Raw genomic sequence first — 122,765 nt, 5'->3', positions numbered from 1 at the left:
CCTGGAAAATATCACTGAGGATATTGCTCATGTCAGAAAATGAAAGGAAGTGAGTTTACAAAAGTTGAACATTACATATGCCCTTTTCTTTCCTTCAATTTGCTAGGTCCTTATGAATGTGTTTTCTTTTTGTTTGAAAAGTCATCCATTTGACTAATAGACATACAGTTGTATATTTATTTATATATATGTTTGCTTGACTAATAATGACTTATACGATGATAGAGAATCTCTAGATTTTTAAAATATATACAGTATTAGGATTGGACTTCAAATATCAGACTGAAAGTCATCAACTAAGTAACCAATGATAGGCACTAAATTTGGTAGTTATCTTTTTTTTCTTAATATTTTTCTTCTTCTATTCCTTCTCCTTTTCTTCGTCCTCTCCTTCCTTTTTCTTCATTTTCCATTTCCTTCTCTCTCTCTCTTTTAATCTCTATCTCTTTCTCCATTTTCTTCTTCTTCATCTTTGTGTAATGTTTTTCTTCCTTTTTCCTTCTTAATTTTCATTTTACATTCTAATATTTATTATTACCTTCTACTTTTCTCCAACTTAAACAAGTTGAATCGCAGCAAATAAATGTTATTGTTTGCATAATCTACTTCACTTGTGTTGTTGATATCTGACTGATTCAGTAACGCAAGATTAAAAAAAATCTTCTTTAATTTCTTCATTGTCAAAAATACTAATTTAATTGTATTATGCTTTATGTATTATGTATTACGTAATATATGTGCACTTATGAATGTTATTTTGGGCCATCCAAACAAGCCTGATGAGCTTTCATTTGGTCCACCACTATTTTAAAATGTATTTGTATATTGCTTTGTACATATTTTAATTTTGTGGAAAATAAATGAAATGAAATGAAAATTGCGCCGACTATATTATTTTTCCTTCTTGTTCAAAAAGAATTTCTCTCCCTTTTTGCGCTTTGTTTACCTATATAATAATTCTTATTAAACGTTTGTTATGCCATGTGCTGCAAGCTTGACAACTAGACGGAAATCCTTAATATGGTTCCCTATTAACGGTTTAAAGTCACGGAAATAACTAGAGAATGATAATAAAGTAACTGTCGTTTACTTGGAATATTACGCTGCGAGTACTTCCAATTGAAAATAAATTCAATACCATATTGTTTAATCTGATGTGAAAGTTTAAAGTCGAAGTTCTACGACAATGTCGCAATAAAAGAGATGTTAAAGGGGAATGAAACCTTTGGAACAAATAGGCTTGTGTAGAAACAGAAAAATCAAAGAATAAGAATAAAGAAAGTTTGAGAAAAATAGGACAAATAATAATGAGAAAGTTATGAGCATTCGAATATTGCAATCACTAATGCTATGGAGATCCTCCTATTGGCAATGCGACAAGGATGTGTGATGTCACTGATGAACAACTTTCACTTTGGTGGACTATAAAATACCCTCAAAATGTCTCTTTTTGCTTTTTCTTATGATGATACAAACTCTTTATCCATGATGTATTCTTAAAAAATCTGTATTACATGCCCTCATGTAGAAAGAACACATGATCTATGGATAGATGTGATAAAAGAGGCAATTCAAGTGAAATATATACTAAAATGGGGAGTGACATCACACATCTTTGTCGCATTGCCAATTTGCTATCTCCATAGTATTAGTGATTGCAATATTCAGATGCTCATAACTTTCTCATTATTTGTCCGATTTTTCTCTTACTTTCGTTGATCTGTTTCTTTGATTTTTATGTTTTCACACAAGCTATCTTGTTCCAAAGGTTTCATTCTCCTTTAAATGCTATACCAACAGGAACATAGTTTTGAAGCAGTGTATATCGATGACATACAGGGAAAAGGAGGGAAAATTGTGTACTAATACTGATTACAGACACTTAATTACATATAAACTAACATTACTCTGAAGTGGCCTTTTTTAAATCTAATTCATAAATATGAATTGCTTTGAAGGAAAATTTAGATTATTTTACACGAGAAAGATTCTCATAAACTAACAATGCCTTCCCAAAGGCTAAACCAGGAATGTACATACTTCATCGTATATCAGATCGTCATACCAATAGTCCCGGCCGATGTAATACATGAACCATGCTTATTCTGATTTATTCACTTAATCAAAAATTAATTACGATAATTGGCCATGATATCTATGAAATTTGACCAATTCGGGACCCGAAATCTGATCAGGGGCCCGTTGCAGAAAAAGTTGCAATCAATTGCAACTCTAAAAATCATCCGTAACTTGATTTTCAACCAGTCAACAGCGCATATTTTGGACTTGCGATTGATTTTTTGTCTTGCGTTTAAAGGCAACTATTTCTGCAACGGACCCCTGGGGAGCGTTTCATCAATATTTTCATCCGACAAGTTGTCGGATCTGACATCTTTCCATGATTTTGATTGGCTGAGAGGCACTGTTCCTATGATAACTGTCGGATAAAATGGGACTTGTCAGATAAAACGTCTGACAAGTCCTTTCATGAAGCGTCCCCCTAGTCATCAAAATTCCATATCCAAACACATCCAGCAAAGTTATAGCATGGCTCACTTATCCTTCATTGACGCAAGAATAAGATATTTTGAGAATAAAGACCTCTTGACTCTGTACTCTGTCAGTGTCCCGTTTTATAAAGACTTGTTATAACAAAAATTAATTCACAATAACCAATTTACTTTCGGCCAGTCAGATCGGTGGATTTCAGTAGCTTTATTGCAAATTTGTTAATGTAACAAGTTTTATGAAACGGGGCCCAGATCATCATCACCTCAATCTCGTAGGGTTCTACATGGATCAAGTTTGAAGGTGATCTCTCAAAAGCTCTTTACTAATCAGAACAAGATATTTTCATGAATATATTGACCTTTGACTTGTGACATAGTAGCCCCCAAATCGAATCAGAATATCAGTCGCCTATACGCAAATATGACCCAAGTTTGAAGCAGATCTATCACTCGGTTCTTTATAGTTATCACGAGAAAAAAATTCACTAGGTCTTCACTCTTCAAATGACTTCTGTGACATTCATCAACCTTTGACCTTTTATACCCAAAGCTACTAAGTCGTCCCTACTTTGAGAATGATTTTTTTTACATTGCCAGGGTGAATGAAATAAGAATGGAAGACCCATAACCATTGGCTCAAATTCGTCAAGGTGGTTTTGAAAACCATCGTTGAACCATTATCAGTGTGCGTATGTAAAAAGATGTCAGTGTGCCAAATTGATGCCTGTTGCTATGATGGTTAAGCATGCAATTTTGTTTATGAGTCCACTGTTTTGAATTAATGACCCTTAATGAGTCCACTCTTAAAAACAGTAGACTCATGAAATAAATAGAGAACTCAACCATAGCAACAGGCACCAATTAGTGCAATTTGACATAAAGCATGCATCACCATTTGAATTTTTTAAATTATAAATTATGCCTAATTTATACAGAAAATCTGCATCAAGCATGCGTTCAACCAATGGTTTTCAAAACCATCTTTGTGAATTAGGACCAATGTTGAAGCATCAAACTGCCGATGGTGCGGTAATTATTAGAAAATATCCCAATACATGAAATGCCAGCATTTTAAGTTTGAATTTCCTTGATAATGCAAAATAAAATGAGTGATGATAATACATGTACATTGTAAGCTATCATTTTCATGGATAAGAGTTACAGAAAAGAAATGTACAAGCAAGGCATGTTTTTTATTTTACTTAATTATTAATTTTGAACCTTGATATTACAAAAATTATATACATGTACATACATACATCAAAAATAACATAATCTCAAACAGATATATTGCAAATTGCTTTCTACTCTTTTCTATATATTATCATGGAGAGATACAAGCTTTAACAATAGAGGTCACATATTTAAAATCATATTATTGGAGGGATTAGCCACAATATAAAATCAGTTTGTGGTGGTGGGGTTCGGAGGGACAATAGGCACACCTGATTGGCTGATAAACAAAAGTGCCTGTTACTATGGTAACTTTTCAAAAACAATAAGTTGTCAATGCTGACAACTTTCATGACATTGTCTCGGGTTATCAACGAGTAGTGTTGACAAAATCGTTAACTGACACCTTTAAAGCAATGGCTCCTCCCCCAGTTTTAGACCAAAGTTAATAAAAACAGATCTTTACAATGTAAATTACATTAAATGATACCATTTGTTCTACAGTTTCTTTCTTTTCTGTGCTCAAACAAGTGTTATTCCCAAGGTCATCCTTAAGCATTCTTATATGTATATTTGATCAACAAGTTCACTCTGTTCATAATGGATACAGAATACAACTCTAAATGAAAAAAATGCTCAATCAATTCATATATCTGCATTAAAATGTCTCTCTGTTCCTATCCAGTAACAGCCATTGAGCATTTCCTTCGACACAATTCCAAACTATCAAAATGACTGGAGTTGAAAATCCGAAAGTAAACTCCACTATGATTCTTGAGCCTTTCTTACGTGGCTTGGTGCGGTTCCTATAGCACAAAATGAAATATCTAGAAATCCTTCAGAAAACATCATCAAAACCTTCCCTTAAGACATACCCTTTTCCTCAATAAGTCATTTCCCTTTTTATCTCTGACTGTATGTTAAATTATTATTAAAACATTGCATGCACTATGGTACTTTTTGTTTTTAGCTCCTCTATATATCCATAGTTATTATTATTAATGAATCATTAGAACAGCTGCAGTGATATAAATGACATCAAATGACTGGTTTTTTTTCACTACAGAAACACATTAAAGTTTCTCTTTTGTTATCTGGCACAAGTAGCCACTATTAAAATACAAACCCACTACACTAAAATAACCATCATAGCTTTTGATGTTTGATTATCAAGTATTGAAAGATCCAATGATTACACACCAGACTTCAAGGGGAAGTTCACCCTGACAAAAACTTTGTTATAAAAATAGCAGTAAAAATGATAAAAAATATTGTTTTAGGTTTGAGGAAAATCCATTGAAGATTAAAAAAGTTATTAGAATTTCAAGTTTTTGATTTGTGACATCATAAATGAGCAGCTGCTCCATTGATATGTTGATTATGTAACATAAAATGCATAAATTTCATTTTGTAATGGTTAGTGATTACTAAATTTGAATTTTCTTTTTAAAAGCAGGTGTGAAATCATCTGTGTATTGATATACTGAAGGTACAATAAAAATCACTTCCAAATTTCTGAGAAAATGTAATTTCATTGATTTTTTTACCATACACGATGTAGGAAAGCTGCTCGCATGTGATGTCATAAATCAATGATAAGCTATAATGATAAGCAGTTCTTAGAGACGCATAATTCGATATATATAATCTCTATGCGTATAAATAGTATAGTCTCTATGCATCAAATAAATAAAATTCTTATTTCTAATAAGTTTATTATTCTTTGATGGACTCTCCTCAAATCTTCGCCAATATTTTTCATTATTTTTGTTGGCTATTTTTACAATAAAATTTTTGTCAGGGTGTTATTCATTTAGCAAAATTAATCTCTCTCTCTCTCCTGCTTTCTTTTGAATCCCTTATATTATTCCTCATTGATTTAAGCCGATATACACGATTCCTTCACTAGAGAACATGCAAAACTTTACACGTCATTGTTTCAATGATCAAATTCTGGCGGAAATCCAATCAGGAAACCTATTGCTCAAGGGGGTGTGAACTCTTGTTTCATCCCCCCTCTTAAATTGTATGTCGTCACAGATTTACGTTCGTGCTACTCTCTAAAAACCTTATTTTCCTCCCCTTCTCTCTTTCTCTTTTGTTTTGTCTCCTCATTTTTTTCCTCTCTCTCTCCCTCTCTCTCTGGAGATAAGAACATTCGAGTTTCATGGCCTACACATGTAGAACTGAATACATTTTTTTCACAAATCTCTTCAGTTTCTGAAGTGCACTGTGGTTTCTGAGCTAACTTATTCAGTCTCAATAACTTGGCTGAATGAGTCATGTTATACGTCTTTCGTATTTTGACCTGAACATCATTTTAGGAGATCTTCACTGAGGTCGTTCGTCCATGCTACCAGGTCATCGACCTCCTTCTCCCAGGCATCCTCCGCTTCGCTGGGGGCAGTTGATGGAGGGGGAACTGTTGATGTCAAATAAAACAAAACCAAATAAAAAATTCTAATTGTAATGATATTATCATCATTATAAATGTTTTTTGTATTATAGGCACAACAAAATATGCTTTTAATTCTTATCATTACTTAGTTTATAGTTTTTCATTTTAATAGTATATATGGTACACTTTGTAGTATATTTTCACAGTAAATATACCCCTCAGTAATTTATGGCAAGCCTCTGGCTTTTTCAAGTGTTCATTTCTCACTTTTCTGATGTATTAAGTCAAATGATTTTCCTGAAACAAATGAATGAAAGATGATTCCTGAAAGAAAATTGGTAACAATACTCAAAGGTCAAGTCTACTGCAAGAAAATTGTTGATTTGTAACAATATAGAAAAATCAAAAGTGCACAATGCTGAAAATCTCATCAAAATCAGATGTAAAATAAGAATTTATTTAAAGCTTTGTTATTTTAACAAAATAGTTAAATTATTACAAAACCTCAATGATTTGCAAATGAGAGTTGATAATGTCACTCACTATTTCCTGTTTCATATCATACACAAACATGTACAGTGTAGTAAAATAACACAAAATCGTCATTACGGTGTAGCGTTAATTTCGGTGAAAGTTACGTAATCTTCGCACACCGAGTTCTCATTGCGGCAGCATGGTCGAGTGATTTTTGTAGCCTGTTATTAGTCGTTTCGCGCGTATTTGACACATAAGCTTGCACCGTGCGATGATTCACACAACACCGGCACTCTTGACCGAAGAGCCGACCCAGCATGCCAAATGAACTTACACACAAACTGAGGCCTATACCTCGGCTATCTTTCCTTGTATGCACACACTATCTCCCTGGTATACACATATACATGTAATGATAAGCATGATAAGAGAGAATTGAGATGAATGAGGGAAATTGGTCTCTGACCATCGTGATCATTGTGAATGTGGGGCTACAAAACATGCATGCTAACTGACTGCGGGACCATACAGCCAGCCAACGTTTCCCCCTTTTCTGCACTAAACAGTCACTATATAGCCAAAGGAAAAATAAGGGATATTACGATTAATGTGATATTGGACAAGTCATGTAAGTTTTATAATTTCATCATGTTCATCTTTTTTGTAATTGATGATCCTGATAATTCCTTCACTGTGTCGGTTGTGTAAGTGAACTATATCAAGGACTCATCATTTTCTATATGGTTTTTACTGTTTTTATTGTATATGCCAATCTTATGCTCCCGTTGCTATCACCTCTGAATATTTTATCGCTGTACGACGTTGTGTGCATACCAGTACACCCCAGTAGGCCTACACTTCGTGTAGAATGAAAGTTCACATATCGGATACAAAAGTTTACGTGAATGACGGCTGTCTCAAACGCCTACAGGTCGTTTTCGTCAGCTTGGCAAAAGTGATGTACATGTTATTTTGCTAATTTATAACAAAATGCCACGGTAAAAATCTAATCGGCGCGGATAGAACGGATGCTAATAATGTTAAAAAACAAAGTATCGTAGTTTGCAGAAATCCTTTTGTTTTGGGACAAATCGCCGGGAAGGGAAAGAAGAGGGAAGAGCTCGTGGAATCGTTCGCTCTCGCTTGTTTCTCGTAGGGTTTGCGTGCAAATCTCTGTCAACCGTGGACAGTGTGCAGCGGTCTCGCTGTAATCGATTCACTGTGGTGACCTCATTTTATTACTTGTTTGCGTAATGACGATTTCGCGTGATTTTACTACACTGATGTAATTTGAAAGACATATGGAACCCAACAGCTTTTTCAAAATATAAAATTCAAATTCCTATGAATTGCATCATAGATTAAAGCAATCCTGACCTGTTCGTTTTGGGAGATATATCTTCCTCATTTTATTAATATGATCCAGTCTCTTTTCCTTCCCGTCTGGCTCTTTGTTGGGTTGCTTAGGGCCAAACTTGCCATACATCAGAGAATTGTGCCTGAAAACAGAAAGCTGAAGACTGTCATAGACTGTTTGTAATGATTAATTTTCATTCTCATTATCATTATTATAATCATTATTATTACTATTACAATAATAATTATTATCATTATCAGTATTATTTATTACTATTATCATTATCATTATTATGAATATCATTATCTTCATTATTATAATGGAATTATTACTATTATTTTTTATTATCATAAATTATTATCATTGTTCATCATCAGAATTACATGTACGATCATTAATATTATCATCACTATCGTTCAATTTCAGCTTTCAGCCTTTCATCGTTACAAAATACCCAAGAAAACAGTAAGAGAAGAAGTGGCTCAATTATTCCCGAAGTTTTTAACATTGATGATGTTTTCTGACTTACGTTTCTAACTGATGTTTCATATGATTCTGTAGTTCCTCCATATCCAGGCCAAAGTGAGCTGTTTGAAGCTTGGGATCATTACTAATGGCTTCCAGCACTGAGGAAAAATACAACAAACAGCAAAAATATTAAAATTTGATTGTACTCACAATAGAGCGAACTTATAGATTTTTCACAACATGGTTTGTTAACCCCCACACTATCTTCATCCCTATACTATCCCTGAACCCATTTTATAATTTTTCCTGTTTGCACTGGCCGAACTTTCTGCTTTATTTTTCAGTACCAATCATACTCGTAGACAACATATCTATGAAATTGAAGGGGGGGTGATACAATAAGACTTAAAGCAAGTTCAAACCAGCAGATAGAGAGGAAAGTACTTGTTTTGCTACTTGGTAACATAATTATTGTGGTATGAATGTACTATCGAGTGGTGAATCATTATGTTGTTATTCAAATGGGCCTATATGACAAGTCTACCCAGCTCTGAATGTTGCATTATGTTGGCCAGATATGAGTAGTTTAGGACTTCAGGTGGCGCCATTAAGGCTGCTGGTTCGTTGCTACTTTAAAGGGGAAGTTGCTGCACATCGGTTAAAAGCATCACTATCAAAACACTTACAAGGATTCTTCATTTCAGCCCGAGCTTTCGACGTTGCTATTCCAGTCCACGTTGTAAGGTATTCATCAAACGATATCCTTGCCATCTTCAGGATGCTCAGACCAGAGTTAGCCCCGCTCTCAGGGTCTTCCTTCTCTCCGGTTCCGCTCTCAAAGTGAACCCTCGATCCTTCTGTTGCAATCGCTTCACCAGCTACATCATTAATTACCAAATGATAATAACAATAATGATGACAATGATGATAATGATCATGATCATGGTGTAATGATGATACTAATAAAAATATGCAACATTTATACAGCGCTTGACCCTAAAAGAGCTGGGTAAGTTGGACCCATCTCACAGCGGAGGGGGGGATGGATTCCGCCCCCCTTGAGATCTTGGCCATCGAAGGCCACAAAAATTTGCACAGTAGTAGTGTGCAATAAAATTTACAAGGATGTATGATCAATTTTCTGAAAAAATATGATTTTTTTAATGAATTAATTATGCTAATTTATGCATGAAATAAAACATTTGCTCTAATTAACTTATTATGGCCCCCACAATGCTAATTTTTTATTCACAGACTCTTTGTAGGATTGCCATCAAATGTACATAAAAAAAATTGGTATTGCAAATCTTTATTATGTATTTTATTGTATTTTTAATTTCTTACGTATTTCTTTGTTTTTTACTTTTTGTATTTTATTGGGTTTTTTTATGAAACTTGTTGCAGACTTAATTCTAATAACATACTAGACAAAATTAATCAATTTTAATCAGTAAAATTAGAAATAATGATACATTTATGAATTTTGGCTAAATACACAATTTGCATTGGATTTGTACATGAATTCACGTTTTTGAGCAATTTTGGGTCTGACATGCACTTACATAATGTTGCGTAATTTTGTAACCGTGAACCCGGGCATCGCATATTTGGTCTCAGAAGTTGCGCAATACTTGAAAGTGAGCGGCGCGGTCAAAACATTTCGCGCAATGGATTAATTGCGAAAAATGTTGAGGGGGCGGAATCTGCCCCCCAGGCCTTTTAGGGTTAATATGTTTTTAAGTGCTGCTTACTATTGCCCCTGCTTTACAATGGCTACTCTTATTGAGTGCTCAAGCATTCAAAGAATTTCTTCCCAAGTACCCATTTACTACACCTGGGTGGAGGGTGGCAAATGCAGATAGACACCTTTCCAAAGGATGCGAGTGCTGCAGAGGGATTCGAACGCTGGACCTCATGGTTTAAAGCCCAGAGACTTACCCACTAAGCCACAATATCTCTACACCTCTACAAAAAATTTGAAAATCCCTGATGTTAGTGTGCAGGCACAAACCTTTTTCTTTTTTTTTTATTTGTACAGTTCTATAATGCAGGGTCTGAAGCAGTGAGACTAGATGCACTATGTACTGTGGCTGCCTCTGTTTGACACAGACAGAGAATTGGAGTCTAGTCTTCACTCTAGACATGGTATAATTGGTTTTAAAGTGTCAAATTTGAGTCTGTGCTTACAGACTAGGGTGGAGTGAAATAATTTTTTAAAGGGATTTACAGGAAGAAATCAATGATATGCTAAATTACATATATTTATTCTAAACAGAATTAGCAAGGAATGCTAAGATACATGTGAACACCATCCCCCCCAAAAAAAAAATGTCTTAATATATTCAACATCATGCTGAAACAAATTTGAGTTTAATTACAATGTAATGCTTGTTTTGGTGAAGAAGAGAGAGGTAATCTAATTTTATTCGATCTTTTCATGAAATTAGGTAAAAATATGCATTTTCTTTTTTTTTTTAATTGATAGAAATCAATTTGATTTTGTTTCATTTTATTCACTTTCAGCATCATCACTTATATAGTTGAGATATCAAACATAAGTAACAATAAGGCAAGCAAGTAAAGAATCAGAAAATAAATTTTATGACATGATGCATAGAATAATCATAATAACAAATTGCTTTATCATAACTGTAAACACTGCTTTTTCACATTTGAATAAGCAGGATATGATAAAGTCGAAAGAGATATGTGAGAGACTATACACTAGTCTGATGTCATACAACTCCTTGCTTTGTCCAATGAGCGTTTTCATGCAAGATCATCAATGAGTAATAATAACAAATGTATTATATAATGAATTATTAGTTTATTCTTTCATAATTTTGCTTATACGAGCAACTTTTACTTGATATTTACAATATGATTACTGTCAATTCAAGTAGTGATTTTAATGGTCAATCTTGACTTAATATTAATGAATACCTCAATGGCAACTCTTCTTTAGTATTCCTTGAATCTTCAGCACAGAGGAACAGTGCAACAATAGAAAAGCCTGAATTTTCATTTCATTTGCCCAAATTTGACAAATAAAATTTCCTTCTTCACTTCATGATTATGTTCTGCACAATGATCTTAACAAATTATCATTTCTTCTAATTCTTTTGAAAAGAATGCATTGTTCGAATGGATTTCTTATCTTTTGTCTACCTGCTAATGAAAATACAACAACTTCTATTGCAATGTACATAATACTCACCAAATACTCCGTTGAACACTTCATTTGTATCAAAACGCACAAATCTGGGGTCCATTGCAGAAAGAGTTGCGTAAAAAAAAAATCAATCAGAAGTCCCAAATGCGCACTGTTGATTGCTTGAAAATAAAGTTGTGCATGATTTTTAGAGTTGCGATTGATTGCAACTCTTTCTGCAATGGACCCCTGTTAGCAGATGGAAGAAAATATTCTGCTGCAAATTATTTTTAAATTACTATGATCTAATCATAACAAACTATACTTTTTTCCCATATTACTGTTTATGATACATATATAAATACAGTATATAGTATTTTATATGTTATATCTTGTTATTGTCTAAAGATATCATCAAAGTAAAGCTGATTTGATAATGAAAAAAATACTCACCAAAGACCTTCTGGCTGGCATTGACACAATCTATGACCATCTGCTTGTAAAGACTGGGTGAATTCTGAAATATACTAACTGCTTCTTCATTCACTGCTCTGGCTACTACTGGATTTGACAACATACACTGAATGGATTGAGAAAGATAAACAAATGCAAACTCTTTGATATTTCGAATGATTAATTTTTGGACAGAAATAAACATTTTCAAGTTCAATAGTCCATCAGTATTCCCTAAAGGCCACCGCACAGCTTATGACTGTTCCACTATCCGATTTCGGAAGAAATCACATTTTGCTCATTTTCTGAATATATGAATGAAAAGTGTGTTATTATTTGCGGTTCAAATTAACTGAAAGAAGAATAGTAATATATAGAATAAGATATTCCATGTCTCAATTTTAGTATCAAGTTCTACTAGTTTTGATAAAAAAAATTGGGTAGCAGACCACTTGCAAGGTGTACGGTGGCCTTAATCTATATTTCTGAATTTCAACATGATTCTGTTTGTCTTCATTTTTATTGCAACATGTTTTATTTAATTTTGCAAACTATTGTTTTTTGTTTTGAAAGTTGACAAATAATGCACATTTTCCTTTCCATCCTCAATAACTCTTCTTCAACGTCTCCTCAACCATTTCCACTTCCTTATTCTCTCATCCTTTCTCTTTCTCCTTCCTCCTCTCCTCCTCATTTTTTCTTCTCTGTCTTCTCCTTCCTCCTCTTCTGCTTTTTCTCCTTCTTCATCTCCTTTTTATTTTCCTTTTCTTGTATTCATGTTTTTATTGTGATTTCATATTAAAAAGAACCTACCTGAATAGCTAACAAAATGCTTTGTAAACTGTACGTCTCTTTCCAATAATTTACATTATCAAGAAATTCCACACATGGACGGCCTGTCTGCATGTCAACTATTGAATTCAGAAAAGGAACAAATGTACATGTTAACAAAGATTTATAAAACTATTACCCATAACTAAAAATATTTGAAATATATCATATCAATAGAAAGTATCTTATTACCATAGGAATGTTTATATTTATATATAGGCCTAAACACTATTGACAAATTCTTTAATGATCTAATAAAGCTTTGGATTAAATGATGTGAAGGTAATTATAAACATACAATGAGATTGAACTGAAATATGATTTTAGTGGCAAAATTTCTTCATATTGTTTCTCATTCAAATAATTGCATAAAGTTTATTCCTTATAACACAAGCAAATTAAATATATATATCAATAATTACATTTGTAGGGTGCTTAATACAGGTGTTTCTAAGTGCTCAGTCTTCTGCCTATCAATTGTACCGGGGAAAATAAAAATGTAGTTTTCATAAATTATATTGTTTCATAAATCTCATCACTTAATGCGAGGATGATGGATTCCAAGTTACATGTACATCAGCTCTATTGTTTTTCTCTTGGGAGAACTAGACATTACCAATGAGAGAGATTACAGATTCAGGAATACACAAATCACTTACTATTCGGATGAAATGGGATTGTATGAAAACGGATATCAGGCGGCCTGTAGTTGAAATTTTCATCAAATTTCAGACTGAGAACAAAAATTCCACCTAATAAGAGAGAGAGAGAATGAGAGAGCAGGTGTTAGAGTATGTTACTAGTGAAAAGGAATATTCCTTTTCTAATTTATTTAAAATCAAATTGCTTATTCTTAGTCATAACTTAGAAGGTATAATGGTATAATGGTGATATGTTCAGTAAGTGTATTTACATTTTCATGTAAGCAGTACATAAATATATTTTTTAAAATATGTGATTTTGGATATTATTTGCAAACTAATAGAGTAATCATTTTAGTTTTCATTATTTGACAAAAATGAAATGAAAAATATTGGAAAACATTTATTCTTGGCATACTTTTTTTTTATATACATCTACACAATATTCAGGATATATTGACTTGTTTCTACAATCAGGAAATGATATCTACCTTCCCATATTGTGCCCTTCAATCCTCGTATTGTTGCTGTCCATTCCATCATATTGTCCTGTGAAAGTGGGTGGGCATTTATTCCCTGTGAGATGAAAAATGACTTATTCATGTAAGCTAGAAATACATTTGAACATTCCTTCTTCTTTGTTTTCCATTTTGGTCAATCAGAATTATCAAATTTTAATTTGATATTATTAAACCGATTTTGGGGAAAATCATTTTGCTAATAACACCAACCTCTTTATTTCAATTTCAAATATTTCTTTGGGCCATATTCAGAAGGTGACTATTGTGATTCTTTGCGAGTGGTATTTACTTAAACTTACTTATACTTTAATAACCACACCAATTCCAATCTTTCTAAAAAGTCATTTCCATGTGTATTCATCACATTAATTTCCTCTGAAGATTCTTACGATTTTGTGAACTTCTTGACTCTCATCAACATATTGGTGAAAGGTTTGTTTCATTTTTCTCCCACTGAATTTTTTCTCTCAGTTATCAAACTTAATAGACACTAGCAACATGTACGGTAGATATTATCAACTACCAGTTATTTTTGTTGATGCATCACCATCATCATATCATCAATATTATTATTTGTATGTTATTACTTTATTGATACCATTTATATTACCAACACCATAGGTAGAATTGTTTTTTGTTTGTTCATTGATGAAAAAAAATGCACTCACCCATACAGGATCTCTTTGCAGCATGAAATATTCTCTGTCCAATAGTAAATATGCCCTAGAATGCATATTGTATTGCCCAATTTTTCCTAAATCTTTTGTCAATCTAGAGTAGAGCCAGAACAAATACACAAAAAATAAAACTTATTACACAGAATTCAATTCAAGACAAGAATGGTAACCAAATATTTATTTACAGACACTCTTAGCCAAGACAGAATATAATAATAAATAGACACGACAAAAAAATAAATGAATTATATCTAGTGCAGTATTTTCTTCAATAATGTGGACGTCTTTAAATATATTAACTTAAGGCTACGGGCTGAATTCTACATGTAACTTTATCATAACCTTGTTTATTGAATGTGTGAATCCTTTTAGAAGAAAAATATACACGACTGTTAATTCAAGCTCCAGAATAAATTCCAGACCATAGGCTATAAAGATAGTATAATCATCAGATTACCAGTCACCACTACAGACACAACATAGTCAGTTTTCAAGCCAAGGGCCAGGCTCAGCATCTGTCTCAAAACAGATTTGTCATTCTCTACAACATCAACAACAAAGCTAAATTAAGCAAGGCTAAGTAAAAAATTAACACACCAGTATTTTTTAAAAAACTTAACTTTCTACTGCATATTTACGGTGGATGTTCCATCATACTTGTAGTAAGCCAAGGAAGACAAAAAGGTAATTTAGATCATACGATCATCTAACCCAGGTGGGCTCGGCGTTGAGCAACTGCCCATCGCCACCTGCTTGTTTGGGTTGACGGACGACGATTGTCATGGCTTGCTATTCAAAACACTTTTTTAACCACACATATATTGCAACGTGTGGGGCTGAAGGTAAACACAGTCTCTAGAGTCTAGACGAGAAATCGGATTGTGCACGTCAAATCTTACCCGTAATATTCAGGGTATCGTTGTGACTCCTTAAAATTGTCTACATTTTCAACTCAGCTCACTGGGAATGTATCAAATGTCCTATTTTTGCCAAGCTATTCCATTTTTTCAGACAAACTTTCGGAAAAATTACAGGTTGTTTACACTCGTAACCATATAGTCTCGTTCATCAAAGGATCTGATTGAACTATTAAATTAATTAAAATTTCAATAAAAAATAGGTATTTTATCGTAAATTAAATTCATTTAATCTTTTTAATTATTTTTTTAATATTATAATAAAATTTTGATAAATTTAAAATATATTTGCATCTTTTCTTTTTTGGCAATGTCAAAACGTCGTCTGCTAGGTACTTTTGAACCATTGGATTTGATGCATAGATGGCAATTAAGCCGTGCGACATTTCCCTTTATAAATTGCTTAGTAATATATAATAGTGAACAAAACACAAGTAGAAGAAAGTGTAACAATGAAAGCCATGATAGCCCATGTCTCATGCTAGAATTGAACGGGGGCAGCGATTATGCTGTTTCCAAAAATATTCCGCCACAATTGACACACCGACGCACCATGACACACAATTGCTCAGTGGTCAGTGGTCAGTACACACATTTTTAAAATGACATGAAATCGAAATGGAAGGAAACCAACTAGGGTGAAGCTCCGGGCCCTTTTATAAGTAAATTTTAAGAATCAGCGGTGATATCAGATTAATAATGTTCTTTTAACTAGGAAATATCTGAGTCCCCTGTCATTGATCCATCACCTTCATTTTCTGATAAGTGGTCCATCTTATTTGGAATCATTTAACAATAAAAATCACAGTGCATGCTTGTTGCGAGAAAGTAAAAATGATCTTAAAAGCATACATGTATTTTCAATACATTACTAATATATGGTATACCACATTATATATCTTTCCATCCTCGTACCAGTGGTTTATGTATAACGTTTTATAAAATATAAATAATGTAACACGGATAATTAGGTCTAGATAATTGAGATATATAGCCTAATTAGAATTATTTCCACTCTGGCCTAATGTTATAAATAGGCCTACTTGCAGAAATTAAAAAGTGAAATTTCTCATTCGAGAAGCTTACCAACAATAGAGGGAGACATCACATTTGTAAAATTGCACGTACACATTTAGCAGAACGAGAAACTTCTGCACTCGATTTGTTTTTCACGAAAACATTACTTTTAAAGAGAAAATCTTTGTAAAATGGCTCTTCAATCAGAAGTTGTGTCTACTTCACCGTTTCCAGGGCAGAAGCCTGGTACTAGTGGTCTCCGCAAGCCAACAAACACTTTTTTAACGCCGAAGTATACAGAGAATTTCGTCCAGAGCACACTCGCTGCGATCGGCGACAAGTTAGCCGGTGCTGACCTGGTAGTGGGCGGTGACGGTCGGTATTTCATGCGACAAGCAGTCAACATAATTATTCAAGTTGCAGCAGCCAATGGGGTAAGAATTCCTGCAATGCTTTCAACCCAGACATCTTCAACTCTTCCCAAACTCTTTCATGATTTTTTATTGTTTGTTTATCTGCATATCTGGTAATATCACAAACTGTGATACATGTATAAAAAAATAATTAAAATTACCACCAGAAAGATGCAGATCAGCATCACTCACACATTTATTATACATAAAAAATTGTATTTCAATTCAATTCAATTTTATTTGGCAAATTAAAACAATCAAGTAGTTATAAAGTAAATAAATACATAAAAATGAGCCAGGAACTCTGAAAAAGCATCCTGTGCTTATATTTGAGGCCCTAAATGACAATTGAGAAACAATAAAATAGATCTAGGCCTACAAAAAATAACATAAAAATAACTTTGTGTAAAAACATTGTATTAGCTAAAGGCCTGCACACCATTCCTATGAAAAAGCACATACACCTGCAATCACACATTGCAACAAAAGAATAAGGAAAGTGAGAAAGAAAAATTAGATAAGAGAGGAATAATAGAATCATAGAGTATGAGCGAGAAAAGAGGATAAAATGAAGAAGAAAAAAGGAGTCTACTCATTCAAGGAAAATTGATCGTTTCAGTAATAGACTGAAATGAGAGTGTTGAACATGACTTCAGATTGTTGCACAGTGAATTCCATTCATGAACACCTGTGTACCGAATAGAATGAGCTTGCATAGTTAACTTAAATGAGTAAAAGGAACACAAAGATTATTTCACAAACTATTACTTCCAAATAGAGATCAACAAAAGAAACAAAAAAAATACATGCAATGTTCAGTACATGTTAAAACAAATTTAAAGAATAGAACATAACATTTTAATAAACGGAACATGTTTCGAGGTGTCGCACCTCATCCTCAGCCTGAAAATTATTAACAGAGTCATTGTTATTTATACAGTTGGGATGTCAAGTAAAAATTTCAAGAATGTTTATTAAAATGTTATGTTCTATTCTTTATTTTTGTCTTCAATTTAGTATCGTGTCGTTCTTTTGGAAGTATCATATTTGATTTGACACGAAAATATAGCAGTCAAATTAAAACAAATTATTTTACATCATAGTACATTCTGTTCAGTCTTTCGTTACTTTGTTCATAGTAAATTCTTCATTTCATTATTTTAGTTTCTTGAGATCTTCTTCATTTGTGATTATTTTTGTAACAGATTTTCCTCCAGATGCAGGCAATAGAACAAAGATGTGGCCATCAGAAGACAATGCTGACTGTACAACTTCACAATTTAGTGCTTGAGCAAGGAGAATCTGATTCCTGACAGCAAGATCTTCTGTTATGGAGATCCCAGATCCTTCAACTTTCTCCTGTTCTGAAGAATTTCTTTCTTTTTCTTGTAGGAAGAAAGTTTCATAATAATTGAACAAGGTCTCAGTTTCCTTGTCGACAAAGCTCCTTCAAACTCTTTCTGATGTTTCCCTGTGCGGTGTGATCTGTCGATGTCCTTCGCTGGGTCCAATGAAACACCAGGTTCCTTTGTGATGATATCTGTAACAATGTCATCTGGGCTTTCTCCTTTCTTTTCTTCCTTGCCAAAGATCCTGATGCATGATCTTCGGGAGTACTGTTCCATGCTATTTGCTGCATTCTCCAGAGAAGATATTTCTCACTACATGTCGAAATCTTTGTTTGCAGCTTGCTGATTTCCTCATCCTTCTTTGTTAGAAGGATGAACATGAGAATCTATTTTTAAAAAAAGAAAAAGAAAGTTTGCAAACAGTAACTGCTGTACGTACTGAATTATTTTCTAAGTTATGGTACTAACATTAATCCTATATACTATAGTTTACTATTTAACTAAGTTAGACATCTACTAATACATCAAGTAAGATCCATAAACAGAGAAGAAGAGAGAGGTTGATTGGAAATGATGTAATTGATTCATTATGTCAAACTTGCTTTAGTGTAACTAAGCAGGTCACTAACTTATTATTTTTTTTAAAAAACAAGTTCACACCTAGTTACCATTAATGCATATAGCATTTCCATTTATTTGAAAGCAGGATAAAAGAGCATTGTAGATTAAATGCCTTGCTCACGGGCATAGCTGCCGCGGCTGGGGATAGAACCCCAGACTTTTTCATGTATAGCCAGGCGCCTTAGACCACCCGGCCACGGCACCTCCCTAACTTATTGCCAAATACTTTCACAGCTAAGTTTATCTGTGATGAAACTTAGTGAGTAGTTTGTTTTGTTTTTCTTATTAACATGAAAGAAAAAGACAAGTTATTTAATCAGTCACCAGTCCTTGTCCTTGAGAAGTTGAGGTACGGTACTCTGTTCTAGTTTTACTACAATTTACCATTTTAAGTCTTTGCTCTTGATTGGTTTCCACTCTCTTCTGCACAGTACAAGAAGAGTACAAAAAGAGATGATTGGTCCCATGTCTATGTTTTGAGTTTGTGCTTTAAAATCCAAATTGAGGATCAACTACACTCAGGAAGGTCACAGCCTTACAGTTTAGTGAATGATTGTATTACTGAACAACCGTCCTTCACGCACATCATTCATATGCATCTGAAAATAATCAAAATTTTGCAACCTTCTCCTAAAGGAAACTTGAAAGAAAAAGATGATGAATAATGGTCAAAAACATTTTCAAAATCCTTATTATTCTTAAAATGATAAAATATGAAAATAGCTCATCTGTAATTTTGTTGTTTTCTCACAGAAAACACACGTTTGGTAATACAATAATAATAATAATAATGTACATTTATAAAGCGCTAATTACAATAGTTTCTAAGCGCTTAACATATCTTAATGTAATACATGTATAAGGATTATAAAGAGCATAATAAATTATATTGCATTACGTTGCATGATATTACATTAAATTACATTATGTTAAATTACGTTGAAAGAAATTATAATAAACAAAGAAAACAGATGGGGTGACATGAAATTAGTGAATCGAACTACAGTCCATTGAATAGATATGTTTTGAGTCTGACCTTGAAGGTGTCTACAGAAGGAGAATCACAGATTATCACTGGGAGATCGTTCCAAAGCTTGGGGGCACACACACAGAAAGCACGGTCACCGTAGCGTGTCTTAGTAAGTGGACCTGGTGCTAGCTGTAGGTGAATTGATGATGATGAACGGAGCCGGATGGAAGTGGTCTTTGTCTTGGGCTGGATGCCATTTTCAAGTGACCAAAATATTCACACCCGAAGAGGGGTGCGATTGGAAGCTGATATTGAAAAAAAGAAAAACGATTTTTGCCAATTTTTTTCTATTTATATTGTAGGTATTTGTGTATTAATGGTTAAAGGTTGATGAACTTTATGAAAATAATGTGTTTGATATGATTGAACTCATGAAAAGTGTTCAATGATATGATTCACTACCATATTTTATTGTTCTTGTTTTTTACTTTAGGTAAGGAAGCTAATCATTGGTCAGAATGGTATTCTTTCGACTCCTGCTGTGTCTTGTCTTATTCGTAAACGACAAGCCTGCGGTGGAATCATTTTGACAGCCAGCCACAACCCTGGTGGACCCAATGGTGATTTTGGCATCAAATATAATACAAGTAATGGAGGTATGAAAAAGACCTAGCATTATCTTCCCCCCTCTCACTGTCTATATATGTATCTCCATATAATTATAAATGACTGGAACAACCTCCCCTTCTCAATTGTATATAGCCCATCCCTTGAGACCTTTAAATCAAAACTAAAACAGCTTCAATACAAATTCCATGTACCATTTATCTTTATTTTTTCATTTTCTGTCTACAGGCTTCTGATTTATTAAAAAAATGTTTTTCACTCATACTAGGTCCTGCTCCAGAAAACATCACCAATAAAATCTATGAGATCAGTGAGAAGATCACTGAATATAAAATATGTCGAGGTATAGAAGTTGATCTCAGCCAGATCAAGATATCAGAGTTTCAAGTAGATGGAAAGCCTTTCACTGTTGAGGTAAGTGATTTCAATAATTTTTAGGAAAAGGACATGATATAGGCACATTACTTTATACCAGTGCAAATGGGAGTTGGGGATCAAGGAGGATCAGTCAATAAAATGATGCCTCTCTATCACAAATATTACAAAAAGGCCCAATGCTGATGTGCGCTTTTGTCACAGTGGGTCCACTCTTCAAACAGTGAACTCATGAATAAAATAGCATAATTAACCATGGCAACAGGCGTCAATTTGGCGCATTGTGACAGATGCGCTCATCAATCAGCATTGCACATTTTTTAATTTATGTGGTAAAGAGGCTTAATTTATGTACAGGAAATCTGCATAAACCATGGGTTCAACCGATGGTTTTCAAAAGCACCTTGTGAATTTTGGCCATTGTGTTGCACTCGAGCCAAGAGAGGCGATTGAGTACCTGATAGGAAGAAATTCCTTGGATGCTTTACATGTATATGGGCAGCACAGCTAAGACCAAGGTAATAATAGCAGGCCTTTGTATCAGAGTCGGGCAAAAAGTGCTTTATAAATGCAGTTATTATTATTTATCATTTAACAAACATAAAATGAACTCCGATCCTTGATCCTTGATAATCCAGCATCTTGGCAAATGTTGCTTCTCAATAACAGTTGAACCTGTGACCATACTGTAATTTTACCCTTGATACAGGTCATAGATTCTGTAGAAGATTATCTAGCATTGATGAAGGAGATCTTTGATTTTGGAGCCATCAAGAAGTTATTGGATAGTGGCCTGAAAGTTGTCATCAATGCAATGCACGGAGGTAAGCTTCCAATAATATATTTAGCACCCACTGACATCTGCTTTTATCTCCAACATCTACACGAAAATCGATCAGACGCTAGGTCTTGACCAAGTACATCACAGAGCCTTCTCATTTATAGCTATCAAAACCATCCTGGGCCCTTTACATAAAGACAGAAAAAGACCCCATAAAGGTTATCATGTAATGAAATAAATGATATTTATGTCAGAGAATTTTGGCTTGTGCTGCTCACTGGGTGAAAATTCCTACAAAATATATGGGGCCTGCAAAGTCTTTTAGTAAGTAGATTATTTGTTAAAGGTCTGCGGACTATTTTTACAAAGAGACAATTGTAACTTTTTGTGGGGGTAAAACTCTCTAGTGATAGAGTGAATGGTCTGTATGGATGAGAGTTTTACCTTGTTCCACACTTTAATACTATAAACATTCTTTACAACAATATTATACATGTAATCATGTATGAGGATGGATTAATTCTAAAGGTCTGTGAATTGTTTGCTTCTTAGAGAAATAGTGACATAAGCTTTTTGGTTTATTTTCAATTGGTCTACTTCCAATTCGTCCGATTGCCAGCTTCTCTATTATCATTTTGTCACCATAAGTTTGTCCACTATCCACATGGTCTCTTTGCCATTTAGTCCATATACCACTTGGTCTAATTGAACTTAGTGTTAATTGGGTGAAATGAATGAAAATGAAATGGATATTAGACCAACTGGTTATGAGACAAAATGGTCATTGAAGAACTGGTGATTTGACAAATTGATTATTGGACTAAATGGTTGTTAGATGAAGTGTTGATGAACGGAATGGCATTAGACTAACCTTTGACTATAAAAATATGTAATTCCCATTGGATTTTCACAGGGGTGACATTGTTCCAGTAGACAATAGGTTAAAGTCTCTTTTGAATTCCCAGCTGAAATTCTTGTGGTGTATATTCTGAAAAGGAAAATATTGAATCCTGTGTGTTCATCAATGATATTTAATAGCGGTATATTTACCCAGGGTAACCACTTCAGTTCCGAAAACTGTTCTCCCAGCAGGCCCTGCTATTATTACCCCGGCTTTAGCTGGGCTACCTAGGCGCTCAAGCACTCAAGGAATTAATCCTGCTGGGTACACATTTACCTCACCTGGGTCGAGTGCAGCACAATGTGGATAAATTTCTTGCCGAAGGAAATTACGCCATGGCTTTGATGTATGAAGCCTATGATGTTTTTATTTTGTTGAACTCTATTACAGTCATGGGGCCTTACGTGAAGCGTACATTTCACCAGGAGTTACAGGTCCCACTGGACTGCTGCCTGAACTGCAACCCTAGTGAGGACTTTGGAGGTCATCATCCTGACCCCAACTTGACCTACGCAGCTGACCTCGTAGAGCTCATGAAGAAAGGGACTTATGGCTTTGGGGCTGCTTTTGATGGCGATGGGGTAAGAATGTAAACATACATCTACAGGTGTGCTCAAAAGTTAGTGAACCCAACCACAAAATGCACTTTTTCGTCCTGAGTGTTGAATGTAGACACTACGATGTCTGGTAAGCCCAGAGAAATGAACTTGATCGGTAATATCTTATCCCATGACTTCACAATTAAATATCTAAAACATGGCAGAACTTGAACACTTTAATAAATATGTTCACTTTTTTGGTGGTGTTCACTAACTTTTGAGCACCACTGCATATAGCAGAGTGTTAAAGCAAAATACACATCAGAAAATGTACCTTTTTTATTTCAATCTCCATATTTTCCTAGAACTTCTTGATAATTAAGCCCCCACTTTAGTCCACCCGATTTCTGTCTTGATCTGTTATGAAGGAAATGAATTATCATTATTAATAATTGACAATTAATTCCATTTATTTGGTAATTATATAGATTTGTGACACTAATTGTGTATCAATTCTTCACCTCACTATTGAACTCATGTGGCGTGTGACATTATCATGAACACTCATTAAAAAGATGATACGTAAGCTAAATTGTTAACCTGAATAACCTATATTTAATGCCAGGTAAATGTGTGTAACAATAATCTTTGTGAATAAATTTTGGTTGACTTTATGTGCATTTTCTTTTTTTTCCCTCCTTTGTTTGTTCAGGATCGTAACATGTTGCTTGGTGAGAATGCGTTCTTTGTCAATCCCAGTGACTCAGTAGCAGTGATTGCAGCCAATGCTAGCTGTATACCTTACTTTAAGAAGAACCCTGTTCAAGGATTGGCTAGGAGTATGCCAACAAGTGGTGCTATGGATAGGTAAGGGCTTTGGTCCTTTCAGTTCTATCAACTGACTTTCTAGGGTCTGTATAATTATATAGGCCGTAATATATGACTTTTTTAATTTACTCAACCCCAAGGAAAATAAAAGAACATAAAAATGAAAATAAAGTAAAATAGAAAATAAAGTAACGACCGTTACAAGCATCAACGTTTTCCTATTTTGACAACTGTTGACATATGGGGGTGGGGGGAATTCACATATTTACATCCATGAAATGCCCATCTATATTGCATATTTCCTTGATATTGTTCTTATTTACTTGGAAACTATCAATAAAATGAAGAATATTTCCCTCTTTCTTTACTGTGAATGATTATTTTCAGTTGATGTCACACTCTGCCTACCTACATGTAAGTTTACTTATGGGACTACAACCTCCAAAATCAGACAAAAGAGCCCTGCTATACTTTCTCAAAGCCTGGTATATTTTCAGTACTACATCATCATAGATCTTGATCTTGTACAGTTACATAAACTGAATTCTGTAAAATCATGAAATCTAAGCTGAAAAACAATCCCACTGAAGATTGCCAACTTACATAAGCACATGTGGGACAGTGTAGACCTAACATCTAGCAAAAATGCCATGATTTACTTCCAAATTTCTCAGTAATTGCACAGTTTCTTCTGGAATCTTTTGACACATGATATTTATTATTATTATTATTATTTATGCAAATAGACTCTTGTGTGGTCTAATTCATTCCTGGGTGTTCATTTTATTGCATTCTGTACAAGCTTATTTTGAAATTGTTACCACAACAGGGAGGTGTTTCACAGAGATTTAATTATAACTTAAAGAGTTGCACTTAAATGCCTAGTTGCTGCATACGGTATAAAGACTTTACCGCATTGGTCAGATCTTGCTATGAGGAGGCGCACTACTTTGTATTAATAAGATTGCGCATTGCATGTCATGTACGCGTGTGCATTTAAGTGCGACTGTAAGTCATACTTCAATCTTTATGAAACACCCCCTGGTATTTATCTTTCAGATTTTCTTGATATAAGGTAGCATTTGACTTCACTTATCTATTTATTGAGGTTCCTTCTCGGCTGGAAGTTCGTTGGTAAATTCATGGATGCTGGCCGTCTCCCTATCTGTGGCAAAAGAATCTTTGGGACAGGGTCTATTAAACTATTCACTTCCATTTTGTTTTTACACTGAAAACTTATCATGTGACTGTCTCTTGATCCAGGGTAGCCTCTATAGACAGTATGACCCTCTTCGAGGTTCCTACTGGCTGGAAGTTCTTTGGTAACCTCATGGATGCAGGACGACTTTCCATCTGTGGCGAAGAGAGCTTTGGGACGGGGTCCAATCACATCAGGGAGAAGGATGGTCTATGGGCGGTCCTAGCCTGGCTCTCAATCCTGGCCTCCAGGGGACAGACTATGGAGCAGGTCCTGCAGGAACACTGGAAGAAATACGGACGCAACTTCTTCACAAGGTGAGTGTCCTTCGAGATGATGTACAGGCATCTTGATAGCAAGATTTCAATCATATACAGTGCATCTCATTAAAAAAATACATTTTTTTAATAGCAGCTGAATAATGAATATATTACTATTGGAAGAAAGGCTAATAATCTGTATATATACATGTGTATACATATATATATGAAAAGCCAAAAATCCCAGCTTTCAAATGACAAAAAAAAATTGGAAAAATCGTTCATGCTTGAATGAGCACTACCCATCTTCAAGTTTCAAAGGACTTGCCTGTCAAAAATCTTCCAAATTACACATTTTCTCTTTTAGTCATTATGGCACATAGCCATTTGGCACATATTCTTTTATTTTTCTCATAAATCCTTTGGTGGCTCTTTAATTGAATTCAGTTTAAACCATTTTGAGATCATTACCACAACTGGCAATTATCTTTAATCAACAAGATGAGAGAGAATACTCAATGTCCCTTCTTCTTCAGATGGGACTTTGAAGGTGTACCTGACAAACCAGGGACTAAGTGGATGGACAACCTAAGGGACATGGTATCCAAGGACAAGGTCAAGGAATTAATAGGAAGGTCATTCACCAAAGGATCTAAGACCTTCAGGATAGCCCAGGCAGATGACTTCAGATACACCGACCCTATTGAAAACAGGCTTACTCTCAAACAGGTACAAATACTAAATCTTTTCTATTTGAGATCCAGTTCCATAAAACTTGTTGAATCGGAGACAAGTACTAGAATTCTATGACAGTTAGCTAATCAGGGGCCCATTTCATAAAGGACTTGCAACTGTTGTAACTTTGTCATTATGGCAACTACCATGGAAACCTTGATTATGATTGGCTGCTGAGCCCTGTTTCCACTGTAGTTGCAATTATGGCAAAGTTACAACAGTTGCAAGTCCTTTATGAAACAGGCCCCAGATGTTGCTGTTCAGTAGCTTGTCACATGCTGTTCATGACAAGTTATATCACAAAGGCCCAAATATGCTCAAATAGTGCTATTCTATAGCTTTTTAATAAAGAGTACCTTCACCTTGTCACCTGATAACAAGGTTTAGGACAAAGGCCCACATTGGTTAAATGCCAATCAAATAGTGATATTCAGTAGCTTTTAACAGTAGCTTATCACTTGATCTTTATAAAAAAAACTTCAAAATTTGCTCAAAGCCATTCAAATGGTGCTGTTTAGTAGCTTTTAACAGTAGCTTATCACATGCTATTGATAACAAGTTTTAGGACAATGGCTCAAAATTGTTGAAAGCCAATTGAATGGCATAATTCAGTAGCTTTTAACAGTAGCATAATTAGACAAAGGCCATGATATATTGAAATCAAACCTCTCTTCAAAAGTCATCTAATAATTACCATAAATTACTTCTCCTCGGAAAGGAAGTGTTGTAGAACACATCAAAAAATGCAATTATTCTTTTTCTGTGTATTGTGGGGAAGGATAGACCAACATGCAATATGACACACACACACTACTTACTCAAAGCAACTTTTCTTCTGATTCTCTGTTTTAATTAGAATAGAATGGGAATAGACATTTGACACCATTCCCATCAAAAGTTGTTGCAAAATATGGCTTATACTTTGACAATTTACTTTACCCTTGTTTTTTAATTTGCTTTTTTTGTTATCCACAATAGGGCATTCGAGTAATCTTTGACGACGGCTCCCGTGCAATATTCAGGCTGAGTGGGACGAGTAGCTCGGGCAAGACCATTCGTATGTACATCGATAGCTTTGAGTCTGACCAGTCCAAGTATGGCATGGATTCACAGGATGCATTGCGCCCTCTTGTGGAGATTGCATTAGAGGTCTCACAATTCAAAGAGTTTATTGGCATTGACAAGCCCACTGTCATCACATAAATTTATATAGATATATAATTATATAGATATTTTTTAGGTTACTGTACTAGTCTTTGTTTTCCAGCTCAAAATGAAATCTTGTTTGAAAATTTTGTTAGTGCATGGCACCACCGAGGTTGTTTCTGTTTTGTATTTTCATTATATTTGCCCTTTGCTTAGCAAAATCATTTCATTTTATTATGTTTGTGAAAGTGAACTAAAGTTAAATCATACAACAATTAGGAATATCCTATCACCTCTCTGGTATAGTGGATTCAACTTTGCAGTGTTCCCTTGGTAGGGATAAAAGAGGTTTCATATTTCAAAATTATTTCAGTATATTTTTATTTCATAACTGTAATTACTGGTAATTAAATTCTTCCAAATTTATAGCATTTTGTTATCTTTTAATATACCTCACAAATTCATATGTTTCAATTATTATCAAAATTCAGTTATTGGAGCATTTTCATCATTATAGACCAGTGTCCTATAAGCACAAAAAAAAGAAAGAAAAAAAAAACTGAAACATTGTACTGCCATTCCCTATTGCATATGTCTGATATTAAGTGATATCAACCTTCGATACTGATATCTGATTGATTGCATTTTGGGTTTACCCTTCAGTCTGAATGGCGTGACACAATATCACTAATTCTCTATTATTTTTTAGATTTTAACAATAAGAAAGTGATTACTTTGGCGTAAACGCAAAAAAGCGCACCTGCAGAACCGGAAGTTTACTTCCCAAGAGTTAAAGGTACGCCACAGGTGGCCAGATTCCAACAGCTCTATGCAAGAGGGAGAATTGACATCGGTTTCAATTATGCAGCAAACCATTTACTAAAGAGTTGAAATTAATTGTAGGTTTGATATTTATTGTAGAGTATACAATATCTTGCGTTACAGAGCACATGTGGTTTAAAACTTTTAATTTCTTTGAACAGTACTGATTTTCTGAAAGTCATTAGTTCTTCCCTAGTGCTGCTTCTATGAAGTATTCTTGATATTTGTCCAAGGACAATATCACTTTTTTCCAAATCATTGATTTTCCACCAGGAATATGATTGTGGCACTCTGTAATTTGTAGATTTTCAATACCTACCATCCATGCCCATGTCTATTGTCATGTAATATTGTAACATACCTCGATCATGTACCCTTCAATATTCCTTTTCAACTTTTTAAAAATGAAAATACACATTTTTTAATGTTTTATCAAGAATTAAGATAAAAAACTATTTCACGTTTCAATCTGAAGACATGAGAATATATTCAAACCTGTATAGAGGCTGGGTGATTATCCTATTAAACCAGTGTTCTAGCTCGAGACTTATTAGTGGTGCTAGCTATTTCACAACAAAACAAAGTTTTTTTTTTCGACTGAGTTGGTGTTTATTATGATGAATGGTGGTCAGAAATCTTATTTGCCAGTTGGGTCAAACCACTGTTGACCATCATAGGTATAAAACTGGCTATGACATGCATTTCTATAGTCCCCAGCCATATATTGGAATATAGTATACTCTTTGGTCTAGTTAATCTCGGGTTGCCCAAATAGTAAACAATCTATTCGGGTTTGAGACATCAGCATACTCATCATTATTCACATAAAGCAGTATTATTAAATGGATGCATGCTGATTACAAGATAAAATATACAATGGTCACTGTCCCATTGGATTTCAGTATTACGGATAAAGATATTCCATATGACATGTAATGAGGTAATATGCAGGGATGTGTGCCCAGGGTCCCGTAACACAAAGTTTAGTGATTAATCATACACTTGATTATCACGATTGATTGTACATTGTAGTCAATGCAATCAATCGTAGAAAAATTATCATTGCTAAGCTTTGTGTTATGGGGCCTCAGCACTGGTACATGTATTCATTTAATTGGGTTTATTTTTCAAACCCTGACAAAATATTCCTGCTGCCAGTTCATGACCCAAAGAAAATAAATCCTGGGCCCTGTCTTGCAAAGAGTTGCGATCGATCCAATCAACCATAACTATGGACAGCCAGCCACATCAACATCTAAAAAATGTTTGTTTGAAATATTTCTAGATATGAATGTATATCGATTAATTCATTGATTTCTTGAAAATTTGGTGTGTTCTCCTTTGTTTACATAGGAATTGTGCAAATTTCCTGTAGAAAAAAATTATGACCCTGATGGCTTTCCATAGTTACGATTTAATGGATCAATCGTAACTCTTTGTAAGACGGGGCCCTGGTATGAAATAAATACTTTACACTGTGCAATATAAGTTACTGAATGGAAATGTGTATGAGTATATGAAGTAGCATGGCTAGTACGAATTAAGGCATCCCTCTCTCTATATATCATGAAAAAGAATGTTTGGCCAATCTCAGTCAGTATATGCAAGTATTCTAAGTAATTTTCAACCCTTAGGGTGGTATTTTGATAATTGAACATAGGTTTATCCCTAGACTAAAATAACATTTTAGTCCCCACATCTTCAGAGTTTCATCTTGTTCTTCATATTCATGGCGAAGATATTGTGCCAAATGAATTTGTATACTCATATCATTAATGTGTATTCTTCTCAATTTAAAACACAATTCATTTTTTAACAACTATGTGCCACAGAATTAGAGATTTTACTCAAATGAGTTGATAAATTGCACTTTATAAAATTGTGGTCAATAGTAAGTTAACCTGGGATTAGCTTAATTATGGATATGAGAATACCACCCTTATACTATTAGACTTTACTCACCACAGCAGAGAAAGAAGTTCATCACCATAATTCTTAATTGTTACACAATAGCGTAATTCATAATTAGTACATTGTACTACCCTTCTCTTCTGTTATCATTTGTCATAATAAATTATGGTCATCAAACACTTTTTTGAAATAATTTGTGCTATATAATGATTTCTCTTGAAATAGAAAACAATGATAATCATTGAAGATAAATAGCAATTAGAGTTCTGTTTCATTTTTGTTTTGAGTGAATGTTATCATGCATGAACGACTTCTGAATTTTTCACTAGGTATTGAAAATATGTATGGAGATTTCTTTTTTTTTGGGGGGAAGGGGGATATTTGGTTTTGATTCACTGGTATGAATAATGTAAGAAATAATTATCTGAATATGAAATATTTTATTTATTTTTATCCTGTACAATCTTACATTAAGTTATCAACAATTAAACCAACTTTTTGTGTTTTGTTTCTCCAAAATGGGTATTTCTTTCCTGTAGACAGAGACACAGGATACGGTGTTCTATGAACCTGTTAATGACTTGATTCATAATTCTCACTAGAAACCTTGTGATCATTTTTCCTGTTAGTCTATTAAGTCAATTAGACTATTGGTCTGTTCGAAAGTTTTTGTTCAACTTGCTGTCATTTCTTTATTTTTGCATCAATTATGTTCATACTTGGTACATACCATCCTTGGGTAATACCACATGTAGCCATATGATAATAAATGGGGTCAAAATGTCAAATGATATGAGGTCATATTCATCCTCTGTTAAGTTTTTTGGTCAGCTTGCTCTCATTTCCTTATTTTTGCATCTGTTTTTATCACATGGGATTAAAATTATCTTTGGGTATGTGTGTTAACGAGGATGATTGGGTCAAAGGTCATCTAGGGATTAGAAGGTCAAATGATATGAGGTCATGCCCTTCCTTTTTTCAAGTTTTTGTTAAAATTCCTCCCATATCTTTAGATCTGCATCAATTGGTTCTTAATTCATACTCTGTACAAATGATCTCTGTACAAATGATCTCTGTACAAAGAACATGTGTGTTCTTTAGGATGCTAAAGCCAGAGGTCATCTAGGGGTCAAAAGATCATATTGCATCTTTTATTGATTTTGAAATCAGGCGAGACTCGTTCTTGAACCATCTTGTTAATAGTAAACAGATTTACTGGTAAGATGGTTGGTTTCTGAAATTTTTCATACTTATTTCATGTATGCGTATAAAACATACTGTAGGCATTTCAGTGCTGATGCTTAACCATGTCATAACAAATGGAACGCCATCTCCTCTCCTTTGACAGTCTCGCCTGCATTTCATGATTCAATAGAGCAGCAGTGTGCTGACTGCATGTATGTGACATAAAAACTTCTGTCTAAATTCTAATTGTAATTTCTAATATCTGTAGAAATTCCTTGTAGGTTCAGTTAAGAGGTTAACTTTGTTCAGTGCGTATCATTCATAATAAAGGTAATCCAAAATTAGAAAACAAATATGAAATACCGGTATACATTATATATTCCCAAATTACGATTTCCGAGATTTGAAAGAGCAACTCTTCATCTTTTTCATTGATACCATTCTTGTACCACTGACTGACACTATGCGTTACTAAATAAATCAATTTGGAAGACCAGAGGTCAATTTTTCCAAATATTGGTAAATGGGTAAGGTAAATGAAAAATGATACGTCATTGAGGAATTGAAGCCTTTCAAACTGGCATTCAACCACATCGCCTACAAAAGGGCTATTGGGGGTATCATGCCCATCGACAATGAAGTCACTCTGTGGATGCATCAGTGAAAATTTCATTTCAGTGTTACTAACCAAAACTTGAAAAAAATGGCATTGGTATTTGGTACCCGATGTCTTGAACATCAATTAGTGGAGTCATGATTGGTGTAAGAGCTACAAGAAATAAATAATAATCGGCTTTTATATAGCACTTAATACATCGGAACGACATGTCTAAGCGCTTTACAGACATATTATTACAGCTAAAGTACATGTAACAATAATAGCTAAAGAGTTGCTCTTTTGTATTTTGGTAAGCTTAGAATATTTTATTCAATAATACCTGAACATTAGGCCTCGAAAATTGGATTACCTTTTTTTTATGTGCAATGTATATCATGTCTCTTTCCATCAATAATTCCCGTCACTCATATGATACTTGTAAAATAAAACATAAGCAATAAGGCACTTGTTACATCATGAATACATTTTATTGCACATGATATTTCATGACATAATATTCAAGTGAATGACTATACCCATAATGAAAATGCATCCATAAAAAAAGTACACAAAATCACAGGTTCAAAAGATATTTTCATGAGGGTCCTGGAAGCTGGACATGGATTTCAACTTATCCTCGATCCCGAGCAAGGTGAAACGTTTTGACGGCGCCGTGTTCCAGTAGCATATCTGCTCTGCCGAATACTTCTCCTGAACGGGCACCACATCCCTGAATGTATTGTCTTTCCAATTAAAGTTGAATTTCTCTAAAAGGTCAATGATTTCTTGATCTGTTGAGAGTGTTTTTGGAGGTGCGGTTTGTTGAAGGTCACTGCAGAAGGTGTCCTTTATGATGATGGCACCTCGGAAGGCAAACCATCCGCCGTACTTGGGGTGAATACTGACTCCATAGATTTTCTGTCAAGAAAATGATTGTTTTATGATGAACATACAGTCTAATCTACAAAAATCAACTTCTATTGGTTCATGGTATTAAAAGAATCAATGCAGTGTACTTCCTTTAAGTTACAGCCTCAGAATATGAGGAAGCAATTCTATTTGAGATGGTGTGGAGCAAATACTTATAAAAAAAATTATTATGTCGCTAGACAGGTCTTTTTGCATGGAATGATCAGATATCATTCATGTAATTCCAAGTAAAAATAGCTGAATAGTATTATAAAGCTAAAACCTAAAATTAAAAGAGCTCCCATACTTTTGTAAAGAAAATAATTAAGAGAAGCTGAAAATCAAAAGCTCATCCCCTCCCCCCCTAAAAGTGTTGACAATCTTAACTGTACTCAAATTATATCAATACTGACTGACATTCCATAATTGGAAATGACTCTTTCTTAGAAACAAAGTTAGAATTGGACAAACAGACCTTCTTTTCATCCCAAGGGTCCATGGAGATGCTATCTCTCTTGTAGTAGAATGCAGCTCCTGACACATGGCCCACGGTCTGGACTAAGAGCTTGGGCCTCCTAGTCACCGGATGCACCTCAAAGTCTTGGATTATGTTAACTTCATGGTCTGGTTGTAAAGCCTATGTACAAGAAATATGAATATATAAGTGGAATTAGTCTCCACACACATACCCTTGGTTTTTGCAATTTGCATACCAGTAGTGCATTATGAAGAGTCTGAAGTAGTGAGACTATGATTTATTACATGTATGTGGCTGGCTCTTTGAATGAGTATGGAGTCTAGTCTTCACTCTAGATGTAGACATGGTTTGGTTGAAGTGTAAATTGGAGTCTGTGCTTTGAGACTAGGGTGGATTGAAAAAAAAATTAAAGGGATTTACAGGAAGAAATCAATGATATATGCTAAATTACATATATTTACTCTCAACAGAATTAGCAAGGAGTGCTAAGATACATGTGAACACCACCCCACCAAAAAAAAAAAAAATTGTCTTAACACATTCAACATCATGCTGAAACAAATTTGAGTTTAATTACAACGTAATGCTTGTTCTTGTGAAGCAAGAGGGAGGTAATCTAATTTTCTTCAATCTTTTCATGAAATTAGGCCAAAAATATGCACTTCTTTTTTTTTAATTAATATAAATCAATTTAATTTTGTTTCATTTTATTCACTTTCGGCATCATCACTTATAGTTCTGATGTATCAAACATAAGTAACAATAAGGTAAAGAATCAGAATTTTTTTTTATGACATTATTATTGCATGGAATAATCATAATTACAAATTGCTTTATCATAACTGTAGACACTGCTTTTTCACATTTGAATAAGATTTTTCTCATTTGAATAAGCAGGATAATCATGAAGTCGAAACATATATGTTAGAGATTATAATTTTACATAGCAAAAATAGGCTTTTTTAATACACTAAATATTCTTAAAACCAAACTTTTGTTTGTACCTCTTTTGCTTTTTTGAGTTGCTCTGCTACACATGAGTCTATCGGGTCTCTGTTTTCAATTTCACTTTCACTCTTTAGTCTTTCAACAAACGGTAAAAAGGCCTTGTCGAACATTGAGGGCGTGCTAAGGACGCAGAAGGCTAAAGTGTCCTGTGGATAGGACAGATGGAAGACAGGTTTTACCTTCTCATTGTACCATCCGATCTGTATAGAAAATAAACAAAAGAGTGTCCAGTCTATATCCATTCCTGACATGACAAAAGATGGATACTCCAACAAAGTTATTTTTTTCATGGAAAAAAAGATGAAGAATCAGCATCCAGCCCATCTACATTATAAGGGTAACTTATTAGCTGATTGTCCATTTTCTTATTTTGTATAAAAAAAGTAAAAATATATACCCAGTTGTTGGGTGTCCGGACAGTCGATATCAAACAGCCAATTGGAAAAGTTCACAATTCAAATCTCTTAAATGTTTTAGCACAAAATGTTAGACAATATTGTAGAGAACAAATATTGATGATGATTAGCACTAATCAATGCACAGTTTTTGTTTAATCCAAAGACAAAAATGAAGGCTTCATTTTGTTACGTGTCCGGACACCCCACCCCCCATCCTACATCTACGTGTAGGCCTACACATAACATAACATAGATCTCAGTCACAATTGTTTGATTTTCACTATACATCTAAAAAAAATTGATTAAAAATGTTTCTCCTAATTTCTTTTAATGCGCATGCAAGAATTAAAATACTTTAGTCTTTAAGTTTAGGGCAGGCTTTAATAGTCAAGCCCACACAAAGTCAAAAGGTTTTTTTTCCAAACAAAATCATCAAGTAGTGGTCTTGCATTTTGCAATGTATTTGTAAAGTTTGGAGTTTTGGTTTATCACCGATCGTTCCCAAAACCCTAATATTTTACAATGGGGTGTACAAGGAGAGAACTACACAACAGTATATACACGAATCAATTTGAGCAGCAGAGTGAATTTCCAAATTCCAAAGTCAAACTTTCACAGACCAAACACCAACTGCGGGCACCAACCGATATGAAATGTATGGTCGGGGGTCCTTAAGCTACGTGGGTCCTAAAGCTACGCACCACTCATCGCGCATGCAGTTTTTAATGGGAAATGCGCACTCTGTGTGTGGAACTGTGACTGCAGTGTGACGAACGATTCCTTTTCAATTTTTCTACATGGGCTGCAGTAAATCTCTAAATGCAGAGAAAACCCACAATTGTTTGGAATTTTGGAGTTACATTCGATTTAATTTCATATTATCCTATCATAATTTGAGCAAATTTTAAAAATTGAGGCACAGGAAATACTATTTTTTGCATGATAAATCAAGTGCGTAGCTTTAGGACCCCTTCTACATCGGGCGGCGAGTTCAAGAGGTGTTCGGAAAACACGACAGGATTTTCGTATTAGTGAGTTTTGTGATATTTTCTTTTTGGTTAAGGATCTTTAGAATATTTGCCACAAATTAGTAAAAGATGATTTGTTCAAATATAAAAATTGGCATATTTTACATCGCTTGAAAGTTGTAAACAAAGTGCGTAGTATGTCATCATACATGTCATCGACAATAGCTCATCATGAACATCCTATACCATACAATTAGTCGATACTTTTGTGTCGAATTCCGAAAAATAACTAAGCCTAAGACAGTGGCCAAATCGTGGTTTTGGGAACCACTCGTAGATTTGTGTACGCGCACTTGTGTACAAAGTGAATGGAGGTGGAAATGGGGAACCGTGCGTGTGACTGAATAAAGCGCTGCTGTATGAAGTGAACGGTGGTTCCCAACATCACGATAGTGCCGCGTAAGTTATGCTAGGTTCCCACTGCCGATCAAACCAACCCAACCAAGCCCGATCACCCATTTTTCCCCGACCAATCCCGACCACATGCCTAAACACGAGCTCTTCCCGACCGCTATTTGACCATTCACGACCCATATTCGACCATTCACGACTCCTTCACGACGTACAGTCGACCACTACTTAGATCTCTTCTCGATCATTCCGATCTACATACGATCCCAACGCGATCCCTACTCGACTAGCTGGACGTCCATCCGATCTCTACACAATCTAGACCCAAGCAGATCAACTTGTTCGAAAAGAGATCCAAGATCAGTGGTGAATTGACTGTGGTTGCACAAACATTATCGTCAGCTGATGGTACAGTACTAATTTTTTTTTACCAGGGTTCAGTTCATCTCAAACTTGAAAGAGATGGAAATCGAACAGTTACAGTTGTGGGCTAGGTGGTTAGAGCTCCAGAGAAACAGGGTAATGGCTGTGGTTCAGCTCGAAAAAGAAGAAGTTGATGAACGTAGATGCAGGAGGACGCGTAGGCAGCAATTTCTCCCCTCGGCTCTCATCCACAAGGTCGAGAGCCTGCCTAGTGACTCGGGTGATGAACGAATTCATCCTTTGCTGATCCACTTGGCGCATCAAGATACACCAAAAACTGGCCACTCTGAGAAGCTGCATCCCGTGCACCTGTAATGGCACCACGCACGGACTCCAACTCAGATGTCAGCGAGGAGATTGCACTAGCTGCTTTTTGACCGCCTCCAGATGAAGTTGATGGTGCTGACAAATCAGAAGCGGCATCACCATCATCATCTGTTTCCTCTGGGGCAAGCTCCTTCCTCTTTTTAGCAAACTACAAATATATTGGACATAAAGTAAATGGAAATATCTGTATATCCATCCATATTATGCACAATGTGAACATTCATTAGAGTTGGACTACAATATCAACATTTTTATAATTGAAAAGCACACTGTAATTAGCACTAAATCTCATTGTCCCATGGTCTTTTGGCATTTTGTTTTTATCTTATAGAGTATGTTTTCAGGTTATCTGGAGTACTTATTTGATAAAAGGGTTTACTGGGTGATATTCCAAAAGCCTCTTGCCGAAAAATTGAAAAAGGAAAAAAGAAAGGAAAAAGAAAGAGAGAGAGAGAAAAATCTTACATTGGATCCTCTCTGATGACGCAACTGAACCAGGTATGGCCGGATGAATTCAAATTTGTTCAGAATCCATTCCTGTCTTGCTGTTCGCTCTGCAGCACCAGATCCTGACTTGCGAGATGTCTTGATGAGTCTGGAAAACAGGGTTCTCATGTTGAGATACCAAATCGATGACAGATCTCCGGGATTCAAGTCCAATTCGTCCTTCTTTTCCCGCCATGTCCTGCTCTTTTTTTCTCTCATTTTGAACTGGGCAGATGACTTATCGTACAGAAAGGTGTGCTCCCTCAGACACGTCACGAGATCGTCCTCTTCATCCTGAGTGAGCATTCGACGCATGGACTTCCGGGTTTTGAATTCAGTCTGAATAAAATCAATGTTCATAAATTATAGGCCTACCACTGTAAATGATCATTCATTCTCTCTCTCTCTCTCTTGGGGGCGGGTACTACAAGGAAATTATACATTTATTTATTTGCCACTTGTGGGACGGAAGCACCCTCATCAGCAAAAGATGCTGTTTTTCATAGGGGTCCACGTTTAATGTATAAGGAATTTATAGAATTGCTCTTACTGATATTTTTTATATACAAAAGTAAAAAGAAAAAAAATGCATCAATACAAGTATTTAGGCCTACCTCTTTCTGCGGGAAGCGAGGATGTTCCTGCTCTTGACTTTCTGTGCTATTGCTTGGGGATTGGTTCCGAGGTGGAGGAGCTGCCGATTGCTGCACGTTCGTTTTTTGCTTGGTCAACCGAGGGATTTCTACAGGAGGTGAGATGGCCGAGGTTGTAGCTACATTATCAATTTCAGTCACATCAGATGACGCAGCAGTAGCACTGACACTTCTTTTCATGTGCTCTTGTCTTCGGGTGTGTTTGGCAGGGGAGTCTTCGGTTTGAGGTGCTGCTGTACGCTCTTGGGGCCTTGTGACTGAAGATGTTGAAGATGTCGATCCATCGCCATCATCTGTATCAGCAGCTGTCGCAGCTTTACGTTTAGTTCTACGCGGCATGTTGGAGTATGTGAAGAGCTGCAAGTAGTCACCTGTTATCACTCCCAATTCCAGAACTGATTAATTTTAATATCAATAATAGGCCTACTGGTACGAAGAAAATGTGATAAGATCAGCACGTAATTGTGTCTTTGCCCTTTTTTAAAAAAAAAAAACAAGTGCACACCTAGTTACCAACAATGCATACAGCATTTCCATTTATTTGAAAGCAGGATAAAAGAGCATTGTAGATTAAATGCCTTGCCGCGGCCGGGGATCGAACCCCGGACTTTCCATGTATAGCCAGGCGCCTTAGACCACTCGGCCACGGCACCTCCACTGGCTTCCTTGGTTGAGTTGCGATCCGAAAGATCGAGTGCGGTCGAGAAGTGATTGGGATGTGATCGTAAAGCAGTCGAGAAGTGAGCGAGTTCGGTCGAGTAAGTGTTCAGGGCAGACATGTATCGATCGTGAAGCAGTTGAGTTGTTGATCGAGTTGATCGGGAACCAATCGTGTAGAAGTTGTGTGTGAATCGAGATGATCGGGTAGTGATCGGCGGAAAAAATCCACCCCGACCAAACTAGACCTCTACACGATCGATTTTCGATCAACTCGATCTCTACTCGATCAGTACACGATCGCTGTACGATGGCTTGCCTTCACGACTCCTACACGATATTTTTTGGCATGCCAAAAAATGTCGTGTAGGAAGCCAGATCGATACCGATCAAGGTAGACCGACCCCGATCGCCCTTGCCGACCGAGCCCGACCAGGCCAAAATAGCTTGATCGGGCTTGGTCGGGCTGGTTTGATCGGCAGTGGGAACCTAGCATTACCTTGAAAGGGTGAATCTCAAAACCATTTGGTTCCAGAACATTTCGGAGTTTTTCGGAAATAGAGTCCGCTGACATGACGTCTGTTTGTCTGTCTGCGAGTGAGGACTGCACTCACTACCGAATTGAACACGTCATGTGACAGGTCATGTGATAAAAGCAAGTCAGGCGATGCGAGAGTCGTCAAACCAAGACGAAGACGAGAAGTCCAAATCAAGGGAGAAATGTTTGATAAATAAATCGGAATATTGCCGTGTCTTATTGATTCTGGTTGTATTTTCAAACAAGGAAGGATGTCTTTTAGATCAGGTACTCCGAGGGATAATGAAACCGGCGAGAAGGCACCTCTTTTAAATGGAACAGAAGGTAGAAAAGGAAGGTGAGTTAATCTCGTCATAGCTAGACGCCTAGGCTAGAGAACCCTTTCTAGAATAGAACTCCACACATGTCTCCAGCAGCGCGTTTAGTATTCGGAGTACGGGAGCGGCGCCCGACCGACCAGACGCCCAGTCGAGTCCAATCAGACCAATGTCATTGTTAGGCAATATACTCCAACTCAAAGCAAGCGACGCGACTATGCAAGAAAGCAAACATCATTTAACATGAAAAGAAGAAAAGAAAAGGAACGAGAAAGGGTGAAACATTGAATATGCCGTAGTCTACGCTCTGCCTCTAGTACCCTCTAGCCCACTCACACAACATGCGAGGTTAGTAATACTAACCTCGCACAACGCATGTGGTTTCATAGTGGACTTTGACGTTTTCATTCATCACACGAATGTGAGGGAATGAAAAACGCCAAACGTTTCAGTATTTCTCCACTATCGTAATCTCATTTTTTTATTTATGTTTGTATTAAAAATAAGTTAAAAATTGTTTATAAAAGTGTTTTTATCGCTTACCTCCAAGTCTCAACCAGGATACTCCGTTCGATCCGTCCTTGATACTGCGGTGGAAAGTACGCAAACAACAATCGAAAAGCAATTTTTCGTATCGAACATTCTCAATTCAAGTCGTCAGCGCATAATAGGAAATTGTACCAAAAATCAACAGGTTGCATCTCATGTATATATTTATTGGTAAAGTACGCCATCTTTTGACAAGATGATGATGAAAGTGGATTGAACGAGCAGGATGTCTTGCGAGTTCAGTCAGGAAAGTGGGATGATGAGGCAAGTTTATCGGGGTGCAGACATAGGCGGGGGAGGGGGGGGGGTCGTTTCCCCCTTCATTTGAGGCGGGGGACATTCCCCCTAAATTGTTGATAACCCTTATTTCGCTTGTCAAAATATTTAGTGGTCCTTCCCTAAATTGTTTTTTGCTTCTCAATTTTTTTTTCCTGCGTCCCCCCAAAAAATTCAGGCGCCCCCCCTAAAATTTGTGTGGTCCCGCCCTAAAATTTTGGTTGATAACTAATTTTTTTTGCTCTCTAAAAAAAAAATTTGGTGGGCCCCTAAATTTTTTTTGCTTTCCGCCGCCTGTAACCCATCCCTTTTTCTTAATTGCATAAACTTTAATTTGAAAATATCCTTCATTTGTTAATGAAGGAAGACATGTTTTAATCGTTGTCTATTTTCTATACATAAAAACATACTTTGGGAAATGATTTTGTTATGGTTTGTCTCCATTTTCAAAAACCATTAATCAGCTTGCAATAATTTAGAGCCTTCCGTAGTTTGCGCAGGATCAAAGTTGGCACGAATAACACAAAGCTTAGCGATAAGTAGCAAATATGACAGAACGAGCCTTTTCAACCAAATGTGCCTAAAATACAGATCTTGCATGATTGAAGTTTCTAATGATTTGTAATAAATCCAGATCGGCTGTGAATAGGGATCAGCTGAATATTAGATTTAGATTTAAATCTTGTTGATTGAAATATATTTTGAGATTTAAAAGCTAATCCTTAAGATTATAAATAAATTCCATATTCGGCTGGTCACTATTCACAGCCGATCTATAATAATTTCTAATCGTTTTAAGTATATCTACTTAGCGATTGATCCGATTGAATCAATAAACTTCAGCAATGTAATTTTATGTACAGGTGCTTAAATTCTCAAATTCCAGAAAATTTTCGTGATTTCTTTACGCATGTATCAAATATACATCATTTTGATACCCGAACAAATAACCAAATATATATTCCTAAACACAAAAAGATTATCTTTCAACACAACATCCGTTATTCTGGCCCGAAAATGTGGAATGATCTTCCAGACTACATAAAAAACCCTTGTCAGCAACTAGCTTAAAATTTAAGATTAAAAAATCAATTTTATCATCCTATGCTTGAATATCCTAATACCTTACATTCCTATTGATCTTAAGTTAACATGAATAATGTGCAAATGTTGCGGCATTATTATTTTTATCTCTCCCTCTCTCCATCATACATTGTTGTACGCTCTACTTGCTAGGTACTCGGTAACTCATGCCCGCCCGCCTTCCTGCTCACTTCTCCCTCTCTCGTTTTCTTCCCGTTTTCTTTTCTACTTCTCTTCTCCTTTCCTCGCCCTTCTTATCTTTGTATTGTATTTTGTGTATTGTATATATTTGTCCACATGCGTATCCCGCCACAAGCATTATGCTTCTAGGGACATACGCCTTCCTCTTTACACATTTAGTTGTTTATATTTATATTCTTTATAGAAATTGATTTGAAGTGTATTCTTGTGAACAATAATGAATGTAACTTTGTAAAATGGAGGAAAATAAATGTTTATTTGAATTGAAAAAAAAAATAATTAAAAAGAGTGTTACGGACCCAAGTATTTAGAGGGAAAAGCGGACAAGAAGTATGTTGCCGGTTTCACATGAGTCGAGCGCGAACATAAGCTGAAATTTTTACTATACACACTCTTAAAACAAATCACTCAAATTGACTAGACCAGTAGTCATCTGGGTGCAACTGATATGGAAATCACTGATAATCACAGTTTTGACATATATTCTGGTCAGAAATAACTATGTTCTAGTAAAATACGACTAGAACACAGTCAAATTTGACTATAATAACAGTTGCTCCCAGCAGACCCTATTAACCAGTTGACTGATTTGTTTTTAGAGTGCATGAATAGGCACTATACTGACTTGAAAATTAAAGGACTAGTCCACCCAAGCAAAAAGATAATTTGAATAAAAGAGAAAAATCCAAAAAGCATAACACTGAAAATTTCATCGACATCGGATGTAAAACAAGAAAGTTATGACATTTTAAAGTTTCGCTTATTTTTCACAAAACATTGTGCATCTATGCACAATTCAGTGACATGCAAATGAGGCAGTTAATAATGTCCTTCAGCCACAAGTTTGGGTTTATTGTTTGAATTATAGAATATTTCATTGTTTTACTTATTTCACAATAGTTAAGGACCAACTTGACTGAAACAATCTAGTATTAAACGATTCCGAGTTCAGGGAGGGATTAAATGCTGTTTCAAAATGATAATGAGGATAATATTTCATATAATAAAATACATATACATTTGTGAGTGCATGACGTCATCAGTCTCTTCGTTTGCATACTTACCAGGATGTGCATATAATTTATTGAATTGAACCAAAACTACAAAAGTCATAACTTTTTACATCCGATTTTGATGAAATTTTCAGCGTTATGCCCGTTGTTTTTGTTGGGGTGTTTTTTTTTGTCAAATCGTCAAACTGCGCCTTTATACGATGAAACTCCGAACTCATTAACTTTATTTGAATCTACTTTGAAACCCCAAATCAACCATTTACACACTTTAGATAATATTGTTCACAAAGAAAAAAAGTGAACTAAAAAAAAAAGAGTTTCCGTGTGGAGAATTCGTTGTAGATTATATTCTTATTATTTTCATATACTCATAAACACAAACTCTCAAACACACATCATCTCTGAAAAACACACACAAACAAATATCTAGGAGGCAAAGACACATTTAGTTAATATAACAAACCAAACATAAACAAGTAAAATGTTGTTTGAAATTCATTTGTCCATTTTTACTGTACTTTTTTTTCTGAGCGTTCCAATAGTTATACAATGCATGCATTACTTATTAATGTTATTACATGACTTTGTGTGTAAAAGAAAGATAATAACGACACTTGGAAAATTATGTCAGCGTAATAATGAACATTTTTTTTTATTCATAAAGATTACATGAAATTGCCCTTAAAAAATCGAATTATGATTTTATGGAGCAAAATTAATGTACCTTTCAAACACAAACGAACGTTGAACATGTTTGCATATAGGTTGGAGAAATTGGTTACATTTCGTAATTCCGAAGGTTCTTTATTCCAAAGGTTTAATTCCGAAACACGTAAATTGTCTATACCTCGATGTTCGATAATCCGAAAACGAAATAAGTTTCGTTAATCACTACGTTTTCGGACTAATGAACCTTCGGAATCACGAATCTCATTTCGTTTTCGGACTTACAAACCTCCGGAAATACGAACTTCGGAATATCCGAACTTTCCGGGAATAACGAACCTTCAGAATTACGAATGTATGCGGGAGAAATTTTGTTCTAGATCATATTCGTCATATCATCATACTTCATAGCAATACTGAGAAATAATTCAATGAAGAGGTATTGACAAATTGCCTACATTACATGTTTTCTGCTTATCAAATTTACATGAGTTTTTAAAATTATTTTTACCTCATTCACATTAATAACAAACACGTCTTTGCAATAAGCATGGTTGGACTGAAAACATTGGGAACAAAAAATATACACGTAGAGCTAGATCTGCTATTCATTCACTGTGACATCTATTTGCGAAACATTATGGCAAAATCACGATGTATATGGATACAGATTCAAAATAATCTTCATTTTTCTTATATAACGTTGTTAACTTTATGAAACTTACGTTTAAAAGATTCAAGAAAGTGTTAGAAATCTTAAAAACTTTGCTAAATTCCAATTTCTCAGTTTTCAACGTGCTTCTGTAAATTGTTAAACGACTTATGTAAAGTTTTTAAAAAAGCAAACTACGTTGTATGAAATTTTGAACAACCTTTTAACCAGTTTACTGTGTAAACATAATCATCTGCATAACCTAGACTGATAATATTGTTGAAACACATCAACCAGGCGATCAAAATACTTCACATTTTATCAAAATTAGAGTTATTAAAGTTATTTCAGTATAATAATTCTCTGTATGTCTTCATCTATATGTGCAATGAGTAAGCTGATTATGTCATATTCCCAATTATTCTTTTGCATATTACCTTATGCAATTATATACATTGACATTTTGTTCAACAATAATGAACAAATACCTATTTACAACCTTTTCCTTTTTTGATCGTGCAAGGTGTGCACTGGGCTCGAAGAAAAACATTGATACAACGTTCAAAACATGAGTCATGCAGTCAGTTTCCTAGCTCTCCAACTGTGATCTGTTTGTAATCAGGTGAAATATCGTTACTCCATGTGAAAAATGAATCATATTCTACAGCACTAGATAGTTGACATATTACGAATTCAGTTTTCTTCATTTCAAGGCGACTTTTTACATTTCATCATCGCTGATGGCGCTACAACCGAATATACCACATGACGGCAAAAAAAAACAGAAAGAGGAAAATAATGCTGGGCGCCTAGAATGCAACTAGCAGTACAACTTGCAAATCGTAAACAAACCGGCTTGTGAATAATATCGCGCGCCCTCTTTAGGCAAAAATTGATATCCACGCTGAGCAGGAGAAATCTACGTGAAGATCACGAAAAATGCTCTTATTTTATTAAACAAAACAGGAAAGAGAGTTCAACAAACGATCCATATGGTTCGGTAAGTGTCATAGAATAAATATAATGCTTAGCTACGATGTAAAGTCATAGTTATTTTAGTAAAAAGGGTGTGAAAGATTCGCGTGCACCAGGTGCATATGAATCCTTCACACACGAGACGATTTGAAACCATGAGTGCCTCTAGCCAGGACTCAGCCTCAGGAGGCTATTTTCTTTGTTTTTCGCTTCAGCGAAAAACAAAGCCAGGAATAATAAAAAGATGGTGACGTAAAAATCGTGGCAATTTTTCCCTACTTTTCATAATATTTTTATTGTTTTTTTAATGAATTCTTGTTTAAAAATGAAATCAATGACAATATTGTAGAAATGTCGGAAATGAAGTTGTAGCCATTTTGTTGATTTAGATCTAGGGCTCGATCTTTTAGAAGGAAAGTAGAAATCTCGGGGGCAAAAATTTCAGTTATTTTCACGGTACACACGTGATTGGGATGCATTCCCTGGCTCATGAGATCACACTCTAGGAGCTTCTTGGCTCGTAGGCTAGAAGCGCTGGTCCAAAAATCGCGATCGTCTCAGAAAACAAGGACAAATCTGTCTTGAGATATTGTGATTGTCCTTGTTTATGGGACCCATAAATAAGGGCAATCTCAGACACGATTTATGGGGGACAGTTTTTTTTTTCACTTATCCCTGCAGGACATAGACAGCAATTGAAGGGAGTGAGAGTGCTAAAAAAAGATTCAGGGACCTCGATTCCCTCCAGTTCACCGTCTATTTTTCACGACTTGCCATCTTCCAATAATCTTGTGATGAAACCTGATAATAGTGATATGTTTACATTGACTAGCGCGCTCAGTTGATGTCAGCACTTGACAGGTGAATCAATGAACAACTTTCATAGAATTCTTGTGTGGAGAAATCTTTGAAAACTTAGACAGTCCCTGTAAACTGGGACGATCCTACTTTTCTGACCAGCGCCTCTACTGTTATTTTCTGTCTGAAAAAACTGAACTGTCAAAATGTACCACAAGGCACAAAAATTTAATAGCAATAATGCTAAATTAAAATGACAAAGTCTAATCTAATCCTAGACCTCAACATAATTAGTTTCATGCAAAGGATCATGGGATTGAAAAGGGGGCAAATAGCATTGCCACATGTACATGTATTGTTCGGATGCGACCATGCGAACGCTTGGCTACCAGCCGACGAGATTGTGTACAATATAGACTAGTCACTAGTTCACATAGATTTAGACATTTTGAAATATTGCACGCCATTATTTTTTTTTCCTTTCATCAAAGATTAATGATTAAAGAACAAATGCATCAAGCTTTCAGACATGTGATTTTCTTTTGAAATTCAGATGCTACCCACCAAGTGACTTCTTTGGGTATCTTTTCTTCATATTGTTTTTGCTCACTCATGCATGAATGAGGAATCTTTCAACTTTATACCAGGTGAAAAAATTCTAACCTTTACAATGAATTTGTCTATTGTGATTATGATAAATCATTGATGGTTGTCAGTTTCGTTTGTTTTGGATGCCCTTTATAATTAAGACCTGCCCTTTCACTTCAGTTCTGTAAACCTCTACATCTGCTTTTATTTGTTCCTGAATTATTTTGCTGATATATTTATATGTCAATTTGTTCTTTCTAGTGTGAGTTTACTACGAGAGAGTCCCATCTCTGGGAGTAGTAATCTCAGTGGAGCTAGTTTGACTGGGATAGAGAAGAAAAGAAGGTGAGTCCAAACACCAAAAAGGTGTGTAAATGTGAATTTAAGGGGTAGAAAATAATGTTCTCAGTGACAACTAAAATTGTGAATCAAGCATCAATCAAAGGGGATTAAAAAAATAACCTTGAGGAGATGCAAATAAACTGAACTGAAGTCAAAGAAGTCTGGTAGTTGACTGACTTTATTCTCATGTCTACTTTGCCCATCTCACTCTGCAACTGAACTCATTAATACCAACAAAGCAATAAAATGGAAGGATTTTTTCTATAATTTTATTTATTGAAATCTAAAGAGTTTTTTATTCATATTTCTAAATTACCTGTATATTTTTTTAATTAAACAGATCTATATTTCTATGTTGAAAGTATTATTTATAAGTATTTATGTTTGCATCTGTTTTCATACCGTACTGTATGTTTCGTTGTTTTTTCTTTTTTTCTTTCTTTCTTTCATTCTGTCTTTCTTCATATATCCAAGGCTTCTTCATGATATAACTGTTATGATTCTTTCATTTCTTTCTTTGCTTTTTTTTATTTTTACCACATTTTCTGTATGTAATTTTGTGTTAGAGGAGGTGGGGTTTTTATGGATGAATTAATTTCCTCCTTTTCTGTCAATTTTGTTTTCATTGTTTCTTTGTTCTTTATTCCATCATTCTTTCTTATCTTGTTCCTTCATGCAAGTTTCTGGTTTTATTTTTCAAAGTTGTTGTGAAATGGGAAGGCGAAGGATTCAGTTTTATTTTATTTATTTAATTTCATTTTTTTTCTTGTTTATAAACTAAAAGACTGTTCCTAATTAATATCAGTCTACACCAATATTTTGCATTTGTCATCAAATCAAACTGTTTTTATTACTCATTTTGTATTCTAGTTCAGTATAAAACTCTACTGATGATTGTGTGGGATCGATGTCTAGCTTGTAAAAAAAAATCTTGTAATTTAATAGGAGAAGGGTTTCTGAAAATTCTTTAAAGAAAGAAAACCTTTTTGCACAGAAAATCTATTAAAAGGCAAAAATATAATGATGATGATACTACTACTACTACTACTACTACTACTACTACTACTACTACTACTACTACTACTACTACTACTACTACTACTACTACTACTACTACTACTACTACTACCACTACCACTACTACTACTACTACTACCATTACTACTACTACTAATAATGATAATAATGATAATAATAATAATGATAATAATAATAAGAATAATAATACAAATTATTATAATAATTATCATTATGATTATTAATTATTATAACAAGAACAACAGTATACTTACCCAGGGTAAACACTAAATTTATGAAAGCTGTTCTTCCATCAGGCCCTGCTATTTTTAAATCTCTTTGCATATCAACATCAAGATATTTCATCACTTGAATTTTTATTGAATCTCTGTTATTACAATAAAAAGAAAAAAAATGCAGTGTCTGCAGTAGGAGCGGGAATGACCTGCAGTTGAATCTCATTCAGGAAATAGAAGGCAAATAAGCATTGTCTACTACATGTAAATACAGGAAAGGGGTTGAAAGTCTATTACTTATAATAAAACACCTAATGCATTGTATGTAGTCAAAAGGTCTTTTTTATAGAATGTGATTCAGAATTATTTTTGCTCTGTACAACATGTTGGGAGTATTGTCATACATACATGTACTCCATACTTGGTTTGTACTTTGTCGGTGTCAACATTCTTTTCAACAAGTTGCAACATGTGTGCATGAATATTGTTTGGGAGAAAAAATTGTATGGAAAATATACAGGATTAGGATTCCCCTAACCTTTTTAATGACTTAATGACTTTGAAATGAATTAAAAAATGAAAAACAGTTGATTGTAATGTCCCTAACCGGTACATGTTCATATTTATTCAAATTTTCAAGGAGGTATATTGTGGGCCCAAAGGCGTCTTTTAATTGCAAGGTGTTAATGGTTTATCTACATTTGCCACTCTCCACCCAGGTGTAATAAAAGGGTATCCAAGAGGAAGTAATTCCTTTAATGCCCAAGCACCAGATCAGGTAGCCATGCTATAATAAAAGCCGGGGTAATAGTTAGTAGCACTTTAGTAATTTTGAATTTTATACTATACCAGATTTCCATCATTCTTGTTCCCATTTGACATTGGATTTTTAAGTGAGATTCAACTGTTTCAGTACAAGTTAAGTGATCATATTTTTCTCTTGTGTGCATGGGGAGGCTGTGAGATAATTTGTGTGAGAACGAGATGAGAGAAGAGATTTTGAGTATCAGATTCATACTTTCGCTTTCAAGAATCAAGGCCGGGGTCCTGTAACACAAAGGTTAGCAATCAATCGTATTGTTGATGTTCATGATCATGATTGTTCAGTGCAGTCAATGCAATCAATCCTTTAAAGGACAAGTCCACCCCAACAAAAAGTTGATTTGAATAAAAAGAGAAAAATCCAACAAACATAACATTGAAAAATTCGTCAAAATCAGATGTAAAATAAGAAAGTTATGACATTTTAAAGTTTTGCTTAATTTCACAAAACAGTTATATGCACATTCTGGTCGGTATGCAAATGAGGAGACTGATGACGTCATCCACTCACTATTTCTTTTGTATTTTATTACATGAAATATGAAATATTCTAATTTTCTCCTCATTGTCAAGTGAAACCATGATTAATTCCTCCTTGAACATGTGGAATTAGCTTTGTTTAATACTCTATGATTTAGTCAACTTGGTCCTTATTGTAAAATGAAATATTGTAGAATTCAAACAATAAAAAACAAAAGAAATAGTGAGTGATGGACATCATTGACTGACTCATTTGCATGACACTGAGTTGTGCATGTCACTGTTTAGTGAAAAATAAGCATAACTTTATTAAAATGCCATAACTTTCTTATTTTACATCCGATTTTGATGAAATTTTCAGCGTTATGCTAGTTTGATTTTTCTCTATTAATTCAAATCAACATTTTTGTGAGGTGGACTTGACCTTTAAAAAATGTTCACCGATGATTGCTACATGTACATGTATTAGCTTTGTGTTACAGGCCCCTGGCATATCTGTACCCCTGTCCACATCAAGAGAAGAATATGCTCATTACCTTTCTATTGTTATTTTTGCATCATTTTAAATTTTTGAAAAAATGCTAAATTGTATTTATGTAATATTACATTTATGGTGAAACTGAAAATATGATTTTATGCTATAAATTATTATTATTATTATTTACATACTGCGCTTTTCCAAGAATGGCCCAAAGCGCTTACAAGAAGTAAAAGAGATTTCATGATTTATTTGAAGTTGGATCATAAAAATTATTTTCTTTGTAGGAAACCGTTCCACCACACGTCACGGTCGTCGATCTCTCAGCAAGGCAACATACAAGCTCAGGAACCAGAGGAAGAAAGAGTAGCTGCTACTTACCAAAGATATCGCTACTACAGCAGGCTGGGACAAAATAATACTGACCATTTTGTAAGTTGTTTCAGAAGTATTCAAGTTTAAAACATTTATTTTTTGTACAATGTAGGTGGGTCTGCTAAACTTGAAGGGAAAATAAGAAATTCTGTACTTCATACATGTAATGCTTCCTTAAAAATCAAGTACACCAAACAATTCGTGTAAGTTGCTTTGAATATAGTGAAATCTTATTTTATCACTTTTATTTTTTATTTTCTGTGAATTTTATTTTTTGTCCCATACATGTATGATACTCATTTTACCAATGATGCAAATTACATGCCTCAAATTAGCATGAATTTTAGAAGAAATTTGAAGAAATTCTAAAATTGAACATTTGGGCTTTCCTGTCCCATCAAAGATCTTTTCATAAAATAGAGATGAAATTTTGTATTTGAGTGGGACCATTTCTTGGACTTTCCTTACATGTAGAGTTGATAATTCTGTCAGTGTAGTTTGTGAATATTATGGTATCACTTGGTCTGCTCTAATAGATTCGATCATTTTTTCCATTAAATGTACCCTGTATCTGTACAAATACACTATAGAAATAGAATTTAACACTGTTGTGCACACCATTTTTTACATATCACTTGTAAACTACAATGAACTCTGCTTATAAGAACACCATGGAACTATTGTGTTTTCTCTGACATCAGAGCATTGCAATGTTAATCAGCGTTCTCATGGACTTTGAGTCAAGTATAATACCTTTTATCAACATGTGTATAGAAAAACAAAAGAATCTATTACATACAGGAACTTCAACTTTGACATTGAAGACAATGGGTACTTTGTATGACTAATGATCTGCCCCCATGTTTTTTTTCTTTAATATGAGGGAGTGAATCATGGTTTTGACAGTTGTTGGTTTCCCATGATGCACCATGATAACTTGCAGTTTTAACCTCCATATTTACTTTGGTGTCTGTACACAAAATTTATTTATTTAAGTACTTTTCTTGTAATTCCCATAGTATAAATGTATATACATGTTGAAGTGGTGCTAAAATGTTAGTGAACCCTACCACAAAATACTCTCCTTTTTGTTTAGTGTTGAACTTGAATGTAGACAAAAAAAAACACTACAAGGTTCAGCATTATATCTAAAACATGGCAGAACTACATGTATATAATTTTCTTGGGGTCTCACAGGCCTAATTCATTCCCCATAGACTCATGTGTTAAATTGGCACTTTAAAAAATTCATAAAGAATAAGGATGAAATTCGGGGGTCGAATGTTTACTACCAGTGGATAGGATTTATATCTGGCTATCCACATCTGACCAGAAAAGGGTCCCTCGACCAGCTCATTTTAAAAATAAATTGGCGTGTTTGAAGACACCGTCGGGGGGAGCAGATTCATCAACTCAAACAGTAAAATAGCCCTAATCCTTCCGCCAGTCAAAATATAGTCCAAAATTGGTGATATTTCTTCCCAATTAGGAAAAAGGAAGTTCAGTAATTACTCGGCTCGAATGAATATCTATGGCCTACCACTAGTAATTAGGCCCGTGAGACCTTGGGTTTATTTCCAATTCGTGCTATTTCCAGCTCATTTACTGTACTATCATTTGGTCTACCATCAGTTCGTCCACTCACCACATGGTCTACTTTCATAGTTGGTCTAATAGCCATTTAGTCTGTATACCATATGGTCTAATTGGACAAAACGTTAAATGTGCAAAATGAATGAAAATGAAATGGATATTTGACCAACTGGTTATGAGACGAAATGGTGATGATTGGACCAAATGGTTGATAGACGAAATGTTGATGGACGGAATGACATTCTAAGACTAAATGGAAGTAGACCATGTGGTGAGTGGACGAGTTGGTAGTAGACGAATTGGCAATTTACTTTTTCTTGTGGGGTTCACAAACATTTAGCACCACTTTATATATATTTGCTATGATATACATGTAGAGTGTATGCTGTACATGACTGATAAAAGACAGTTTGTATTTGATTGCCAGTAATACTGAAACATCTCTGAATATATCTTCATTTCTTTCTTTCTTTTCTCCAGTAGCAGGGATAGAGGCACATTTAAAGTACACTAGTGTTTTGAATTACATAGTGAAGTAAAGACGGTTGGATGTTAAAGGTCGAATCCACCCCAAACAAATGTTGATTTTAATAGATAGGGAATAATCAAACTCGCACACTGAAATTTTCATTAAGATTTTGAGTAAAATAAGAAAGCTATGACATTTCGAAATTTCACTTATTTTTCACAAAACAATATGCATAACTCTGTGGCATCCAAAGAGACAGTCGATGATGTCCCTCACTATTTCTTTTGATTTTTCATTGTTTGAATTATGCAATATTTCATTTTTTTTTACAGATTTGACAATAAGGACCAACTTGACTGAACCATAAAATGTTAAAACGATGCAAATTCCACATGTTCAGGGAGGAATTAGTCTTTGTTCACTTGACAATAAGGAGAAAATCAGAATATTTCATATAATGAAACACAAAAGAAATAGTGAGTGGATGACGTCATCAGTCTCCTCATTGCATACCCACTAGGATGTGCATATTCTATTTTGTGAAATTAAGTGAAACTTTAAAATGTCATAACTTTCTTATTTTACATCCGATTTTGATGAAATTTTCAGTGTTATGCTTGGTGGATTTTTCTCTTTTTATTAAAATAAACTTTTGTTGGGGTGGACTTGCCCTTGAAATAGTAAATGTATTTATTGAATCTTTGTTTTGCTGACCACAGGGAAAATATTGGTATTTGATATAATTGAATTCCTTATAACTTGCATTGCCAGTCAACAATTAAATAGTTATTGTTTAGGAATTCATCATTGGATTGCTTCTCCTTGACTTCCTACAGAGAATCCCAGATCATGTGCTTCCTTCTGATTTGTTTGTTCTCATCGTTCCTTTCAACCTTGTAAAGAAAGATCCCGGTGCTAAACAGAGTAGCATAGTTACAATGTAAGTATTGATCCATTAAATCTGTATCTATGTGACCCGCTCTCTAGGTGGTTTCTAACCGCCTCGATCATAAGAATCTCTGTTAAATTACGAGAACTTCTTTAGGCTAAAAAATACCCATTATTCCTGCATTCACACCGCCCCGAAACATACCCTTCGGGATAAATTCCTGAAGTTAGGAGCATGCGCAGTATGGTCTGATAAGCAGGCAAGGCGCGAGATTCAAAACTACTAGCTCAGCGGCCATCCACGGCGCCCGCGCCCAACTACATGCTGGGATAAAAGTTCCCGTAAATTGTTTTCACATTGCAAAAATACCTGCGACCTTGGAAAAATCCCCGCGAAAGTTCTCATAATTTTGCCAAGTACCTACTATTTAGTGGGTTTTTTCTTTCGGGGATATTACGCGTAATTTGCTTTCACATTGCCAATATTACCTGGTATTTTCTGATCGGGTAAATTTCCCGATCAGAAAATACCTGGAACTGACAAACTTCGAGGCAGTTTGAAACCACCTATTGTCTCATAATGATCAGTAAATTAGGTCTTTGTTTGTATCTGGATTAAAAAGTGACAAATTTTGTAAAAATTTTTGAATGATATACAACTTGCTATGTCTTGTTAAAGCTTTTCCTTTGAAATGATGGTTAAATTATGTGAAATTTAGACATGCTACAAGTTTCTAATACCATTGGAGAAGGCTCTCTTATCGTTGACCTGATAAAAAAGATTGGATTGTTTAAGAGTCTTTTGCAAAATCTTATTATCATCAAATAATTTGTTTGTTTTTATAGTCTGGAAATTTGTGCAAACTGTGAATATGTATAATTTTATTCTATCATACTATCAAGATTGAAATTCCAACTTTTGTCATGTATAGTTGAAGTACATACTATCAGATACATGTATACACTCCCCAACAAAAAAATAAATTGTAGATAAATTAAATCAAATTTAAATAAAAAGAATAAAGAAAAGTTAAAATGAAGAATTAGAAAATACACTTTATATTTAATCAAATGAATACTTAAATAGGCTAAACAATAAAGTAAAAAAGAGAAGTAAGTGAATAACGAGATAAATGGATTTTTTTTAACTCATAGTTCAGGTTCAATGATTTTTTTTACATATTTTGTAAACTCTGTGACATCAGTTTGTAGGATTTAATCTGCCTCTTATTGACACTAGATCGATAAACAGTAATCAGACTATTATACAGCATTTAGAAACTTAATTTTTAAGAGGTCCTTATCACCTTTCCTATCTTTCTATCGCCACAACAGCTGTAATTGTCTCATAGTTTTAATTTAGTCGGGAGAGCCTTACATGTATTTCACTAATTAAGATAACAATTTGTACACATTGTTATATCATCAATTAGAAGCAAATTACTTTACATGTAGATAGGATTGTGAGAGTGAAACTAAGTGGATTTCTTTTACAAATAATTCATATAGTGTTTTTTTTATTGGAAATATTAGATTACGCTCCCCATCCCTCTTCTCTCTCCTCCTCCCCCTCTCTATCCTCTCCCCCTTCTCCTCTTCCCTCACCTCTCTCCTCCCCTGTTCCATCCCCCTCCTCATTTCCCTCCTATTCTCATCTCACCTCCTGTCCTACCCCCCCCCCCCCCATATCCTCTCATAAGCTTTCCTATTGTCTGGTCTGTCCAATTCCATATGAACTTTCAATACCAACATTCTGCTCTGTTTTTTTTTTAATTGTTGTTCATGTTTTCAAAAGCAAACTGTATGTGTTGTTGGATAATGTAATGTCATAAGCCAGCAAGTGTTTATAGACTACTATGAAAACTTATGGATTCATTCAATATAGGTTGTGTTTTTTGTACAGTTAATTGTGAATAATCATGTGAGCATGTTGTACATGGAAGCTGTACCTGGAAATGATTAAAGACTGAATACAGTTTGGATATGGACGTGATATACATTTTCAAAATTCTCTCCAGGCTCCACTTGTACTTTTTTTTTCACTGAAGTATACAAAAAGTTCAACAATTCTCTACTGACAAATATTGTTAGAATGTTAAGTGTACTTATATTGACAGTATTCCACTTCAAATGTTTCCATTTCAGATTCTCAATATGGAATACAATGATGGGTACATCACTACTCAGCATGCCATGGGCCTTACAGCAAGCTGGCTTTGCAATGGGTCTAGCTCTAATGCTGACCATGGCTGCACTGGCTATGTATACGTGCTACAGGGTCATCCAGTCTGTCGAGAGACTTGGTAAGTTCAGTTGAAAATGAATTTAGTTGGATTTAACCAGTCGGCATATGTATGTATTTATGATATGGACTCCCACCATACCCCTCCTTAATCGCAAGTACTCCTCCTATGAAAGTCTAATTAAATCTTATTTTTCAAAGTTCATCTTTGCCCTCTTCTTTTAATTTCTCTCTCCTCCTCTCTTCGTGCCCTCAATCTATTTCTTCCCTCTCCACTTCCTTTTCCTCCTGTCTTCTTTCTCTCCCCTTTCTTTCTCCATCCTCCTCTCTTTCTCCTCCCTCCCTCCCTCTCTCTTGCCCTCGCTCTATGCCCTAACTCTGTGTCTTCTTCCTCCCTGCTTCCCCTTCTTCCCACCCCCCCTCTCCTTCCCTTCTCTTTTTTCTTCCCTTCCTCCTTGCTCCTTCTCCCCTGTTTCTGTTCATGTTTCTGTTTCCCCTGTTAAAGGAACTAAATGTAATCTTATATTCAAATACTGGCTTAAGTTTTTTTACTATTCAAAAATACTTTTCAGGATACCATACATTGAGGATAAGACTTTCAGATTGCTATTTGTAAGAAACTATTTGAAAATATTTTCCAGTATGCTATAAAATGAGGGAAACACTCTCAGATTATTTTTAAAACTTCGCTATTTGAACATTACAATGATTATAAGAGTTTCCGGTTATTATTTAAAACTATAACTCATATATGTAGACTATTTTCAGGTATTACAACAAGCCCTGGTTTATAATTACGTGCACAATGAGAATTTTTTAAATCTAAAATGTAATAACTGTAAATGCTTCACTTTCCACAGAATCGTCAGGTAAACTGATAGAGTTTTCTGATGTGTGCCGGGATTACCTTGGTAGATGGGGAGAGTACATCAGTGTCTTCTTCTCCCTCTCAGCTCTCCTTGGAGCCATGATTGTCTACTGGGTCCTCATGTCAAACTTCTTGTACAGTACTGTTACATTTATATTTGGTAAGTTCTGCCATTTTTTTATCCATTACTTTTTTTGGCAAATTTGCACGTTAATGATGCAATACAACCAGAATATTCCCCTTTTGAGGAGAAAATGCAAGGCAATGAAATTCAATAAAAAAAAAAATATAGTAATATTATCTCACAGTGAGAAAAAAAAAAAAACCTGCAAAATCGGTGGTGCTTTAAGAACACTAGCCATTGCCGCAAGAGGACATGGCATGGCGCAAGCTTAACACTGCCACTGGTGCCCTTTTAAACAATCCTTAGTGTTATATATGAACACCGTCCAGTGTTATAATAACACCAAAGAGGGACAAGACAATGTCATGCATGGCACGGTCCCCTGTAGCACCTGCATGTAATGTCCACTTCCTTAGCAGACTGAATATCCAAAATTCATTTCCGAAAGTACAATCTGTTAGTTTTTTCAATGTAAAACTTCCAGGCTCTTAATCTGAACTTGGGTTTAGTTCAAACTCTGGACGTAAAGGACAAGTCCACTGCAAAAAATTATTGATTTGAATTAAAGAAAAATACAGCAAGCATAACACTGAAAATTTCATCAAAATTGAATGTAAAATAAAAAAGCTAAAGCATTTTGCAGTTTCGCTTAATTTCCTCAAACTGATATATGCACATCCTGGTTAGAAAAGAAATGAGGGGACTGATGACATCACTCACTTGCTATTTCTTTCATACATGTATTTCATTATATGAAATATCTTAATGTTTTCTTCATTGTAATGTGAAACAAAAACATTTTCCCTATTATCGTAATACAGTACATGTAGGCCATGATCGAGATTAAATTGGTCTTCTGAATTAAATCCCCAATATATTTTCACTTGATATTTCTAATGGTGTAATTTATTCAATTATTCTAAATTGCCATTCTCAAAATCTGACTTGATTTCTATATATCTTTATAATAATAGTATGTTTACATGTACTGTAAAAGCTGTTATTTTCGCGTACAAAATTTTTGGCGAATCGCGGGGGTCCCGACATTTTTGCGGGTTGTTAAATTCGCGATCGGAAGATGTACGATACATTTCCACAGCATTTCAAAGAAGCAAAACTAGTGCAATTCATGTGCAAATCTACACTCCTCAAAGTCACCATGCTGATATGTCTTTTGTACATAAATATGTCCCTGTAAAAACAGTTACAAATTGTGGAAAAAGTGGCTTAAATTTCACTTTTTTAACCTTTAGATCTAAAAATTCATCATGCCACAGGATCTATAGGGTTAAGCAATCTTTGGAATTTGTGTTTGGTTCGATTCATTTTTCAAAAAGTTGGTAAAAAGTGCAAAATTGTGGAATTTTGTGAACAGAATGTTCACCCTCAAAATTCTGGTCATGTGACTTATGAATATTAATGAGTATGCAAATAGCTACCAATACGTGTGTATAGAGTCAATCAGATGACAATAAAATCAAATTGTTTCATGGAAAATACATTTTAATATTACAGTGAGTGTATAAATATTGATAAAATAATGTTAGAAAATAGTTTAGGCCCTGATTTTGTTTGAGAAATTAAAAAAAGTGAAATTCTAGCTAACTTTTTGAATCACTAACTGTACTTTCTAAGCCTATTTTTTGTACATGTAGAGGTGCATATCTCCATTTTCTCACTATGCAGGATGTTTTCTATAGCAAAGCTTTGCTGTTGGGGGCATTGGCGCTGACTAAGAAATGTGTCAATATTTTCGCGTGTTGTTAAATTCGCGGCCGATCGGCAATTCGCGAAATCCGCGAAAATAAAACCCCCGCGAAAATAACAGCTCCTACAGTATATAGCGCTCCTAGCACTTTACACAATGATGGAATAGAAAATTATAATAACTAATACATGTAAATATTATTGATTAAAAAGCAGAGTCTTGAGATGTTGCTTATATACTTTCCTTTTTTCTTCTTTTTTCTTGTGTTTGCCTTTTGCAGAGGAGATTAAAAATGTAGTACCTACATCAAATGGCACAAACCACTGCCCAGGCTACCCTTCAGTGCTCTGTCCCGGCCACCACATTAATGACACGGGACACCTCGCGCTTGGAGAAATCGAAGACAAACGTAAGCTATTAATTGAAATGTTTCAGATCGGTTTTGTTTTATGCAGTTTGGATATTCTTTCTGGGAGCCATAACCACTGGACAATATAGCATTTATACATCCATCAATTAATCAGAATAATGATTAAATGTACCATTTGAAAAATAAAAATCCCGCATTTTTCTTAGGCATTTTATGTTTTTTATGTTTCTTATGTATTTCTTTGTTTTTAAACCTTTTTTTTCCTTTATCATGATCATAAAAAGGATGAACTTTACTAAGTTTAATCAGTAAAAGTAGAAATGATGATACCTTAATGAATTTTGGCTTAAAACACTATTAGTATATGATTGTATATGTATATGAATTCATGTTATTGAGCAATTTGGGGTCTGACGTACACTTAAAATGGTGTGTACTTTCAGATCTGCATACTTGGGGCTCACTAATTTGATCTCTAAAGTTGCATGAGATTTGAAGAAAACAGTCATGAAACGAAGCGGTGCCAGCTTTTCGTGTTACAGATTTATTGCAAACAATGTCGGGGGACGGGGGCTGAACCACCTTTCTCCTCCTAATCTATGGTTTAGTCTTAATATCACCAATTTAATGATATAATTCTTATTTTCTAATTTCAGCATCCAATTTTACACCATCAGAAGTGATATTATTTCACAAAGTCTGGACAGAGACTGGAACGGTGCCTCTTTTTCTCTGTATTCTTATCATACCTCTCATTCACATAAAGTCACCAACGTTCTTTACTAAATTCAATTCACTTGGTAAGTATTTTATTTTGTTGTGTGTGAAGGGGAATCCAACCCAAGTAAAAACTTGTTTTTAGAGGAAAATGAAAAGTCAGACAAGATGAAAGATGAAAATTTAAACAATATTTGACAAACAAAAGGAAATTTATGAATTTTTGAAATTTGTAAAAATATGTAATCACTATACCCATGGAGACATCAAATTTGCCGTATATGTGATGTCATAGAAATGTAAGGCAAGGACTCTTCCATATACTCGAATACATAAATTGGCAAAAATATATTTTTTTTCAAAAGTTTTCCTTCAAATTACATATTTCTTCCATGATGACATAAAACAATACACTACCTTGGTTATATTTACATACTGCCCCAGTGGAATGGATACTAAGCTGAATCCACAAATTTCTCATAATCACGTACATGGCCTATGGGAAAGTTGTCCTTGCCCCCTGTCACAATTTATACCCAGTTACCAATTTGAAATCTACATAGTATTAGGGATATCAAAGTTAAAGTAGCCACAACTTTCTTATTGCTTGTTCGATTTCTTTCAAACTTTGAACCATTCTGTTTTATTTTTTTTGCTATTTTTGCTATTATTATTAACTCGGCTGTAGCTGGGCTGCCTAGGCGCTCAAGCATTAAGGGAATTTCTTCCTACCGGGTACTAATTCACCTCATCTGGGTTGAGTGCAGCACAATGTATGTAAATTTCTTGCTGAAGGAAAACATGACATGGCTAAGAATCAAACTCATATTCCTCAGATTGAAAGACTAGAGTCATATCACTAGACCACGACACCCCCAAACGAACCTCTCAATAAAGACCACTTTCTGTCTCCCTTTTGTTATCTTGACATCCAGGTTTTACTGTAATTACATGTAAATATATATGGTCATTTTCAAACGTGAGTGACACGACAATCGGAGGGGGTTAAGGGCTCATATCTTCAAACTTAAAGATAATGAATCAGTCATGACTACTATATTATATACAATATAGGACTGGCATGGGCCACTACGAGTTTGATTTGAATTCAACAATTTGTTTAGTAGATATGATTAAAAAATGGTGCGTGAGTGACACGACAAATTTTGGACATGGGTTTCTGACCATTAACACATATGGTTGGATTCGTGCCCAAGTAGTTGTCAAGGAATACTGTGAGTTACAGTAAATTGACATAAATAGTGTACCTATCTAACACATATAGTCAAAATCAATCAAACTTTCTCTATGGAAAATGGTACCCTCCTATATACCGTGAGTGACACGACATCAAAAACGTGAGTGACACGACAAGTGCAAAAATACAACATTTATCTCAACAATGAAAGTATTTTTGGCATGATGTACAAGAGTAAAATACCATTAACCAAAAAAGAAGCTTAATTACATAATTACTGCTTTCTTAAAAGTTGATAATATGTCATCCTGATGTTTTATTCTTGGTTTATGGTCATATTTGCCCATTCCCTATACCATACCGCATTATTGTCACACTCGGGCTTCTACCACTCTCCTCTTCGGAGGAGGAGGAGGCACTTGAAGGAGGTGTTATGTGGTCTTGGCATTGACATCTCAAACATTCTTTTGAGGCCTTATTTCATTCAAAACTTTAACTCTTAATCTCTGTCTGTATATTAAACTTTACAGGTTTACAATTCAGCATCCACAACGGATGGAATAATTTTTCCTTGTAAGAAAGGTATTCTCAATAGTCACTCACATCATCTGGCATGGTCTGGTAGCCAAAGATGTCAAGTATGACTCCTTTTTTTGAAATATTGGATACAATATTATCCTCCTTTAATATTTTAGGCATTTTCCAAATAGGGCATGGCAGTTTCAATGTCTTTTTTGGGTACCAAACCACAATTACATTGCTGCACACTTCAGATGGACCATCAGCAAATCCTCGAGAACTTGGGGATAAAGGTATACTCATCAAGCATAGGTTTTCTCCTGAACACTGCTTGTATGTGGACCCTCCCAAGGCAGTAGGCACTGTACCAAAATTCAGAGCTGTGCTTTAGGCAGGAATCTTGCAAGCGGCTTTTCATTGCTAATTATTTGATCATATACCAAACCACGAGAATCCAGGGACAGCCACAAGGTGAAAGATGCAGTCAGTACCTGATTCTTGCTGTCTGCTACTATTACCTACAACTTCAAGTCATTAGCCTTTCCTTTCCTAAGCCCTTGGATATCACACTAAAATCCAATTCAGCATCCCCAACCAGGCTCCCTTTATACCTCAATAGCTTTTCCCCTCGAGGTCCAGCTCTGTTCTTAACCAGGGTACCCCCCCAAAAAAAATGATCTACCGGTATATGGCAACCCATCCAAAGTTGCTCAAATCAAAATGTCTCTGTTGGGACTTGTTGGGACCTACATGAACATATATACGGTAATTTTGTTGTAATGAATATGTGTAAATGCAAACCTGCTCTGAACACACATTGGCCCGCTTACGTTAGTTTGCCGTTCAGACCCTACATGTAGTTAATCACTAGCGGTATGAATGGTGGCAGAACAAATAATGATTTTGAACTTCGCATGTAGCTGCTTCAAACAATATCCAAAATGTGTTATCAAATCTCAGTACATTCTCACCTGAAATGATTATGTTTTCTTGCAAATTTGTTTATTTCACGTTCTGGAATACATGTACAAGCTTTATGACAAATGAAAAGGTTGATTTGATCAATCAGAAGGAAAAGAATTTTTTTTTTCTGAATTTGAAAAAATGTTTGGTATTCATGGAGATCTCTTATATCTCAAACACCACTTTACCACTAAAATTTCTGCAAATTTCAATATAAGATCCCTGCTGACTTTTCGAGGTTTTTTAATGAGTATGACAAAAAAATAACATTATAAAAGAAAGGTGAACTTTCTGCTCATTTCTGTAAATGGAGACAGAGGTATGACTTGAACCATCACCATCACCAAATGCATTGTAAATATGTCAATTGCTAAAGTATAGTGGTTTTTCTCTTGATACATTCATAATTTTGTGTTGATTGATTATGTTATATTCTTAATCACAGTACATTCACCAAAATATGAATTAGGATCCAAGTCTTCACACCAACGGAAAATTGTCAGGATTTTTTAAACCAAGGCAACCATGGAGAAGAGAGAAAATAGATGAACTCAATGTCAAATCCAATATTTCCATAAAAAGGAGTGAAATTAGGAAAATGGAGGAAATTATTAGCCTGAATTAGGCCTAAATGATGTCAGGAAAAACATTTTGACTGTATCCCTGGTAAAATGCTTCAAAAATTACTGGATGTCCTTTTTTATACACAATATAATACCGTGAGTGACACGACATTTCGTGAGTGACACGACATTGTGAGTGACACGACACAACTTTAACAGTTAATTTTAGCTTTACCTTAACACATTGGACCAAGTTACTTTATATACAATAAGGTACAGGAAAACTGTATTTGCTCCTGTACTGGGATAAATTAATTTTCAGAATACACAGCTTGAAAAAACTTTTTGTATTTAAAACGTGAGTGACACGACAACCAGTTTTGAAAACTTTGAAACCCTATTTTTTTCAGAAAAACACTTAAAAGAATTTTTTTTTGCTATTTAGGAGTTAGATACAATACACAGCTTGTATCTTGCAAACACATGCCCTTCTAATACAAATTTTACATTGTGGTAGGCAATATGTGAATTTTAGTGCAAAAATCAACATTTTGCAACATTTAATTTCCCTTGCATAAAATTCTCTATATCTCAAGACATAATTAATAATTTTATGTAATTGAAATGGAAAAATATAATTTAAGATGTCTACTTTCAAAAAACATTAAAGCCTAATGATTTCTAGCAAGTTTTAATTTTCACCCCCATGTCCACTTTTGTTTGAAAATGACCATATGTGTCAATAATTTAAACAATAGTTTACTCTAAATCTAGCTGCTGGGCCCATGATGAATTGTGCAAACTGAATTTTCAGAGGATTTCTGATTTCTCTTTCAAACAATAAAATATGGATTTTCATGTTTAATTTTTTTTTTCTTTTTTCAACAGTTATGTTTTTTTTTTACTCCAACAGGAACATTGTCTGTAGCTTTCCTACTTGTATATATCTGTGTTACAGCCAGCCATTGGAAAATCAATGTCAATTTTGATTCTTCTGATCACCAGAATTATGTAGAATGTAAGTTTATTACATTTCATTTTGTTTATTTCCATTTTCAACAATTACAGTTTGTTTTGTACATTTTGACATACAAATAGCAAAACACATTTCAAGTATCCCTGTACAAAAATTATATTCAAGATTATGTCATATCAGGTTGGAAATGGAGGAGGCTGCTAAAAAGCGGAAAGGCAGAGCTTGTAGAGTGTAGTCTCCTAATCACTAAAAGCATATAATAAACCAGATACTTTTAAAAAATTCTATACTTGCTCTACTTCACTATACATGTATATCAATTTTTCTATCTACATTATTTATGGCAAAAGCAAAAGCAAGTCACATTCTTTTATACAATTTACTTGCTCACATGCATCATATTTATATACTTAATTTATTCATTATTTAAATTAAATTATCATTTGAATTAAATTATTATTTGATTTTATATTTATGCTGATTTGCTCATGCATTAGTTTTGATATTCAACCTTTTTTTTATTTTGAACATCTTCAGAGGTGATGGTTGATCAAATCTCATATAATTTATCTAAGTTCATGTGCTGTCTAACAAAATAATATTTTATTTTGCTTTAAGAAAATTAATGCTTCTGGTAATAATTATTTCACAATTTTGTTACATCAGTGCACTGTCTAATCTTATTATATGTTTATTGTTTAAAATTCCCTGATATGAGCGAAAAAAGGAGTTTTGGAGAAAGGAAAGAATTTAGGGGGAGAAAGGGAGAGGGAGGATGATGGATCTATATTCACATGCATTTCAACCACATCAATCAAAAAGTTATGTTACATTATATTTTGAAAGTTATCTTATATTTTGCTGAAATTATGTTTCTTATCACCACAACACTTTTTTCATTGCAAAATAATCAGTCAATTACATTCTTCAAGGAATTACCGTATCTATTTATTAACATTCATATGAGTAAACATTGTCACTCCTCTTTTGTTTTTTGCCTGCATTAAATGCTTTTAGCTTTCTTATTCTGGGGCTCTTTCACAAAAAGTTAAGTTATTTAAAAAGTCATCCTTGGGCAACACATGTCATTAATCAGGGATGCCAGTTTTCAGGCAAAAGCCTGAATTCAGGCTCTGGCAATTTATTTTCAGGCCATAGTTTTAGCATTTTTGTGTACAAAATATTGTATTTTTGTTGATTTTCAGGCCCTCTGATCAATTTCAACTGGCATCTCTAACTAATATTGTTTTTTTTTATTATTTTGTTGTCAGATTCAGGATTTGGGAGTTACCTGTAATATCATGCAAACATCTTTGCTTTGATATTTCTTAAACAATATTCTCAAAATATTTTAATGAAAAGTGACACTATACTTCTTTTGACCCCCCCCCCCATATGATTATAACATTCATTTTCTGTTTTCTGCAGTATTTCATTGGAGTTTCCCCTCTATGTCTGGTATGCTGGCGCTCGGGTATTTCATTCACAACGCTGTATCTTCCATCATGCGCAATCAGGCTCGTCCTGAGAATAATGTAAGGGTTGATTCCACAATGAATGAATTGCGATCAAATGCAACTTGATATTCAACCAATGAAATTTGCGTATATGGGTCTTAGGCTTGATTTTTAAAGTTGCATTTAAAGGTAAAAGAAAGTAGTTGCAGCAAACAAATTTTTTTTAAATCAAAGTTAACGCCATCATATTGTTATAGATCTATTTATGGTAGTGGATCGTATTACCAAACACTTTTCATGAATTTAATCATATCAAACAAATTATTCTCATAAATTTCACAAAACTTTCACCATGAATTCACATTTACCTACAAAATATAAATATGTATAAATTTTGCCGAAATTGTTTTTCCTTTTTACGATATAAGCTTCCAATTGGACCCCTCTTCACATGTGAAATATTTTGGTCACTTGAAAAAGGTATTGTATTACCGAACGTGTGTTTTTCTAAGGAAAAAATTGAGAAAACAACACAATCAGTGAAGAGCTTTTTGACCATATTTTATTATTTTTAGAATATTCAGACTTTCAAAATGTGTTTTGACCATTTTTCATCATTTTTCTATTCAAGTTTCCTTTGGAAGGATGTTGCAATGTTTTGAGCGTATGAAATTATTTTCTGACGCGTACGATGTGCGCGTTCGGTAATACAAGGCCGGTCGGTAATACAATCACTCACTATACATTGAAGTAAACCTACCTTTGTGAAATCATGAAGTCTTAGCTGAAAATTGATAATTTTGATGATCACTAAAACACACTCAAAATGGCAGATATTGCTTGGAAAAATTCCCAACATTTTATGGAATTCTTTGCTTATTTTGCTCATTTCTCAGCAATTACACATTTTTCCCAAGAGCCATTTGACACATTTTTGTTTTCATACATACAAACACTTGGGTGGTCTTTTTTTATTGGATTCTGTTCAAACTCAGTTTGAGATCGTTGCAATATTTATCTTTAAACGCAACTCTCTCCTCAACAGTTCCAACTCCCACCTTGTTTATCTGGCTATTTCAGGATCGGTGGTAATCAAAATAAAGGATATGGCTCGATACAAGATTAATGTTGTGGGAAAACATTGATAGGGTATAGGGCCCATTTTCAAAATAAGATATTTTATTAGTGCCAAGTTTGTTTTGCTAATCAATTGTTTCTATCTCTGTATATGATAAAAATGATTGAGAGGAAAGATTTACCCAACAAAAACATTTCGGAAAGCATTTCATCAAAAGTTGTTATCTGACAAAATATGAAAACTCTCCTTGATTTTGATTGGCTAAGAAGAACGGGTACCATGGTAACTGTCAGATAAAACATCTGACAGATTATTTTATGAATCCCCAGAACTATCGTACCTAGGTGGTACATGTATATCTGCAAGTTTTTTTTAATCAGAAAATGTAGGTTTTTAGACTAATTGGATAAAGAATATTAGAGGGAAGATTATGAGGAGATGATGTTTGTTAAAAGAGAATCTGGATTGGTCTGATTTGTTTGTATTTTGAATAAGACTGCTGGAATTTGAACTTGGATCAAAATTGGGGGAATGTTTCTCTCAAATTTTAACTTTTTTTTGGGGGGGGGTCTTATTTTTGGCAACGCATAGTGTAATAAAACTTATTTTTTATGTAGTGTAGATTTTAGAATTGTGGTTCAACATTTAAGTCATAAAAACTTTGCATTTTAATTTACAAGCAGTGGTGTACAAACATTACTAAGAAATTTCCTAACTCACAGGAACATCTTTGGATCACCACACAGTTTTTTTTTTCATTTTGATAGCATAAATTGTTGAAATGTTTTGGTGTATTTGTTAAAAAGAAGGAAAAATCCTAGAAAATCAAGTTTCGTTGTACTATTAATTTGATTTATGTTTGAATAATAATAAAATCACTGTGGAGGGGAAACAAATTGAAAAAAAAAGTTGCAGTAGGTTAGCTTTTCCCAGAAATTATTCCTTGGTGAGTTTGTGCCATTACAGTTACCATCAGGTCAATGCAAGTACTAGATTTCTTTTAAATTTGTTTATTGATAATGGATTGTAAATATTGATTTAGAGTATTTTATTGATGGTCTTTGGTGGAGTTTAAGTTTCCAAGGATAAGTCACATTTACAGCTGCAGAGGGTTCAGGTTGCACTGCCATTCCACTTTTCTCTCTTGTATCTCTTAATTTTCTGTGTATTCTGTTCCATTTTCTACGCTTATACTTTTATATTTCTTGCATTTGTTTTGCTCATTTCTCATTTTCCAGCAAAAGTGATATATTTCGCTAATTATATTCCAAAATATTTCACATGCATACAACAAACAACTTCTTTTGCTTTTGCATAGCTAGTGTAGCACAATTTCATTTCAATATAAGCTGCATTTTTCATAGGCTGTAGTCCTAGTTATCTTTGGAAATGGACTCAATGGGCCCGTATTCTGAAGTCAGGTTTAACTTACACCATGGTCTAACTCCGTGCTAAAATCATGGGAAGCCTAAACTGTCAATTTTTTTATCAAGTTGTATGTTTCCTATGTTTAATGTGCTCTTTCCTGATTCATCGATGGTGAAGACAATCATCTATTTGTACTTCCTAGACAATTATGAATGATTTGAGAGCCAAATGAGCTGAAATGTGATATCTCTACCGTTAGTGATTTACGTAAGAAGTGGCTATCCATACTTAAACCACAACTTTAAACCTGAGTTTAAGTTAAACCCGACTTCAGAATACGGGCCAATGAGTCAAAATGTTTTATTGCATCCCTATTTTCATCTCTTGATGATTACAGTATGGTGGTGAGAGTTTATTTACACTTATTTCACTCATCATGCTATGCTCTTTACACAACTTTGTAAAATGGAATATATTTGTTAAAACAATATTTAAGAAGCATTCATCAATAGCTATTAGATTATTATTTCAAGCTATACAAGCTAAATACTCATCACTTATTTATATCATCAAGCAAAATTTCTATTGTTCAGCAATTATTCATCCTTTTATTGTCTTTGTTAGTAAAAATCAGAGCACCACTCACAGCACATATTATTTATATCGATTTGAAAATTGTATTTTATGCTGCATTTATAGTCATTATCAAGGATATTTTGGTTAACTACTACAATCAAATTATGAGCATTATCCATCTGCCAATTTGCACTGAATATCTCTATTGCGATATCATTGTGGTGCAATTTATTCTTAGTTTCATTTGCTTTTAGTGTATCTTAGTTCGTCTTGACTATATTAAGATAGATGTTGCATATTTATTGAATATCACAAGCTGATATGTAACACTATTAATCAAATAAAAAATAATAATCTTACTCTTTCAAATTGCACCTTAGATTTTGATAATGTATGATTTAAAATGTAAATCAAATGTATGTTAATTTACAATACATAAATGTTTTCTGTCATTAAACCATTCATGTTTTTCATAAAATGATAAGATATTTTGTGCATAAAAAGTTATTTATAAGCTTAATGAAATTATTATCAAAGTACTGGAAGTTTCCTCTAGTCAATATAAGCATTGGTCATTTAAGCCGTGCCTGTATGAGAATATTGGATTTCATACTATGTTCATTACCCAGCTATTCTGCCCTCTAGTGGCAAAGAGAAAGCATGTGATATTTCTTTATAAAAAGAGCAAGATCCATCATTTAACATTTTAATACAATGCTACAGTATCTTGCCTAACATATCTGTAAGGAGAATGAATGTTCATGGGTAATATTTTGCCCAGACCACATGTAAACTACATGTTGGTCAAAATTTTGAAATATTGTTAACTAGCATTTGGTTTGATATGTCACTTGCCACTTTTGAAATTGCAGAAAAGAAATGTGTAATGTTATGAGGAATTTACATCAATCATTTAGATTGTTGTATGGGAGAAAAATCTGTAGAATTCTTTTAATAAGATGAAGCTCAGGGGAAAACTCCTGCAAATTGGTGAATTAATTGTGCTAGTTTACTAATAGTCTACAAATCAGACTTGGTTCTGATAGCTAATGTACTGTCCAAGTATAAAACGTAATTTGCCAAGGCAGGATAGAGTAGAGTGTTCACAGTCATACAATAGATGCATGGATAGATATTATGCATGAGCAGCTGCCAGTATCTCATTCTAGGTGTCAGGGTTATGTTATAATGAATAAATCCCATTCATGACTACACAAGTACATGGAATTAACTTGCCCCACCCCTCTCCCCCATCACTTTGGTACACATAGCAAGCACTTTTTTTAAAAAGACTCTGTAACATTTTTTATCCTTACGATGTTTAAATTTATTATAATAATATAGAGTATTTCTAAAGCGTCAAATCCATACTGATTATGTACTCAAGGTGCTGCATAAAGGAAATAAGAGAAAATTACATGGAGCAGGAAGGGACAAGGATAAAAGAAGCACAGTCATGACAATGAATGGAAACTACTGGAAGGCAATTTTAAACAAATAGGTTTTTAGAGCAGCTTTAAAATTATCAATATTTGAAATACTACGAATGGAATATGGCAACTGATTCCACAAGGATGGCCCAACATGTGCAAATGACCAATCCCCCATGATTTCTTGGAATTAGTAACTACAAGCAATTTTAAATCAGAAGATCTTAAAACGTGGAGGAGGATTATATGGCATCAACAAATTAACATTCTGGGGCAGATCCATGGATACGGTGAAAAATAACGATATTTAACTTGAATACAATACGGTACTCGAAGGGTAACCAATGGAATGAGGACGAACAGGAGTTATACAAAAATTATAGGGAATAAAAGATAGTGGGTGGGAAAATCATTTATCATGCTGCAAAGAAATATTATGCAATTAATGTTATTTCCTTTCAGAGGACAAAACTGCTACATACATGTATTGATAGGAATCAAAACTTAGTGGTATTGTGTATTTAACCCCAATATGAAGTGCATGTATAGCTTCATGTATTTAAGAAAATGAGGAGAAATTAACAGATATTGCATGAATATGATCCTTCCCATGTGTTCTCTTTGTGGCTAACCTGTTGTTCGTTCTCACTCCTTTGCTTTCTGTGCGTCTGTTATTCATCTGCATGTATTCTTCCCTTCCTTGTTCCTTCCTTCCTTTCGACGATGGAATACGCAGTGTTTAGCTGGAACTTTCCTGCGCTGAGTGGGATATTAGCATTGGGATATTTCATTCACAACTGCGTCTCGTCGATTTTAAGGAATCAGAGTCGGCCTGAGAACAACGTAAGTGGGTGTCCTCTTTTAATTCCTCAGAAATAACTGGATGATATTTGAATGGCCACGTCTGGAAACATCAATGTCATAACGATATGTTGTAGTTTAGCAACTTTTCTGGGTAATGTTTTAAACTGATGGCAGAATACATTTTTGTGATGTAATAAAGGAGCTTCAAGAGATGAGGTCACATGGCATTTATATCCTGGGAATCGTGTGTGTTACTGTCATAAAAAAAAAAAACATTTATTTCATAGATCATGCAATGTAGCCCGTTTTCTATTCATGGCGGCAAATTTTGTGTTCTTATTTTGTTCTTTAAGTTTCGTGCTGTTTATTCTAGTAAAGAGTGAAAAATTCCACTTCCATATGAGTTATTTGCCCCCAAAATCAGTACTGCATAATCCCATGAAATTAGCAGCATCAATATCACCATCAAAGACATAAGCATCTCTGTAGATTCCATTATGATACTTCCAAAAGATTCCTTTATAGTTAGAAAGGATCTGCTTTTAAAATTGATTTCTAGTTTGGTTTTCATCTCTTTGAGCTCCTTAAGTAAATTAAGTAAATGATATTGATGATTTCAAATGAGATTACCAAAGGTACAAATTCCAATTGAAATGTGCAGTCCATTGCCTGCCCATGAATACCTTGATATGGTTAGGGTATGGTATCTTCAAAAACAAAGATGGATGGGTACATTGTATATTGTAGATTGTATGAACAAGTTTTCAAATTTCAACTCTTTATTGGTTATTTCAGGGTCGTGACCTAACAATAGCTTACTGCCTTGTGGCAGGAACCTACACCTTTGTGGCTGTTTTATTCTACATAACTTTTCCCTGCCAAAAGTTCTGCATTTCAGATGTAAGTATTCGGAATACACTCACAGTTTTGAAGAAGCAACTGTAAGAAGTTTCTTAATGTGCATTTATTAGTCCTAGGCTGAAAGAGGTTCTATTTCTAACTTTGAATGAAATATTGGGTTTAAGACAAGATCTTTTATAACTGAACATAGTTTGGTGTCATAAGTATTAGCAAATTGATTTTAACTGGCAGTAATTTCTTGAAAGCATTACATTAAACATAAAGCTGTATTCTCAAGAGGCTTCAATTGTACCATGGTACAAAACAATGGATTATGTAGATTTCTCCTATTATTGCACTTCATTTAATCATAATTTTAGCATCCTTTTCCAAAGGGCACATTTGTAATTGGCCTTATCTTAGGGTGTGCGTTGAAATAAGATTAATTATGTACAATACATCTGCATACCGTAGTCCATGGTATTGCACCATGGAACAATTGAAACCTCTTTTGCAAATGCTAGTTATTGATATTCTACACAAAATTATTATTGCACTGATGGGATGTATTTGATTTTATAGCTAGGCTATTCCATTTACTTTCTTCCTGTCCCCATCCCATTAAAACCTATATCAAGCATTACATCACTTTGATATTTTGCATTAATTTATGTGTTATACATTCATTTCATCTGTAAAATATTTGGATAATGCATGCTGTGAAATAGACAGCTGGCAGCCATCTGTTTCGAGGAGTTTTTTAAACATTTTAAAAAAAATTTCTCCTTGTACACAGACGGCTCGCTATCGCGCAGCCACCATAGGGGACTTGCAATGCAAAATCCCCCCGTCGGGGCTCTTCAATTTTTGTCTTTAATGAATAAAAATTTTGAAAATTAACGCGACCAAAATGCAAATTAATATTCCCTCTTGACATTAATTGCCAAAAATCAAGTCAAAAGGAACAAAAACAGTGACTTACCTCGGCTGTTGCGCAAATTCACTTCCCTGTTTTATCCGATCTTAAGTACATAAACATATGGCCATTGAGTCCCCTGTACAGATCGCGCTAGAACTTCGGTCTCTGTATTTGGTGAGTGAAGCCAACGGAGTTCAGCTGAACAACCAACATAACAGAGACAGAAGCTTTTGGTGTAGCTGTGAAAGTACCATTCATGCTATGACTATGTCAAACTCTTTTGATGTTTTAGAATTTCTTGAAGAACTTCAAGCAAGGGGATGTCTTTGCCTTCACAGCCAGGCTGTTCCTGCTGTTCCAGATGGTGACCCTCTTCCCTCTGTTAGTTTACATCACCAGGGTCCAGCTGATGGATCAGCTCTTTGGCAATGCTTATCCAAGGTTGGTATAGACAGCCTAAATAACAATAATTATGCATATGATTTATATAGCACACTTTTTATCCATCTTAATCTTAAATATATTTTCAGACAAAACTTACAAAAGAACTTCATACATGTACATCTAGTCCCTAGATTGAGCGATTTGCCTAGTGAGGGATGATTGGTTTGACGATTAATCAACTGTTTCATTTGACATATTGCATATAAAGTTGCCTTTTTTTGCTTTTCTTTTGTAACATACTGTACTCTATATGGATTCTTTTATCTGCCCAGTCCTTTTAAAGTTTTTTTTTCTTTATTGTCTTTTTGTTTTATGGTACTCATTAAAAGCTTTGCCTTCTGAGTTGTTACCTCCATTATATTGTAACTTTCAGAAATGTATTAATGCTTGAATGCTTTGGAAATAAATGTTGAATTGAATTTATTAGATGCTCAAGGTGCTTCAGAGCAAATAAGACCCCCAAAAAGATGTACATTAAAGGTTCAAACTGTAACAATGAAAAGGGGAAAGAGGGGTAAGTTGAGTCACCACCCCCAGGCCGATGATGAGTCAGACAATGTGGTGGTAATAATAATAATAATAAAATGTCCATTTATATAGCGCAGTTAGTATATGCATATACTCAACTGCGCTTTGATACTTGGTATCATATTGTTACCCCGGCAGTAGCTTAGCCGCCATATTAATAGTTGCTTAAGCGTTCAAGGAATTAATCCTACTGGCTACCCATTCACCTCACCTGGGTCGAGTGCAGCACAATGGATTAGAACCCACGGCCCTGTTTCAAAGTCTGAAGACTAATCCACTGGGCCACAACGCTCCATGTATGGTGGTGCCATATATTGATGACTGATTGTATATAAGCCCTAACCCCACCACATTGTTTTCAACGTTTTAAAAAAATCAGAGGGAAAAATACAAATTTCAGTCAAAAGCTTAAAAAAAGGTGTGAAGTAGATACCCGATAACCCTTTTTCCCACCTGCACCTTTAAATGTAATAAAGGCATAAAGAATAATATTGTTAGTTAAGGTATGGATTTTCATTCTTGTCATAGTCTTTTACATGATGAATGCATAAGAAATGTGTTGATGTGAAAATATCACATTAAGTTTGGACTGGGGTAATTTGAGCCAGCCAGCATGGGGCAAGTTGAGCCATGGTAATTCATATGGTAATGTTTTTTACAAGTTTATGACTCAAATAAATTTCTAACATGAAAAAGCAAAAATTGACTCAAGTTACCCCACCTTCCCCTTCATACATAATTGTTTGTCTAAAAGCATTGTTATTCAGGTATGTTTTCACTTGGTCTACCAGCAGATGGTCTATTTCCCAGATACATGTAGTATAATGCCACATAGGCTACCAGTAATTCCGATTGGTCTACTATCAAATTGGCCTAATTGCCGTTTGGTCTACTCTACATTTGGTCTAATTCTCATTTAGTCCAATGCCCTGTTGGTCTAATTTTCACTACGTCTACGTATTATTTTTTTATTTTGTCAAATGAAAATTTGGTTCACAAACAGTTCATCTCTGAACCATGTAGACGAATAGGTTTTAGGCCAAGTGGATATTAGACATTTTACAACAGCTACTTTGCTTGTTGTACGCAAGCAAATGAGAGGCTGAATGTCAAACAATCATTCCACTGAATCCATTGCGCTGCAATATGCATAGGGCTTCCTGGTGATATACATGTACACATTGCTGCTGCAGATAAGATGCGAATTTGAAGGATTTTGCTTTTTGCTCTCAATCATCTCTTATTTTCCTTAATAAACCTAGGGACAAATCAATTATTGTTTCTATTTTGGCTAAATTCCGAGGCAATGTACAACACAAATAGTGAATATCATTTGTGCAATGGTGCGAAATTTTGCATCCAGTGAAAGAAAGACGGTCTTTCACCCTATGCAAAATCTCGCCCCATCTCACTCATGCTTGCTCGCTATTTGCATAATGGTTATAGCCTATTCTTTAGGGAAGGGGTTGCCATTTTTTTTTTTGTTCACTGGAAATTAGATAAAATGACAGATGTGTTAAGTGGTATTTAAACCATTGCATTCAGGTACATTTATGCCATTTTACAAATGCTGGGGGGGGGGGGGTGAATGGTGGACGCAAAAGTTGATATAATCTATGTCACCTGACCGGCTCACATCTCATCATTTGATGAAGATCCATATATATTCATTTTATAGTTGAGAATCTGTAAATTAATTGAGTATATATATGCAGTCGAGGCTGGTACTTCCGAGTCATGAGGCTGTTAGAGAAATCCTCCCATAGACTTTGTACATGTGAGTCGGCCCGAGGCCACTGCTAAGGCCGGAAAATACTAGTATGTGTCGAGGCCGGCCTTGGCTATTATACATCCCTGTCCGAAGTATTGGCTTATGCTGTGCTTAACTCCATCCTTCTTTTCTTTGTTTTATCTCTGCAGCTGGAAGCACATGGTAGTATATAATCTCATCCTGGTGTGCATATGTTGTCTCTTTGCTATCTTTATGCCTCACATTGGAAATATTATCAGGTAAGATGATATCTAACTATGATCCATTACATAAAGTCTTTTACTTGAGCGAGCTGTATTAAATCTAATTAAAAAGAAATTATTTTAGCAAGTCACATGACAAAAGACTTCTTTTTCTTAATTGTCTTATAATGATCAAATTGATTTTTTAGATGAGAAAACTGCTTTCTCTTTGAAAAACATTTGTTCAGCCCCAAAACATTCTACATGTTACTCCTGAGCAAAAATGGTGACTGGTAGTAAGGTATAAGGTTTTGTTCAGACATATTGGCCGTTTTCTGACATCCAGTTTAACTTAGCCCATTATCAACTCTGTGCTGGAATAATGGTAAGCTGAGAATGTCAAAATCTTGTTAACATTGTATATGGCTATCCATTGTTAAACCAAAACTTAAGACCTGAGTTTAACTTTAACCAGAGATCATATTGTGGGCCAATGTGACAAACATGATGCAAAAAAGCTTAGCTTTATTCAGACATGCCAAATACATATTCTTTGCTGAAGATCAAGAAATTTTACTCCAAGTTGGACAGGCAAACACAAGACATCCTCTTTTATGCTATAATTATCTTCAGACTTGATTGGTTCTTTGATGTATTTGTAGCCAGGCATAGAATAGTGTGCCTCTCTTCAACCTTTTTGTTTCGCCATATCCTTTTACAGACAATGATTATGAGATTTGCTGAGTTGACTTATAATTATCCCAAGTTAAATTGCCTCAGCCAATGCAAGGCAGCCGACATACTTGTATGACAACTGTAATACAGTTAGCCTGTATACAGTGGCTATCCTAAAGAATTTTTTTTAAAATGTGGTCTTTGTGTTTTGTTTATTTATTTTGTTCAAATTTATATTCAAATATGTATAAATATGATAATACACAACATATTGATAAATGTTTATCGCATAAATAAACATTATCGATGGAAAAAGACAACATTGTAGATAGAACACGCAAAGGAGTTGCAGCATACATGTAGATATGTGACTGTTATTGACAGTTTCTTATACACATATACACCTCCAGAATTAGCTTCAGTGGTCACTATAGGCAGGTGGCTGCTATATAGAGGTGGCTGCTCTATAGAGTTAGCTGCTAACACTGGTCTGACTCTATTTTCTTAATATACTACTATCCACCTGCTGTATAAAACAGAATCAAATGATAACACATTCCATTGGGCATATTGGCATAGTGGTAGAACACCCTCATGAGCAGGAGGTCATGGGTTCGATCCCCGGCCAAGTCATACCAAAGACTTAGGAATGAAACCTTCTGCCTTTTAGCTTGGTGGTGCTCAGCATTTAGATGTGAGAAGGGTAATAAGAATAAAGTATTATTTGCAGGGTCCACTGGTAGAGCAGTTTCATAACTTAAGTGGCTACCATATTATTATCATGTATCTTTTTCAACCCCCTCCCTCCAGGTACTCAGGGGCATTCTGTGGCATGGCCTACGTTTTCACTCTCCCAGTGGTCGTTTATCTTCTGTATACCAAGAGACAGGGTAACCTACGCTGGTATCACATAGCATTCCATTCTCTCTTTGTTGTCGTCGGGGTTGCCAATTTCATCTCTCAATTTCTTGTTTAAGATATTTGTGTACTTCCCAGAGGAGTTTAATCTATGAAGTTAAGTCGACACGTATGTACTTAAATTGGTAGCATGAGAAAAGTAATCTATTGACTTGATTTTTGTCACATGTGTGTACATGTAATGTACAGGTAAAAGAAAACAGACTTATTCCCTTCTCTTTATCACTTTAATGAGAAGTGCAGGAAATCAAGTGCTGTTGGAGTGCCACAAGGTTGCATACTTGCGCTTAGTTTCTTTTAGAGCATCACATACCACTGCAGCACAGCATTAAAGGGAAATGAAACCTATGGAGCAAGTAGGCCTGTGTCGAAATAGAAAAATCATAGAATAAGAACAAACCAAGTTTCAGAAAAATCAGACAAATAATGAGAAAGTTATGAGCATTTGAATATTGCAATCACTAATGCTATGGAGATCCTCCCATTGGCAATGCGACAAGGATGTGTGATGTCACATGTGAACAACTTTCCCTTTGATGGACTATAAAAAATCCTCAAAGTATCTCTTTATGCTCTTTCTCATGTTGATACAAACTCTTTATCCATGATGTATTCTTTGAAAATCTGTATTACATGCCCTCCTAAAGAAAGAACACATGATCTACTGATAGATGTAATAAAAGAGGCAATTTAAGTGAAACATTTACTAAAGTAATGGGGAGAGTTGTTCACAAGTGACATCATACATCTTTGTCGCATTGCCACTTTGAGGATCTCCATAGCATTAGTGATCGCAATATTCAAATGCTCATAACTTTCTTATTATTTGTCCGATTTTTCTCAAACTTTCTTTGATCTGTTTCTTTGATTTTTCTGTATTCACACAAGCTATCTTGTTCCAAAGGTTTCATTCTCCTTTAAATTGTGCATACACACAGGTCCAGTACAAGTATTAATCAACCTAGTGGCATGTACTTAATTTGTAGATTATCAAATCATTTGTAACTTCGCTGGCTATCTGTCTTCCAGTGTCTTTTATGCTTATGTAATACAAATTATGTCATGTTCTTCACTACATACTGTGGATTTATGACTTAAGTGCAAATACTGTACAATGCAGATATAAAAGCTAATTAGATATTAAATCATGCAATGTTACCACAAGTAGTTGAAATAATTAAGTGATTAGTTACAAGAGGCACATGTCTCTGAACAAAATTTCCTTACCTCACTTTTGAGAGCAACCAGGCAAATTTACATTTTCTGATAAAAATTTTCATTGCACTAGTGCCCTTTGGTAAGGCATTAATCCTCATTACCAGGTCCCTCAGAGGGGACCTTATAAAGCTGTCGGTCCTCTGGTTGCTTGCTTACAAGCATTCATGTTTCCTTTTAATAGCAATTACCGGTAGATAAAAAAATCACCACCACACCTTCAGAAAATATGGTTAAGAAAATAATGTTATTTAATGGGGATACTTTTTTTACTGAGGTCCCCATAAGCTATATTCCTTGTATTGTTTTAATTTACAAAGCCAATAATGGCAACTTGCTTCAGATACAAATTTTTGTTTCATAATTTGGCAATGAAATCTTATGAAAACAATCTGTTCTGGATTACATATTAATGTGTTCTATCCTCTGCATCGGGCGTACATGGTAGTGATAAATTGAATAAGTGTGTTCTCAGATTCCAAACCAGTATTACATGAACCTGGTATTCAGAGAAAAAAAGTATATCAATTTATACATTGTAGACATGCAGACATACACTGTAAAGACATCCTAAACCAGCTTGAAGAGATTTTATTTTTCTTGAATATTTTGAGAATAACCTCTTGATGATTTCCCGTGAAGTATATTTACTGTCATTTTATTTTTGTCTCACCTGCGAAGCAAAGTGAGACTATAGGCGCCGCTTTTCCGACGGCGGCGACGGCGGCGGCGTCAACATCAAATCTTAACCTGAGGTTAAAGTTTTGAATTGACGTCATAACTTAGAAAGTATATGGACCTGGTTAATAAAACTTGGCCATAAGGTTAATCAAGTATTACTGAACATCCTATTAGAGTTCCATGTCACATGACCAAGGTCAAAGGTCATTTAGGGTCAAAAAACTTAGACCATGTTGGAGGAATCAACATCGAAATCTTAACCCGAGGTTAAGTTTTTGAAATGTCATCATAACTTAGAAAATATATGGACCTAGTTCATGAAACTTGGACATAAGGTGAATCAAGTATCACTGAACATCCTACATGAGGTTCACGTCACATGACCAAGGTCAAAGGTCATTTAGGGTCAATGAACTTTGGCCAAATTGGGGATATCTGTTGATTTCCCCTCATAACTTTGAAAGTTTATGGATCTGATTCATGAAACTTGGACATAATAGTAATCAAGCATCACTGAAAATTTTGTGCAAGTTTGAGGTCTCATGATTAAGGTCAAAGGTCATTTAGGGTCAATGAACTTTGGCCGAATCGGGGTATCTGTTGAATTACCATCATAACTTTGAAAGTTTATTGGTCTAGTTCATTAAACTTGGACATTAGAGTAATCAAGTATCACTGAACATCCTGTGCGCGTTTCAGGTCACATGGCCAAGGTCAAAGGTCAATGAACTTTGGCCGAATCGGGTGTATCTGTTAAATTACCATCATAACTTTGAAAGTTTATGGATCTGATTCATGAAACTTGTACATAAGAGTAATCAAGTATCACTGAACATCCTGTTCGAGTTTCAGGTCACATGATCAAGGTCAAAGGTCATGTAAGGTCAATGAACTTTGGCCATGTTGCGGTTTTTTGTTGAATAACTATCATATCTCTGTAAGTTTATTGGTCTAGTTCATAAAAAGTGGACATAAGAGTAACCATGTATCACTGAACATCTTGTGCGAGTTAGAGTAGTATTCAAAGTCAGCACTGCTGCTATATTGAACCGCGTGATGCAGGTGAGACGGCCAGAGGCATTCCACTTGTATCATATTAGAAAGAGAAAACTTTAAAATTATTACAATACATTGCAACAATTTTAGACTGTTAATAATGTAATGGGTTATTCCCCCCTGTTGTGTGTATTATGATAAATCACTGATATACTTACACTGTTCAACTAAGCAAGGACTTTTGATTGTTCTAATCTCTCTCTATCAAATCCCAAATGCTTGTATATATGTTTTCTGCCATATCTTTTGCCTTATATTTGTATTGGTAACATTCTGTAGTTTAATATTTTAGTCTGGTATGTGGAATATTTGAGTTCCTTATAAGCTTACAAATTGCATTATTTTGTATACATGCAAAAGGGTCTTCCATAGTTAGGATGTAAGAATAAAGTTTGATATTTTAATAACCCCTATTATTTTCAAGTGTTAGGGAAGTTAGCACTGATGTCATCTTGGTCTTTAAGTAGAAAAATGGGAGAAAGATATTATGAAGGTTGACAAAATTCCATCACAGAAAAACAGAGCTATCAATTTTCAAATTTGATATTTTGTGTCAGCTCTTGCGAGCAGCTCCCATGATATCTTACAGTGTAAATAATTTCCTTTTTTTTTAAATGTATAATAATAAGGTGCTCAGATTGTGTGTTTACTAATACATGTATAGAAAAAAAAAATGTGCAATAAAAAATAACTTGTTATATATACCATAACTAAAATTAAATAGATATACAGATTTACATTTCTTTTTTTTTTCTTTTTAGCAGGCTTTCATGAATAAATTAACTTGTTTGGGAATAAACTGATAAATCTGTTGTAGAATGAAAAATTTAATTTTTCAAGCGCTAATAATATTCTTTGAAGAAATATTAACTAATCTAATGTATTTTTAAACCCGCATAAAAAATATTAATTTATTCCCTTGTTATGAATTGATTAAGTGTAAAAGATTAAACAAATAAGCAGTGAGTGATATCGTGAAGTTCTGATTTTGAAACTAAATAGTTGTGATTACATATCTTTATTGAATTGTCATATTACAGTATTTTAATGACAGATAACTCATTATCAGGACAAGCGCATAACACATTTTCAGTTGATGGTTTAACCATTTTCAAAGAAATTATCATTTGACTCATCTGTCATATGCAATCGTGAGTATGCAGTTAAACACAGCAATTTCCCTGAATAACATACATGTATATTAGGCTATAATTAGGGCTTATAATTTGTTACTGAAATGTGATGTGTGTGTCTACTGAATATTTTTTTTTTGCTATAAAATAGAAAAAAAAAATCTCAATGAATTCATCTAGCATTCTTTATGGGAATGTAAAGGCCAACGCACACCTTACGACTGGGCCATGATCCGATTTTAGAACAATTGCGTTTTTGCTCATTTTTTGAAAACGTGAATGAAGAGTATTTTTTTATTTGAGGTTCAAATTAACTGAAAAAATACTAATATAACAATTTCAGATGATTGCAAGCTTTTATTTTGGGGTAAAGGCCAAATTAGCTTCAAAGCGTAGCCAATTGTACGATTGCTATGTCATTATGACTAGATATTAAAATCCGCTTTTATTCTAATAAGGATGATAGCTTAGTCACATATTTGAACAGAGGTATTCTTATGATTTAGAACATTAAACAGTAACATATTCCATGTCTCGATATTAGCATCAAATAATATGTTTTACTCCAAAATCGGGTCGCAGACCTATTGTAAGGTGTGCAGTGGCGGTAAGATGCAGCGTACGGGCCCATCTTTCAGTGCTCATGGCGCCTATAGTGAGCATGTACGATGTATCAAGATGTCTAAATTGCTTGTTGCTTTTAAAATAGTGTAAATGTAATTTATCCTGCAATATGTTCATGTACTAGTATTATGTGAATATTACCATTTTCATATTGAAAAATTAAACGGATGTTGTAACAAAATAGAGCATAAATTTTATCAGTCTTCAGTACTCTTAAAGAATAGCTTGGTCAGGATGAAATTCCCCATTATCACTCTAATACAAATACATGTACTCTATCAGGTTAGAATTCCCAATTATTTTAAATGATAATGAGTTTGTCTAATTTGTGTAGGCTATTTGATAAGAAATCAAGAAACCTCTGATGATCAAACATTAAAATGGAACTATTGTGGTATAAACTTTAAAGGTAAAAAATATATTTGCAGCAAAAAAAATCTTTCATGAGAAAAACTTTGAAATCAAAGGTTAATTGTCACCCTATTATCATAGATCAAGATTTGGTACATTTACACAAACCTTTCTTTGTGAAATCATGAAATCTTTGCTGAAAAGTGACAACACTTTTGATCACTAACACAAAAAAGCTTTGTGAGACAGTGTACTGTTAATATTGCTTGGAAAAATACCGGATATAAAACACTTAAAAGACCCCTGTAGTGTTTAAATATTCTGGTCTGAACAGGTGCTCCAGTTTTAAGTGATTATTCTGCTTATGTTGGCTTATGCAAACTCTTCTATATTTGGTCACCACTATTTTTGCTTGAGTTATGCTTGTCGTATAGTTTTTCTTTCATTCCCTTGCCTATATTTATGTCAGGATATGTAATGGACTTGTAGAATACATCTCAACATTATAAGTTGAAGTTATTTCCTTTTATAATTATGTACTTTCTTAAATCCTGTCTTTAGTCATGGAAAATCCCCTAAAAAGTGCATTTTACTACATGTATTCCATTTCATTACTAAATCATATTAATGCATGTCCCAGAGGGGAGTGGGGGGCCAGTCGAATGTATTGCTGTACACATGTGAAACCCAATTATTTCCAAACATCCCGTAAACAAGTTTTTCTCTGTGTACAAAATAACCCCAAAGTTGTCGCGAAATATGACCCCTTAACAAGTTTTGTCTCGGCCCAAACACTTTAGAAATGAGGAGGAAAAAGCTTGGGGGAAAAAACATACCCTTAACACGTTGGGCTAGTCTTTAACAAAAACACCTTGAACACGTTTGACCCCTCAATTGACCAGTCTTTCAAAAACACCCTTTTCTTTTTTTAAATCTATATTTTTGATACCCTTAGAAAACTTTAAACATGTCTTTTGGGGCCACGCATATGTACAGCAATATATTTGACTGCCCCCCCCCCCCCGATGCATGTGCCCCGAAAGAGTTGTGGTGTGAGGGATATAAACTAAAGATGTGTTTTTATCAGTTAATTTACTAATTTTACATCACAATTTTATTTTCATCGGGTGCCTCATCAAAGTTTAATATCTGCATATTTTGTCTTGGTTTTATTTATAGAAATAAAAACATTACTAAAAATGGGTGGTAGATTTAGATTTATATCCTAACGGCTGGAAAAAAGCAAAATTTAAATTCTAATGGGCAAAAAATGCATTCAATGACTACTTGTAATATTGCAATGTTTGACGATACTTGAATATAGCTCACATTTCTGACCCTGTACCAAAACTTTAGACAGGCTTTAAATGTCATCCTACTCCCCATAGGCGGCGGAAGCGGGGGGGACGGGGGGGACGTGTCCCCCTCTAAATTTTAGGTGGGGGGGACGGTCCCCCCCTAAATTTTGTTTCGATAATCTTTTTTTTTTTTTTTTTTTTTTTTTTTTTTTTTGCTTGTCAATTTTTTTTCCTGCGTCCCCCCCTAAATTCACGTGGACCCCCTTGACACGTGTGTTGTCCCCCCCTAAAATTTAGGTTGATGACCTTTTTTTTTTTTTTTTTTTTTTTTTTTTTTGCTTCTCAAAATTTTTTTTGGGCGCTTGTCCTATTTTTTACATGTGTCCATCCCAAAATTTCAGGTGGACACCCCCTAAATTTATTGGCTTCCGCCGCCAAAGCTACTCCCCCCCCCCTTTCATTTTACAGGGTTTTTTTAACCTTTGTACTTTGGATGTCTGTGGTTGACGGTCACATACATGTAATGTCATGTGAGAATAGGATTTAATCTCCCATCATACGATCAAAGATAATACAAATCAGGATGCAAAGTTCAAATGTATTGTATGGAGAGGAACGTGTAGGTGACTTTGTATTAAATGTTTCATTAATGTTTCTTTATCATTATTGTGCAAAAGGTGTGCAATGCAGACTTAGAGCTTTAGAATGTTGTTTGAATTTATATGGATTAGTTTGTACTAAATCCAAGAAGATGAAATTGAATACTATTTCAGTTCTCCAGACTTAATTATGTAAGTATCTTGAAATCATATGTCTATGCCTTATGTAAATTATTTTACATTTTGTGGGTGTTACATTTGGTGACACAACATTTGCTATGGCGACAATTACTCATGCAGGGTTTTGTTTCGTCTAAGATGTAGGGTTGTGTTAGGGTTGCTATAAGTTTTATTCTAGAGTTAGGTTTATAGGATAGGGTATAGTGCTAAATTAAGGGTTGAAGTTTGTCATTCCATTGGTGTGTGGTACCAGTGCATACATGTACATGTATATGCACTAGCGTACCTACGGGGGGGGGGGGGCATGAGTCACAACCCATGCACAGGATGTATCACTGCCCCCCTGAAGAGCTTGAATACCTATTTTGCCCCCCCCCCCTCTGATGAGCTTGTATATGTAAACAATTCCATGTAGCTGTTAAAAATTGCATTTCTGAACCCATTTTGTTCTTTTTTTCCCCCTTTGGAGTTTTGTGTTATACCCAGGCAATCAACTTTGTAGTTAATTGTAAAATAAAATCATGTTCATATTGCGCGAGATTCATTCATGCAGTCCATGAATTACGGTATATCCATATACATGGACATGTAAAAAATCATTCATTTAAAGTGATCTTGAAATTTTCCTCCTTATCTCTTTAATAATACTATTTATTGACAAAACGTGTGCTTAGTGCTTATCATGTATTTATATGTATTACATATCATTATTGATGGTTGAATCTCTACTTGGCACTAACAACCTTTTTCTCTCAAATGGACATGTGCTGCTCTTAAATGGTGCTGTCGCATTTCGCCTACGATGACCGTAAGGCGAGTACCGTAAAAAAACAGCTGTTTTTATCATTTTTGTACCATTTTCTGTATGTGGATTGGATATAAATCTGTATTAAGGGCTGTTTTCGTGGCACAGTGTGGACACCATAGGGGAAATGTGACTGAAGCGTAAAGCATAAGTTCCCATCTTTTCTAATGAGAAAAATACATTACTTTAGTGTATTAATCTAGAGAGGTTAAAAATTTGACCAGTAAATCACTCAACCCAGGATATAAGTTTGACATTGCCCTCATCAAAGGAAGTTATTTCATGGTTGACATGATATCATGGCTAGAGTGTATCAGTGGACTACATTATTTTGTCGATGAGCGCACCATTTCAATTCTTGTACTATTTTCCTTCAGAAAGAATTATACACTGGGCTTTGCCAAATGAGGTGTCTGCACAATGCTCTGACAATGATTCAAAATCGTATGTGGCTTTTAGATCTTTCTGTATTAAATGTCTACAAGTCAGAGATTATCACAGAAAGTTAGATAACAAACAAAGAACATAAAAATTATAATCCAGCTATATGGGATATTCAAATGAGGACTTGCTGAGAATCAGAGCTTCATATGAGGAAATAATTTAATTGTGACTGACTTGTCATATATGTGCTCGAGGTGTTCAATTCTGCATTGTCTTTAACCTCTTCTACAACTCAAGTAAACTGAGACGTAAATGTTGTTTTTCATTGTACTTGATTCTCTCTTACATCATTGTGTATTTATATAGAATTATCTTGAATTTCCTTATGTATCACTATAATGCAATAAATATGGCTATTGAAAATAAAATCGTAACAAAAACTTAGTGTTCATTCTTACATTCCAATATTCCAATCAAGGACATGTATCTTTTTTCCAATTCAATTCAAGTTTTGTTTATAATAAAAAAAGCAACATACAACTCGAAAGATGAAAACATCAATTTTACAAAAATACATGGAAATAAACCATTATCATAAATACAAATTATCGAATATTACAACCAATGAATTATACAGCAAGATAAAGAGTATACAAAACACCTTGGATGGTATACAAAACTCTAAATACCTTGGATGGTATACAAAACTCTTAACACCTTGGATGGTATACAAAACTCTAAACACCTTGGATGGTATACAAAACTCTAAACACCTTGGATGGTATACAAAACTCTAAACACCTTGGATGGTATACAAAACTCTAAACACCTTGGATGGTATACAAAACTCTAAACACTTGGATGGTATACAAAACTCTAAGCACCTTGAATGGTATACAAAACTCTAAATATTTTGGATGGTATACAAAATTCTAAACACCTTGGATGGTATACAAAACTCGAAACACCTTGGATGGTATACAAAACTCTAAACACCTTGGATGGTACACAAAACTCTAAACACCTTGGATGGTATACAAAACTCTAAACACCTTGGATGGTATACAAAACTCTAAACACCTTGGATGGTATACAAAACTCTAAACACCTTGGATGGTATACAAAATTCTAAACACATTGGATGGTATACAAAACTCTAAACACCTTGGATGGTATACAAAACTCTAAACACCTTGGATGGTATACAAAATTCTGAACACTTTGGATGGTATACTGATGGTTAAAACTTTGGTTTAACCTAGTCCAAACTAGAATTTCAAACCACACTTCTATGGAATGGTAGACTTGTATTATTTGTTCCATATTGGCTGAAAATTATTATGTATGAATTACTTCATTAAGATTCATAATATTTGTCTATTTTCCCATTTTTCCCCATTTCACAACTCAGTTATTTCTTTCATAACTTTTTGGAGCAGGATAAATGTAAGTCTTAATTTGTGAAGAATAGGTTGGCAAGTGGCACTACATACTGAGATTTAAGTTAACACAGGTTTAACTGAACCGTGGCTTTTGGAATACCATCCCTGGAATTTAAATCCAGTTCCCATCCAGTTCATAATGACCATGTTTTATGATTTGACCTAGTAAATAATTTTCATGCAGCATTATAACAGTCATTCAGGATAATTCACAACAAAGAATCAAAACAAGCCAACACATTGGCCCGTATTCTGAAGTCGGGTTTAACTTAAACTCAGGTTTAAAGTTGTGGTTTAAGTATGGACAGCCAATTGCTACATAAATCACTAACAGTAGAGACATCATACTTCAACTCAATCAGCTCTCAAATCATGTATAATTGTGTAGAAAGTATATATGAATGATTGTCTTCACTATCGATGAATCAGGAAAGAGCAAAGTAAACATTAAGAAACATACAACTTAATTAAAATTTTGATACTTTGGGCTTTCCATACTTAACCTACAACTTTAAACCTGACTTCAGAATACGGGCCTTAGTATATTGCCCATTTAAATTCATCCACAGCTTTTGTCTCTCAGTGGAGTATGGAAACTCAAACTTTGCGATAGAAATGTTTGTTGCCAGCCCCCCCCCCCTACCCCTGAAACTGGCAAACTCCCACTTTCTAAAGATATTGATATTGAGTAGTTTCTAATAAAAAAAAGTATGATACAATATTGTCAATTAGGGGAATAAATGTTGATCAAATAAGGCATCAGTATCATATCCTGAGAGGAATTTGCACAATATTTTTAAGAGGCTACCTTGGCCTGATTGCCGTTTAATTGATCCTTTCCTGTTATTTACTTGTTTGTTATAGTTTGCAATGCCAGATGAAGGTAGAGAAATTTTGGAGGTGTGTGTATATTTTTCTTTATTCAATTTAAGATTGATCCTATGCATGATCATGTAAAATTGATAGTTTGGGTTTAGGTTTTGTTAAAAGTAGCTAAATTCATGTGTGTAATATATAACACCTCGGGTTTCATAGATTTCGAACAAATGTTCACTTTCATATTCTAAGCAACAGGACTGGGTGTCAATTCATTGCAATTAATTAATGATAGTGATGGTGAGATGAAGAATGATGATTATGGTGATGATGGGGATTGTGATGATGATGATAATGGTGATGTTGATGATGATGATAACAACAATGATGTGGTGATGATGATATATATTAATTATGAAGCTTAAGAGCAAAATAATTGGACTTGCTTTTGTGCATCTCAGTGGTTAGCAGATAGGTCTGTATATCATGATGATGGTGATGATAATGTGTTAATATTGATGATAATGGTGATGAGGATGAGGATGATGATGATGATATATGGTGGTGGTGATAATGATGGTGATGATGATGAGGATGATGATGAGGGGGATGATGTTGATGATGATGGTGATGATGGTAGTGATGATGATTGTATGATGGTGATGATCGATGATGACAATTACAATGATAAATAATTGTATATTGATAAGGATAATATATGGGCAAAAATCATTGATTTACCATAATATTACGTTTTTCCTCTTTTCTGATTCACCCTACTTCTTTTCTTTTACTCTTCCTCTTCTTCATCTTATTTTTAGTTTCCAATTCCTTAGTACTCTTAGCCCTACTCTCGGCCGTAATTTTTGCTGAACTCCCTTTCTTCTTTTCTTTCTTTGTTAATTTCTTTCTTTCTGATTTCTTTCCCTCTGATTTCGTTCTTTCTGTCCTTCTTTTCTTTCTTTGTTAGTTTCGTTCTTCTTTCTGATCTCTTTCTTTCCTTCTTTCTTTCTTTCTTTCTTTAGTTTCTTTCTTTCAGTTTCTTTCTTATCTCTTTGACTTTCTTTTTTCCTTCTTTCTTTTTTTCTTTCTTTCTTTTTTTCTTTCTTTCTTTTTTCTTTTTTTTCTTTCTTTCTTTCTTTTCTTTCTTTCTCAGTTCTTTCTTTCTTTCAAACTATTATATGAAGCCAATATATTTCACTAATCAAACCTGATTAATGGTTGACTCAGTTATAAGCCTATGTAATATATTTCCAAGAGGAAATAAATCATAACACTTTAGATTACTTTTGAAAATCATGAAAATCTGCCTCCACAATCGATGAGGCAATTAAAATACTAGCCCCAGGACTAATTAGCCCATGCCCCAATGTCCCTGCCCGAGTTAATTAGCATGCTAAGTTAGATTGATATTTGATAATAAGCTCTTCTTGTTAATATATTTTTGTTAAGAAATTAATCAAAATTGACCTTTTGCTCCAAATCATATGAAATATACTCAATACTCAATAGGCCTATTTCTGAATTATTTTTTCCTGTATAGATTTCCAATGTGTTTCTGCAAGTGCAATTGTAGTCTGAACTTCAAGCTGGTGATATCATGATTTGCAAGAAATCGATGTATCATTTTAATTATGTTTCATCAAAAGAAAAATATAAATTCCTAAAAACGTTATTGATAAAAATAATTCACTAAAAAACCTACTACATTATCATAAATGCGATTTTATTTGACTCTTCACAAAATAATTCACTTTAACGTCTGAAACAATATCTATTCACGTTCACGATTTATCCATATATCCTGTGAACTGTGATCACGATCTGCTTGTCAGACTGTTTTTGCCTTACTTTTCAGAGACGGATACATGTTTTAAAAGATGAAAATAAATGAATAGAGTTTGTTTTAGAACCTGAGAGGTTTTGAGGAGGATGGAAAGATACAGAGCTAATCCGAAATCTAACAACAAGAATCACTCATCATCAGCTTCCTCGACCATGTCGACTGTGCCTCCCGGGTAAGAACTGAGCGCATGCATATATCACATCGGGTATCCTGTATACAGTATCATGACTCATGTTGTAACTTGTATGTGCATGTGTGTGACATGCTGTTGCTGGTTCCCCCAAGTTGAATTATAATGAGAAAATGAAAGACAAACAGATGACTATTGAATTTGGGGAACATCATGTAGAATGTTAAGTGATTGTTGGCACTACTTTTTTAGTTGAACTTCACTAGGCCTATCGCCTACCGGTATTTTTACTTTAGTTTAGAGTGTCTGAAGTGAAGACACACTGAAAAGTGTCGACATATAAAAAATGGCTGATTGATACCCGGGGGGGGGGGGGGGCACTCGACCAAAAATGTGGTGGGGGTGTGCCGCGGGCGAGACAAAAAACGGGGGCCTTGGAGCGGGCTTATTGTAAAAAGGAGGGTCCTCGGAACGACAAATGTTTGTGAAAACGGGGGTCCTTGGAACGGATCGCCAGCGTGTGAGTGCGTATGCATCCCTATGGAACGGTCATGCGTGCATGATGCAGCTAGCGCGGCCTCTGCCGGGGGAGCTCTGCGGCCGCTTTTCACCAAAATTCGACTCATTCAATGCGATCGGAGCGGCGTAACGAAAATTATGCGAAGCTTTGGAGCGGATTTCCCTCTTCTTTTTTCTCGATAAGAAGAAAATGCTATGCCTTGGAGCGGCTTTCTTTGTTCTTTTTCTCAACAAGGCAAAAATGCTATGCCTTGGAACGGAAATTTGAGTGTGAAAATGGGGGTCCCCTCCGCGGCACATACCCACTATGCATTATATACTGAGTGCCCCCCCCCCCCCCCCCCGGGATTGATACTAGGCCCAGTGATTTAGGCAATTAGGGGAAAATATGGCACATAGTTCCCTGGGTTAGGACTTCTTTTGACAGTAAGAACAAGTTTATACATGTTATATTATCATGTTAAATAAGGATAGAGATAAATTGCAAACCCTTAATTGATTTATGTGTGTGTTAATTGAGATTGCCATTTCCCCATGCATTTTAATGGAAAGATGACATTTCTGTTTAGCACAAATTTCTTCACTTTGTCACAACTTTTCATTGTGATCTGATTTCCAAATCTTTAAAAAAAATCATACCATCAGAAAGAGCATCGTAATTCCTTAGTCATGTTAGTTTTAGGCACTTCATGGGCAGTTTTTGGCATCAAGAATAAATTTATAACAGCTCTCAGAAGCTAAAAACTTGGATTTGTGTGTGTCCATTTCTTAACTACACAGTCTATGGCAGGAAAATGCTGAAAATTTACCTGATTTCATTTTTTTTTGTAGCCATTATTGGATTTTTTTTCTTAAAATTTTACGTTTCTGTCAGTCTGAAGGTTATTTTCATTCAAATTCATTAAGAAAATGTGATATTTTCTCGAAATAAGAAAAATCACTTTTTTCTCCGGACACCCTATTTGTAACTTTTATTTTTAGTCTTAATGCAGTTGGTGATAGTGATCTTATTAAGAAGATCTGACTGAGACAAAACTGAGCTGAGTGAAACTGAATCCCGGTGGGGGGTACAGGCTTGGGCTCTAGAAGTAAATCCTGGTCTTAAAACTGGGGTCTCCAGAAACCCCAGAAAGGCTTTTGGATCAACGATTGCTAAAAATGCAATGCTTTGAAATTGTCCACATTAAAAAAAGGGGGTCTCTGGAACTCATTAGATTGTAGGCGTAATTGGTAGACCCAGGCACTAGCGGCTATGTTTAAAAAGCGTGCGCGTCGTGTGTTTGCTAGATTAGCATCAGGCGCAGGGTGCTTTGGTTGCCCAGCAAGCTGCACCAATTGAGCTCGCTGCTCCTACTGGCTGATTATCTCGTCTTTCGGTTAATGCACACAATCATTATATTGATTACTATTGATTAGTTCATGATTGGTGTGCACTGGAACGATATATCACAAATTTGAAGGTCTCTGCAACATGAAATTACTGATGCTCTGTAATGAAAATTTAGTCTGAAAATGGGGGTCTGACCGTCTCAAGACATGAGACATTTATACTAAGTCCCCCCCCCCTCCCCCCGGAAGTGAATATGTTTCTGTCTGTGTCCTCTGAGCAGTTTGTGAGTGAAGCGAGGTGGTGGAATACTGAATATGAAGATCAAGTGAAGTGAAAAATAATTGATGTTATTATTAAAGAAAAATTCTCTATTGACATGTCCATTAGAATTCCAATCGACAACAACATTTCAGAATTTTCTTGAATTTTTTTTTTGGAAGACTTATTGGGCATTCATAAAAAGGGAAAAGAATGTGTTGGTTTGGAATTGATGATAATTGGTTCATGAAATTTAAAGAACAAAATAACTGAATGAATCTATAAAGACTTGCTCTATGAACAAAACAAAATAGAAATGAGGGTCAAATGGAACATTATTGTAACAATAAGTCTTGTTTGATAAGTCACAGATATTGATTTTCATTACACTTCCATTCAAACCAAGATCAGGGGAGCGTTTCATGAAAGGACTTGTCAGACATTTTATCCGACAAGTCCTGTTTTATCCGACAGTTACTATAGTAACAGTGCTTCTCAACCAATCAGAATCCAGGAAAGTTGTCAGATATCTGACATCTTGTCGGACGAAAATATTGATGAAACGCCCCCCAGATGTTTATAATCTCTTCAGACATAATAAACAACAATTGAACGAGTGACAGATATTTTTTTTACAAAAATATGAGGAAGGGTTCCTTTTGCGACAGCCACCCAAAATGAAAAAAAATATATAAGTATGTATTTTAGGGTTAGGGTGGCTTTTTTTGCAAAAGGAACTCTTTCCAAAGTATTAATATAAGTATCAACACATTACAAAGCAATGTTTTATACTTTTAAGTCACTTTTTCAAGAATTACATTTCCTGGTAAGGTCTCTTTTACACAATCTAGTAGGTCCTTAAAATGTCACCTGTTCCGTTTTATCTAATATCCATTGATTGAAACGATCCTCATGGTATCAAGTTTAACAGCGTAGACTCTGACAGTGATGACTTTGATGTGTGATTTTTGTGGGAAATCAGGCAATGTTACCTGTACATATTTTAAAAAAAAATTGCAATGTGAAATTCTGTCTTAAAAGATGATTGCACAAAATTATTTTAGTAAGAGTTATCCCTACATGTATAATATATCATTGGAAAGGTCTCAATTTGAAGAGCTGAAATATGCATGTTATTTTCCTAAAGGGTGTTGGGAAGTAGTTTTTTTTTCAGTTTTCCACATATTTTGATCTAAGTTAACTTCTTATGACATTACCCTATAGCCTTTTCTGATTGCAATTTTTAATTTCTCAGACACTTTCCTTTCAGAATATACTTTTATGGGTATACTGTAGGATGTGAAACATAAGAAATATATTAAAGGGGAATGAAACCTTTGGAACAAGTAGGCTTGTGTCGAAACAGAAAAATCAAAGAATAAGAACAAAGGAAGTTTGAGAAAAATCGGACAAATAATGAGAAAGTTATGAGCATTTGAATGCAATCTCTAATACATATGGAGATCCTCCCATTGGCAATGCGACAAGGATGTGTGATGTCACACATGAACAACTTTCCCTTTGATGGACTATAAAATACCCTGGAAATGTGTCTTTTTGCTTTTTCGTATGGTGATACGAACTCTTTATCCATGATGTATTCTTTAAAAATCTGTATAACATGCCCTCCTATAGAAAGAATACATGTTCTACTGATAGATGTAATAAAAGAGGCAATTTAATACCCCTTTCATAAACCCCATTAAAATGAATTAGGCGGCTAATAGCAGCATAATTTGGTCGTAAAATTGGAGGAGGACAAGAGTTATCCGCATTACTCTGATGCTGCTATTATCCGCATAATAGCAGCATCGGGACAAGATTTGGAGTTTATGAACGCATTTCCAAATAATGCGGATAATTGCCATGGTGCGGTCACAAGGTCACCCTTTTCCAACACAACCGCATCGGAGGGGGCGTGTCCAGTTGTCGTGGCGATTATCCGCCTTTTTCAGGACGGGCGCTCGTAAAAATAATGCGGCTTATTTTCGGAGTTTATGAACGCAATTTTTATTGAATTATCCGCATTACTCTTAGGCGGCTAATTGGAGGATAGGTTTATGAAAAGGGTATAAGTGAAATATATACTAAAGTAATGGGGAGAGTTGTTCAAGAGTGACATCACACATCTTTGTCGCATCGCCAATGTGAGGATCTCCATAGCATTTATAGTGATTGCAATATTCAAAAGCTCATAACTTTCTCATTACTTGTCTGATTTTTCTCAAACTTTTGTTGATTTTTCTGTTTTCACACAAGCTATTTTGGTCCAAAGGTTTCATTCTCCTTTAAGTTGGAGACGGTGCGATTTGGGGGAAAATTTGAGTTGTAACAGAAATGGGCCCAACTCAAATGCATGGCCATGCATTTCCTGGTTGTTATGCAAATGAGGGGACTGATGACATCACCAACTCACTATTTGTATTTCATTATATGAAATATTTTAATTTTTTCATTGTCATGTGAATAAAGTTTTATTCCTTCCTGAAATTGTGGAATTATCTTTAATATTGTTTATCATTATGTGGTTCAGTCAAATTTGTTATAATTGTCATATTTGTAAAAATTAATTTACAACTAAACAATAAAAAGCAAAATAAATTAGTGAGTGAGGGACATCATTAAGAGCTTGTTTGCATATGACTGAGTTGTGCACCTATTAGTGATTTGTGAAAAATAAGCGAAACTTTAAAATGTCGTAACTTTCTTGTTTATGTCCGAGCATATGTCGATGAAATGGTCAGTTTTGTGCTTGTTTGATTTTTCTCTTTTTCTTCAAATCAATTTTTTCGTGGAATGGACTTTTCTCGTAATAATAGTACACTGATTTTGGTGTCCCCAAGGTGAAAGAATTGCAAAATGCAGTGGTTTCAAAGCATTGCGCAAACTGGTGGGAAAATGCAGACGAGATTGCATTTCTGTGGCTCGTGATACCTGATATGTGTCTTGCAAAATTGATTGAGCTGTCTGCAATCTGTCCAGTCTGGGGAATCCCCATTGCTCGTTATGTACATGTGGCTTACTTTGGTATTTGCTACAGAGGTTGTGTGTCTACTTCTTCAGACAATCACAATCATTTCTCAAGATGCAACGCAATGGTAGAGGACGTGAGAGATCATGCGAGAGTCATGATGGGGATACAGAGACGCAGAGTTTACAGAGGTCTGTGTCGTGCAACCATTTTACTTTAAGTTATATATCAATTTTGTCTGATTTCGTGTTACTGTTGGAAATGCTCGGATACATTTCATTTATTAGCATCAATTGTTGAAGAAACAGATTGATGATAATAGCGAACAGTGTTAACTGCAAAGGTGAACATCTGTATTTGCCTTCCCTCACTTTGTAGAAAGGTGGTAAGTCGGGAGTAAAAACTACTTGATACATTACTTTCCATTTTTGGAACTATGGCTATTATATGCAACCTGTGTAATTTGAAATGTTTAGTTGGGAAAGGTGGAGGGCAGATCCATACACATGTAGTTGGAGATCTGTATCTATGCACATGTGCTTCTTTTTGTACTCAAGTATTTAAATAATACAAACAAATTTGCAATGTCATTTATAAATGTGTTAGTACACAGCTCCTTGTCATAATTGTAAACTTAATACAAATGCTTTCTGTAGAATTATGATTTTTGTGCTATTTCCCCTATTTTGAGGGTGCTGAACATTAATCTGCTCTTGCCAAATTCATAGATGCTGTCTTTGGTTGTTACCATGGCAATGGCCCAGTTGGAACTATTTTGATGACCTTGAATATCTACATGTAAATTTTGTGCATTTGTTTTTAATCGGAAGCTTGAAATTGATAAATTGGGTTATTTATGCTATGTTTATCTACCATAAGGAGAGGAATATTTGTTATTTTTAAAAATTAATCATGTGTCATGGCAAAGGCTGAATCTTGACAGCATTTATTGTTAACAAGCAGATTCATATTCAGCACCCAATGTAGACATAGGCCTAAGGGAATGAACAAAAAAATCAGCTTCTACAGAAAATAAAGTTGGAATTCTTACTAATTGCCCGTGGGGGGGCATTCACATATATTGTTGGTACAGGGACGTGCCGATTTGATGACCCCCTTTTTCAATTTTCAGACCTAATTTTCAGTACTCTAGATACTCTGAATGACAAAAAAGTACTATTCAGAAGCTGCCCCGCCCCTCTCACAAGACCCCGTAACGAACATCTCCATTCCCCAGCCCTGCCAAAATTGTCCAGTGCGAGCACTGCATTCAAGATCTGCACACACGGCTTCACTACAACTTCTTCCATCAGTAGCCGCTAGCAGCTCCATGCATGGCTAGCGCCCAAATAATACATGCACATCGCTGGCATGCGCATGCACACTCCACGGTACTAGGCTACAGGACCGCGATCCTTTATACCCTGTTTTTCACACCGCTTGGTATATATTGTTTCCAAGACCCTGTATTTCACCCTTGCAGTAAGTTCCTTTGACCCCCATTAAAGGGTTTCGTGAGGCGAACCCCCATCAAAATATAATACGAGTGCCCCCCTCCCCGGCTAATTGCCACCTACTACATGTATATACATGTAGATCAAAATTCTGAATTATTTTGGCAGTGAAGTTGAGCATCTTGGTTAATTCTGCGTAACCATGGCATTTTCAGTGCATGGTACCCATCCATTTGTACCTTGGTTTTAAGGCAACTATTCATCGTGTGTTTTAAGGTTTTATCTCATTAATAAGCAGGAATATAGAACTTGATTAATTCAAACTCATGGGAAGGGCTGAGATGATTGGAATTAGAATGATTACTTACATGTAGAATGAAGAAAATATTGGGCAGTTACTTTTTCAAAGAAAATTGACTTACATAGTATGTTGTAGTGTTTAGACTGAAGTAAATGACTAATTTTGTATTTAAATAAATTGAATTTTATGGAAATTGATGAACAATGTGTAGCACAATAATGACAATATGCTTTCTTCTTTGACTAAAACCTGATTGGCTTTGATAATGAATACTGATATTAACACAGGGACCGCGGAACGGTTTTGAAAGGGGGGGGGAGGGGTGACCATGCAAAAAATCACAATCAAATGGTCATTTTGATGTTTTTGTACACTACTTGGGAAAAAAGTGGGGGCTGAAGCCCACTGCTGCAGGTCCCATGTTTCCACGACCCCTGTAATAATAATAGTGACATATTTACCCAAAGTAGCCACTTCGGTTCTGAAAACTGTTCTAGCGCGCACTGCTATTATTAATACCCGTGCTTTAGCTGGGCTGCCTAGTCGCTCCAGCATTCAAGGAATTTCTTCCTACCGGGTACCCATTCAGGCATTCACCTTACCTGGGTTGAGTGCTGAACAATATGGGTAAATTTCTTGCTGAAGGAAAACGCGCCATCTCTGGGATCGAACTCTGATTGAAAGTCAAGAGTCATAACCACCACGTCTTACCCACTCTGGGATAGGATAATCGTGTACTTGAGAACATCTACATGTATGATATTAAAAACATGTAGTTTCATGAATATTTGGTTTTAAGTCGATAATATTCGGTAAAAGCGTTCTCTTAATTTTTTACAGCCTCTCCCTCCCCATATACATGTATGTTACACGACAAAATCGATTGCATTCATGCATTGGAGGTCAGTTTCTATTGTTATCAGGGAATGTATACATGTACATTGATCAGTCCATAGTGAAATGTGTAGGAAGTGCATATGTAAACCTACATGTTCATCATACATGTACACCTTGTGAAACATGTATACAGAGATGCCAAGTTCAAAGACCAGCTATGTGTGAGATTTCCTGTGAATCTGAGTGAGATCACAGACATTGTGTACAATGTATATGGGGATAGGCTGTGATAGTTGCGTGAGACAGAGATTTGAGGGGATGAACAAGAGTCCAAAATGCTTGAGTCTCACGCATAATGCGTGAGACTTGGTAGCTCTGTGTAATGCATGCACATTGACATTGACATAGAAATGTTAAGTGTTGACATTGGAATGCTTGTGAGTTTATAACTACATGTAACTGTACATGTATGTTACAGTACAGTATGTTCACTGATTTTATTCAATCCATGCAAGAAAATAAAGGAACAGACCAATCGTTCATCTGTTTAGAGATACATTTGCCAAGGAATGAAAATAAATTAACAAAAATATGATTTGTCCTTAAAATTGATACATTTGCAGTGCAGAGTATTTGGGCCTAGATAGGTACAGTATTAAAGCCTCCATACATGTTCATGTATGCTCTCTGAAGGGGAGGAAATTGTCATTTTGTCGCTCATTTTCATGAATCCAGTAAGATTGACTTTGACACTCTGCACATTGTACAGTACAACCATACTTTGCATTTCATGCTGTACATGTTGGATCACATCATACCCATTCATGTGCTTCCTGTTCTCGGCTATTTATATACATGTACATGTAGGCATTTCATTTTAGGTACATGTATGTCAGGTTGACCATATTCATTAAGTGTTTTCTTTGACAGAATAAACCCTATTCTGACGCAGGCAAGAAAATGTAAGAATAATAATTTAGCCCCCCCCCCCCATTTGGTATAAATTCCAAAATAGCTATATTTGGCTGTTTTGGAGTTGGTAGCCTTTTTTTCTAGTCAATCTTTTGACGAGGCACTTCTACATCTATTGTGAGTTTTTTTTTAATCACAGAGAATCAGATGAATTTACCCACCCCCCTTCAATGCAAAATTGACCTTGATATCCTTTTATATTACATACATGTAGATGCACAGAGAAAAAACTATTTATCTATAATTTATGATTGAAATTAAATTAAGAAGGTAATTTTTAAATTTTATGTCTTTGTATTACTTTTCAGTTTTGACAGCCTCTATACCAATCTGTTTGGGTCAGGTGACAGACAGAATTTCAATGGGAATTCCACTTCCACACCCTCTGCAAATGTAAGTTTTGATAAGATCTGTTCAGAATGCTGTTTGCATCTTGCATGAAATGATATTTCTCCATTTTGACTAAAATCACACATTTTCAACCCATATATCATTCAGCTTGAGCTCCTTGAATTGTTCATGAATTCATTCCAAGCTTTCAGAATTGGTCAAAAATGTTAGATACATGTGAAAGTACAGTTCAATTAAGGTGATAAAGACTGTTTGTATTGAGCTGAAACTGTTCAAACAGGTCTGGCATAAATAACATTAAATTCAGCATAATTGAATGAAGTCATTTTATTGAATTACTGAATTTGGTTTATATTTATCATGATAGCGGAACAGTAAAAGTATATAAAACTGTCATTCTGAAAGGTGACACAACATATGCTCTTTCTGGCTTTATAAGCCAGTTCGTAGTTCCTTTCTGCGCATGATCAGAAGAAGGTCATTTGTACTAAAGTGACATGGTGCTTTAAAATCTAATGAGATAAGCACCAACTTTGATGTCTTGATTATTCGTATATTCTTTTGAATTGTCGTTTTCATTTACATCCACAAAAAACAACAATGCTTCCACGAACGACTGGTATTTCACAGTTTGTCAAGTACATTGTGCAACATGCTAAGATATGCATTTAAAGTAGAAATGCAACAAATGCCTTCATTGAGTGTTCATTTGTGTGCTATTCTAGTCACCTGGTCTATTCAATTTCTTCATCCTGCTATGTAAGGCAAGCTTACGTAATATCTTGCTTTGAAATCTGCCTATCATGATGAAAGAAATGAAAGGTCATTTGACCAAAATTGTCCATGAAGTAACTACGAACTGGTCTATTAGGGTTGCAATAGGATTTTATATTAGGTTTAGGGTATGGTATAGTGTTAAACACAGGGTTGAAGTTGGTCATTTGAGCAGTGAGTGGAATTAAAGGGTAGCAATTGTTGCCGGAGCAAATTTCATGGAGCCTTTTGAAAGCACTGTCACATGAAGCCCATGTTGAGATTGGCAGCAAAAAGAATGATTAATGTTATCTTTTGTCTTGCTAGCCTATTGAGTTGGTTAAAAAATTGAAATAGAATTTAAAGACAAATTTGTTGTTCCTTTTTATAACCAATGCACTTTTAACCAATTTTCCCTGATGTTTCTAATATTTTGCAGGAATCTCTGTATCCTTCATCACCATACCAACAGCACCAGATGCACTCCGCTGGTCTTGGTCAAACTCTAAATGGACTGGCTTACCCATCCCATTCCACAGACAAATGGAATTCTTCAAGACCCTCAGCGATGCCTTCTCAACAATCAAAGGAGCCGTACTCTATTGGTCCGTTTCATAGTATCTGGTCAATGAAGTCCAGTGAGATGGCGGGTGCAGGTGAAGGAGGCCAGCACCAGAAAAAAGCTAGTGACTGGTCTTCGGAGAACACTGCAGCTTCAGGATACCACAATACTCAAGCTCGGGTTCCAACAACCAATGGGCTACCCTTTGGAGGATATGACCAGCAGGTGTGTGGAAGTAATGATGTTGGTTTCCATGGAGATGCAGGTGGAGCCAACAGACCTGGTTACCCTTGGTCACCTTGCGATGGTGTAAACGATGGCAACAACTCAGGATTGGCAGACTGGCATTGGAACCAGGGAGAGTACTGGCAACCTGGTGGACCAGAGATGGTTGGGAACATGGTGAATCCTGCAGTCAATGAATGGGAACTTCAAGATGATGAATTGGCTAGGAAAAACCTAGAAGAGGACATGAAAGGCAGGGAAGAGCGAAGAAAATGGAAGAAGAAAGGGTTGAACTTTCACAAGTTTGTTCCAAGTAAAAGTGTTCATAAACAGAGGACACATTCCAATGATCACACCAAAGCCTGTAATGAGAAAGTAGTTGCGTCATTCCTTGAGAAGTACCGTGACAAGGACCCTGAATCTCTAACTTCACAGAGTAGCATAGATTCAAATGAACACATTGAGGCTTGTACAGTGGATGAAGTTACAGACCCTTGCTATGTAACACAGGTGGCAGAAGAATTTGGTCCTGCATGTGGGGACAATATGGACAGTCAACAAACACTGGTTGGTCAGCCTTCTGGGAGTGCTCAAGGAACCAATGGAGAGTGCCATATACCCACAGACATTCCCTTAATACCAGATCCTGAAAGATGTGATCCCACAGGTGATCATCAAGAAACAACATCTAACATTGACTCATCAGACTTGGTAGATCAGATTGGAGGCCGAGAAGTGAGGTCTCTCTCGGATCCAGTCACTGTGCAGGAGGTGCAGCAGAGTAATAGTGTTAAAAATGGATCAGGGTCAAGGAAGGCACTGAGTAATGGCAAGATCAGACCAGGGAAGCGGAAACCCAAGTTGCCTCGGGACAAACGGAGAATCATTGCTCAAGCTGAAAAATCTGAAAGTGTATCTTCTCCAAAACAGACAATCCAGAATAAAACTCAAGAGCAGTCTGCTGGTATACCTGTCAATAAAAAGGCAGAGTTGATCACCAAAGTAGCAGGTTCACTCCCAAAACAATCATCTTCCAAATCTCTCAAAAACATGTCATCTGAACATATTGTGCAATCGTCCAAAACTGCAGAGAAGAAATCACCAAAAAGCAAATTTATACAAGACAACACTGGATATAGTTCCCTTTCTGCATCCAAAGCGCACACAGTGAAATCTTCATCTCAACAAGTGCAATCTGAGAACTGTACTTTAGTCAGTCAGTCATCTTGCCTCAAGTCCAGTATACGTGACAATTGTGATAGGACAACTAGTGACAGTAAATCTGCTCCGTCTTCAAAAGTTTCCCAATCTGCACAAGTCGAAGAAGACCTTGGAACAAAGAATAGTACGTCATGTGATCTTTCGTGTGGTAAAACTAAGGCTAGCAACACCTTGAAAATAAACCATAAGTCATCAACGTCATTGGCTAAGAACGTCTCATCAAGTGCTTGTGTGGATAATTCCTCTTCTGGTGATAAGAATGTGTCCAATGGAATTGGACAAGATGCTATGTCTGCAGGAACTGAGAACATCCAGGAACAGATTACTCAACCACCTCTTCCCAAAGAAGTAAAGAACAACAGCTTAGACTGTACCAGGGAAGTAAAAGATTCCGCTGTTGGTAAATCCAAAAATATCAGGACAGATGTTGGTGATCTTGGAATGGGTGCAACCCCAGTGCACAATCAAAAACCAAGTTGTAAACCAGACAGGAATGGCTCATTAAAAAATTTGAAACAAACTGATGAACTGAAATCGGGCAAAAGTTGCAAAGTTCCAACGACAGACAACTCATCTACATGTATATCAAATGCCCATCCTTCACCAAGCTCAGGGGTACCATGTGGACAAGATAAAGCAAGTTCAAAAGAGAGCAATCTATTCTTTGACCCTAAAAGGATATTTAGAGGTCAAAAATCTGTCAAAATAGAAGCAAAGAAACAGGACAAGGAAGCAGAAAAGTCAACGCGTCCAATGTCGGCATCAACAATTCCTAAAAATAGCCATTCTAATGACAGTTTGAATTCCCAATCTAAAGGAACTGGTCTTGCTCATGGGGCAGAATCAGAACAGTGTAGTAAGCTCCATGGTTCTCCAACGGAATCAGTCAATCCGAACGAATCTGTGAGAAATAATACAAATGAAGGAATGGCAAATGGAACGGTTCCAAGCAAAGATCTACCTCCACACCCTGTCAAAACAGTGCCTTCATCCAGTGCAAAAGATGCATTAGCTAGCAAAGCCTCTGCCATGAAGACAGAGTCTACAGCTTCCCAGCATCTTGGAGAGCCTCCCAAGCAGCCTTCTTCACCAGCAGATCCACGACCTTCCAGGATGTACAGCTATAAGAAGGATGATAAAACTGGCCTTTTGAGGAGGTCATCAGATCCAAAAGTGGAAGAAACAACAAAGAACCAATCCCAGAGGAGGGATTCTAGTGGAACTCAGAGTTCTTCAGATGAAGGAAAAGGGGAGAGGAGATGCAGTGGTGACTCTCACATGGATGGTTTCCACCATCCCTTTGGTTGTTCGGCACAGTGCTACAGTAGAAGATCTTCATCTCCAAGTAGTTCTCGATCAAGCTCAAACAGCAGGTCAACTGCTTCTGGTGTCAACCAGAATGCAGGATCTGCTTCAGCAGAAAAGAAGACATTTCCTCAAATGGAGCAACAGAATGCTTCCCCCCAGAATGGAAGAAGCACTTCAGAAAAAGTCTTTGATGCTAGTGCCTTTCAAGAACTTAGAGAAGGTCTTAGGAACTCCTGGTTGTCAAAGGAGAAAGAAAAACAAAGGGAGGATGAGAGGAAAAGGCAGGAGAAAGCCAAGAAAGAACACCTGGAGAAAGTTAAGCAGCAAGAAGCTCGTGAACAGAAAAGACATGAGGATATGCAGGAACAAAGGAAGCAGCAGGAGAAACTGGAGCAGATGAGACAGAAGGGGAAGCAGGAGCAGAAGAAACGGCAGGAAGAAAGACAATCAAGTGCCTCACATCCAAAGCGTCCTACCAGAGCAACCTACAGTACGCCAAAGTTTGCAGAGCAGGGGTCCAAGGAGAAGAGATCAGGAGCAGCGACAGACAGGGAAGGACCAGGATCTAGTACTCAACATCCAAGAAGACCTTGGCCTGGCCAATCTGGTGAGAGACCAAGGACACCCTCCCAGGAGGGTAGAACCGAAGATAGTGACCTAGAGGAAGACTTGGCAAGGGGATTCACTGATGGTGAGTACCTAATATATCCATCATTATAGTAAGCCAAGAGTAGTACCTGAGTTGTAAGGAGTACAAAAATTATTTATGGCTTGATGGAAGGAGCTTTAATCAATGTATTTGATGAGAATGCACATACATGCAATGATCAGTCACCTTTATCAAATTTTGTTATTAAATTCTCACTTGGAGACCAGGATTCCTTACTATTATTCATTCAGTTACGTTTCCTATCTTGTATTTTATATTGATGACAGATATACACTGTACGTCTTTTGATAAGAAGTTTGGTGAAACTATGGTCCCTTCAGTGATGCGAATATGACCAAAATAGTCGCATTCCAGCGTCACTTCGGGAACCATTCATGTAGTTCCGACCGCTTCCTCTGGCAGGCATACACATTGGTTCAATATTAGAGTTTGGGAATTGATTGAAGTTTTCTTTTTTTTCTGAATAGCCTAAAAGGGTCTTATATTATTAAAGTGGAAAAAAAGTTACTCCAGGTGCAGCGCCAGACCCTGATTTGCAGCTTATGAATGACCCATCTATTTTGAATTTGTAAAATGATTTTTTTTTTATAAATAGTGAACTAAAGTTTTTCATATGTTTTATTCCACAGAATGGTGGTTTATTCTTGGCAAGAAACTTTGCAATGGAGTTGCTTGGTTTGTTCTCTTTGCTGTTCTCCTCTGCCTTGTCATATTATCATTCCTGTTGGCATTGTAAGTAATCAGATAATTTGGAATAATAATCATAAATTGTTTTATGGAGACTGGTATAAAAGTGGTAGTAATGATAGCTGGATTTAAGTGCTTTATGCCTGATGATACAAAGTGCTGCTATTATTACACCAGCTTTAGCTGTGCTGCCATATAGGCACTGAAGCATTCAAGGAATTTCTTCCTACCGGGTACCCATTCACCTCACCTGGGTTGAGTGCAGCACAATGTGGGCAAAGTTCTTGCTTCCTTTGACGAGGTAAAAGCTTGGCCCGGGCTTGCCTGAATGAACAAGTCTTGTATCCAGACTCGATTCTAACCAGAAAATTTAAATCATTATTTGCAGGCTAAAGGTGTGAATCTTGATTATCAAGGCTGGAAAAATTCTATTGATTTGAAAAGCTTGATAAATCAGTTCATAGCAAGAAAAATACAAGAATATCCAGAGAGCATAAACCATTCTACCAGTCTATTAGCATTTTGTATGATTGTGCTTATGTTGTGTATATATTTGTCGCAGCTGCATCAGTGTGCATTTTTGACATGTATCTGGTTTAGGCTATAGTATAATGAAAATATTGATTTTGGATAACTAGTGAAAAATAACAGCTGTTATTCCAAGTATCACCGAGTACTATTGATCGCCTGTTGGATTCCTTTATTATTAATATCAGACAATCCAGGACATCCCCAGGGTAAATAATAGTCTGTCAACATATAATACAAATCGTTAAAGGTCAAGTCCACCTCAGAAAAATGTTGATTTGAATCAATAGAGAAAAATCAGACAAGCACAATGCTGAAAATTTCATCAAAATTGGATGTAAAATAAGAAAGTTATGACATTTCAAAGTTTCGCTTATTTTCAACAAAATAGTTATATGAACGAGCCAGTTACATCCAAATGAGAGAGTCGATGATGTCACTCACTCACTATTTCTTTTGTTTTTTATTGTTTGAATTATACAATATTTCAATTTTTACGAATTTGACGATTAGGACCTCCTTGCCTGAAACACAAAATGTTAAAATAATGGAATTCCACGTGTTCAGGGAGGAATGAAACTTCATTTCACATGACAATGTCGAGAAAATAAAAATATTTCATATTTCATATAATAAAATACAAAAGAAATAGTGAGTGAGTGATGTCATCAACTCTCTCATTTGGATGTAACTGGCTCGTTCATATAACTTATTTGTTGAAAATAAGCGAAACTTTAAAATGCCATAACTTTCTTATTTTACATCCGATTTTGATGAAATTTTCAGTGTTATGCTTGTTGAATTTTTCTCTTTTTATTCAAATCAAGTTTTTGTTGGGGTGGACTTGTCCTTTAAATTAAAATCCATATTTTCAGTCAGACAGTATGCACAGTGGTTGAGATGACTTGTATAATGTGTCAGGGTCAAGTCCACTCCAGAAAAATGTTGGTTTGAATCAATAGAGAAAAATCCAACAAGTTTCACGATGAAAATTTCATCAAATTCGGGTGTAAAATTAGGAAGTTATGACATTTTAAACTTTTACTTACTTATCACAAATAATATGAACAAGATATTGACATGCAAATGAGAGAGTCGATTATGTCCCTCACTATTTTTGTTTTTATTGTTTGAATTATACAATATTTCAATTTTTGCAAATTTGACAATAAGGACCAACTTGACTGAACCATAAAATGTGAAAAAGGTCATTAACATGTTCAGAGAGGAATAAGGCTTTCTTTCACATGAAAAGTTGGAATATTTCATATTCTATATAATAAAATACAAAAGAAATAGTGAGTGGATGACATCATCATTCTTTTCATTTGCATACAGACCAGGATGTGCATATAACTGTTTTGTGAAATTACACGAAATGTATGAATGTCACAACTTTCTTATTTACATCCGATTTTGATGAAATTTTCAGTTTTGTGCTCGTTGCATTTTTCTCTTTTTTCAATGAAACTTTTTGTTTAGGTGGACTTGTCCTTTACTAAAATAGGACAATTAATACATATACTTTTGTGATATGCGACACTCTTTGATAATCACAGTTATTTTCACCTTTTTTCTAGTTTGGTTTCTAATGCATCAATGGCGATATAATGAAGATTAAATTTTGGGGGTTTTTTACCCACCAAATTAGCAAAAAATAATACCCTTGCAAAAATGTCAGCTATATTGACAGTGGTCTATATCTGTAAAATGAAAGAGTTACCAGTATAAAGTGTTCCCACATGATGTCAACACCGAGGATATAACAATGGGAAAGATTTGCATAACACTAGAAAATAAATCATTGATCATGATTTGATGCAGAAGATTTTCTCGTTAGTCCTCCCAACGTAGTGGTCTATATCTGTATAAGTATGTCTATATCTGTAACATAGCTGCTCGGGGACCCTATATAGTAGAAAAATTATCTCTTTATTATCTCTTTCCGCAATTTATTTTTTAGTTTGAGAGACGCTTGCAAGTTTGCATACCACCGGGGATGGGACCTGTGGTATTGGTACAGGGAGAGACCCTCTAAAGATGATGATTTCTTCAGCTCTCATCAAAGCCATCAGAGAGAATCCAGCTGGTTCTTTGGCTCCGGCCAGCAGAGAGAAACAGGAGCAGGTGCAGGGAGCAGGAGCCATACAGGAGCAGGGAACTGGAGCCATACAGGAGCATCGTCATCGTCCTCCTCCCAGGGGTTCTGGGGCAGTGGTCGACAGCAGGAGCAAGGAGCCAGAGCAAAGAAACCAAGGAGGAAACTCACTCAGAATATAGACCTTCCCGTCACTGGTAAGTTGTCGGAGAGTCTGGGTCATTCATTATCATATGTATGTTTTGCCATTGGACTTATCATCAGCAACAGCATAATAGATTTTGAAATCATTTTTGTCTGGACTGCATAGCAGAGAGAAACTATAGGCAACATTTTTCCGAAAACGGCAGCATCGTCATTAACATCAACCATGATTGAGGTTTTGAAATGTCATCATAACTTTAATGGAAAGTATGTATGGATCTTTATCATTAAAATTGAACATAAGGGTAATCAAGTGTCACTGATCAGCTGGCATGAGTTGCAGGTCACGTGATCTAGGTCAAAGGTCATTTAGGGTCCATGAATTTTGACTGTGTTGTAATATCATTAAAAACTTGACCAAAGTTAATATTTTTAGTTTTTAAAAGATCATTTTGAAAGTATAAGCCCCTATTCCATAAAATTTTGATATAATGGATATCAAGTATCAGCGAAAGGATTCATGTAATTTCAGGTCGCTAAGCACAGACCTGCCAACCAGTACATTTCAGGCGTACTTAGTATTTTTTTTCTTTTACAAAATCGTAATTTATTGAGAAAAATCATCTCTATATGTCTGTATTTCATAAAACGTACACAAATATGGTAATTAGATCAATGTAATTTCAGGTAACTTGTTTTTTTTTTCAATCAGTTTGTTAAAACCATTGGGAGATATACACATGTTTCAAGGGTTTTTTTTCATCTGCAAGAGCATTGCGCATTTTAGCTTGCATGCAGCTTGAGCGCCGCGATGAGCGAGTGCGCCAAGCATTTTATTATGAAAAACACTTTTTTGGGGAAAAATAGTTTTTTTTTATCACAGAATACAGTTTTTCATTCCCAGAAATCTGTAGGCATGTTGATTCTTGTAGTTCCCATGAGGAGATGCCTCTAGGGAAACCTCTCAAGCTCATCCTGAACATTGTTCAAATTATTGACTTTCCTTGGAGTAAGCATCTGTTCACTACATCCTTAGCTGCGTTCTTGTAGTCATAGTTTCCTTTATGTAGCAGGAGTTCTAGAGGGTTCTACCTGAGGCAGCGTAGCTCAGTCGGTTAAAGCGCCTTTTCCAGATAAGATCGTAGATCTCAACGTGTGTGGGTTCGAGTCCTGCAGCATGCCGGAAGACGTCTAACAAAAAAATCTGATGCTAGCGTTGTGTGTTAGCATACCTCACCGCTGTGCTCAGTGCGGGTGTGAATGCAGTTGGAAAAACATTCCGTCCATCGGAAAGGACGCAAATGTTGGTCCCTTGTATAGGAGAGTCACAACCTATGCACCTTAAAACCAATGCACTATTCGTCAAAGAGTAGGGTGTTCACCCGGTGTATTGCACCTGCCTGTCCCCGGTACTACAATACTGCAAGAATCTTCAGGATTGAAGGAGGCAGTCAGTGTAGCTTGAAACCTTGAAACCTACCTGCAGAAGGTATCAAGTAGTTCTTCTCTAGCAGATTATGTTGTTTCATTTGAATTTATTAATGTTAATCCTACTTTTTTGCATTAATGGAATTTCCTCCAGTGCAAGCAGCGATTCGTTGTATCCTTAGCTGTGATCCTGGTAGTTATTATGAGGTAGTAGGAGTAGCTGAGGATAGTTCAGAAGAAGATTCTACTCCTAACATTTTCTGTTAATTCATTTTGATATAATTTTAATGCTGTTGTTTTGTATTTCTTGACTTTCCTCAGAACAAGCAGCGATTCGCCGTATCCTTAGCTGTGATCCTGGTAGTTATTATGAGGTAGTAGGAGTAGCGGAGGATAGTTCAGAAGAAGATTATACCCCTAACATTTTCTGTTAATTCATTTTGATGTAATTTTAATGCTGTTGTTTTGTATTTCTTGACTTTCCTCAGAACAAGCAGCGATTCGCCGTATCCTTAGCTGTGATCCTGGTAGTTATTATGAGGTAGTAGGAGTAGCGGAGGATAGTTCAGAAGAAGATATCAAGAGATTTTACCGCAAGCAGTGTATGCTTGTGCATCCTGATAAAGTAAGTAGTAAGATATTAAAGGTATTGTTTAACTTTGTGAGCAGCTGATTTTAAAAATTCTCACACCAAGATGAAACATGTGTACAAGTGCATGTATTAGAACTAATAAACCCTGAAAACAACCATTATTGAGAATGAAAAGCTAAAATTACAAGGCAAATCCCGATTTTGTAAATAGGCGTCTTATAGACACCTAAATAGTACACATAAGTGTATGGGAAAAAATTAAGATGGTGTTTTCGGTCACTTTATATTTCAATTTTTGAAGCACTAAATAATCATTTTCGAATGCAATTTTTTCTGGGCTTCATTTTTGTAACATATCACAGACACAGGTGACAAGTGTCACCTTCTAGCTCAGATTTTTTTTAAGTCAAACCAATGTTAACCAATCACTTTAAAAAAAACCTAGGTAATATTTCAACTTATGTGGGGTGATGTTTAAAAGGTTTCATTACATTTGATCGGGCAACATTTGCTCTGTCGACAAATGCTCTGATGGAAAATCTGAAAATCAAAAGTAAAACCTAACCTTAAAAACTAAATAAACCCTAATAGTTATCTTTACATTATTCTGAACCAAAAACTCTATTACAATCCTAACTCTAACCCTCTCAGATATAAAGACTGGATCAAGTGTTGCAGGAGCGTATGTCTTGTCACTGTAGCATGAATGTTTTTTGGGGATCTTACTGGTGCAGCTCCAAAGTTACTTTACAGGACTCCTATTTGACCCTGTACATATTGTAAAGTATAACAACAAAAAACAGAAAAAAAAAAGATTTGCTTGCTCACTGTCTGAAATCTTATTCTCTCTTCCATTGGTAAAAAAAAAAATTAAAAAAAAGTAAAAAAGCAAAAGAAATACATAAGAAATTTAGAAAACAATAAAATACATAAGAAAATAAATGTGATGTTGAATCTTCTGCAGTAAATTTAATCAAATTCCTATAAAGACTATGAACCAAAAATTAGCATTTTAGGGGCATTATTTAGTTAATTAGAGCAAGCTTTATTTTATGCATAAATTAGCATAATTAATTAGCAATGAGATTTTTCACAGAATTGGATATTCTATTTTTGTAGATGATACCATTGGTAACCCGTGTGCCAACTTTCGTCACAATCACACGATTGACATCATAAGGGGGGGGCTGAATCAGCCCCCCCCCTCAGTCTTCTTAGGTGTCGAAATAGCCCAGTCTATTTAAATGTTTGTCTCAGACGTAAATAATCATATCTGACCAATACACGTCTGTTACAACTCAAGCACACACGTACCTTAATATAAGCACAATTATAAAGCTTGGACTTCATTTTATTTTTATTTTATTCATAACAGACTGATCAACCTCAAGCCAATGAGGCCTTCCAGATATTACAGAAAGCCTATGCAATACTAAGTGATGAGGTAAGATTATATTGAAATATGATATGAAATATGATTAGAAAAATACTATGGCCCGTATTTTGAAGTCGGGTTTAACTTAAACCCAGGTTTGAAGTTGTGGTTTAAGTATGGGAAGCCAAAAATATCAAAATTTTTATTAAAGTTGTATGTTTCTTATGTTTACGTTGCTCTTTCCTGATTCATCGATGGTGAAGACAATCATCTATTTATACTTCCTACACAATTATCAATGATTTGAGAGCCGAATGAGCTGAAAGTATAATATCTCTGCTGTTAGTGATTATGTAACAATTGGCTGTCCATACTTAAACCACAACTTTAAACCTGAGTTTAAGTTAAATCTAACTTCAGAATACAGGCCATTATCTTTTCCCCTTATGTTATGGTACGAGATAGGTATGCTTTGATTTTATTTGATGTGATTTGAATTATTGTTTTCTTCTGGATTTATGTTTTTGTATAATAGATTTTTCGTGACAAAAAAACATTAATTAATTACTGTTTTTGGCAATCATAGATGAAGTGTATTAGAAAAATATGTTTTCAAACAAAATTATCTACTACCAAATTATAACATTCACAATTAGTAGGATTAGGATTGTCATCATAGGCTGATTGCTTGGAAAAAATTATAACTGACTCAAGCTCATAATACATTATAAAACAGAAGGGTATATTTTTAAAATTAAAAAAATGGAGAAGATAAGGATGAGGATAATGGTGACAATGTTGAAGATGAAGGCCATGATGATTATGGTGGTTATAATGGAGATATTTGTCATTATACTAGTATGAAACAGAATAATACAGCTATTGCAATATGCCCTCTTTTAATTTGTCATACATTTTGTTAAGAATTAATGAATAGATGCTCATTCGCCCTGCACCTATTTATCTACAAAGAAATATTAGTACCAAAACTTAATCGTTGGTTTTTTGAAATATTCTTATTCTCAAATTATTTTTCATGATGTAATCTTTATTTTGCTTAGACTAAAAGAGGTGAATATGACATGGAGCTTAATTATAAGGAGCATTTAGAAGATAAGGTAAGTGATGAAAATGAAAAAATGAAAATCCATAATTTATTGTTCGAAATAGACATGAAATGAAATACTCCGCAAATTTGCTTTGCCCAATTGATCGTGGGCCCGGCAGCCACCGTGCAGCGCCAGATCGACGAGGCTCTATCCCTTTAATTGTTGAACGCCAAACAGGGTAGCAGCAACTCCCATCTTTTAACGTCTTTTGATCTGACGCGGCCGGGTTTGAACCCCCGACCTCCCGGTTGTGAGACGGACGCTCTACCAACTGAGCCAACACACCGGTTGATCATTCAGAGTATTAAATTGTTGTAATTCCCATAAGCTTTGTACAGGATTGTCTGGTTCTGGTAGGCAGTGGGTTAATAGTTGTAGTTTATTCAGAATCCACAATATCTAGTGGAATCTGTATCAAATAAATTTACAGGAAATATTTAAGTTTTCGAAAATTGCAATATTAAGACTCAATCTTGATCTATTCTGCACAAAGAATACATGTAAAAGGTGAAAAATGTAAAAAAAAGTTGACCATTCAGAAATTAAAATCTTGTTAAAGGTGCTCACATTGTTTTGATTGTATATGCCAGTAAATTTCGGCTTGGGAGATGTTGACCTTTCTGATATTAATGGAGTAGGCAAAACAGGAAAATGGTAACCCAGTCTATGTGATTGGAGTATATGATCACATCAAGATCATTTGATGAGATATGTTGTGGCTAATGTACATGCACTATTCGGGAAGAAGGTCAGTGTTTGATGATGATGGCGGCGAGAAGGGGGAGGATCCACTGCATTTAGATGGCGCCATATTTCTGTTAAAAAATAATGATTTCCCCATCTTTTACTTATTTTACTCTTCAACAGGTCAACGATTTATTCAAGAAAATGTCAGAGGTAAGGAATCATTCATCTTTTTATAAATTATTCAAACAATCAATTAAAAATTGAGAAGAAAATAAGTTTTAAATGAAAATTAAAATAACAGCACTTATTTTTTAATGAGTTGTCTGTGCGTACTGTAATTCTTTCATTATGTCCCTTTTTATCGTTATGATATATAGTAGATTCATGTTGAATTTTGTGAAATTACCAAATAGGACAACTTACCTATTTGTCATTATTCAAATCCTGTCTTTAATGATTCATATGTATATTGCTAAGCCTAGGAGACATTGCAAGAAACTTATCTAAAATCATTTAAACATTTCAAATGGCATTTGCCATTTATCAGTTTGGATAATAACAAATAAATTCATGCATTCCGTTGTAAGAAGTATACCAGTACTTTATTAAGACCTTTACTGATTTTGGGACTGAACATTGACTTACAATTGATAATAGTAGTAAATTGTTATTATGTAAAACATTTCTTGTTATAATTATTTAAAACATTTCTTGAGTCATTGGTTATCATTTGATTTGAATCTATGACCCTGTTTACACATACGATGTGAGGCCGGCCTTATGCCGCCTTGCACGTAAATGTTAACGCACAAATGGACTGACTCCGCCTTGAAGCCGCCTCGATTTCCGTCCACCTCTGGAGGTGGCTTGAGGTCGCCTTCTCGGCAGGGTGAAGCCACCTTCTCGTATGTGTAAACACAAAGTGGACTGAGTTCGGCTTTCGGGAGTCACATGATCACTTGCTTGCACAATAGTCGATCTAGCTCTCTTGTATTGATCTCTGTATCACACGCTGTCAAGTGGCTGCCGTACCATATGTGTAAATGGGGGGGAGGGGTGCCAAGCAGACCTGTCTGCTATGTGTAAACACACTTTCTTAAGTTTTGGGAGATGGTTTGATGCCAGCCAGAGGCAGAATTGATGAAACCGGCCATGTGTAAATGGATCTATAACATAGTAGTGTGTGTTTTTGTTTTGCTTCAGATGCAGAATTTAATGCCATGTGCCATATGTAACGGATCTCATAGACGTTATGAAACTGATCTCCCAATCCACGCAGCAAGATATTGTGCTACTCATAATACTAGACATCCCGTCAAAGATGTAAGTGGATTCACTGAATAAATGATTCTTGATATCTAGTGAAAATTATTTTATTTCTATATGCACATGAAAGTTACATGTACTGTTTGCCAGTGGTAATTCTAAAGAAGCAAAAAGGTAACATTTGTTTTTCTCAAGTTAATGATAGAGCTACTTAACATAGACCTCTTCTTGTACTCTTCTTTCATCATTCATTTTCTTAATCACCCACCCCTTATCTCCCTTTTTTCAGCACTTGAAAAATCACATGGGGGATTACCCCTGCTCTGCCAAATCCATTCCAATCCCTGATGCTAACTCTTTCCCAATAAACATAAACACAAACCACTTTGTCAAATCATATTAATCATACCAGGGCTATGGCAAATTTATATCCATCTTAAAGAATTGGTCTAAACTCCCCCACCCCATGAGACCAAAGATAGTTCCAAGCTACATCATGAATTTGGGCAAAAATGCTCTGTATCTTGAAACATTCCTCTTCTTTATTTGTTGACAGATTTTGATTTTTTTTTCTTCCATCTGGTAGAGCTGCATGAGGTTCACCCAACTTGTACACACAATTTTGAAAATTTGTCTGGAAAATTATTTATTGTAATTTATGCCAAATTTATTCATAAATCACAAAAAATGTTTATTCTTCATTTGTTGATCAATTTCAGTTTTGTTTGCTTTATATGATAGCTCGAGGTGGTGATACAAAATTTAAACCTAGAATTTTGAAACTCATTGAATCTACTATTTATTCATATATTTTAAAAACTCACAAAAATTACTTACTTATTTGTTGATTGATTTTGGTTATTTTTGTTCCATCTGTGAGCTACATTAGGTTCACCAAGGTTCTACACAGAGTTAGGAAACTTTGACTAGATAATAATTAATACTTAATTCATATGAAATTTATTCATAGTCATTTCTTCATCAATTTCAATTCTATATCCTCAATTTATGTCACCAATATAATCCACTACAGTGTCAACTGGGCTGAAATTAAAATTGTGTTAAATTGTGTTGCGAGATGCCGGATGAGCTCCACATCATTGATGTGCTAGTTTATGCTAAATCCTTCCGAAAGCCAACCTTGACTGAAATTATCGACTAAATATTCCTCACGTACTAGAAAGATGACGTCATTTTGAAAAGATCACCTTACATTTAGAATCCATGTTTTTGAAGTCACATGGATTCCGGCCTATCGGGTTCAAAGGGTTAAAGCAGGGTCTAGTGGGGGAACAGTTTTGGAACTGGCGTGGCTACTGTGGATAAAATATGACACTATTGTTATTCTTAACCCTATCTAGGCCGGGGGGGCCTCGGAGGCCCCCCCCTCAACGAATCGCGCGATAATTTCGCCGTGCGAAATTTTTTGACCGCGCCGCTCGCTGACTTTTTACTTTCAAGTCTTGCGCAACTTTTGAGACCAATTTTGCGTCACCCGGGTACGTGGTTCCGAAATTACGCAACATTATGTAAGTGCATGTCGGACCAAAAATTGCTCAAAACGTGATTTCGTGTACAAAGTCAATGCAAATTGTGTTTTTAACCAAAATTCATAAATTTATGATTATTTTTAGTTTTGTTGGTCTAAATATATTTATTTTATGCTTTTTATGATCACAGAAGAGTCCCCAACAAATTTCATTGAAAAAACAATGAAAAGCAAAAGGTCAAAAAACAAAGAAATACATAAGAAATTGCAAAAAAAAAATATAATACATAAGAAAATGATTTGATATCGCAATTTTTTTCATCTACACTTGCTAAAAACACCACAAAGAGTTTGTATACCAAAAATTAGTACATTTGGAGCTTTATTCAGGGAGTTAGAGGTAAAAGTATGATTTTGCATACTAATTACGCATAAATTAGCATAATCACTCATTAGCAATTCGCATGAAATAAATTACTATACAATCTTGTAGATTATGTCCCAGGCAAACCGCGTGCCAATTTTCGGCGCGATCGCGCGGTCGACGGCCGAGATCTTAAGGGGGCCTGGGAGGCCCCCCCCCCGGCTTTATGAACTCCCAAAATACCCGGCCTAGATAGGGTTCTTAATATTACTATACCTCTTTATTTTCATCCCATAGGGGGATCTTTGGAAAGAAACAGCAAACCTGGGATTCAAGATCTATGTGTTTCTCTGTGATGATCAGACTGTGTATGATGTGACGGAGTGGGCAGCATGTCAGAATCTTGATTGGGTGGAGGCTAACTCATGTCGTCTGCTATGTAAAGTCAAGAGAGGCAGTCAAGGAAATCGACACAGACAGCACCACTCGGCAGGGTAATACTGATAGGGATGGAGATAATGAAGATGTAGATAATGGTTGTGATAATTGATGGTTGTTTAGAAGGTGGATGAATGTGAATGTTCGTAATTATTTTTATTATTATTTAATTTGATGGTGATGTGATGATGGTGAAGTTATAACTTCTGAAGGTTTCCATGGCGAAGAAGAATAGTGTAGTAGGTTTCTCGCTACACCATGTATCTTGCCCAAGAAAGATACATGGTGTACCGTGAAACCTACTACACTATTGATGGTGAAGTTGTTAGTGGTAATAATAATAATAATAATATAATAATGTAAGATTTGTATTGTGCACATATCTGTCAATGACACTCAAGGCACACAATCAAATACTTACATGTATACAATACAGAAAATTAAATTAATAAATACACAAAAATTGAACAAATTGACAAGAAAAAATACACAATCAGTTGGTCGTCAAAATTAAAGTAGGCCAGATCCCACAACAATTAAGGAAATGCTTCCTTCATGAGGTAAGTGATGTAGTGATATTTCTATTATACCTCTTCAAATGAGTTAAATAAAGATAAAATTAATTGTTGTTTTAGTTTATGCAACACATATCATTCAGCTTTGAATATTCGTGCCTAATGAATGATTAATGAATGATAGAGTGGTATTGATTACAATGTTGGGGGTGGTAGTGATGGTGGTGGTTGCAATGGTATTGATGATGGTAATCGTAGTGATGTACCTGTAAGAGGTGGAGGTGATGGTGGTGTTGATTGTGATTGTGGTGGTGGTGGTGGTGATGATGGTACTGGTTGCCGGTGTGGTGATGGGGATAATGATGGTGGTGAATTTAGTTATTTTGGTAGCAGTAATTGAGGTTGGGAATAAAGATTGTGGTGTGAAGATGGGGATGATTATGCCGGTGGTTGTGATGGTGGTGATGGTGGCCGTGGTGTTGAAAGTAATGGTTGCGAATAGATGAGGTTTGTGGTAATGGGGGTAGTACTGGTAAAGTGATGTTGATGGTGAGATGATACTTAAGGTTGTCATAATAGCGGTATTGGTGGTGTTGTTAGTGGTATTGGTGGCACTTGTAATTTTGGTGATGGTGGTAATGATATTTGGTACTTGTATTTTTATTGATGGTGGTGATGATGGTGTATGTTTTGGTTGTACTGTCAGTGATGGAGGATGTAATTGTGCTGTTGGTGGTGATTATAATTGGGATGATCTTACAGGATACTGATGAATATTTTAGCAAACCAAATGCTGATCATTTGTAATATTAGATGATGAATAGAGACGATAAAGACAAATACAACAAGTTTATTTACCAATTTAATGATTACATCTTCATTCTTTCCTTTGTATGCTTAGATGCGAGGACGTGTTTGATGATATATTTGGATCCGGGGCTTTCCGTCAATTCCAGAATTCTGCCAATCAACAAGGTCACCATGGACACAGTCACCATGGCAACGGGGGTGGAGGAGGTGGTGGTGGTGGTGGTGGTCACGGCCACGGGCAGCAAGGAGGAGGAGGCCGTAACAAGGGAATGAAAAAGTCTCGCAAGAAGAAGAAGTAGAATCATTTTGATAGTCTTTGCATGTGTATCGAGATGGTCACTGTACATGTGGTCACAGTGTAACCCATTTAACATTGGAGCTTTCGTATACATGTTGAGATTTTGTCATGTGTCATTATGAGGTACACAAGTAGCATCGTGGTAGATATATGCCTTATTATTGAATATATAGACATACCGCCTGAATGGGCATTGCATTGACTCTCTGGGTACGCAGGGTTTACAGTTTTCCATACTAAATCTTGTATAGACTATGATACCTTTCACTGGACTTAATATATTTTCACAAAACAAAAAAATCTTACCTACCTTCTTCAAACACAACTTGAGTTTTTTAGAAAAAAATATACATTTTGGAAGTGCAATTTGATATAAATATACCATGTCATGTTTTCTTATTTTTTTTTTTTTTCATGTTGTACTGTTTGTGTACATTACAGAGATTATTAATGCAACTCACCTTCGGTAAATCTCTTTCTTTTTTTTTTGGGGGGGGCGTGTATATTTGAGAAACCTATAGAAATTCTTTGTGTAGAGTGTGCCCATATGTGTTGTAGTATTGGATGTTCCTTTCATATAATTTTCATTTGCTTTTCTCTGTATTTCGGATGGAATATTTATCTATCAATATTTCTCTACTAATAACCTCAATGACATGCATGCTACTCAATGTGAATTTTTGTTAAGCTTTCATTTCTAACTTACCAGTATATTTTGTGGACATGTACAATATACTAATTTATGTTGTAGCTATGTAGTTCATGTGTTCAAAAACACTGGATGATTTCATGTCCGGTGTTGGCCTTGGTGTTGAAATTTGGATTGCATCCCCTTCAAAACTTATCCAGAGTTTGTAAAACTCACATTAATGACATCTCAACAACTAGTGAGTGACTTCTTGGGACCATCTTCATTTTATGTTTGGTGTTATAATCATGTAAAAATTGACCTAACACCAACACCAAACGGTCAACACTGAACATGAAATTTGTGTTAAATATAATGAATTTTTTTTTGGAGGTAAGGCGGGGGACCTAAAGGTCACATACTGGCATCTCATGACATCGCCTCTGTCCAACATTTTTTTTTCAGGAAGTCACAAATTCAATTTGAAAACTTAGAATGCTTACATCTTGTTTGGTATGTCAATGCCTCAACTCTTTCTTGAAAATATTTTATGATATTACATGATGTAGCCTTTTAAACGAGAGTACTGGGTTTCCGATTGGGTTCCATGACATTTGCTCCGGCGACAATTGCTCCGCTTTAAATTCCACACATCAATGGAATGACTAACTTCAAATCTGGATTTAACACTATACCCTATCCTACATGTAAACCTAATCATAAACCTAACCTAAAACCCTACAACAACCCTAACCTTAGACCATGGACCTACTAGAGATAGGTCCATGCTTAGACCAACCTTACACGAAAATAAAGCCCCGGAGTAATTGTCGCCGGAGCAAATGTCATGTCACTATCAGATTGAACTTTCATTTCTTAAAAATATAATACCTTTCTACTGTGTACATGTATATCTGCATCGGGTTCATCCTGTCATAGATACTTAATACACAACAAGATTTTATTTCATTAACAAAAAAATTATTTTTGGAAACATACATGTTTGTGAAACCTACTTTTTATTATACATGTGTAGTATCTTGCTTGTGAAACCTACTTAACTATCAGGAATGTCAGGGCCCCGTCTTACAAAGAGTTACGATTGATCCAATCAATCGCAACTATGGACATCCAGCAATGTCAACATCTATTATGCATGTTTGTTCAAAATATTTTCTAATTATGATGTATATTCATGCATTGATTGTTTTCTTCAAAGTTCAGTGTGCTTCTCTTTGTATACAAAGGACATTGTGTAGAAAAAAATTATGACACTGATGGATTTCCACAGAGTTACTGTCAGACGGGCCTAGGTCTGATTTATTCGGAATTTTAATTTAATATATACTTAGGATGTTAGGTGTTGGTACATTCAAGGTCCATTTTAATATTCATTCAGTGAAAATTCAGTTTTGGGACCCATTTCATAAAACTTGTTATGATAGCGAAATTGCAGTAACATTTAAAAGCTACTAAAATCCTACAATCTGATTGGCTGATTGTAAATTTGCTATAGAAATTATGCATTATTGTGTAAAACGGGACCCAAGTTCAGTTTCTGAGTTGTCTGACATTTTCATCATTGGGTTCTGTTTCATTGAACTTCCTTTCAATGACAAGTTATTAGCTGATTTTAGAACTTACTGAAATGATAACTGAACTTAAGCTCTAATTGGATCAGTGAATGAAAGCTACATCAGTTAGGAAACAACAGTATTTAAAGACATTTTGGAAGTCAGTGTATGAACTGGAAGCTGTTGCCTTTCTTATAGCATACAGTAAACGTTCACAATTTTGTGTCTACTGGTATACTTTTTTGTCACTATCTTGGTTTTGCTTTCACATGTATTGTAGCAATGGGGATCTAAAATTTATTAAGTGACATATTTTTTTAGATAGTTTAAGGTTTCATCACCAAATTTCGTTTTAAGAAATGTCTTTGATGGTATAGATGCGAGACTTAACCATGATCTACTTAAATAACATGTGAATGTTAATCAGTGACATGATTATTTGCATAACTTTGAAATAGCTTTTTGAGGGGTGATCAACAATTTGTACATTTAGGTTAATTGTAGTGCAAATACTGTATGCATCATAACTAAGTTGATGGAAGTTGATGAAAGATAAAACGCAAAATCTGTGAAACTTGAGGAATAAACAATATTCTTTAAAATCAAAGCTCACAAATTACGTAGATTTCTTTTAGGTGACGGTTGATGTTTTATATCATGGTACTTTTAAGTGATATTTCTAGTTAATCATGTTTTTCATTATTCTCCTAGCTCTCTCTCTCTCTCTTTGCAATCTGTAGATTAAGTTTGGTAGTTAATATGTCTGTGTTTGTTTTAAAAAGTGATCAAAGCCTTTCTCTCTCTCTCTGTCTTTGCAATCTAGAGATTAAGTTCAGTAGTTAATGTGTATGTTTTTGTATAAAAAATGAAGAAAAAAAGGAAAAAAATGAAAGGAATCATTGTGCATGTAAATGAGATAAGGAAGAAAGATATCGAGAAATCTTTGTGAGATAAAGAAATAAATACAAGTTGTTGGGTATAAACATTATTCTGTGAATTTTGAATTTTATACGGTGTTATGTGGAACGATTTTTTTTTAGTTGTTATATGTTAAGTACATATAAAATTTACTTTACTATTTCTCTATGTGTCAGTTTCTCTATTAAAAGTGGAAATTCACCCTGACACCAAGCAGAAAAATCAGAGAAACTTTTTGGTGAAAGTTTGAAAATCAATTAAAAAATATGTCAATTATGAAATTTAAAAAATATTGATGGTGATGTAGTATGCTAGCAGCTCCTCCATATTTTATACAAATAATGTTCTTTTCATTCAGTGCAGTGGACAGAATTCTTCATGAGGTGAAAGATGAAATGATCCATTCAACTCGTCTACGCCTCGTTGAATGGATCACTCATTCCATCTTTCACCGAAATGAATATTTTGTCCATTGCACGAATGAAAACAACATTCATTATTTGTTTTCTATGACACATAAAAATAAATAATTGTCATTTGGCATTTAAAAATTTGAATGCAAAATTTATTTTAGGGGCAACAAGCAATTATTCAGTAAAAGCAAATATTATTCTGCCAGTTAGAATGATGATTTTCTAAATCATGAATATTTTTTGTAATGGATCTTGGGATGAATCTAGAATGAATGGCTGCCCTAAAGCATGTATTTTGGGTGTATTTAGGGGCGATTTGGGCAGTCTTGGGGGCAAAATCACCCCTAGGCTGTCCCTCTCTTTCTCATGCGCTCACACATTCTTTTCACCCCCTTCACTTGTGCTTTCCATCTCTCTCTCTCTCTTTGTCCTTTACATCCTCCCTTTCTCTGTTCTATTCCTTACCCTCCCTTCTTTCTCTATCTCTCTCTCACAAATATATACATTCACTTCACCCCCTTCTGTCTTGCTGCCCCCCCCCCCCCCCCCGATACATATACAGTTACACTATACAAAATATTGCAACATCACAGGCACTGTACTTTGTATACAAAATTTGTCACTTTTTATTCCCTTTCAACATCATTACACAAATGGGAAGAAACCATTCCTTTTCCCAAAAAAAATCAATCCACATCAGGAAAAATTAAATATTATTCTGGTAGGAGTAAAATGGCACTTTAAAATAGAAACTTCTTTTCCTTTCTGCAGTTATAACTCTTCAAATACTAAAAACATAATTTGCAACATGTGTGAGGAAAGATTTATGTTGTTTTACATGGCAGTGATCGTGACAAAGATCTGAGTTTTTAAACTTAATCAATTTGCCTTCGACAATTCATAGGCCTTGAATTTAAGAAAAAGTATAGGCAAGGCCACTTTTTTATACCAAACTTATCTTTCTCAAAAGCCAAATGACAAAAATTTAAATGGACATTAATGGCCATGGATTTTAATAGGCCTCGTAGTCGGTGCAGGTATACATTGTAATCATGTTTTTTTCATCTTCATATCAAAATGATATTGGGGTAGATACATAACATGCATCATTGCAGAAAACAAAAAGGTAATAATATCTCTTGTAACATAAGTGTATAATGCTTCAAAGAAATATATTAATATTTTAGTGACCCGTTATAAACATACATAATATGCAGCACACTGAATATAATAAACTAACGATAAAATGAATGAAATATAAATAAATGAAATAGTAAACAAACAGATATTTAACATATCAAAATGCCAATGTATTTTACCAGTACGAGTTGATGTTTTGCTGCTATTCCAAACAAAGTAATTATCGTTAGTGTTTTGACATTATTTCTTGTTTGATATATTGCGCAACACAGAATGTTAACTCTCTGTTTGCATATAATATTCAGATATACATGTAACCCTAGTATCTTTTAATACAGTCATATAAACATGGGGAAAACATTGATATACCAATGAATTTCAAATACATAATGAACTTCAATCTATTCTGTAAATCATATGAATAACTGTTTGAATCTACAAACATATAAGGACTATATACAATAAAACTGCATAAATGTTGCTGCTTTGGGGTTAAAAAGAAAATATTCAACGTTTTGCACTCATTATCACTAACACACAAATATATAAATTATCACGCAATAAATTAATAAATCTACATGTACACGCTTCCACATTATACATCATGAAATCACATAGCATAAAATAATACATTGCAGTATATTGAGACAAATACATTGTACATGTAGCTAAAAAGAAACTAATATATTTATGCCTGCAAAACATATCATATATGTCTCCTTATACATTCAGTAAGATATAAAAATTGACATAAATCTTCCATATTTTGTATTGAATATGCTTGTGTTTCATAGGATATTACAGAATTTATGAGGATTTGCATCCACAAAATGGCTGAAAACAAATTTTGTTACACATCTTAAAAATAACTCCTACCCACTGAACATTATATCGTCGGCCTTATGCCAAAAGGGCCTTAACTGCTTTTGGCCATTCCGAGATAATGGCGTTTAAAGGTTTTGGCCTCTCTAATAATCAAAAGTTTGTGGTCGTTTTTTTGCTTTTGAAGCCAATTTCGATAAACGTGTTAAGTTATTAAGTTTTACATGAAATGTGTTAAATTTATTATAAAATATTCAGAACCCCTAAAATCGGGTTAAGGCCCTTTTGGCATAAGGCCGACGATATATCCATGAATTTCAAGAAATAAAAACTAGGTTACTATTGCACCACAATATAACCTTACATATAACACAGTAAATGTATTCACACTCTTGTATTCAATACCAAAATTTTATCAAATCATTCACTTCTTATTTACAAATCCATCAATTATCTCACTACAGTGATCCTGCAATCCTCCACTTTTTTAATACATTTATCTTTCCGTTCGATCAAAAAACATATTTATGAGCTCATTGTACAAAAATGTCACGAATGATGACCAAAACAAAAACCTGCATGCAATAAATCTGTATATGACCAGCAAATACTACATAAATAACATTCAAGATCAATCTATTATACAACTTTTATTTTTGAAATCTATGGAATTACAAAATCTTCTTTCTTACAAAAATATACACCCCATGTTGGCGACAAAATGAACACTTCGTGACCTTATTACCAGTAATCCTTTCCAGTCACAGCTGCTTATTTTTTTTATCTAAAAATTGAAAGTTTATGGTGAAGAATACATATTTTGTTCGTAAACTTTTCAGTAGTTTCCCTTGATAAAAATGTTGCATGGTTCAATGTACATATACTCTTATTCAAAGTCCAGAACATATGGCAGCATCCTTAAAATCATGAATAATGATATTTCTCTCTTCAAACTCTGACTTCTATAATAAATGTTTGGTGATTTCAATCA

At 35.1% G+C, this 122,765-nt stretch overlaps 5 protein-coding genes across 9 annotated transcripts; 3 read left to right on the top strand and 2 right to left on the bottom strand.

Moving 5' to 3' along the window:
* Positions 1-5,816: 5,816 nt before the first annotated feature.
* Positions 5,817-15,715, bottom strand: LOC121424082 (ubiquitin-conjugating enzyme E2 U-like). Of its 2 annotated transcripts, none has more exons than XM_041619667.1 (10): positions 15,554-15,715; positions 14,646-14,748; positions 13,948-14,032; positions 13,475-13,567; positions 12,798-12,895; positions 11,985-12,111; positions 9,067-9,258; positions 8,442-8,538; positions 7,933-8,054; positions 5,817-6,105 (listed from the first exon to the last, which is right to left on the bottom strand). In XM_041619667.1, exons 2-10 carry the CDS (start codon positions 14,709-14,711, stop codon positions 5,999-6,001), a joined length of 987 nt encoding a protein of 328 aa, XP_041475601.1. In that variant the 5' UTR covers positions 14,712-14,748; positions 15,554-15,715; the 3' UTR covers positions 5,817-5,998. The 2 variants fall into 2 exon arrangements, with proteins under 2 accessions (XP_041475601.1, XP_041475602.1); XM_041619668.1 differs by having other exon boundaries at positions 14,646-14,737.
* A 966-nt stretch (positions 15,716-16,681) lies between these two features.
* Positions 16,682-29,192, top strand: LOC121424234 (phosphoglucomutase-1-like). The gene is made up of 9 exons (XM_041619841.1): positions 16,682-17,022; positions 20,435-20,597; positions 20,837-20,982; positions 21,653-21,767; positions 23,016-23,206; positions 23,877-24,031; positions 25,256-25,507; positions 25,987-26,179; positions 27,164-29,192. Exons 1-9 carry the CDS (start codon positions 16,780-16,782, stop codon positions 27,386-27,388), a joined length of 1,683 nt encoding a protein of 560 aa, XP_041475775.1. The 5' UTR covers positions 16,682-16,779; the 3' UTR covers positions 27,389-29,192.
* A 3,123-nt stretch (positions 29,193-32,315) lies between these two features.
* Positions 32,316-39,232, bottom strand: LOC121423569 (cyanocobalamin reductase / alkylcobalamin dealkylase-like). Its single transcript, XM_041618930.1, has 4 exons — positions 39,065-39,232; positions 34,239-34,442; positions 33,232-33,393; positions 32,316-32,765 (listed from the first exon to the last, which is right to left on the bottom strand). Exons 1-4 carry the CDS (start codon positions 39,137-39,139, stop codon positions 32,430-32,432), a joined length of 777 nt encoding a protein of 258 aa, XP_041474864.1. The 5' UTR covers positions 39,140-39,232; the 3' UTR covers positions 32,316-32,429.
* Positions 39,233-39,239: 7 nt separating this feature from the next.
* On the top strand, positions 39,240-76,620 carry LOC121423568 (sodium-coupled neutral amino acid transporter 9 homolog). Of its 2 annotated transcripts, none has more exons than XM_041618929.1 (14): positions 39,240-39,440; positions 46,483-46,566; positions 49,884-50,028; positions 52,870-52,973; positions 55,067-55,224; positions 56,024-56,191; positions 58,144-58,272; positions 58,890-59,033; positions 63,107-63,211; positions 69,815-69,921; positions 70,678-70,782; positions 71,934-72,082; positions 74,534-74,623; positions 76,052-76,620. In XM_041618929.1, the coding sequence occupies exons 1-14, from the start codon at positions 39,355-39,357 to the stop codon at positions 76,215-76,217; spliced, it is 1,740 nt and encodes a 579-aa protein (XP_041474863.1). In that variant the 5' UTR covers positions 39,240-39,354; the 3' UTR covers positions 76,218-76,620. The 2 variants fall into 2 exon arrangements, with proteins under 2 accessions (XP_041474863.1, XP_041474862.1); XM_041618928.1 differs by lacking the exon at positions 69,815-69,921 and adding an exon at positions 64,598-64,704 and having other exon boundaries at positions 39,241-39,440; positions 76,052-76,619.
* Positions 76,621-88,525: 11,905 nt separating this feature from the next.
* Positions 88,526-117,127, top strand: LOC121423640 (titin homolog). Of its 3 annotated transcripts, XM_041619050.1 has the most exons (12): positions 88,526-88,761; positions 97,670-97,754; positions 98,905-102,472; positions 103,081-103,183; positions 105,630-105,961; positions 107,825-107,961; positions 109,304-109,372; positions 110,365-110,421; positions 111,280-111,309; positions 112,303-112,422; positions 114,516-114,712; positions 116,073-117,127. In XM_041619050.1, the coding sequence occupies exons 1-12, from the start codon at positions 88,676-88,678 to the stop codon at positions 116,278-116,280; spliced, it is 4,992 nt and encodes a 1,663-aa protein (XP_041474984.1). In that variant the 5' UTR covers positions 88,526-88,675; the 3' UTR covers positions 116,281-117,127. The 3 variants fall into 3 exon arrangements, with proteins under 3 accessions (XP_041474984.1, XP_041474982.1, XP_041474983.1); XM_041619048.1 differs by lacking the exons at positions 109,304-109,372; positions 110,365-110,421; positions 111,280-111,309; ... (1 more) ...; positions 114,516-114,712; positions 116,073-117,127 and having other exon boundaries at positions 107,658-107,907; XM_041619049.1 differs by lacking the exons at positions 88,526-88,761; positions 109,304-109,372; positions 110,365-110,421; ... (2 more) ...; positions 114,516-114,712; positions 116,073-117,127 and adding an exon at positions 93,088-93,988 and having other exon boundaries at positions 107,658-107,907.
* Positions 117,128-122,765: the final 5,638 nt, after the last annotated feature.

The sequence above is a fragment of the Lytechinus variegatus genome, chromosome 11 (assembly GCF_018143015.1).
Source record: "Lytechinus variegatus isolate NC3 chromosome 11, Lvar_3.0, whole genome shotgun sequence".
Lineage (NCBI taxonomy): Eukaryota > Metazoa > Echinodermata > Echinoidea > Temnopleuroida > Toxopneustidae > Lytechinus > Lytechinus variegatus.
Note: the sequence above shows the minus strand (reverse complement) of the source record. Positions and strands in the feature narration are given on the sequence as shown.

Excerpts from the sequence above, each read along its gene's own strand:
- LOC121423640 (XM_041619050.1), top strand. The coding sequence starts at position 88,676 with ATGGAAAGATACAGAGCTAATCCGAAATCTAACAACAAGAATCACTCA. Across the intron at positions 107,962-109,303 it reads TGCTTGTGCATCCTGATAAA|ACTGATCAACCTCAAGCCAA; the intron begins GTAAGTAGTAAG and ends TATTCATAACAG. Across the intron at positions 111,310-112,302 it reads TATTCAAGAAAATGTCAGAG|ATGCAGAATTTAATGCCATG; the intron begins GTAAGGAATCAT and ends GTTTTGCTTCAG.
- LOC121424234 (XM_041619841.1), top strand. The coding sequence starts at position 16,780 with ATGGCTCTTCAATCAGAAGTTGTGTCTACTTCACCGTTTCCAGGGCAG. Across the intron at positions 20,983-21,652 it reads GAAAGCCTTTCACTGTTGAG|GTCATAGATTCTGTAGAAGA; the intron begins GTAAGTGATTTC and ends CCCTTGATACAG. Across the intron at positions 21,768-23,015 it reads CATCAATGCAATGCACGGAG|TCATGGGGCCTTACGTGAAG; the intron begins GTAAGCTTCCAA and ends ACTCTATTACAG.
- LOC121424082 (XM_041619667.1), bottom strand. The coding sequence starts at position 14,711 with ATGCATTCTAGGGCATATTTACTATTGGACAGAGAATATTTCATGCTG. Across the intron at positions 12,896-13,474 it reads AATCCCATTTCATCCGAATA|TTGACATGCAGACAGGCCGT; the intron begins GTAAGTGATTTG and ends TGAATTCAATAG. Across the intron at positions 8,539-9,066 it reads GGCTGAAATGAAGAATCCTT|TGCTGGAAGCCATTAGTAAT; the intron begins GTAAGTGTTTTG and ends ATTTTTCCTCAG.
- LOC121423569 (XM_041618930.1), bottom strand. The coding sequence starts at position 39,139 with ATGTCAGCGGACTCTATTTCCGAAAAACTCCGAAATGTTCTGGAACCA. Across the intron at positions 34,443-39,064 it reads TTGAGATTCACCCTTTCAAG|ATCGGATGGTACAATGAGAA; the intron begins GTAATGCTAGGT and ends TTTTCTATACAG. Across the intron at positions 32,766-33,231 it reads ACCCTTGGGATGAAAAGAAG|AAAATCTATGGAGTCAGTAT; the intron begins GTCTGTTTGTCC and ends TTTTCTTGACAG.
- LOC121423568 (XM_041618929.1), top strand. The coding sequence starts at position 39,355 with ATGTCTTTTAGATCAGGTACTCCGAGGGATAATGAAACCGGCGAGAAG. Across the intron at positions 55,225-56,023 it reads CCAGTCTGTCGAGAGACTTG|AATCGTCAGGTAAACTGATA; the intron begins GTAAGTTCAGTT and ends CACTTTCCACAG. Across the intron at positions 56,192-58,143 it reads TACTGTTACATTTATATTTG|AGGAGATTAAAAATGTAGTA; the intron begins GTAAGTTCTGCC and ends TGCCTTTTGCAG.